At 41.2% G+C, this 143,812-nt stretch overlaps 6 protein-coding genes and 2 pseudogenes across 8 annotated transcripts; all 8 read left to right on the top strand.

The window, feature by feature from the left end:
* The first annotated feature begins 1,422 nt into the window (after positions 1 to 1,422).
* gnaz (guanine nucleotide binding protein (G protein), alpha z polypeptide) lies at positions 1,423 to 36,356 on the top strand. Its single transcript, XM_086300570.1, has 3 exons — positions 1,423 to 1,706; positions 17,807 to 19,115; positions 35,083 to 36,356. Exons 2-3 carry the CDS (start codon positions 18,393 to 18,395, stop codon positions 35,425 to 35,427), a joined length of 1,068 nt encoding a protein of 355 aa, XP_086156696.1. The 5' UTR covers positions 1,423 to 1,706; positions 17,807 to 18,392; the 3' UTR covers positions 35,428 to 36,356.
* Positions 36,357 to 45,761: 9,405 nt separating this feature from the next.
* LOC147325846 (sodium/glucose cotransporter 1-like) lies at positions 45,762 to 53,882 on the top strand (annotated as a pseudogene).
* A 4,198-nt stretch (positions 53,883 to 58,080) lies between these two features.
* LOC147325845 (sodium/glucose cotransporter 1-like) lies at positions 58,081 to 81,953 on the top strand. 2 transcript variants are annotated; one of them, XM_086302528.1, is made up of 15 exons: positions 58,081 to 58,256; positions 59,017 to 59,088; positions 61,257 to 61,361; positions 61,552 to 61,611; positions 61,704 to 61,808; positions 61,901 to 62,006; positions 72,953 to 73,033; positions 73,126 to 73,334; positions 76,044 to 76,179; positions 76,295 to 76,402; positions 76,485 to 76,635; positions 76,711 to 76,879; positions 77,676 to 77,891; positions 81,530 to 81,635; positions 81,745 to 81,953. In XM_086302528.1, the coding sequence occupies exons 1-15, from the start codon at positions 58,110 to 58,112 to the stop codon at positions 81,951 to 81,953; spliced, it is 1,980 nt and encodes a 659-aa protein (XP_086158654.1). In that variant the 5' UTR covers positions 58,081 to 58,109. The 2 variants fall into 2 exon arrangements, with proteins under 2 accessions (XP_086158654.1, XP_086158655.1); XM_086302529.1 differs by having other exon boundaries at positions 76,044 to 76,188; positions 76,304 to 76,402.
* A 2,824-nt stretch (positions 81,954 to 84,777) lies between these two features.
* LOC147325844 (uncharacterized) lies at positions 84,778 to 94,207 on the top strand. Its single transcript, XM_086297762.1, has 2 exons — positions 84,778 to 85,743; positions 94,108 to 94,207. The coding sequence occupies exons 1-2, from the start codon at positions 85,010 to 85,012 to the stop codon at positions 94,205 to 94,207; spliced, it is 834 nt and encodes a 277-aa protein (XP_086153888.1). The 5' UTR covers positions 84,778 to 85,009.
* Positions 94,208 to 94,657: 450 nt separating this feature from the next.
* On the top strand, positions 94,658 to 96,164 carry LOC147325843 (uncharacterized; annotated as a pseudogene).
* A 1,232-nt stretch (positions 96,165 to 97,396) lies between these two features.
* LOC147325842 (sodium/glucose cotransporter 1-like) lies at positions 97,397 to 120,193 on the top strand. The gene is made up of 8 exons (XM_086297761.1): positions 97,397 to 98,437; positions 109,581 to 109,716; positions 109,834 to 109,941; positions 110,025 to 110,175; positions 110,261 to 110,429; positions 111,473 to 111,688; positions 116,935 to 117,040; positions 118,358 to 120,193. Exons 1-8 carry the CDS (start codon positions 97,397 to 97,399, stop codon positions 118,564 to 118,566), a joined length of 2,136 nt encoding a protein of 711 aa, XP_086153887.1. The 3' UTR covers positions 118,567 to 120,193.
* Positions 120,194 to 120,927: 734 nt separating this feature from the next.
* Positions 120,928 to 131,237, top strand: LOC147325841 (sodium/glucose cotransporter 1-like). Its single transcript, XM_086300568.1, has 15 exons — positions 120,928 to 121,133; positions 121,709 to 121,780; positions 122,058 to 122,162; positions 122,335 to 122,394; positions 122,538 to 122,642; positions 122,732 to 122,837; positions 123,286 to 123,366; positions 123,444 to 123,652; positions 125,900 to 126,035; positions 126,490 to 126,597; positions 126,687 to 126,837; positions 126,921 to 127,089; positions 127,800 to 128,015; positions 129,246 to 129,351; positions 129,448 to 131,237. The coding sequence occupies exons 1-15, from the start codon at positions 120,987 to 120,989 to the stop codon at positions 129,654 to 129,656; spliced, it is 1,980 nt and encodes a 659-aa protein (XP_086156694.1). The 5' UTR covers positions 120,928 to 120,986; the 3' UTR covers positions 129,657 to 131,237.
* Positions 131,238 to 134,729: 3,492 nt separating this feature from the next.
* Positions 134,730 to 142,979, top strand: rnf208 (ring finger protein 208). 2 transcript variants are annotated; one of them, XM_086300567.1, is made up of 2 exons: positions 134,730 to 135,486; positions 140,817 to 142,979. In XM_086300567.1, exon 2 carries the CDS (start codon positions 141,837 to 141,839, stop codon positions 142,611 to 142,613), a length of 777 nt encoding a protein of 258 aa, XP_086156693.1. In that variant the 5' UTR covers positions 134,730 to 135,486; positions 140,817 to 141,836; the 3' UTR covers positions 142,614 to 142,979. The 2 variants fall into 2 exon arrangements, with proteins under 2 accessions (XP_086156693.1, XP_086156692.1); XM_086300566.1 differs by having other exon boundaries at positions 134,731 to 135,490.
* The last annotated feature ends 833 nt before the right edge of the window (positions 142,980 to 143,812 follow it).

Below are 143,812 nucleotides of genomic sequence, written 5' to 3'. Positions count from 1 at the left end.
ACACTGACTGAGTATAAAGCCAAAACGTCTTATCTGAACAGGCAGGTTGTGTCTGTGCCGTCCTCTGTGCACCAGTGAAGCCTCAATGCAGTCTTGTCCTGTTGAATCGATGATACGGATAGGGGCTCCCCACTGTGGGCGCTTGTGGTTGTGTGTACCTGACTTAGAGTGTGCTATTATACCCATGTTTTTAGTTTCAGTCACTCATCTATCAGAAAACAGTTCCCTCTGCACAGAAACCGAGATTTGGAAGATTTCTGCCGTAACCTGACAGCTGCTAAAGAGGAAGGAGCAGGGTGTTTAAAGTAAATATTGGTAGACGTTGAATGGGGTAATAAGGATAAGGAGAGACGAGGGGGAAAGTGACAGAGAGAAAGAATGGGAGCAGCACAACACGTGCCTGCCGGCCTGGATTAAAAGGCCCCGATGAAAGGTTGGCGAGAGGCAAAGTTGTTCACCCGCACCAGATGTGCTCTTGCTCTGGCCTATAGCCGATTAATTATCTCATTGTTCATGACACCAGGGTTGGTGTCCAGGCAATTGCATTACACTACACACCCTGAGCAACCTGATCTGGGGGATTTCTTTCTTGTTGATCGGTCTGATTTGGGTGTGTGCGTGTCTGTGTGAATCTGTGCGTTAGTAATATAAGGGGAGTCTCTTCACACACTAGCGGCATTCGTAATGACAAAGCAATCACACTCCAGCGGTGCAATCGTTACGTCTCTAGGGGTAGACTTGCGTGTGTTCTCCGTGGCCGCAGTCTAGTCAAACACATTTGTTTTATTGTCGTTCTCAGAGATAAACGAAAAGAGGAAGAAACACAGGAAAAGAACAACCCATTCACACCCCGCATGACACGCTGCCTCATTTGCCCAAGCCTCTATCAGTTCTTTGTTATAGCCAATAGCATTAAAGGAAGTGGTCACACTGTCACAGAAACAGTTGGCACGGAAACAGCACATTACACCATCGTCCAATCCCCCTCCCATTCCTTTGTCGTCATTTCTCCCCTCCCTTCCTCTCTTCTTCTGTCCCGTTCCCTCCTCCACCTCCCTCTCTCCCTATCTTGTATGTTTTTTTTCAGTCATCAATGAAATCACAACCAATCCTGCTGCTGCACTGTCAACAAGGAGACAGCTCTTTAAGGGGCAGATCTACTTGCCATATATACTTATAATCTAACCTTCAGGATTGCTTAAATACCAATGTGTGTTTTTCTAGCATAAAGCAAGGATGCTGTGGCTCCCCCATCAAAGCCTGCTTTCTCTCTCTTTCTCTCTCTCTCTCGCTCTCTCTCTCTGTTACTCTCATGATTTAATCCTGACCATTTCCCCCTTCTCTCTCTATCCCTGCTGACTCCTCCCTCCATTTCTGCCCTGCGCTCCCTCTCGCTGCCTCTCCGTCTCTGACACACTCAAACACACGCATATACACACCCTCCACCCCCATCGCTGCAGTGTCTCAACTGCCTTGAAGCAAACAAGAGAGGATATAGAACACAGACGTTAATGAGAGCGAGAGAGAGAGAGAGAAAGAGGGCCGCGGGAAGAGAGAGATGTATATGTGAATGTTTCACCCTGTGAACATGAGGAAGGCATGAAGATGGAGCAGCAGGACTAAAGGTGGCTTGTACAGAGCCTTTCTCACCCTGCAAGGGCTTGTCTGCAGTATCCTTTGTAAATGGATGCTGGCTTGTGAACACGGTAAGCCTCGCCACTCTCACAACGCTTCCTATTTCGCTATTTTGGCTTGCTTTGAGACAGGAAGATGATATTTCACTGAAGCCGTTCTGCTGCTGAGGCAGCCTGTATTTTCCCATAAAATGCACCAAAGCAAGCAAGCAGCCTGTCCAGTCCCCTCCTCCACCCTGTTAGCTCTGTGCCAGCGGACGCTGCTATCTGTGCTTGCAATTTGACTCATCATCTCTCCAGAGCATCCTCAATTCTTATAGAATGCTTTTATCTGCGTGCAGATAAATTAATTTAATTACTGTATATAGGGCAAGTGGAGGATGGATTAAATGTGTGTGCGTGTGCGAGGCTGTATGTTTGTATGAATGTCTCTATGCTCTGTCCAGGCCATAAGGTGTAACAGAAAGAGGGGAAATGAGCGAAACCGCCATCACACACACACACACGATCAGGTGTTCGGTGCTTACAACTGGCTTTACGAGACACTGAATGTGAACGTGCAGTGTGGGAGTGGGAGGTGTACCATTCCTGTGGAGCTTGGTTCTGCAGACAGTGGGATAGGAAGGCAAAATGTGGCCCGACACTGGCATGGGAACATTGTAGGATTTGCCAGTGTGGAGCTTGCTGTCCCATGAGGTAAATTTACATCAATTAATAATCTGGATGTTGAACAGGGATTTATTTGGTTTGTTTTCTGTCCAGCTGTCTGTGTCTGCCTCATGATTTTAAATCCTGACGGTGAGAAGAGGGAAAGAGGCAGAAAGCAGAGCATGTTCATTACTCAGCAGGCAAAGCAGGGCAATTTCTAACATTTTCTGTCTCAACATTTCACATTTCCAACAGAGCATTACTGTATTTTTATTTATTTATTTATTGTAAGTGGCAGTTGGAATTTTTTGTGTAGCATCAGGAGAGCATGTGTATTTGTGTATATTGTATGTGTGTTTGTGTTACATGCTCGAGAGAGAAAAAGAGAAAGCAAAGCAGGGAGGGGTTGAGGGGCCAGGGATTTAACGATAGGGAGGCAGATGTGGCAGAGGGGCGGAGGTTGATGCAGCATCGAGCAAGAGAGGGAAAGAAGGAAAGGCAAGATTTCGAACAGAATGGACGGATGAGTGGGACCAAAAGACTGTGTTAATGTCACGGTGGTAGAAAGCCAGCGCTCGTTCTGGGCGAAGACAAAGTGATGGATGTGTCTGTGATAGTTCCACCAGCAAAAGCAGCAGCGCCAGTGAGGCCCTGAGACATCTGTGAAGCAAGGCAAAGATGGTGGAAATTCCACCACGCCTTCTTTCTTCTTCTTTCTTGAGGACCAGTGATCTCAGGATGGCTCAGAAATGGTAGATTGATTAAAATAAGTGGAAGGAAATACTGTCGTACAGCATCTACAAATGCAGATAAACCCATTAGGGGCAGCAGGAAATTCAATCTAGTGTTCCTACGAAACTAAATGCTTTGCATTTTCAGACAAGGCCAGACTTTTAGCACTTTTTCGATGAACGTTCTGTTTGTAAATCACATGCAATCTTCAAGTAGGATATGACTGAAATCAATGTAAAACAAAAGGTATTGATATTAGTCATTTTGCCCACATATGTTTGACTTCAAGGGATCTGACCTGTTGTTTAGAGCTTGTAACAAAAACCTGCAGATGCATCGTGATGCTATCTCAAGAGAAGATGCCTGTCTTGGGTGAAAGAAAGAAACTGTGGGCTGTAACATTGCAGCCTGAACCAGGATTTGGTGCAAAACAGTGAACGTTTTGCATTCTCCCTGCATTCTCCCTATATCTCGCATGTTTCAGCTCCAGTCAGCAACGTGCGCTGCTCTAAATACAGATTCATCTCATTTCATTTCAGCTGTGCAGTTTGTTTGTTTTTTCCACTTCTCCCTGCAACATGTTACAAATGTCAGAGGTCACCGATGACCTTGGCTTTAAAATGAGGGATGACAAGGTCCAGTGTGAAGTATAAAGGTTAATCACATGCTTACATAATGGGCCTTCAAGTTTCAGACACAAACACACACACACACACACACACATGCACATGCGCGCGCACACTTAAAAATGTCACGATACCCTCATGCCGATCATTTGGACGTGAGGTCGGAGAAAACAAGTGTATATATATATATATATATAAACCTATATATATATATGTATACATATATTTTTTACCCAGCACGCCCCTGTGGGCGGTTTATCCTTCAAGCTCGGGTCCTCTACCAGAGGCCTGGGAGCTTGAGGGTCCTGCGCAGTATCTTAGCTGTTCCCAGGACTGCGTTCTTCTGGACAGAGATCTCCGATGTTGTTCCCGGGATCTGCTGGAGCCACTCGCCTAGCTTGGGAGTCACCGCACCTAGTGCTCCGATTACCACGGGGACCACCGTTACCTTCACCCTCCACATCCTCTCGAGCTCTTCTCTGAGCCCTTGGTATTTCTCCAGCTTCTCGTGTTCCTTCTTCCTGATATTGCTGTCATTCGGAACCGCTACATCGATCACTACGGCCGCCTTCTTCTGTTTGTCTACCACCACTATGTCCGGTTGGTTAGCCACCACCATTTTGTGCGTCTGTATCTGGAAGTCCCACAGGATCTTAGCTCGGTCATTCTCCACCACCCTTGGGGGCATCTCCCATTTTGACCTCGGGACTTCCAGGTTATACTCGGTACAGATGTTCCTGTACACTATGCCGGCCACTTGGTTATGGCGTTCCATGTATGCCTTGCCTGCTAGCATCTTATATGTATGTATATATATATATATATATATATATATATATATATATATATATATATATATATATATATATATAAAAAAACGTGGCAGTGTGCGGTTACACTGCACTGCTTTTCATATTCAAATAAGAGCAATAGTGTAGCAAACCCTATGCTGAGTTGACCTCCTTCCACCTCTTTTGTTACTTGCTACATCCATTCCACTGGGTGACATAATGGCAGGGGACAGCAGGGACACAGTTGGTTTTAAAGTGACAGCGGCTGTTGAGGTAGTCACTCGCAACACCGAGCAGGCCAGCATCACCGTCCGGTGCACTTTTAGCAATCTTTTTAACCTTGTAGGTGAGCACACCACCAGCTTGGACAATTAAACTCAGCTCTATTACAGTTAAGTACCAAGGGGGCCTGAGCGTAGCTCCCTCAGCAGCCTACTTAATAAAATGATTAATCTAAGGTGTCATTTATTTCCTGGAGGGGGACCAGCAGAATTATCACACAACTCTTACAGCGTTTGTCTTGGTAGTTGTGAGAGTGAACATGAAACCCAATCTTTATGCAGGCACGGTTAAATAAACACTAAGGAAATGCGTGTCCCTAAGGTATGTGTGTGTGTGTATGTGTGTTTGAGCTGCTTTGCCGCTATGTTCAGGCGGGGCACCGCTCTGTTCAGCTGGCTCAGCATTTGTGTTTGTTTTGGGTCTTTAATCCTAGCCAGGTACTGGAACAAAGTGTCATCTCCACACAAACAGCTGTAAGACATGCTTTGGCAGCTCATTTTCAACAGGCAGCCGCTGATTGTAGAAAGGGCTAATAATCGACTTCACAGTAAAGCATCAATGAGGGAAAGCTGTCAGAGGAATCGAACAAAATCTTAGGGTGGGGTTCAGTGAATGAGTAAGGATTAGATTATCTTTGGTGTTATATAAAACCACACCAGCTCAATTCATCCTTCTCTCTCTCTCTCTCTCTCGTTGCCCTCCTTTCTAATCTTTGCTGGTAGTCGCATACAGGGGACTGTCTGTTTTCCTGAGGCAGGCCAGCAAGAGGGCCTTGCTTCCAGCACTCAAATCTGAGTGATGAGAGGGCACAGCAGAGGGGACTAACAGAGCAACTTTGTGTTCCACTGCACACACATAACAGTGGTCATATGACAACAAGGAGGTGGTGGAGAGAGAGGGTGGTGGTGAGCGAGGGCTACGGCCTACAACCGACTGCTGAGGGATGTTGATCTTCAGTGGAAGAAGTGAAAGCTGATATATGCCACATATATAGAGAGAGAGAGAGAAAAGGAGAGGCAAGCTTTACAGTCTGTACTCTTAGTTCAGGCTTTCTGGATCACAGCCACTTTTCTTTGTTTTGATGAGGGCGTGCAGGTCGCCTTTTCCAAGAAAACATCTGAAAATGACGTGAGGCTGGTGGTGTATCTCGGTGACTTCTTCTTGCTCCTTGCTGTTTCCATAAAGTTCGGCACTTTCACATAGCCGATGCTCTAGGCTCTTTCTTCATGTAAACACACAACATACAGTTAAACTATTCTCGTCTAATTGAACTCATTTATTGAAAAACATACTTCATCGTCATCTCCAAGACTTCCGCACCAGAAACCCACTGTAACATCAAAGATAGTTTGCGCCTAATAGTTTAAGTAGCACTTTTTTCCCTTTTCATTTGTCATTGTCCTTTGTGCTTTAATTCTACAGAGCTCATTGGGTGGGTTAATGGCAATTAAAGTGTTGCATCTGCTGCAGTGTAAGATGTTTCTCTTTTTCCTGTTCCCGTTATCAAATCACTAACAGCAGATAATGCCTGTGGGTTGTAGAAGCCTGAAAGTGTCTGTTACCCGCAATTTCCTTCTGTTAGAGAAGGCGTTTATCTTATCTGTCATGACCCAAATGAATGCTGTGCTGTAGTGAGTGTTTGAATGCAGATTACAGTGTTCATAGCACCAACCTGCATTTGATCTACCTAATACGGTTCAAAAGCCGAAGAATGCCTACTGTATCCAAAGGCATGCATGCGCGCCCCCGTTTGCTTTTATACAGCAGCACGTGCACGCGAGCCTCTAGTGTCCACCTTGTGCCATCTTATCCCTTCACATCACACAGCGTACAGGCTCAGCCTGTGCACAAACATGCCATTGTCATCGCTGGCTGGCCTTGTGATTCAGTGTGACCCGCTGGATTAGAGAAGGGGGAACACAGCCGCTGAGATGAGGAACATTAAACAGAGTATTATCACGGAAAAGCATCTATCATACAGCGACCTCACCCCCACCCTGTCTCCACCCTCTAAATAGCCCACTGTTTTGGGGGAGTGGAGAGAGGAGAACACTGCCCATCATTGTTTTCAGTAATGAATGAGTTGTGTCCTCACATGTGTATACTACGCAGGCATCTTCCTCAGAGGTCTGCGGTGAGGACGTGATGGAAAGTAAGAACGTGAAATGTTAAAGAAACAATTTTGAGGGCTAAATTAAGAGTTTACAATGACCAGACTCAGATATGGAACTTTTTTTTAAAAGAGCATTTAAGGCCATTTTTGATCCACAGTGTTTCAAGAGTGTTTACAGAGGGAACATAAGTGATGTTGGTGATTTTGAGTTCACTTAACTGCAACCACCAGCCAATGGTTGGTCTCCTGACACGTGTTTTTGAAGCAACTGTGCGGTCATTACAGGTTCTCAGAATGCCTCTCCTCAGATGCTTCTCAGACACATGGCTGCAGACTAGACTAGTTATTCTTTGACAGCCCATTCAAATGCCTCTTCAGTGTATATATGTTGTTAACTATCTATCAGCTCTCAGCCTGGATGACAAGGCTTACTGCTTCTTTAGTTTTCACTATAATCCAATCTCCTCTCAAGAACGCTGATGTATAAGAAGTGAGGATTATTAGTGTGTTATTAGAAAAAAATGAAGGTTAAGCCATATGGTTAAATCTAAAGAGGTGCAAACTGCTGAATAGAGCTGTGAATGTGACGTAAAGTGGGGCGACCACAAAGCTCTGACTCATCACATAGAACCGGGCCTTCTAGGTTGGAAAACTTTGTTTATTTAATTCCTGTGAGATATGCAAACCAACAGAGTGCCTTTCAGTTATCACGATCGACAAGACACATGGCATGTTTATCTGAAAGCATCACATGGACCACCATAATCTACAGAATCTGTATTAGCAGCTAGCATCAGTTTGCAGCTCAAAGCATGAAACTCACTGTCTGCTTTATGTCGCTCATTCTGCAGCGTTGTGTTGCAGCACAGCCAGTCAATGAACTGAAACATGAAAATCATTCAGTGCAGCGTTCAGATAACCCAGATATTATTTACCAATTCTTTCTGTCCTATTACACGTCGCAGCTCTCTATAAACACACTCTGTGCTTTCATCCTACTTCATCTAGCTAGATTTCTGCCCAGCGTGCCCTGCTTCACATGATAATACTCGCAACAGTGAATAATCTATCAATTAGAGTCAATCTATGTTTGTTTTTTTTTACCCGTGGAAGCAAAGTGACAGCAATTATCTACACAACAAATGCAGTATGGTTAAAAAATCCAGCCTTTTTTATTTGTTTGTTTCCCCACAAGGATTTTTGAGAGATTTAGATTGTCATAGCCACAGTAACCAGTTCCATTTTATCTTGCTGTGTATTAGCTGTTAGATGTAAGATTTCCTGGAAACCTTCCCAGACTGGTAACATCTCCAGCACCCTTTCCAGAAGCTCGAGCAGCACTGATTTAAGACTCCTCTCAGCCCCTGCTCTGCTTCTTGGTAGGAGACCTAAACAGAATGCCACTGGGACAAATGAGAACACACAAACCCAGCAGTACAATTAAATAACGTACACAAAAGAAAAATTAAGAGTGGGTTATGTAACTGCTCGTGCTGCTCCAAGCTAATTTGTCAGCAGCGCTGCCTGTAAATGATTACTTTTTTCACAAGGCCCATTTTAGTGTCTTTTTCTTATTTTCTGTGATAAGAAATCCTGGTTATCTGGGTCATAATTTCCACACTGGAGCCACTCAAGTATATCAAGCTGGCAACGATGATAGAAAGGCTGCAGCATCTTTCACAATATATTATTGTAACTTAAAAAAGACAGTTACCAACAGGTTATCAGTCACTGAGTGAAATGTCTTGTTTTTTGTAAATGTAACTTGAGACAATTCATTCTTAACAACTGTGATTGCCTCGTGCAGCTAAAGCTTCGGTGTCCTTGCTTGTCCTTGTGCAGACACCTACAAGTCCACATTGGAAACTGTTGCAAAACCACTAAAGGCACAATTGGAAACATTACAAATGATGAAATCAGAGTTCAGAATGAAAAAACTGCACAAACTGATCAGCAGTAACCGCACAGCACAACTGCATGCAACCACACAAAATGACAGGCGCACTTCATTGCTAAACAAAAGCAAAATAAACAATAAACAGACGATATTATGCAATAACTTGATGAACATAAAACTAATATAAAATGACCTGAAGTATCCAAAATAACAAATAAGGAAAACTAAGAAACTATAAAAAAAGAGTTCACTGTCGTCACATCCAGTAAGAACAAACCGATAAATGGGACTTGACCTGCATGAATGTCATGTGACTGATTTGCGTCCTCACGAACATGCAGTAGTGGCTTTTGCTGACAAAGGGTAGCGTTATTTAGATCAAGAGGTTCGGGTGTGGATTTAGAGGGACATGAAACAAAAGTGTCTGAATATTACAGCCTTCTCTCATTTCTTTCAAGAAGGTGACGTTGAGCGAGGCTTTTGTGTTTGAACTCTCTTCACTTATAAATAGCCAATATGTGGTTTTGGAGACACCTACTGTAGCAGGAATTACCACAAAAGCTGCTTTGTATACTTTGTAAGGCTATCTGTCTATCAGCACACTGCCATGACACCTCACAAGAGTGCATTTGAGTTTAAAATCAATGTCAGTTTTGTAGACGGGTATTTTCTGGCTCACAAAGGGGGTAGAAATACATCAAACGCGCCACTGGTCCCTCCACTTAAGCCTCTCCGCTTATGTCTGCTATATAAACATGTAACATTTGTCAAAGATTAAAGTTTGCAGGTCATTTTGTGGCTAATGTAATAATCTCTAATATTTCTCCATAAGGTATCTACTTCACTCACTCGCTTTCTCTGTATCTGAAGCCGGAGCAGCTAAAAGGCAGTTTGAGCTTTCAGACTTAATTTCAGTCATGTGTAGTGCATCAACCACAATGATGTTGTGGTCCAAAGTATTCAGGAAAATACTGTATAAGATGTGAATCACATGCCTTCAATTCAAATTAGTTTTTACCGAGCTAAATATAAAATTCTCATCTTCTTCCAAATAAAACACTTCCTTATTTCAAGAGTCTTTGCTGTATGAATGTGGATGTGTTTTTTTTAAATATTTATGGTAGAAGTAACATAAAAACATGAGCACAGCTCCAAATAATATCCATGACTGTGTCAATGCCAGCCTGACAGATGAGGGCATTTTCTTATATATACCTTCATTTAGGAAAGAAAGCTTTTAAACTTATTGCATCATCACCTGTCGGTCAAATTGACTTAAGAAAATCCAGTCTGTACCAAATGGTGTTATTCATAACTTCTTGGAAATTGCAGTCATCTCAGATTATTCACCACCTCTGTGGTAATCACATGATTGGGCAACTGGCTTTAAGGGCTGATGGTTTTTAAGAATCTCTTACTCGAGAACACCTCAGTTTCGTTTTAGACTGGACTTTTCTATATAAATATGACAATTACTCTGAAGGCAGAAGTGAAAAATGACATACTCAAAGGTTTGATCACTGCTTTATATTTAGAGATTAGCTTCTGTTTCATTTCTGAGGTTTCAGATATGACTATAAAAACAGGGGAAGAAAATTCTTTATCTTGATTCCAGTAAGTTGCTTACTTACTAGTAACTTTTTTTTGTGAGCAGTAAGCAAGCTTTCAGTCAGCAAAACAGATGCCTTTTGGTCAGAACACATAAGCACTGTTCCAGCACAGGGTACAAATGCTCGACTGGACTGGGCTCCAGAAAGTTGGGTGAAGTCCTCGTCGTTCTCGTGTCTTTCCCAACCCACTCCTGCGGAATCTTTGGGACTTGTGGGGCAGTCTGTCCTGTTTCAGGAGGCTGGAGTGGTCTACAAACATGCTGTGACTGGTGCTACCTGGACCCAGTGGTTCCCAGTGGAACATTACATTGGGAAAAAATGTGATATACACAACGCAAGGTCATCCACACCACCTATCAGTGGTTTTAATGCTGCGGCTGATAAGTGTTCATCAAGAAGAATTACATGTGAATTTCTGTGTGATCCTATTAGAAACACTAAATGAAATAGTTGCAGTTTCACGTCACAGGTGCCACTTCCCAGATAGTTCTGCTTATATTACAGTCACACAAGGGAAAACTGGTGGGAGACTGTAGCATGACCAAAATGATTGCAAATGTGTGCAATGAACTTTAAAATGGTTTCTTCACAGACAGGGACAACTCGCACTCAGTTGGCATCTTCAAAGCAACTTTGGTGCACTAAGACTTCAATAAAATGGTAATAGGACAGAGTCAGTCTGCATTTAGTCTGTCATCACCTTGCAATTGAACTGCATGCAGTCTCTTTGTGATAATGGTTAACTGTAATCATTCGATTAAAATGGCAATTCTGTTGCTGTCTACATACACAGAAATTCACAAGAATGGCCTGAAACTCATAGATTTGAATCCAAAATTCAGAAACTCCTCCATAAATAGTGATCTAGTTGGCGTACTTTACTTTAATATAGGAATTGGAGTTGGCCTGTCTGCGTTTATTAATTAGATAGCAGTTATTTGCAAACCTTTGGCAATTTGAGTCAGTCTGAGTCGGACTGTGATTGTTTGGAGATGGGCTTCTTACCACATCTGCACAATCACCTTGTAAGTGGTCACCAAGAGGTTGAGGGTGCTACACACTCAACCAGTTTGTTACTGCAACTACTTGCAACCTGTGACTGTAGATTTCTTTCAACTCATAACCAAATGCAAAAAAAAAAAAATAAAACAAAAAAAAAATGCAATAATCAGACTACCTAGTTGCAAGGTCTTTGCTGCCTCATTTTCACTCTAGTGTGACTGAGACATTAGTCATAATAAATGTCCTACCTTTTGGATTCATTCAGTATGGATTTCAATAATTGCTGATTAAATAATAAATCTGCCTGTGAATTAACTTGCCTGCTTATTACCTGTTGGAGACAGTATTCTTAGGTTAGGGGTTTTTGCAATACAACAACTGAAACTGAAGCCCGCTGGCCATGGATTTAAAAAAAACACACACACACACACACACACACACACACACACACACACACACACACACACACACACACACACACACAGCCCTGCTCACCTCATTCATAAACCATTACAAGATGACTAAAAGCACACCTGCACTTTTCACCTTTCTTTTAACATTCGACATTTTTCCTTTTCATTTATAAAAACAGTAGAATTTCCATTCTGCATATCACCAGCAGTTCTGTACTGCATTTGTCAGTCTCATCATTGCACATCTCAGCACCGTCTTGGACCTTCAGTTGCCTTTTCTTTGTTATTCCGTTGACATAAGTTTCATTTCACAAAGCAGACTTCAGCAACATGTCTTCATTAGCTGCAATCAGATCTTCCAAACATGCTTTCTAATTGCTGTTCTTATCCGGAAAACTAAGTTCACTGTCAGGATCTGGTCACCACTCCAGTTTAATTTTAACTAATGTTTAAATTCTGTTTAAAAACTAAGGCTTTTAACTGATGTGACTAAAAGAAACACTTTCCCTACCTACCTATATGGTGTGATCCTTCCTGTGTGTTTAAACATCAGTATGAGATGTCAATGTTTGTTCACATACTGTCCATTCTGGTAAGTCATCTGTAGTCGTTACATAATGCATTTTTCTTTGAACAAATTTCATGTCTGAGCAATACCATTCAGCCTCTAATGGATTAAAATCGCCACTCAATCTAATGTGACTGACCCTAATTGTAAGAGCATTTTCGTGGGCTAAATAACTACAGCAGTAGGACAGTAGGAGAGGTTATACAACAGAAACCACCGTGACTGCATATACTCATCTTGAATCAATCGTGTGATTGTAATTATTTGCAGCATGGTGAATTAATAATTAGAGGTAAGCCTCTGGGAGCAGTAGTGAAGGGGGAGATGATGGGCCGTGTGCAGCCAGAGCTGTGCAGGAAAGGCAAGAGAGTGACCAGGCTCTGTCACATGATGGCTATCAGATTTCTTCAGCCCTCATGATGCATCAAGATGCTGTCCTTTCTGCCTGGCCCCCGTGGCTCTGCATTCACTCATCACTCGGCCTCCATGCTGATACTCAGTCATTCGATGTACCCATAACACTCACTTTCTAGAAGACGGTCTGCAATAGTTCTAGTACAAATATTCAGAACTATTTTGTGCAAAATGCAGCAAAATCAAATCAATAGTTAGTGTATTTAGTCAATGCAACAAAACAAACAAACAAACAAACAAAAAAACAGGAGAAGCTTTGTATTGTAGACTTGCAAACAGTTTTTCAATCCATTTGCAAGGTGAGCTCCTCCAATGATCTTTGAGACCTTGTAGTGGATTCATGCTGTGTTAAGTTGAGCAATTTTGCACTTTCCCAGACAAAAACTGACCAACAGGAGAGAATCATTATATCTTACAGTGCTCCAGTGTTGCACTGTGAGAGAGGTTCAAAGTTGGTAGTTGCAACTAAAAATACTCTATATGGACAAAAGTACTGGGCCACACCTATTAATCTTTGAATTCAGGTGTATAAAATCAAACACAGAGCCATGCAGTCTGCCTTTACAAACATTCGTGAAAGAATGCGTTGTTCTAAAGAGCTCGCTGGATTTCAATGTTGTAATTGAACAAGATGCCACCTTTTCAACAAGTCAGTTTGTGAAATGTCTTCTAATGGATATGTCACCGTCAACTGTAAGCACTGTGACACATTGTGTGTAAAAGTCATCAATGCTCTGTTGACTTATTTTCTTTAGTTACAAACCTCCTCTGGCATTAACATCAGCACAACAAATTTCCCCTGAGAGCTTCATTGCACAGGTTTCCATGGTTAAACGGCTCGTGTAGGTGTGATGTGTAGGTGTCCCACATTTGTCCATGTAGTGCAACTGTGGTCAACTGAGCAACCTATAGGGCGAGACATGAAAGCGCACAATAATCAAAAATACATTGGCATAATAAAAAAAAAATACAAAAACAAACCCAAGTGGAATAAGTGGAGGCAACAAAAAAAGAAAACAAAGTTACTAACTCACATGATTTATTACAGCAGCAGGATGCAGTTAGAGTTTGCCATCTAGTGCAAATATTCAATTCAGTTCAGGTGTGTAACAATTCACAGCAACGGCCGCCCCAAGGTAAAGATCCTGCGGTATTCTGGAGAAAACCCCAACATTCAAGCGATCCCTTATGATCAAGCACTGTGCAATGGTGGGAAGTAAAAACTCCCAGAGAACCAGACTCAGGGAGGGGCGACCATCTGCTATAACTGGTTGGTGATGGTGGTGGATGAAGAGAAAGAGAAAAGATAAAAAAGAGAGCTGTGGCAAAACACAGACTAAGGGAAAAAGAAGACAAAAATTTGATAAAAATTGTGAAGTGATGAGTAAATATCCTCCTGGAGCCTATCGGTGGATGTTGGGGTGGTGGAATGGTTGAATCTGCAGGCAGCAATGCTTAAATGTCACGATGGGAAATTCATCAGCTTAAATACACAGAAAAAAAACTGGTGAGGTGTGCTTGAGATATGGCGTGAGGAGACTGAGGCACGCTACATAAATGACCCTATGTGACTCGAACCAGCTCATAGGCTTCACGTCATTTGTGACATCAGAAATGCTGCTTGTGTGTGTCGTCCAGAGGTCTTTTTGTCAACAGCGGCATGCAGTTTACAAGACTGCTGAAAGCCCACAGTCTGTAGGCGCCTTTAGTTTCATCTGTCTTCATATATTCTTGAACTGGCTCCATGATGTTGAGATCAGGTCACAGTGGCATCTGTTGTATATTGCCTGGATATATTTGGGGTTGTTGTCATGCTGTGGAATGAATTTGGGGCCTTTGTGATAGTATTGTGTCTGGTTACAATTACATTTTAAGTCTTTGCGCCAAACTCTTTGTAAGTTTTACCAAAGCCTGAGATGTATCCTTGTAAAGTAAAGTTGGCACTGTAAGCATGATGTGAAATCCTGATATAGAAATGATATTTTCTTGACCTTTAAAAGCTAATTATTTATTTGCTGTCGCTTGCATTTGGAGCTATTTCGACTTTAAACTAGACTGTATAATTTGTTGCAAAGAGTAAGCATGTTTTCATCCTCTAGGCACTTTCCTAATTAATTTGTGTTTGTTTTTTGTTAAAATTTTGTGGGTTCCTGCTGCGATATGCTCTAGTTATCCATGTGTAAGGAAGAAAAAGGCCACGTTCCTCTCCATGCAGTGTGTAAATGTGTCTAATATTACTTCACCAGTGCACTACTTCCACAGAAATTATCAAATAAGAGGTATAACTTCAAAAAGTGCAGAAATGTCAGAGCTGCATATTTGTGAAATAACAAAATGGAATGACTTCGCACGCAGCTTTAATGTGTTTCATGGGCTCTAAAAATCAGTGATGTGCATTAACCGGTTTGGCTGGCTTTGCCATTTTGAGAGGGTAGTAAGGTGCCTGAAGCCAGGAACCAACTCTCTTTTCTGTCTGTGTCATGATGCTTTATTATGGCTTTGTTCTGCTTTGTTGTCCTTTGTCTTTTGAAGAGTGGACGCCACGCACCAGAGTAAAAAAAGGTGCTCTCCTTCTCTCTGTGTGTGTCTAAAGATAATACCAATATTCTGCCATCGCTTAGTCTGTTCCAGTGTGCACCCATTTGTTGCTGAATCTGATAGAAACAACAGTAGCACAGTTATTCTTGCTTGTAATTATTCACGTCAGCCTCTGGACATTTGAGACATTTATGTAAATTCAAGCAACCAAGCTTCTTCCAATGCAGTATTTGTTTTATTTAAATAAAAGTGATGCCATATGCAAATAATGTATGAAAATGGGAGATGAACGAAAACTATTTGCATGTGAAATATGAAAGATAGCCACACATATGACTGGACAAAGAGTAAGAGCTTTGCAGTAGCATGAAAGCATGAGAGGCACCTGCTGGCTTGAGCCTGTTATTTTCCACTTTGATAGTAAATAAGCATTTCACCTTGTTTTACTGAACACCAGCGCAGAAAGAGTGCAGGCAGAGACACTGGCTTGTGAGGGAACTAGCATGAGATGCTGTTGTTTGCAAGAGAAAACACATTTTTGTTTACACTGCATCACTTCCCTTTCAAACGGTGGATAGTGTTTGTTTGTTTTTTGTTTTTTTAGTTTATCTCGCCTGGTTCAATCCTATGTTTGACCTTGATTGTGTATAAAATGAGTCTGTGTGTGGTACTGTTAAGTGGATAGGCAGGGTTAGCTTGCCTCAGAGTAAGTGGTAACAAAAGACTCCTGTTAAGGGAAGTAATCTGAAGAGGCAGAACATAGGTATTATGACAATGTTTAAATGGGAAGTGTGCAGGTTAGTAAGCATGCTTTCAGTAACTATCTGCTGGATCAAGGAAGAATCAATAGTGCATTTATTTTTCATTTCTTCTTCTCAGTTTTGCATAAATATGCAGATAATAATGTCATACTAGGCTAGAGCTTGGCTTGGCATAAAAACCAAAAGCAGTGCTATCCCTACTCCCTCGAGCTCAGAAATAAATCTACCAGCACCTTTAGAGCTCCCTCATTCAAACACCTACCATAAGTACGTCTATGGCCTTTAGTATGCAGCTTGTTTGGATAACGACTTAGTCCCAGTCTTCGAGCAAAATGTTAATAGTTACAATCAGAGAAGTTTTTAAAAGTAAGCACACTTACTGCTTACATAGAAAGAAGAGGGAAAGAGGACACCAGATACTAATAATAAAATACAGAGATTAACTGACCATCAATAAGTGTTAGCATCTCTATAAAAGCAGGAGTTTTGGCAGTTTGCAGGTCTGGAGCATTCAAGTGTGTGTTAACACAATGCCACCATCTTCTTGAGAGTGGACATCCCAGCAAATTCACCCCAGGGCAATGCTCAGAAAATAAATAAATAAAAAAAATAAAAAAACCAGAAAAAAACCCAACCTGAGCTACATCTTAGTTAAAGTTCATGACAGCACAATTAGAAAACTGAATAAGTATAGCTTTTTTGAAGGGTTGCCAATAGAAAGCTTCTTCTCTCTAAATTGAACATGGTAGCACAGCTTAGGTTTGCAAAGGTGAATCTCAACAAACTACAGGACTTCTGTAACAATGTCCTTTGGATAGATAAGACCAGAGTGGAGATCTTTGGCTAAGATGCAAAGCTCTACATCTGGTGAAAACCAAAGGCGGCATATCAGCACACTGTGTGGGCATCCCACATACTAAGCATGGTGGTTTAGGGCAAATGATTCAGGCTTGTTTTGCAGCCACACAACCTGGGCACCGTGTAATCATTGAATGGACCATGAACTCCTTTGTGTACCAAAGTATTTTAGAGTCAAATGTGAAGCCATCTATCTGACAGCTCAAACTTTGCTAAAATTGGGTCATGCAAGACAATTATCCCGAGCACAGCAGCAAATCCACAACAGAATGTTTGCAAAAGGAAAGATCAAGTTGTTGCAATGACCGAGTCAAAGTCCAGATCGCAACCTGACTGAAGTGTTGTGGTAAGACCTTAAGAGAGTTGTGCAGAAACAAATTCTTGCAAACCTCAATGAACTGAAGCAACGCTGTAAAGAAGAGTGGAGCAAAATTCCTCCACAATGATGTGACAGACAAAAAAAAAAGATTACTTCAAGTTTGTACTGCAAAAAGTCTAACTACAAAATGTAAAACATGGTATTTTCACAGTAAATACTATGACTGATTTAAAAGGTATTGCCAAATGGAGCTTTTAAATGTAACTTTCGCTTTTATAACCATAGACTTAAGATGCAAAAAATACAATCCATTACAAGCAAATGAAAACATATTGTCTATAATTGCACAAAAAATGGACATGATATGAACCTCACTCCCCTAGGAGAGAGTCTGTTGTCAGCTGATCTGTTTGTGTAGGTACCAGACAAAGTAGGTAAGTGTTAATTCCTCCAGTGGTAACTATTTGTGCTGAAGTAAGCTTCTAACCTCCAGAAAAACAAAAACATATATAATGAATTGTCGCTTCAGCACAATTGTCATTAATAAAACTGTTGCTATTTATCTTGCTCACGACTCCTCTCTGTCTTGTGTGTTGGCAGATTTGGAGGCCTTCAGTTGACTGGGAGATATTTCACCACAGGAAGACCAAGCAAAACAGGCCAAAGATACAACTTTGGTGGATGATTTCAGAGGCTGAAGAAGGGCAAAACACTGCAAGAGCCATGTGGGAAGAGAGTGAAAGGGGTTTGCTATTTGCTCGCATCAAGCCTAAACACTTTCTCTACTGACATACACTGAACGTTCTCGAACCTTCCTCCAGAACATTTCCTCAGGGGGAGCCCCTGCTATGAACCCCAGGCTTCAGTAGGCAGTCAGACCTCAGAGCCAGGCCACTGTGTGGGCATCCCACAAGTCTGGGTTCTGCCCACACAGAACTCACAGACTGCCCCTGAACAAAAAGCATGAAACACTCCTGAGTCACTCGTCAGTGTGGTAGCTTTCCTGTCTTGTCCTCAACTAGTCTATTGTGAAATCTCTTCTTTCTCGATCTCTGAAGGCTCGTACACACAAAACCCCCTCTTCTCTCCTTCTACCGCCACATATTCAGTCACCACTTCATTACTATTTGCTTCCCCATCAAGTAGCAGCACGAGTTCCTTTGGGTTTACCACGTGGTGGAGGACCATGGGATGCCGTCAGAGCTCGGAGGAGAAGGAAGCGGCGCGGCGCTCGCGGCGGATCGACCGCCACTTGCGCTCAGAGAGTCAGCGGCAGCGGCGTGAGATCAAACTGTTGTTGCTGGGCACCAGCAACTCTGGCAAGAGCACCATAGTCAAACAGATGAAAATCATCCACAGTGGAGGCTTCAATCTGGAAGCCTGCAAGGAGTACAAGCCACTCATCTTGTACAATGCCATCGACTCTCTCACCCGCATCATCCGTGCTCTCAGCACTCTTAAAATTGACTTTCACAATCCTGACCGCGCCTATGATGCTGTGCAGCTCTTTGCCCTTACAGGGCCAGCTGAGAGCAAGGGGGAGATTACTCCAGAGCTGCTAGGGGTAATGAAACGTCTGTGGGCAGACTCAGGGGTCCAGGAGTGCTTTCAACGATCCAATGAATACCACTTAGAGGACAACACTGCCTACTACCTAAATGACCTGGACCGCATTTCTGCACCCGAGTACATCCCCACGGTCGAGGACATCCTACGATCCCGTGACATGACCACTGGGATTGTGGAGAACAAGTTCACCTTTAAGGAGCTCACCTTCAAGATGGTAGACGTGGGCGGACAGCGTTCGGAGAGAAAGAAGTGGATTCATTGCTTCGAGGGCGTGACAGCAATCATTTTCTGTGTTGAGCTAAGCGGCTATGACCTCAAACTCTACGAGGACAACCAGACGGTAAGAAAATTCAGCTTTAAAAAGGCCCAACTTTTGTTCTGACAGTGCAAATGCTCTTATGCACAGATGCCTAAACAAATGCAGACAGGCAGCAGCCACTCAGAGTAGTGTGAAGAGGGACAAGGCAAATATCTACCCAATTTGCACAAATTCAGTAATTATTATCTCTTGTTAAAAGTTAATTGCAGTCATGAGAGAGGGATGTTTCTCACCATCAGATTAGAACATTAAAGTGGAGACAATTCATCTCTTTTATACAACAAACACCATTTATCCGATTTACTGTGTGGATTTTAGGTACCATTTATCTTATCAGCAGCATCCTAGTCTGTAAGATTACTTCTGATTCTTTGACAGGCAAACTTAAAAGCAGAGATATCTAATAATCACCTGCCAGTGAACTGTAGTTCAGTTTCACAGCTTGGATATTCATGCTATGAAACAATCAATGTAAGAAATGGCTTCCGAAAAGTCATTTTTGCTGTGTCACTTCCTCTCTGTGCATCCCCTTCTAGAGCACAGATAAGCCTCCTGTGGTCACATGGATCCACCGAGACACACATGGTTTTTAGTTCGTGTCAGAAATTGTTTGCTATAACATCACTCTGAAAGTATTAAGGGATATGTTCAAAACACTTTTTAGAATCGGTGCTGTTAGATATTTGCTGACAATTAAGGTAACAATTGTGTAGTTTGATTACTGAGTTTCCTGGAACAATTAAGAAATAAAGATTACTCAGTAAAGCCATTGAGGCTTACATAACTTGTATGTTTAGTCTGGTCTCCTCTAAACCAATAAAATTATTAATTGCACATTTTCCTGAAAACCCTGGCAGGCAACTGTTAATAGAGACAAACTGAAGGGAGCAAATGCACAGTATCCAAATTTAGGGAACTTTGGTTGCATGATCTCTTCTAAGGAAAACAAAGATTTTTTGTCATTTTTATTTTTCAACAGGCAAAGGATCTAGGACTTTTTAATTCTCTGCATAAATCCAGATTCCAAAATAGTTCTCTCGATTAAAACATGAAGCTCTTCTCCTACCTTGGGCTAAATGTGCAAAAAAACCCCACCGAAAAACAGTAAACTGTGGTTCCACTTTGTGCGTTTGTTTTCTGTGTGGGAACATTTTGTAATGCTGCCACTTTACAGTGTAAAATTTGCAAAACACACCACTGAGCAAAACCAAACCATGTGCTGCTGCTGACAGGTGCTGCTGTTACAGCTGTGACGCCAATAAAATTTCTGATAACTGCTTGTGCAACAAATGTAATTACCACAATAAACAAAAATGAACTTAGCCACATTAATTCAGACTGGTAGCCACTTGTGACATGGTACCCAAGACTACTCAAAACACGGAATGATACTGCTTTACTGAACTTCATTTATAGTTTTAGTTTTCAATTTAGAAAGCCTTATCTACATTTTAAGTTCCTTATCTAATGTTTTTGGATGGTGAAATGGATTCTCTTTGCCTTAATGTAGTAATCACAGTTATTTTATATCTGTCTAAAAGAGGGGAACGGCTTGTGTTTGTTATCTTCTCTTCATGGTTTTGGAATTTAAACGATTTCTTCTCCATAGCATATTCATCATCTTATCTGAGTGTTTTAGAAAAGTTACTTCTTGTTTAACTGCCTCCGGGATAATGGAGGATCAACAATATAATTGTATTTGGTTATGAGGGGAGATCGTCTCTTGCTTCACTTTTTCCACGATCCCAGCATCCACTTTCACCTTGATGTTTTACAGTCAACTCCAGAAATAGCTCAAGCGCAGAGGAAACTTGGTCATTGCTGGAAGTGGACTGGCCTGATAATGCATGGGTTACCCGGATAAAACAGGGTGTACATCGAGCCAGGTTGGAACATGAAATCAATTAGCTTTATAGGTTAAAAATAAAGTCTGAGGAGAAAATGCAGTATGGTGTTAATTGAGTTCACAGAATAAAGTGTGAGGTTGTACCTGTGAGAATTAGCAGATTGTGCAGGCACTGTATAGCAATGGGAGTTAACTGGTGCAAGGAAAAACAACTTTTATTATTCAAACAAAGGCGAGGAAAGCTATCAGAGTGTATAAATCCAAAGGAAGGGGAGTTATGTGGATTGTCAGGAAAATGCATGATATACTTATGAATTTAAAAACCAAAAATGCCCTCATCAGCCACTTGATTGGGGACACCTTGCTAGTATTGGGTTGGATCTCTTTTGCCTTCAGAACTGCTTTAATGCTTTGTGGCATAGACTCAAAGTGTTGGAAAGGTTCCTCAAAGATTTTGATCCACATTGACATAATAGCATCACAAAGTTGTTGCAGACTCGGCTCCCACTCTACTACGACTCAGCGGTGCTCTACTAGATTGGGATCTGGCTGCTGTGGAGGCCATTTGAGTAAAGTGAACTGTGTCTTGAACACCGCCACATTCAAGAAAGCAGTTTGAGATGATTGGAACTTCGTGTCATGGCAGAAGATACACTGTGGCCATAAAAGTATGGACATGGTCAATAGCAGCATCCAGATAGACTGTGGAGCTGTTACTAAAGGGCCCAAAGTGTACAAAGAAAATATCTCCCACACCATTACACCATCACCAGCATTCTGAACCTTTAATACAAGGTAGGATGTAGCCATCTTTTTATGTTGTTTACAAGAAATTCTGACCCTACCATCAGAAAATTGAGACTCATCAGACCAGGCAACATTTTTCCAATTTTCTCTTGTTCAATTTTGGTGAGCCTCTGCGAACTGATAGCTTCAGTTTTCCGTTCTTAGATGACAGGAGTGGTACAAGGTTTGGATTCAGAGATGCTCTTTTGCTTATATCAGCTGTAACAAGTGGTCATTGCAGTTACTGTTGCCTTTTTGTCAGCTCAAAGCAGTTCGGCCATTATCATTATCATTGCCCTCAATGTAAAGTTGTTTTGACTGTGAATACACAGTTTTATTCTTTAGTTGGACAATTAATGCAATTCACACTTGTGTCAAGGGGAATTCTTGGCTGGAAAAGCAAGAGGAAAGATATCCATGCTCTTTGGCTCAAAGTAATAATTTAATCATTAAGCATTTTTGCAAAAGCAAGTTTTGATCTTTCTCGGGCAACTTGACAAAGAGAAGAAAAAAAATGCATTTTTTAGAAGCTCTAATTTACACAGATCATTGTGAGCTCAGGCAGGTGAATGGGAACAACCACACATAGCATTCCTTAAATAAAAAGTTTTTGCGTGAAAGCTTAGGGCCAACCCAGTGTGTATGAGAAGACAAAGCACGTACAAACTCCAAAGCACATGCAAACCCCAAAACACAACGGAAGTGCTCCAGAACGCTAGGGGCAGTGTTGAGCTCGATTTGCAAAATAAACGGCAAGTTTGTCTGTATGGGACGGTCTAGTCTCCGTCGCGCTTCCCAGGTTGCCTAGCAACCATCATACTAACTGCTGGAAACGTGTCATACAGCTTTGTTTGACAGAAATGAAGGAGAACATATTTTGTTCATTTGTTTGTTTGTTTCTACAAGAGCTTTGTGTGATTTGATAAGTATCTGAGGCTGAGGCCACAGGACAGTAAAACATGATTTTTGGGCTTCATTTCTGTACTGAACAGTCATTTAAGATTAGTTAGTAAATAACAATTAGCTAATGTTGTTCATGAGACTAAAGTCATATCACTTTGGTAATGTAAATATAATATGGCCAATATTATAGTTATTATATTAATCATTATTAGCTATTACAGCAGTGAACATGAACTCTGTGTCAAATACTGAGCTTCAGTACAGATTCAAGTTGCAGTTATTTATATGTCTTATCACCTTAAATCTTCACTCAAAGACAAGTATCTTTGACAGTGCATATATAGGTGTATCATATATAAGAGACAAATGTTGTTCCTTCAGTATGCTGGCATTACTAAATTTGGCTCATTGCTTACATATATTTATAAAAAGAAAATGTACAAACTGTGATAACTGTTTCTGATAAAATGAAGAGTAGACTGATATATGAAATATTCCTTTATTGGGTGAGAAAATCAGACCATGTCATAACTGCTTTCAGTCATACAGAATAGATATCAGAGCCTTAAACAGGCTGGCTTCTACTAAATGGGTCAAACTGGGCAGAAAGTCTACAAACACATAACATCCTTATAGAATATGATGTAACACTATAGATCAACTTACCTCAGAATATATAAAGCATATAAACAATTACAGCAATATGATGCAACAAACACAGCAGTGCTACTAATCCAAAATACTCAAAGCTTCATAGAACTGGAACAAACATTTATTTTTAGGTCCATTCTGCTGCTGATACATACTTTAGGTTTCTGAACATTAAACTTGTTGCTGCCTTTCATAGTGTGTAACTTGAAGGCCCTGAGTACTTTCTCCCACACTGAAAACACTGGAATGATAAAATTATTTGAACATTACCTAATAAGACTGATTCAGGACAGACAATTAGTTATTTTAAACTTTTCTAGCAGTTCTTCACAAACAGGGAACGGTCTGTCTATTCTCTCCATCTGTCAGCTGCTGCTGGCTCTTCCTCCTCATCTTCCTCACACACTGCTGAGTTTGTCCTGGTGGATCATCAGGGGTGCAAAGCCTCACAGATGACGTGCAGCTAGGGCTGGGCGATATGACCCAAAATTCATATCTCGATATTTTTTAGCTGGATGGCGATATAAGATGTATATCTCGATATTTTTTTAAGCCATAAAGTAAGAACAAAAAGAGAGTTCTTAGTCAAAGCTGTGTCCCAGATGTCACACAGGCACTTTTATTAACATACAGCACAGATGTACATGAAAAATTACTCAAAATTAAATTATGAGCATTCATTAAATAATAATGCTCCATAAATAAAAGAAAACAATGTTGTTTTTGTGCTAAACAAAGAGCTCACAATTGTGCCGTCAAAATGTAAACTAAAAGATGCTGAGCGTAATAACAAAGACAGACAGATTTCACAGCTGCTCGGTTCCCAAGTTTTACTGTGTGACTGATAGCCTGGAGTTTGAAATCCGCTTCATAACCACGTCTCTTACAGGTGCCATTTATGGTCCTTATACAAACACACAATACGGTAATATTACGTTGAAGCACAGTACGTATCACTCCGCGAAGCTCCTCGGTAGCCGTAATGCGCCGACAATCTATCAAGCGGTGCAGCTCCGTAGCTTACCAAAGTCGTACTCAAACATTTTTGACAGATTGCTGAGCGCCGTGTACCACATAAAATCGGTTCGCGGCCATCAAGCACAACCAGAATTCATACATAAGGCGCACTGTCAACTTTTGAGAGAATGAAAGGATTTTAGGGTTAGCGCGGTTAGCGCGGTTAGCGCGGTTAGCTCGTTAGCGCGGTTAGCTCGTTAGCATGGTTAGCTCGTTAACACGTTGACGCTGTCCAGCCCCACGCATGGGGCGATGCACAGTAACTCGTTAACGGAGATTTGCCGTGTCCATCTTGTCGCTGCCTGCACGTGAAGCGATGGGGGAGAAGGGGGAGTTGTCTTCAGTGAAGGCGAGGCGGAGTAACGTTGCGTAGAGACAAAAGTGGACGAAAGAGAGGCAAACTTGCGGCTCCACAACTATAATTATAACGTAACATAGACTATATCGATATAAAGGATATTGTCACATCTTATATCTCGTATAAAAATATATCGATATGTTTTAAAAACTCGATATATCGCCCAGCTCTACGTGCAGCAGTGGGTCCCTCAGTCTGTCCTCACTCTGGACACTTGCAGTTGTCACACATGGAAATCAAATGTGTGATAAGCTGCAGGATTCAAACACAAGTGTGACTTATAAACACATGTTCATACTTTTATTCCACAATCAGAGAGAAAGAAAAAGAGAGAGAGTGCAGGACAGACAGACAGGTGACAGTCTCAGGTGTATACACTGCTACAAAACAGCACAAAAGAAGGAGGTTTTAGTGTTTGTGTTATTACGAAACAAGAGGAGTTCCCAGATGGTACAGTGGACACATGTGTGACTGCTGTGATTAAAGCATCTTTCTTTCAGCTTCACGAGTGAACAGTCAGCTCGGTCAAACACACGTTAAAGTCCGTTTGGCTCGACACCACCGAACAGAGGCAGCAATATAGCATAGCTAACATTAACAGTGCAGTGAATCCTGCTTGTGCCGTGATATTCAGGACTGCAAACCGAGCAGCATCACTGACTTTCAGCTTGTTGTGTTTGTGGATATATGACTGACTTTAATTATCCATAAAATCATCACATTCTCTGTAAGATTAAGGTCGACTATTGAACGGCGTATATTTTGAAGTAAAGGCTTTAAAACCAAGTTAGTACAAACATCGCTAATGTCACATAACTTTCCCGACATGTGGCCAACAATAATGGTTTAATGTTCTTCATTATAAAAACATTTGCGCATAAATAAGTGACATAATATTCAGTACTTACTTCCGAAAGTTTACTCTTCGGCGACTCCGCTTCCGCTGTTTTTTTCAGCAAAATTATCCACACCACCGCGGCGCTATGAAATCTGGGATATGTTGGGCCATGAAGGCTACACCGACCCATCCTTAAAATTCAGGAAAATTAAGGACGCATTTGAGGGCTGCATTTCGAGCAGCCTTTGAATTGGGACAGCCTTCATCGTGTCGCTGTGACGTAATCGGCCTTAAAATGCGGCCTTTAAGGCTGCAGACCGAGCAACCTGAAACAGTTTCTCATCTGTTTTGGTCATGTAAATTTACGTGTAAATTCTGGAAGGATTTCCACAAGTTTATTACTGACTTTGTTCTCCCTAATCTTCAACTGTACTATAAGGATGTTATCTTTGGCTATTATAATTTTAAAGACAAGGACAATGATGCTTTCTTTTTTATAAATTTGGTTTTTATTTTTGGCAAAATTTCATATACACAAAAGCAAAGTCCTCAGCAGAAAGCCTGAACTTCTTGTATTAAAAATGGAACTTGCACAATATATAAGGACAATCTCCTCATCAAAAAACACTAAGGCTCTCAAGACTGTTAACATCTGTAACCGATTGAAACTGCTAACTTGATTTTGGCTCTTGCAAACTTTTGTTTATTTATGTTCCCCTTAATTTATTTTATTTTTTGTACTCACTTTTGTCTCACTGTCCTTGTCACTCTTTCTGTTCCTCATTGTACTACCACAATGTCATATTTTATGTGATCCCTGTTTTACTTGACTGTATGTCTATAATGTGATAAATAAAGTTTAAAAAAAAAAAAAAAGGCTGCAGACCCTGAATTGGGATACAGCGTAAATCCTGTCATTGGTACTTCCTGGCTTGTGTAGTTACTAGGTAACAAAAGCTCAACACTGCCCCTAGCGTCCTGGAGCACTTCCGTTGTGTTTTGGAATTTGCATGTGTTTTGGGGTTTGCATGTGTTTTGGAGTTTGTACGTGCTTTGTCTCTAGGGGCCACTGTAGCTAACCCACATGCTGTGAAGTGACAGCGCTAATCACCGAGTCACATCAATCATACTCGTCAAAATTACACAAGAGAGCATGTAACTAATATTGCTTTATAATAACCATTGTCAACAATAATTTTTAACTCTAGTGAAAACTAATAAAAAATAATGCTTATTACTAATGTTCTAATTTATGGTAGTTTGTGTTGTTTACTGTACTGTAGCTATAAGATGTGGATGACATGGGCACACATTATATTTTATATGCCATTTTAAGCATGTCTTAGTGGTTAACACATGCTGCCATTTTAAAACAAAAGTTTGATAATCAGGTAGTTTTCAGTCCAAAAGTATCAAATACTGCAGTTTTCTCAAAGCGGATAGTATCTAGCATACAAACCAGGCGTACTTTGAGGTTTGTGCTGTATCAGCAAGACAAATCTCACGATTCATATGGGTTCATGTGATGAGACAAACCAAAACCAATAGTATTACAGTGCTGAAAAATCTGGTTAAAAATCTAAAGCTCTGCACAAAGTTTAAAACTACATTAGCATACAGGCAAGGTAAGCTGCTCAAAAACAGCCAGAGAAGAACAAGTTAACATGTTTGTTACACAGAGAAATTGTGTGTCTGAATTAATCTACCAAAGCTACCCGACTCTTTGTGAAAAGTAATTACCCCTTAAATCTAATACTTGGTTGAAAAAATGCAATCAAGTGTTGGTGATAACTGACGATGAGTCTTGCACATCACTTTGGAGGAATTTTGGCCCACACTTCCTTGCAGAATTGTTTTAATTCATTCACCTTGGAGGACTTTTCAAGCAGAAAAGGCCTCTTCTAAGGTGATGCCAGTGCATCTCAATCTAATTTAAATCCAGACTAGGCCACTTTAAAAACCTTCATTCAGAGGTGGACTTGCTGCTGTTGGACATAAACTAATATCTGGATATTTTCCTTCAGAATTTTCTGGTAGAGAACAGAACTCATGGTTCTGTCATTCGTCCAGGTCCTGAAGCAGAAACCAGACCCAGACCATCACACTACCATCTCTTTCTCATTGTTGAATCATGAACTCTGACCTTAACTGATGAAAGTGAGGCCTACAGATCATTAGATGTTGTTCTGTACTTTACTGTCATTTACTTTTTGTGGTTAGAAAAAAAGCAAAAATTTAAAAAAAAGTGCAGATTCTGACAAAAATGGTGATTACGAAGCGAAACATTGGTGACTTTTAAAACATTAAAACTAAAATGAATTAGTACTTGTACAGCTGCTGTTATTGTGTATATATTTATTTATATTTAGATTTCTTCATACATTCTTATATAGTTCTATATTGTGTATTGTGTATTTTGTTGTACAGTTATTTTATTTTCAACTTTAATTTATATATTTTATCTTATTCTTCCCAGTTAAATTTACCCTTCATTCTAATTTGTGTTGTACAGTTATTTCATTTTTAACCTTAATTTATATTTTATTCCTTCCTAGTTAAATTTACCCTTTTTAATTTTTCATATTTATTTCCTATCTTATTCATAGCCTTTCCTTTTTTGTTTTCTTTAGGTCACGAGCAGTTGTCCAAGCATTTCACTACATATCGTACTGTGTATGACTGTGTACGTGACAAATAAAATTTGAATTTGAATTTGAATTTAGTATTCAGTACAGAATGCAGGGCACACGTGTGTGAATCAGGAAGTGTAAGACTCTTATGTAACAAGCAGTGTCAAAACTCTATGTCTTGTCTTACAACAGACACAACAAGCAGTGTCAAAACGCTATGGCTTGTCTTACAACAGACACAACAAAGACTATACATGTCCAAAGTCTGTTGTTTATACAGCGCTACATATAAAATACATATGTATAACAGATATTTATATTGGATACTTAGTAGTTTAAAATTGAGGAACTTGGGTATAAATTCTGGCAATTTAGTACAGCTGCCACACCACACCCAATAAATCTACATGATCATCAGGTTGCAGTATTACACCACAGCTACATCGCAAAGGTTGCTGGAAACAAGCAGCTTCCGTTCAGGGGAAACATTTTTTATACATTTCTGAGAAATGTTACATTTTCCATCTTTTTAAGTTAGGTTATAGGGAGTCAGCAATGTAGACTCCAAAGATTTAGATAACAAGGCATGACCACATCCTTGTTTTAACATTTTGCAAGATAATCTGCAATAAAGTTGAAATCAAAAGCAGCAAAATGAAGCTGGGTTGACACATTATAATAATGTTGTTAGAGCAGCTGGCTCCATAATGAGGCATTTTAAAGGTCTTTAAATATCTCTGACCTTGTTAAAAGCATGTCAGTAACACTGAATAAATTTGCACAGTATGCAAATTATTTGCGTAGACTCATTCATATTTTTTTTTATTGCATCACAAATATCAAACATTTTATTCAATGAAAACACTTGGAAAGATTATTAACATCTACATTAGAAGTGCCACAATTGAGTCACAGAGTGTAAAACCATTAGTTCGTGGGAATTAAAACTTTGCATTACAACAAGTTTCTCATGAACAAAAACCAGGGTACTGATTCAATAGTCCTACCCAGGAGTGACTCATCAGTTTTCATTTAAGTGCATCTCTGACTCACTGATTTCTCAGAGTAAGGTGGAAGTGCTGTAGGTTTGAACCCAGTCATTGCAGGATGGTTTAATAGAAAAGTTTGCCCTGAGGCTTTGTAAGAAATATATAAGAAATATATTAAACATAGTGACAAACAACACAAGAGGACTGAAAAGGAAAGCTGAATTGCACAACCACATTTGGTGTGTGGTCGTTGTTGGTGTTCTTAACAGTCATTAGAACTTTTGAGACATTCATCAGATTTTTCTGCGCATGTTTACAAATACATTTAAGCTGCTTTCAAGAACAAAAGGTCCCATTTTATTGTGATACCTTAATGCTGTGACCGGTGATCACTTAAGTGGTTTCAGCATTCAGGATTCATACAAGCAGAAAAAAATCAGAACTCATCTGACCGATAAAACACTGGTTCCGTTTCCATGCATCAACTCGCGCAAGACAGAAAATGCACCATAATAATTACAGTATATTTACCCATCATCCCATTGCCTGATGCATTTTCGCTGTCCCATCCCTGTCTTCATAATGAATCGGTTACCACGGCTACTGTTGCTTAGCAACAGGCCAGTCAAATGCTCCTAATCCTGTGCTGTTGACAGTGAGCTGTGACTAGGGAAGGGAGGATGAGAAGGGAAAGGAGCGGGGGGGGGGTACAATAAACAGCAGCGCTGGAGAGAATAGATGAAGTTTCATGCATGTATTGTGTTCCTGTTTGAGTGTTTGTGTTATTATGAATATGTAGCGCAGGTTTATATGCAACGGCTGACGCCGAGCAACTGCAGTCAATTCTTTTTATCTGTGAGGGGAAAATGAAAAGCATAGATATGAGATTAGCGCTTGCTTAAGCTTGTGTTTGCCAAACATGAGCACAGACGCTGACTGTACTGTCAGCTCTACTTCTATTGTTTCATTTATTATTTCAGTAATCTCTCAAATGGGAATTCATTACCTGTCACATGAAAGGACGCTGGAAATCAACGAATAGGGTTTCACGTTTTCGAATGTGGACCTTTGTTGTGTGTGCCTTATCTTTCAAGCTACAGCAGAGATGATGTGTGAACGGGCCTGGATGTAAAACATTTTCCCTGATCGGTGACTTTGAACAGTAGTGGCTGTTTTTCAGAATCGCTCGGGCATTAAATGTGTTTCAGACAGATAGTTTTTTTCAGAAATATTTCCAGCCCTGTGCTTCTTAACTGGCTAATGGGTTATCAAAGGCATTACCATCATGTTTCTTCGTATCAAATAATGGTGTTTTGGAAAAAGAGCTTTCCATTATATGACTAAGAATACAGAAGATATATATGACCCTTGTTATAGCGACATACAAGCCTAGTACCTGTCATGGCCTCTATATTTTTCTTAGAGTGCTTTGAACTTTGTCTTATTCACATCATTGTCATAATAAGGTGACAGACAAAAATATTAAACAAAATAGCCTAGATGAATTTGTTAAATTTGTTTAGCTCATGTTCAACTTTTTTTTTTAAAAGTGCTTCTGGTCATGTGTACAAATACATTGTGTTTATGTTTGTTTGCCTGTTCTTAACAGCTACACCCTGCAGTGTTGCTGCCCACAGTAACAACATTAGTAATTAAAAAGAGAGCGGAAATAGAAAGGGAGCGGTCTGAATAATGCAACTCTCAGGTGCAACAGGGAAAAAAAAGAAATATGTTGACAGAAAAAAAGCAACCTTGGCAGACAGATGCAGGGTGTCATTTCTTGTCAGGCAGTGACATGTAAATTTAACCTTAATGAGTAATGGAGAGATGGCTGCACACTTAAATGGCTTGTATTTGGGAAACAAAGCAATGACACAGTGATGAACTTCCTCATTAATACTTAAGCTTAATTAAAGCCCACACCGCTCTCTTGAGTACTCTGGCAGGAGGAGGTGAGGGGGAAGCAGGGTGTGTGTGTGTGCACATATGTGTGAGCATGTCTGCATCAGTGGGTGCTTGAAGCAAAGGAGGGGGTCTGCGTACTTTGGGGACCCCCCAACCCTGCTCTCCTTCCACCCCCCGTTAGGAAACACTTGCTGTAAAGTGATAGGTGGCCAGGTGAGGAGACTTGAGAGTCCCTTGGCTCAGCTGGCTGTCTCCTGCTATGCTCTCTTTACCATCTGGGCTCTTGTTTTGACACCCTGGAAAAAGGAGGAGTGAACTCAAACAGCCTGACAGGACCATATGCGGTATACAATGTTTAGGTCTCAGCACCCGGGATGCACACTTGTGAAGGAAGGAGAGCTTGTGATTCAATCTGATTAGGTAGCGACATGGGACTGGTAACAGAAAGGAAAACAGACAGACAATAAAAGAAAAAGGCACTTAAATGCTTAAGTGCAGAGCAGATTTGGCAAACACACTCTTATGCAATTTGTATTGAACACTAAAGCCAAAATTATTTCCTTCTTCCTGTTGTGTCTCATTTTGATTTTTTCAAGCAATTAGCTCATTTCTGGATGGGACAATAAGGCTTTAAAAAGACATTTAGACAGAGCTCGTGAGTTGATCACCTTCTGTTACAACAGATTTTCTTTTTTACTTTTGAGGCTGCTTCCTTCAGTGGTGCATTTATTATTGGATACTCTGTCAAACTGTTGCATTGATAGCGAAAATGACTGCCAGGGAGCCATTTAATGATTCTCAAAGTTAATGGTTTAGTGCATACTTTGATTTTCAGTTTTTCTTTAGCTTTCTACTACACTATTTAAATTATGCTCAAAAAAGCATATATTATTCTGGCTTTACAGTTCACTCTTTACTTGAACAGTCTGTAAAGATTACAGCTTTCACCAGACTAGCTTGCTTTCATTTCATCTGGCTAACTATCACCACTCAATCCACTTTATCACAGTTATTTCTCAACCTAATTTTTTCAACATGCAGGGGTGCCTCCAGGATTTTTAAAGTGGGGTGGCACAAGCTGTGCCAATAACCAGTAAAAGGAGGGTCATTGGAAATTTTTTAATTTTAAACCCAGGAAAGCAGAAATATGTGCACAGACCTGCTTCCTTAAACATGGATTAGAAGATGTTGCTACCTCCATAATAAGACAGCAGCTGCACTGAATCACACACAAGCAAGGTAAAGGTAACATAATCTAGTTAGAAAAATCAAAATATGTTACATTTTACTGAGTGCTAGAAGAGTTAGACTGGTTGGCAACTACCTACCAAGCAGCGGTTGGGGGTTGCTGTCAGTGGCTGAAATTGAAATTGATTGCCAAAATCCCAGTTGTAAAGACTTAGAGACCAGTCTGGTAGAGACCCCTGGTAACGACCAATCACATGTTTTTCTGTTGCTGAGTGGACGGTGGAAGTTGCCTGCTGTTGCTAAGTGAAAATAGTTGCACTATAGCACTGCATCGACAACGTCCTTCAAATTGCTTTGGTCTCTAGAAGATTGTAGCCATTGCCCATTGGAAGATGTTTAGTTGTGTTCAAACAATAGCCAGCTATTTGCTAAGCGGTGGTGATACTGTGAAACTTTGCCCTCAAAGTAAAATTAGCATATTTTGAAATGTGATGGTTTCGTGGTTTAGGCACGGCATTTACTATGGTCTGTGTTTCCAATCTGTGTCGCACTTTTCAAAATGTCATTACTGCTCCATGGTTAGTTACAGAGTGTGCAAAAATTTGGCATCTTCCGTACAAGCTACGGGTGACTGCGGTAATCTACTAGCGATGAAAGCAATCACAAAGAGGTTTTTAGTAGATTTCACCAAACAACAGCCAGCAATCCACATACCCACTAGCAAACAGTCACGGAGTGCTCATTTTTCCCTAGCGACAGTGGTTGCCAGGTGGCACTCAACTGGTCTGTGTGACTGAGGCCTTAGATGACGACAGGCAATGGACCAAGCCACTGTAAAGTATTGTATTCAGGTATTGTTTCCCATTCAGGATTCAACTAGTAGCTTGATATACTATTATTTAACATTACATAATTATCTATTTACAGTGCCTTGATGAAGACAGTTGTTGTGCACGGCACCTCTGTTAATAAGGTGGCTGCCGGTCAGGAAGAGGCAGAATGTACAAGGAACCAGGACTGAAACTTCGGACTGTTTGTATCACAAATTCATTTTCAGTTTCACAGTCAATACACCCCTGGTGGCATTTCTGCTCTTTCAGTGAACTGCAAAACAATTAGCATAATCAAGGGTACTGTAGTTAAAATGAATAATCACTGGATGTACAAAAAATAAAACTAGCTAAAGTATAAACAATATATAGAGGTTAATTAGGGGGTAAATATCAAGCCTGAGGAAACTTTGGTGAAAGTGTATGGAGATTGTGATGTATATGTGCGTGAGTGTGCTTTTATTGCTTAAAACTAGCACTGAAATGAATAAAATAATTATAAGAAAACATAAAAAGTGCACTAACACAGTTTGTGCATGTGAATGCGGTCTTCTTGGCACACATTGACAGCTTTAAATGCATTTTTTGGAGCAGTATCTAAGGGATACCTGCAATACAAGTTTCTCATAACTGCAGTCTTTTCATCATTATCCAAAAATAATGCACTTACACCACTGAATTATGAGGGTTTACTTTGAATCTGGCAGCGATTTCCTAATCCTGTGCTATTTCCCTCAGTATCTCTTTTTTTTCATGCTGTGCAGATCTTGTGATTTGCTCAGAGCATCATGTTGTTTCTGTAACCTTTTAAACAGCAGCGTTTCATCTGACAACCTCCCAGTCACAAGCTACTGGCCACTCGCCACATGCCAGCAGATGCCATGAACAGATCAGCTTTCTCTTTCTTAGCTTTGCCTTATACAATCAACATCACATGAGCACAGCTGTAAGAAAGTGCATACATACTCATGTTCGCAGGCTTTTTGTTTTTTCTTAAGCACCCTAACCTGCATGTTTTTAAAGATTACTGCAACACGCTATCAAAAATGAGCTGCATAAAGTTTCAAAAAAACACATAACTGTGGTAGTCTCATTTCTCTCGCTAGTAGTCCTCTCTGCTCAACCCTTACTTTAACTTATGGCTAACGGATTTGTCTGCAGGACACAGCAGGCATCAGCGATTTCCATCAGAGAGTTGTGAAATCTATTTTTTTATCTCACTTTAGAGAAAATGAATGTGACATCTAATGTGGTCCTACGGCTAAATGTGATAATTGACCCACTTTTTGAAAAGCTCCAATGTTATTTATCAAAGTTTAAGGCTGAAGGTGAACTTTGTCATCAAGCCACAACAGTTATAGCATGCTAGGAAAAAAAAGTTTTCAGCATCCAAATGAACCATAACGGAAAAGAGGTAGGCACTGAGAGGGAGAAATCAGTGTTGTTCTTATTATCCTTCTGTAAGCTTTCCTAAGTCTCAGCTGCACAGTGTTTCTGTTATGACAAACTATATAAGGCCATAGAAGTGTGTTCCACATGAGCCACTCACATTTTCTTATATGTGAGCTACTCTTTAGGGAATAAGTTAGTTTGTTTGACTAAAGACTTGAACACGTTTTCCCTGACTGATCATTTCACTGTGTAGGACTTGGATTAAGCAAGCAGCGGAAGAAGAGATAATCAGCAGTTTTAGAGGAGAGCATAAGAGTTCAAACAAAGGTCTGCGGCTGTCTTAGTCTCAAGTCTGTGTTGACATAACAGAGAAGGCGTACCTTTGGCTAGTCTAGTAGATGTCTGTGACATGTGCTGGATGATTTCAGACTTAACATGTCCTCATTTACCTGAAATCTCGAGCTACCAGAATGAGTCCAGTTCGGTTAGTCTATGTTCTTAACTTTTCACAATGCGAAAATCTGGGCTGGTTTGAGTTGTTATTACAAACTAAATGCTACATTTTCTTTGTCATGAAGTCATTTTTCTCATGATCTAATTCCCCCCCCCCCCCCCCCCCCCCCACTACTTTTCTTCCCTTTTCTCCTTCACACAGAGCCGTATGGCCGAGAGCTTGCGTCTGTTCGACTCCATCTGCAACAACAACTGGTTCACCAACACGTCGCTCATCCTCTTCCTCAACAAGAAGGACCTGTTGGCTGAGAAGATAAAACGCATTCCCCTGACAGTGTGCTTCCCCGATTACAAAGGTCAAAATACCTATGAGGAGGCAGCTGTCTATGTGCAACGGCAGTTCGAGGACCTCAACCGCAACAAGGAGACCAAGGAGATCTATTCGCACTTCACCTGTGCCACCGACACCAGCAACATCCAGTTCGTGTTTGATGCTGTCACGGACGTGATCATCCAGAACAATCTGAAATACATTGGGCTATGCTAGGACCTGACACGGGTGGGGTGGGGTGGTGGTAGGGGGTGAAAAGCGGGCTGCTGTTAGCCTGCCGCGAGGCTGGATAAACAAAGGCATGTTAGCCTGCCGGGCAGTTTATCTCTTTGAAGAGGGGGCAACAGAGGACTGGAAAGGAAATGAGTTAATAAGACAGTGAGGGATGGACAATACTGTAGATTCAAGTGTTTCAATGGAAACAACAGAGCTGAAGGTCCATGGTTGAGGTGGGATTTCTACCCTACATGTTTGCACTGAATATGAGTATGCAGAGACACCCAAACACATGCACACCAACACACATCCTTATAGTTTGCTCACACGTGCGATCTTCAGTCAGACACTGGTTTGACAAGGCAACACTGGAAAATTTTTAGAAAGCTGCCCCCAACTGCCTGTCAAACCTGAAACCTGAGTCAGTTAATGCTGCTTAATTGAAAATAATTTCTGCAGAATCAATGCTCTCTTTTGGCTTTTTACCCAAACAATAGTAAACGGCGAGGGCACCTGAGGAGACACAGATATAGAGACAGAGAGAGAGCCTGTATTTCTGGGGGAAAAAGAAGTCAGTAAACATGACGTCACAGGTTTTCTGCCGAAAAGAGGAAACTGCCACAGTCTAAAGTTGAAGTGAAACATGTTTTTTACGCACCATTTCTGTTCTTTCCTTATCAGCTGTCTGTTGTTGTTCTTTTCCTCTCTTTCTTTTATCTTTTTGCGCTTAAAAAAAAAAGAAAAGAAAAAAAGAACATGTCTCTCAAACCAGCTTTTACAGCAGGTCCCTGACTTAAAACCAGGAGTATGTTACACTCGGAAGAGTCAAAAGTATTTTTCATTACCGTTTCCAGCAAGAGACAAAAAAAAAAAAAAAAACAGTGCCAAGATCAGTTTGTAAATAAATCTGGATCCCATCCTTTATGTTACTTTTTTTTTCTTTTTTTGGTTTCGTTTTTATGGACGAAGACATTAAATCATGCATGATTTTGTTACTTTGGGATACTAATATATTTTCTTTGGGATTATGTTCCTCTTTTCCTAGGTTCTAAATAATATATTCCCAAAAATATATATTAAAGTCAAACACTGTGTACGATTGTACAGTTGTCAGAGAGGAATCTATTGAAAAGAGTTATATAAATATAATAATGATGATCAGAATTTTTATGGTGACAATGCTAAAGGCGATGATGAATATACTGGTGATGAAGATAACCTCACTACAGAAGTTTGGGGGTGAAAGGGGAGACTGTAGAAGAACCTGAAAACAAAGAAGCAAACTTTCAAAGTTCAATCGTCCTTGCATTATCTAAATGGAAATTGTTAAACCAGTCAGTCAGTATGATGTGTAAATATACTGTAAGGTACACTCTTTGTTCAAACAACATGAAAAATAACGGTTGAGTTGGGATGCTGTGAGTGCGATAAAGAGAGAGTGAGAGACAGAGGAGGAAGATCCCACTCCACTCCTCCTCTTACCCTTTCTTTTTTTAGTTCAGAGAACAACTCAGCCAAGGGCTTGACTTTACAGGATGTCCACTTCAACAACAGACTAAAACGATGAAACAAACAAACAAAAAAGGACGTATAAAAGGACAATAACTATTAATAAAACAACTTATGCAAATTTTTATGGTGTAGTAAATGTGTTTTTGGGTGGTGATTGTGTCAACGGTGTTTTAAATGTGTTCGTGAGGGGAATGTTTATAGAGGACGGACTGCCGCAGGCCCTCCATATTCTTTCGTAATTATGCTGCATCGAGTGATTTTTTTGCAACTCGGAATAGAGCACCCTGTCTGAAACTTTGCTTCCATCTTCAGTGTCCAAACGATGACAAAAAAGTGTTTGTCCTCCTCGTACAATGTAGCCACTGGGCCAAGCAGAACTCGGACCTAAAGTATGCAATTAAATCACTGCAGAATGAACTTGGCCTACGTGTGATTGGGTGACGGTGCACAGCAGCACACAGACTTCATTCTAATTAGTGTATAAACTCCAGCATCACCAGGTGGGCTGATAGAGTCCACAAATACTTTTGGATTTTTGCACTTCTTAGTTTTTAGTCAAGTAGTCATTTCAAACTTCCCTACTCTAAAGGAAGAAGATATGCTATTAAAAAAATACTTTCACTGTATTCAAACCTATAATAGGATGATATGACCCTGTGGCCATCCTAGTACACTCAAGTGGAACAAACTTTTTCGTGTTTGATTTAGCATTCAGTATGTCACACAGGGGACCAAGCGTTAAATAAAACTACTATTTTGCCTTTTACATCCTCCTCCTTTCATCATGATCTACATCCATGTGTGGGAAATGTCTTCAGGTCATGGGGATATTGTTTTGTGGACTGATTGAACCAACAGTGGGAATCTGTTTGAGGGATGAACATAAATAAAATTCATTTCTGAGAAGGCTGAAATTGTGCCTTATGACTGTCATGTGGTTGGAGTTGGTGCCAACTTTGAAAACTGAGAGAGAAGTCGCTGCAAAAAAAAAGAAGGTCAAAGTCCTGCATTTCTTTCATTAATTTGTTTATTAATTCAAATGAGACTGGAGTTTAAATAATTTATTTGTTTATTTATTTATTTTCCAAATAAAATTTGAAGTACAAACTGGTCGGCCTTATGCTGTCAGAGGGTAGCACTAAGCAGCTCATTGTGACACTGACAGAGGTTTTTAAAGAAAAATAACACAAAAAGTAGCAGTAAAATGTTTCAACACACTCAACAAACCTTTGGTGATGTGTACAGATCTGGGTTTTGTGGTCTAATAACTCTTAAGAAATTCGCTAGAAATGATCGCAGTTTAGCTTGCCAAAACTCATGACAGCTTAAAATTTCATTTTCTAAATACAGTAAAAATAAAAATGCACTCTTGTTGGCCAATCCCAGTAGTTTTAACAATTTTTGAAATACTCACAGCAGTCCATCTGGAAACCAGCAATGTTCAAATTAATATAAATCACCTTTCATCCTCATTCGATGCTCAATTTGACCTCCAGCAGGTCGTCTCGTCTACGTTTCTAAATGCATTGAGTTCAGAGTGATAGACCAAGAGTTTGTCACTGAATGCTTTGGTAAGTATGAAAATAATGTGAATCACATGCTGCCTTTGTAGCCAGAACAAAGTCCGATTTTGGACTGACCTGTCAGACAGCAGCCTCTATGATCAAAATAGCTGGCATATTTCATCCCTGCAGAAGAAACTGGAAGAAATGCTCAGGACTTCACCAATACATGTGACATGATAATTTTTTCAGTACATTGTGTATATACATTGTAAAAAGATGCAAAAATAATTATTCCCCAAGAAAATTAACAAAGAGTGATCTAGAGTAACAAAAATTAGGATGGTAACAGGGCTAAAATAAAGATGATGGAAGGTTCCCTAACTTTTCAATGGTCAGTGTTCCCAACATTTTGAGATATTTAAAAAAAAGAATATAAAATCTTGTGATCTGCTATATTTTAAACTTACCAAAATGAAAAAAATCTATCAGAATATTACAAGAAACTTTGTCACCTAGTAGTCTGTATGGGTCAGTGCGTTCTCATATGAATTCAGAGGTCAGGGTCAGGTTTTTGCTGTTTTACGTGATGGAAATACAGTACATGGAAACAGATTGATGGGCCTATAAAAAAATTACCGGCTTATAACAAAACCTCTGACTGTTTTTACTTTTAGATTGTGAAGCATTGCCCAAAAATCTAAGACTTAAACGGGGGCCAGAAACCTCCGGTTTGTCATCAGTATTGGGACATACAATAAATAATAAGGAAAAAGGACTGAAGCATTTCTAAAAATAAGAAGTAGTTCAAAAAACAACCACAGGCACAGAAAGAGACATTTTTGGCCATATGATGACAGCTCTGAAACAATAAATATCTGTAATTCCTGGCATGCTCCAGCCCTGTCTATTTGTAGGCCTCCTGAATCATTCAGACATTTTTCAAAGAAAGAGAAGGAAAACAAAGCCTTTCCCACTAACTGGTCTTGTCTGTTTCCATGTTGTTGACCAGAACCAGACCTCTATAAGTACTCTTCCTCACGCCATTCCCACTAGGTATGTCTTGTGATTCTGTGTTTCCGCTTGTCCTCAGCTCAACTCTTTTAACTTACTTCAGCTGACTTTTCCCTGTGTCTCCGCACTGACCTCCACATTTATTCTTGCACTCTATTTCCCTCAGGGCGCTCTCTCCCTCTTTCCCTCTAAGCTTTCCTATCTGCTCCCACCTGCTTCTTGGCTGTAAACAGCCTTGTGAATCAAATGGACAAACCTCAAGCAGCTGTAGGAAAATTCCACAGGTCTGGCTTTCTTGGAAGAGTTTTAGTATTTCATCTCTGTCTTTCTTTGCCTGTATCTGGTGGCAAATCTGCCATTTACCACTTTAAATCCAGTCGATCCTCTCATCTCATCTCAGCACTGCTCAGCTTACTCCTCCCTCCTCTGTTTGCTTTGTAAAAAGAATGATGACAGCCAAGCCTCATCCTTCAAACTAACCTTTGGACACTGTCTCCTCCTCTGACCCCTGTAACACAAGCTTAACGCCCTAAATGAAGTTCTGAAAAACAGACTTAACTTCTGTCCTCTTGAAACGACCTCCTGCTTGCTGTCCCGGACCACTGCTGCTGATTTGCACTACTTCCTAATGAGTATTATCAACTGTCCCTGACATCTGGCTGTGAACCATTTGCCTTTGAGTCAGCTCTCTGAGCTAAAGTTACCCTCACAAAACATCTTCTGGACCCTGTGACATCAGCTGTCAAAAACAATAAGTTATTGCCAAATATTAAGTCATTTTTAAAATTTTAGCAATGCCATTTTACTGGATTTTAATGGGTGGATAATGCACACTTATCAGTGTATGGGTAGAGAGGTGAGCTCAATTTAAAAGCAAGATTTACATTCTGTTACATCATTTTGTGAAACCCCAATAAAAGCTCAATCATAAATTACAGAGTAATAAATTTAGAACTTACATTTATTTATTTTTCCGGAAAATGAACGAGCAAGTGTGCAGGTCCTCTTCTTTGACGATCTACAGCACAATTCCAGGATCACTATAACTGCAAATATCCAGTAAGCAGCTACGATGCATGCTTATCATTTAGTAATTTATGAGCATGCTTTGTTTTATTAAATTATGCTAACAAGAAACAACATGTGGTTGATTGCATTGGCGTTAGTTATGCAAGCATTAGTCAAGAACTAGAACACAATTATGATAATTACAGTAATATAATAATATCTGATGATGGTAGATGTTAAAAACATAAATAAATCCAGAATTCAAAAAGTTTCTGCAATGCATCATGGTGGAGGCGCAACTTTGTGTGCTGAGATTTAGGCTAAAAAACAAAACTCAAAGGATTACGAACTCAGCGGGCCGATATCATCAACCAGTATCAGCTGTCTATAAATGCTGATATTAATCTATCAGTATCGATATTTATTTATCGATATCATTCTATTAATGATAAGGGAAAAATGAAGAGATGATTGAAGAGATGATTGAAGAGATCACCATTCAGATGTTACGAGTGTGAGTTTGCATAGCTTGTCCACCAGAGGGCACTATGCAACTGCCCTGTTTGTAACAACCAGCTGATCCAAGCTGCGTGAACAAGTAAATAAATATCTACGCAAAATCAGTTTACATTTTGTGTCTGAAAGAAAACAAATATTCCTGATAAATTGATTATTAAATGTGCAAATATCAATCTGAAAAAACGTACATCAAGTTGGATGGTTATGCACCATCAATATCTATAAAGAAAAACTTGTAATTCTAATCTTTCTAATAGTGGTTCAAATGTTTCTATCATAAGAAAAACAATGTCCACCACAACAAGTCTTTAATATACTGGTATGAGAGGCAAAAGCAGAACTCTCTGTACTGAAAACAGGCCTTAACAGGTCTGAAGTGGTGGGGAAGGCCTTGGTCAAGTCCATATCACAGTGCCTGTGGGCATCAGATAAAGTATGCCAACATTCCTCTGCTGAAGCAGAGGGTATAAAATAATATTTCACTCAGCTGCAGTTTGGCTGTGATTGCACAACGCCAGGCAATATAGACTGAATCACAAAAAAGGCTGAGGGTTAGGGCCCAGTCCTACTAGTCTTAAATTTGAAGCTTAAATCCATTCCAGTAAATGGTTTCCATATTTAACTTTGTACCAAGCCTTTAGTTATGTTCACAGTATGGGCAATAAAGTTACAAAATTGCCAAACACTGGCAGCTACGTTGTCACTGAGTTGCAGTTAAACTGTTGCGCAAAATGCAGGATTGCATTTGTGAACTTTCACTTCCTATTCAGTTAATGTTGCAACAGTAAATCACCAAAACACTTGTTTCACAGGGTTCCTCAGTCTCAGTGACTGAACGAGCAAAAACCTCTGACAAAAAACAAACAAAACAAAAAAAAGTCTGACAGTAAATTCACCACCACCAATCCAATGAAACCACAAAACTAACACCAGCACCGCCAACCCACAGCAACCCTCGTCGGCTTCCTGCTTCCAATGCGTGTCCCTGCAGCAGTGCCAACTGATGAGGTGTCAGAAATTGTCAGACTGACAGATATAGAGACAGTCACACTAACACAAGGCCAGCAGGAACTGATCAGTGAAATAGTGATGCACAGTAGCTGCTTTGCCATTTGTCTTATTCTGCAATGAATCACTTCCTCCTTTTTTTACTATTTTGGTTCCAGGAAAGCACATACAGGACGAAGTAGCTCCTGTGTTTAGCTTTGGTCAAGTGTGATAGTCTAATGCTGTTAGCCAGTTAAAAATACTTTTTTCCGTCTTTTGTGTGCGTGTGTCTGTGTGTGTGTGTGTGTCTGTGTGTGTGTCTGTGTGTGTGTGTGTGTGGGGGGGGATTTGTCTGCCAAACTCTATGAAAAGCTCTTCTCCGCACTGTGCTTTTATGAACTGCACGCTCTTTATTACTGTAACACTTCTCCAGCTCTGTGGAGAGACAACACTCTGTCTGTTCACATTTTCTATGCTGGCCTCGGTTAATTGCCATAATGTGCTCCTAGTCTGTTGCAATTACTTTTCCCCCCTAAAACATTTAAATGCTTGGGTGTGGGCAAAATGGCCTGCAGGCATTATTAAGGTGTCAGAAAACATACTAACGCCACAATCATTTGCTGTACTGTTGACAAACTTATTTTTGACTGGGAGGTTCTGTTTATGAATGAACAGTATGTCTGTTATGCATTGACCTTGTGACCTTGATTTGTTGATTGCTCTGCACTAAATAATTTTCATCGTTAGTTGAAAATTGACATCTGTCTATTATTGCAATATAGCCTGTATATAAAAGATAACCACTATAACATCATGCCTTGGTCAATGAAGTCCTGTCTTTCAACTGTAACTTGGTGTTATGCAACTTAACAGTGGTGGATCTGACAGTAGGACCCTTATGCCAGTCCTTTATCTTCCATTTTGAATCTAATGAAGGCTACAATTATGTTGTGTTAAATAAAACATGAAATTAGCAATTGAGACTATAAACACAGTAAACTGGGCAGTTTCCCCACAGATCTCAAAACAGCTTCTTTTTGCAACCAGAGGAGTTACTCTAAAGAAATCAGACTGGCTTTCGATTGGCCAACTTATCTGTGCGATTAGGGTTACATCGCCACCTGCTGCTTCGGCATGCTGTGGACATTAATATTTTCATGTGGACAGTAGAAAAATCCTCATTTTCATGCACTCAGAATAACCCTTTTAACACAATACAGCGACAGAACAGGTGCGAAAGTGAGAGAAACTGAAGCATGCGAAGGCTTGCACTGAGATGTGGTGAAAAGAAGTATAGAAACAGATGCAGGTAATGTGTGTTTTAATTGAACAATAATACTGTAGATGCTATTAGTTGTAACCATAGCTGTTCCATCACATTTATCTCTCCCTAACTCACTTCCATTTCTGAGCTTTCTCTAAAACTTATTCAACTTTCATTGTGTTTTCCCCCCACTTTTATGTTTTATTCAGTTTGTGTTTTGCGTGCTTTTTCAGCATTTTTCTATTATTTTTTCACGGGTTCAGTACAATTAACTGATTTGCTATGGATTTGGATTCTTTCAGATTGACAGTGTGATGGATTTTGAAGGATACACTTTTGACAAGTTGAAGTAACACTCCTTATTTTCTTCCTGAACCTGGTCCACAGAGTAAAAAATCTTCTTGAAAAAGTAGCTAATTTATGATCGATACTTGCTGAAAATCCTGTTTTTAATCCACATCAAGATTGCAGCTGCAACCATATTCCAGTTCATTTTCTTTTTATCTCCCTTTCCATGGTGACCCTGCATTTTATAACCCTACTTAAGGACCAGAATCATTTCCAGCCTCTCTGAGACCTTTCATTGTCATCTGTTCCATTACTACACAAAGATCACAAAGATGCGAGTTCAGAGAAGCAATCCACCTATAATTAACAGGCTTACAGGTTTTCCAAATTCTGGGCAGTCTGCCCTCCAGTCTAAAAATGCCTCAGATGCCTTATCACTAACATCATCTGACCTAACCTTTTGGATGATTTTCGCTTTGATTTTTCCATCCTTCCATCCATTCATCTAAAAAAAAAAAAAAGCACTTTTCCGTGAGATTTGCTTATGTCTGATAGCTTTTTAAAAATCACTTAGTTTCTGTTTTGTTTTGTTTTGTTTTACAGCCAGGTTGATTCCACATGCATGCTGCCCTATGTCACTTACGTCATTTTCTTTGCTGAGAAGATAAATTTATCCAAAGGTAGACAATACAGAGTAGTCCAACAATAGTTCACAATCTGAACCCCTTATCCTGCTCAGGATTACTTCCCTAGCACATCACATTCAGGAAAATGTGAGGCAACTGCATCCACCAGGACATTTGGTGCTGATAAAAGCATTTGTCTTTATTCAAAGTCCATGTAATATAGGCCAAAAGCATCTAATCACAGAAACACTTTGTCCATGTAATAATTATTAAATGCCACTATATGGGCTACTACAGGGTCATAAATGATACTTACTCTGTCTCTGACGTATGAAAAACTGATACTAGCCAAGCCGCTGTCCTAACAGCACCTCTCCTGACAGCTATTTTAAAAACATAATGTAAAACATTCACCTTCTCAAAATTGTACATTTGCAGCGTCTATGTAGAAATAACAACCCCAGAAGTCCTGTGTCCATGAGGCCCAGGCTGTTTTGATGAACAAAAGGAGCCTACATAATATAAGACAGGTGATTTTAATTTGTGGCAAATAATAGTTTACCAAATCATCCAAATAACTTATCTGGAAACTTATCCTGGAAATCCAAATGCATGTTAACAACAACAACTTGGTTACAGTATTAGTTTAACATGTGCTTACTTTTTAACTTTGATAACAAAATGTTTACGCACATAAAAATATTTATCTTGGACTTGATAAGTCTGAACATAGTAGCTTATCTGGCATCACACACCCCGGTCGTTACTAAAGGAGAGCTGAGCATAAATTAAGAACACGTACACTAAGTATAAAAGTAAATTATCTCCTGGAACGGGATCAGAAGCTGTTTTAGGAACCGTGGAAATAGTTCTCAAAGTGGGTGATTTTTTTTTCCCCCACAGAAAAAAGAGAAGAAAATAAACCAGTCGGACCATAAAAGCAGGAGACTAAAGCTCAAAGAGTTCAGAAAAGCATCATTGTAATTGGTTTAAGGTAGTTGGCAGAATGAATGAACGGACCTCTGGGGCTGGCTTTACAAAGATAGATTAGACTGGTCTGTATGGTTAGATAAAGTCTCACATTTCCACAATGGAAGTCAGACCATTTAACAAAAACAACAATGGACTAATTTTCAGCCACAGAAACATCTTAACCCCAGACTAACTAACTCTATTATAATAATCTAATATAATAATATACCAACTATTTGTACCCAAATAAAAAAGAAAAGGGAAAACTGCTGATATGCAAGTGGTCTGTAGTTTCCTTGTATGCTGTATTATAAATTATATTAGTGAAATTCAATTCAACCTTTCAATTTAATTTTATTTATTTGGCACCAAATCACAACAACAGTCACAACTAAAACAATAAAGAGAAAACCCCAACAATTAAACAAGAATCTATGAGCAAGTGATTTTGGTGACAGTGTGAAAGAAAAAATCCCTTTTAACAGGAAGAAACCTCCGGCAGAACAAGGCTGAGGGAGGGCCAGACATCTGCTGTGATCGATTGGGTGATGGGAGGACAACAGGACAAGAGACACACTGTGTAAGAAAGCAAGAGATACATAATAACTAGTGATTAAATCCAGATAGGTGTTTCAACGTATAATGGGTGAAAAAAAGGTGAGTAAAGAAGAAACTGAGTGCATCATGAGAAGCCCCCCAGCATCCTGGACCTATTACAGTATAACCAAGGGAGGATTCAGGGTCACCTGACCCTGCCCTAACTATATGCTTTATCAAACATGAAAGTTTTAAATCTAATCTTAAAAGTAGAGAGGGTGTCTGTCTCTTGAATGCAAATTAGGATCTGATCCAAATTAGCTTGTGTTTTATTTTTCCATTGATTAATATCAACCTGTCCACTGTTTATTCCCTAGACCAGAGGTGGCAGCTCATATATATCTTCAACGCTATATGTTTTATGGTCCTCCTCTTAATTTACCCATAATTCACTGCACTATTGTCCTGCTTAAGATAGTCAGAGTCTAAAGTTCTTTGTGCAATGGATGAATTTAGTCACCTACAGTGTATGTGAACTATGACTGCTTTATCAAAGCCATAGTCAAAATCTGTTCCCTGAAACTTCTATGTACTCCTCTCATAGGCTCTGCATGTAATGAAGGTTTTACTTTGTTTTTTTTAGCTGCTGCCATGTCTAATGTTGGTGCTGTTTCAAATTTCAGCAAAACTTTTGCTAATGCCACTATCTCAACGTTTATCTTTCAAAGGCAGAAAGAAAATTGTATCCCAGATGTGATTATTTGAGATCTCAAGACATCTATATGTCACCTTCAGACTCCAGAAGTTATCCTGTCCTTTTCTTAGGTAACAGTAATGTAAAAATTGCTCAGTACAGGTGAAGGTTATGCTTTCAAAAGTAGAAATACTTTCTTTGTATATAACTATTGGATGTGGCTGATACAATACTACATATGGTATACCATTACTAAATCTGCTTCATCTACTTAAGAGCAGTAAAGGTGTTCTATCACATAAACTCACTTAAATCTTTTTGTCTTTTTTTTTTAAACTATTTGGCTCTTTGGGATTTAAACAGACATAAAATTACTCATGTCTGAGAAAGATTATGAAGAACCTCGCGAACCTGAATGGATAAGTGTTTAAGAAAATGAATAGGAAGAAGTTAAACAATGTGGCCCCAGCTAAAGGAGATACATTTCCACAAATTGGATACATTTCCACAGCAAACTGTAGTAAGAAACAACAGAAACTGGAAAAGTATAGATCTTGAATGAATGCCGTTGATGTCCAGCTAAGAAACGCCTCTGAACTACCTGTTAAATATAAAGTAGTAGACAATATTATCTCCATTTTTGGCTTCCAGAGTTCTTTCAGTTATTTCTCTTGTTCAGTGACGCACCACTTTTGCAGAGTTATGCTACTATGCCACCTTGTGGATAATATAATATAACATATCTAGTCTGTCTGTCACAGAGTGAACACAGAGGGGCATACAACCATTCACACCTAATTTAGAATTACCAGCTAACTTAACACGCATGTCTTTAGACTGTCAGGGGAACCCATAGTGTCACGGATAAATACAACAAAATAAAACTAGTACTGGTACCGAAAAAAAGAAAATTTATTCATAACACAGGTGAAAAGACCCAGGGAAACCAAGTAAACGATAAAACGATAGCAAAATAACGCTGAAAACCGATAAAAACCCTGAAAACCATACATTTCACACCCGAGCCTCAACTCTCGCGGCCCGGTACCAAACGACTCACGGACCGGTACCGGTCCGAGGCCCGGGGGTTGGGGACTGCTGACTTAGATCACCTGGCTTCCCCTTTCTGATGCTCGAATTGATCTTCTGTATTTTTCTTGACCATGTCTACCTTAATGGACTGAGTTGCTGGATGTGAATGGCTGATTGGATATTTGCTTTAATGAGCAGCTGACCAGGTGTACCTAAGAAAGCATCCAGTGAGTGTATATTGCAGTTTGATGCCTTTAAAAATATTTTTTCACATCATCAAAACTAAGTAGTAATTCTATTTTCTTTTCTCTTTTCTAAAACTAACTATTATAGGCAGCTTTAAGGCATATTATTTATTTATTTGTTACATATTATTAAGGCAGTGTCTCACAGTAATGCTTGTATTTTGTCAGTTCTTTTGTGTTGGCATACGTCTTCTTCAGGATTATATTTCTCCCATTTTCCTAATAATAGGAGATAAGGTAAAGATCAGTTAGAGACAGTATCTGTAAATAATGTGAGATTTGTACAGCCACAATGTTTACACCATACGAGAATTAACCAGCTTTCACAACTTCTAGGCACACAGCACTGAACACCGTGGGTGTCCCATTGGGATCATCACTTATTTGGAAACATTTCTATTGATGTTTGGGCTACACTCAGAGTAGCGCATATTTGGAGCTTATTTTTTTCATATTTGGATTTTCAATTTTCTTGTGTTTCCATCAGTTGCATGGTTTTTCTCAGCCTGATATTTTTATTAAACTTTTTGCATCGACTTTTACAAAAGACAAATTGAACAATATGCCGTTTTCTTTTTAAAGAACATAAAGCAATATAAGACATACACTCCCACCTCATAATTATAGCAGTACCAGTGGGTGTACAAACAGAAAAAGGAAAAAATCCAATCTAATAATACTAGTAACAAACCCTAGGGTACAAGACAACAGTTCCTGAGTGTACAAGGGAGATGTGGAGAGTATCCAAAACCCCCACCTCCACACAGACACATAAAAACCAAAACACACAACAAAAAAAAACAAAACAAAAAAAAAAACCCACACATGATAAATGGTCAACTTAGTTATAGGGATAAATCAATTCTGTTAGAGAAAAGAAATATGTATAAAGTAGTTAAATAAATACCATCATAGAACGCAGGCACAATAGAATCCATATACTTAAACTTAGGCCTCTTACTTGAACATAAGATAAGAAAAAATAAAATATGATAGAGTCTGAGCTGGCTAATGCATGGTTTTTCTTAGGTTGCAGCCCACTTTGTTCTCAGAGTCACCACACAATAGGGCTCTCTGCAGACACCAGCGACACAGAGATATGCTCATAAGGCATCACATCTGCATTGAGCGCTGGAGATCACAGTTTATTTACCCAAGACTATTTTTTCACACTAGACTCACCCTCCCACAAATGATTGCTTTTTGGCACTATTCAGTAGTGTCTGTTTGTAGTCTTGCAGCACACTGATAGGATCATCTTTTGTGCTTAAAATACCAAGATGTCCCTGCCACGTTATAGATTGAGTCTTGGTGAACAGAAGCCGAGAGACATAAAACTACAAAGAAAACATTACCCTATCTGGAGACTTTTGATGGTTGAAGTCTCTGCTTGTGTTTTAAAATCAGGACCAAATTCAGCACATGCAACTGAGCCTTAATCCCCAAAGAGCATGGCCTCATTCCAGTGATTGATTCTCATTCAAATGAATATTGATTGTCCTCATTCAGAGAGTTCAAGCAGCCATTTGTAACAGTAACAGTCTGATATCTCCTCCTCTATTCCTCTTCCTCTCGCTGTCCTGGCTGTATTCAGTATCAGTAGGATGCTGTGGTGTAATAGTTACAAAAGCCTACAGACAAGGTTCAAGGTAAATAATAGTTTTTTTTATCAGAGCTCATAAATATAATCGGTATCATAACCATATAGTATTATAATCATTGTCATCATGCCAGCCTTACCAGGCCATTACTGCCAGAGCTGTCCAGGGTACTCTAGTGTTTAGCTCATCATTACCTAACACCCTAATCTAATAGATAGACAGAGCAACCTTTTTCTCTATAGCTCACTCTGCAGGGCACAATCCCTCACGTACTGCTGAAGCTTTAAGGCACACAGCGGTCTCTCTTAATTTGATGCTAGCAAACATCTCAGCTCCTGTTACTCTGACAAACTGCAGCCTGCATGGCAGACAGATTGTCCTAAATACAGGTGTTACTTTCTTAAGTTTGGCAAAATTTTATTTTTGCGTCATCGTTGACCACAAGTTTGGTGATTTTTATTCCATTTTCAAAGTGATGTGTCTCTGTTTACATTCCTTGTGTTGTGCTAAATCAGTTATTGCCTAATTGAGCCAGCAGTCTCTGATGTATATAATAAAGAAACTTATGGAGCAACAAAGTGTATTTGTTTTTTTTTGTACACCTATCTTGGCTTTAAAATACAAATATACCTGAGATACCCAATAACAGTCATTAGTTACTTCTTTTCCCTATTCGCACTTTGCTCCTCTCAGATGGTTAATGCATATCACTCTTCAATTAGTTTCGTTTTTGCATGCTGCAGTCTGGTGTTGGTTCTCATGCTGACAAAGAAATGTTTGCTTATCATAACAGGAAATTGTCATGCTCTGTGGCGACCACTGGGTTGTGCAGCGTTCCATCTGTACCATGTAATTTTTGCTGGCAGTCTTTAAGTGTACCACATGCACCTGTTTCCTGTCATTCTGTATTTGTAGTGGTTGTACAAATGTACCTAACACAGTGCCCCTTCGACCATGGTACATGTCGTCACGCCCTCATCTTGTTGAATTCAGTTGGGAAAATCCAAAGTTAGCTGCGAAGATTAGACCAGGTCAGCTGATCATAGCCTGTATGCAAATAAAATATAACAAGTCATTATGTGACTACTTTCTAATTAAATATTTTCCTCACACTGCACCGGTACACCCGATCTTAGGTTGGGTTCCCCCACCTCCCAAATCCCACTTTAACTACTGACCCCTTTTTCCCCTAAATTTTTTTTTATCAGATCATAAATATGAGTAAAAATTGGGCAATGTATGTGTTTTAACAAAAATTAAACATTTTTAGTTTGACAAATTTCCTTAATATAGTCATTCTAAAATTGAGGCGTGAACCCAATAAAATATGGAATAACAAGTTTGCTTGTTTGTTTTTTCAGAGAAAATAAACAAATTATAGTTTGGTGCTATTTTGCAGATATTTATTCCACTTAAATTCAGCTTTGATCCTCTGTTGTTGTTAATGATTGATTAAAAGAAACTGTGGTGTGTGGGGCGTGAACCTTTTCCAGTTTCTCAAGTTTGAGAAGCAATGCTCTAATGGTTTCTCCTTTGCTCGCTCCTCGTGGAGCTGGCAGTAAAAGAATACTATAACCTTGGACATAGATCTCACCATAATGATGATAGATAAAGTGCCAAACAGAAATTTACTGGTTGGAAGGAGTACAGAAGCACTCGAACAAGTAAGTGTGAGACGTATGTTAGTGCAAGAAATCCTGTGCAGGCTACAATATGTGCCTTCAGAGGTGGTAAGCAGAAGAGTCTAAAAAGAGTAAAGTATTTGCCACAGCAACACTTTTAGGAACAACTAATACAGTTTTTGCCCTATCCAAGCTTTTTGAGCCAATTCAAATGAAAAATTACCTTTTTTTTTAAATGTTACAATTTCTCACTTACAACATTTGATTGCAATAAAATAAAGTTTCTGTTTTTATCTCCATTTTATTTTTTAAATTCAGTTGAAAACATCATCCTTGAATAAAGTAATCACTGGTTTAAGCTTCAACTTAAACTGTTTATATATTTGGTTGGTTATTGTTCAGTTCCTTAGGAGTTAGTTCATTTGCGTTATAATTACAGAGGATTATAATTAGCACATTTAAAGTTTCTGAAGATGCCAACAACCACTGCTAATTTGCCTGTGTATATAAAAAGCATAGCTACATTAAATCCCCACTGCTTCTTTAAGGAAATGAGTGTAGCTCTGCTGAGTAAACATTTGCTTTCTATATGGCTGTATTTATTGCTTTAAAAACAATAAAACCTCTGCTGAACAAATGGCAACTACAATAATGACTTTATTGTGCTGATGTCATGAAAGATTTTGATGAATCATGCAACAGTGTAATGCAGGAGGCCACACCTACATCGCTATCAATTACAGCACCATTTGAAAGTTTCAAGCATCACAGGTGGGAGCAGAGCCTTGAACACTAATCTATGGTTTGTCAATCCGGTGGCAGTTCCTCATCTGTACGAGCTTAGAGCCATCTGGTTTAGAAAATTGTTACTGCAGAGACACCTATTGGCTGCTGACAGTACTAGCTTCTTTATTTAGCTCACTATAGTTTTAATGCAGATTTACAATATACATTCATCCATTTACTTTGTGAAAATAATATATATATATATATATATATATAAAGTAAAAGCTGTGATTTATTGATGTACAGAATTCAATTTGAGGTATTTGGTGGTGATAAGGATCGGGGCATTACCCTGTAGACACGGGTGGTGGAGATGAAGATGAAGGCTTGAACTGGGTTGCACAAAGGCAACTGCAAGGAAAAATGACAGATGAGCGGTGAGATTTAAAGTATGGAGTGAAGGCTGATTGGCCTGAAGAAGGCAAGCAGAAAGCTGATTGGGCTAGACCTGTGGTGTCACAATCAGCTTGAGAGTGTGGGAAAGTGGAAATGATGTAAAGCTTAGATTAGCCAGAAGCATAAGCTTCATGTAAAACTGAGGTCATTGTAATCACCTCTAAACATTGACTTAATACTTACATTGGTATGACATATACGTATGTATGTACAAATATGTAGGGACTGCTTTCTTGCATTTGCCCAATATAAAATTAGAAAAATCCTATATTAGAGTGATGCTAAAAACTCTCCTCATCCCCAGCTGATCCAGGCAGACGGCTGCCCCTTCCTGAGCCTGGTTCTGCCATCGGTTTCTTCCTGTTAAAAGAGGGTTTTTCCTTACCACTGTCATCAAGTGCTTGCTAAGAGGGCTGGCCATTTGCCAACAAACGATTGTTGGTGTTTTCTCTGTATTATTGTAAGGTCTTTACTTTATAATATAATTCTCAAATTTAATGGACTTGAATTACTTCTTGTATGTTTGTGTTTTTCAGGCTCTTGTTGTGGTTGTAATTCTGTAATGGATCTTTGTGCCCATCTACATTAAAGCTGGGGTAAACAGAACTCTAAGGCTGCATATTGACCTGAAAGATCCTCAAAATCTATTCATTTCCACTACCCAAATGACATAAATGACTACTATGTCTGACAACACTTTGAGTAATGACAAAAATCTCATGCTTTGTGGATGTATTTAAATCATCACCTGAATACCTGAATACTTCAGATGAGGTTTGGAGGACAGTGCATTCGCATTTATATCTCTGTTCTCTCCCTTGTCTTGTATATCTTCACCAGAATTTCAGTAAGTGCCTCCAAAAGCAGCAGAAAATATTTATATTATACCTGTTTTCGATGGTCCTAAATGAAATCCTACACTTTTTTTCTCCCAATTCAGGCAGATATTTTTTCTGGTACAACCTTTGTCCAACAGGCCCTTGGGCCTTGGTTTTTCACTTCTAGCAGTTACTGCACTATATACTGTCAAAGGTTTGTACACAGGAAAAAATTCCTTCCTTTTCTATGGAACTCACAGATATTTTCCTAGAAAACTACAGTGTCATAGTACAATAACAAGTGTTATCGTACTTGAGAAGACTATGCCCAGTCATGGTACGATAATACTTGTTATCATACCATGACTGGACATAAAGTCTTCACAAGGCCATGTGACTACACATGGAGATTTAGAAACACATCACACACACACACACACACACACACACACACACACACACACACACACACACACACACACACACACACACACACACACACACACACACAAATTCTCTGGCTTTCTTCATTGCTGGTTTAAATGTGCTGACTTGTTGTAGTCAATTGCCCGTGGACTATGATAACCATGAATTGGCCTTATGTTGCTTTTTAGTAACAACACATCCACAATTGAAAATTTTACAGAAGGAGTAGTTACATAATTACAATATGTGTGTTTCCAATAAATAAATAATACATTTTATCCAAGGTGGACTGATCTACACAGACACTTTACAGACCATCATCGTGGTTATTGGATCATTCATTTTCATGGGCTTTGGTAATATTTTACTTACAATTTATTTGTTGGACAGTTTAAAAAAAGGTGGGTGGTGGTGATTCTCCTCAGCTTTCCATGAAGTGAAGGGCAACGAAAACTTCAAGAGACTCTAGATGCAAGCTGTCCCTCAATCAAGGGTAACATCAGTGCAAACTGCTATGAGCCCCTGCCAGACTCCTTCCATATCTTCAGGGATCCAGTTACAGGAGACCTCCCATTGCCTGGCATGGTGATCGGACTCATTATTTAGGCTACCTGGTACTGGTGTACTGATCAGGTGAGTAAAGAAATAAACAGAAACACTGGGCAGCTCAGGTGCAGTTTTTAGCAATCATTTACAGTTAGTCTGTCGTCATAACCAGAGACTCAAACAACTGATTTACAGATTAACTCATTAACATATACACATTAATGCCCCTTCATATTGCTTTTTGAAGCATACTCAACAAGCAGTCTACAATGGGAGGATAACTATGCTTTTAGTTTAGTTCTCTTAGTAAGAGCCTGACGCCAATGTAATATTTTTTGTTCCATTACAGATAAAGATGATTTGATTCATTGGTTGTGAAGGAAATTAATATTTAAAGTGGAACATGGTGCCATAGGCTTCCACACAGCTGTCAGGTGGCTAAGTCTGCGTAAAGTGCTAAAAAGAGTATGGGAGCAGAAACTCAAGCATTTTGTGAGGAGAAAGGCAATTGTATTTCAGATCTCTCATATGACAAATTATTGATGTGCACTAATAAATGAACTAAATAGCAAACTACAAGACCAGAATCTAATATGTGAATTGCACACCCTGTGATGACGTTTATGAGAATGTTGCAATTTATATCAAACCAGTTGGAGAGCAGCATTCGTACTCACATGTCAATAGTGAAAGAAATTGTACCATCCGTTGATCGCCTCAGGTGGTACTCATCCATGTTTGGAGCCTTGCATTTTAACTTTTTAAGGTGATTTGAAGACTTCAAATTAGTTAAGAGTGAAATGCATATGATTTTGTCTCCCTCCCCTTGCACTTTATATACTACATCCAGTGATGTTCAGCTTGAACTCACTGACCTGCAGTCTGATTCACTCCTGGCAAAGCATTTCACGTCAGTATGCTGACAAGGTGTAAAATATACACTCAAGTTTTATCCCAAACATTCATGTTTTTACACACTGGGTTATTCATAGATTAAATAAAGGATGTGTGTTAGTTACACAAACTGGTAAATGCTATTGTGACCATTTACCTCACGGCATTCACACTATAAAGATGGCCTAGGCTATAAGAAGGTTGCCAACACCCTGAAACTGAGCTGCACACGGTGGTCGAGACCATACAGCAGTTTAACAGGACAGGTTCCACTCAGAATAAACCTCGCCATGATCGATCAAAGAAGTTGAGTGCACGTGCTCAGTGTCATATCCAGAGGTTGTGTTTTGAAAATACATGTATGAATGCTGCCAGCATTGCTGCAGAGGTTGGAGATGTGGAGGGTCAGCCTGTCAGTGCTCAGACCGTACGCCACTCACTGCATCACATGGCTGTCCTCCAAGAAGGAAGCCTCTTCTAAAGATAATGCATAAGAAAGCCTGCAAACAGTTTGCTGAAGACAAGCAGACTAAGGACATGGATTACCTGTGGTCTGATGAGACCAACACAAACTTATTTGGTTCAGATGGTGTCAAATAACCAGGTGAGGAGTACAAAGAGTGTGTCTTGCCTACAGTCAAGCATGGTGGTGAGATGTCATTGTTTCGGGCTGCATGAGTGCTGCTGGCACTGAGGAGCTACAGTTAATTGCAGGAACCATAAAACAGAGCATGATCCCCTCCCTTCATAAACAGGGCCACAGGACAGTATTCCAACATGAAAACAACCCTACACACACCTCCAAAAAGACCAGTGCCTTGCTGAATAAACTGAGGGTAAAGGTACTTAACTGGCCAAACATGTCTTCAGACTTAAACCCTTTTCAGCATCTCTGGGGCATCCACAAATGGAAGTTGGAGGAGCGCAAGGTCTCTAACATCCACCAGCTCCATGATGTCATCATTGAGGAGTGAAAGAGCATTGTAATGGCAACCTGTGAAGCTCTGGTGAACTCCATGCCCAACAGAGTTAAGGCAGTGTTGGAAATAATGATTGCCATACAAAATATTGACACTTTGGGCACAGTTTGAACATTTCCACTTAAAGGTGTACTCACTTATGTTGCCAGCGATTTAGACATTAAGGGTTGTATGTTCAAGTGACAAATAAAGTATGCTGAAAAGCATGAAACCATGGTCGGGTCTGTCGTACAGTGATGAATTAGAATGGATGAGATGGATGGTAACGTTTTCAGACAATTTAATTGAAATTTTTGCTGTATAAGATGTATGTATGTGTTTAAATGCTTTATTATTGCTCACTCACAACTTACATAACTTCAAATGGAGCTTTATATTCATACACAGGGAATTGCAGGTTGGGCTCCCATGAACCCCAGCTGACACGGCAGGATGTTGGGTGGACTCACCAGAGCCTCTAGCCGATGAGGAAGGCAGCTGGATGGGCTCTCCAGAGCGTCCGGCCAACGTGGAAGGTGCAGTCTCTGCAGAGTGTGCTCACTCTGAATAAACTGGCTTGGGTGCATAACAGTCCATAGGGGAGGCCTCAGTCTTTGCAGGTGCCAAGAAGGGGCCTAAGTTACAGTTTGTGACATTTGTATTTACAGACAGCTTAGAACCCAGCTGTGAAACACATGGCTTGGACTGTTCATGAATAGTGAACAGTATCGACCAGGTCCAAAAACAGACAGATAAACTGTGCTCACCTTACAGTAAGCACAGTTTGAAGAACACATTGCTGAAAAGCTGGTTCATGAACAAGGTACATGGATCTTTCCAATAACAGGCCTGAAACTAAATACTGCAGCCAGCTTTAGGTTTAGAAACATTAAACATTTTCTTATAACTCCCATTAGCAGAAATGAATGTTATTTTCAGTTGTCCCAGAGAATCTTTAATTATGACAGATTTGGCCATGCTACATGCAGTCCTATTCCCATTGTTAAACACCTCTAAACACATAGCTACAGTTCTTTCAGGCACAGGGGTTATAATCACTGGACTTAAGTCTTTAGAAACAGAGTCAGTAGAACAATAATAGTCTCTTTTACTAAGCAAATTGGAAACAAAACCCTCCTAATTCAGCTCTGCTGGATTGGCGGTACATGGAACTGATATGGAGCCTATAGTCAGTACTATTTTAGTCTCAGCTCTCTCAGTTCTCAAGAGAGCTGGTGGCAAGAAGCCGCCATTATTCATCCCCGCTGTTTGATCCGGCAGCGTGGTGCAGAGGAAGCCGCTGGGTAGCCGACTCCTCATTCCCAGCTCACATTCTGGCCAGAAACATGGCCGGGCAAACCTGCTGCTGCGGCTGGGTGATGACTGGAAACCTGGAAGGCAGTAACGGGGAGGAGCCTCAGGGTGCTGACCTTAATCGCTGGGATGCCAGAAATACAAAACGAAACCGAACTGGAATACAGAAACCTAAACCAAACACACAGAGAAACACATAGCCATGAGGGAGATGGCAACACAGGACAGAGTGAGACGCAGACATGAATGAGCACGAGGGAAAACGAGCGAACAAACCACGGGAGGGAACACAACTGAACATGATCTAACTAACCAGCCAGACAGCTGTCACAATAAAACAGGAAACACTGAGACGTAGACTGACACGAGCTTGACAACAGGACATGGAACAAACATGAAAACTTAGAACAGACTGGGGAGACGAGATGGGAAAAAAGGAGAGAAACTCTGGAACAGGTAAGGGAGACAAAACAGAGACACCTCTAAGACTGCAAGGGCAACAGAGAGGTAGAGAAAACACAAGACAGAGGTCGAGCGAGCGAGAGAGGGCGAGGGAGAGCTGATGGGCTGGGGAAACATGGGTAAACATGCCAGACAGGGGAGACATGGAATGAACACAAGGAGGGGGAACTTGACAACAGGAAAGGAAAACAAGACACAAGGACACACATAAACAAAAAACACACAGAAGACAAAGACACAAGGGCAACCTAAATAGACAAGAAACTAAAACATAGAATAAACTCAAAATTACTAAATAAACCTGAATAAAGACCAACCAACCAGAATACAAAATTGACACCAAAACAAAAGAACTCAAAAACACTTTGTCAAATGACCCAGGATCATGACAGTTACACATTTTAACACATTTTTCAGGTCAACATTCTTGAATCAGCAATGTTCATATGTGCATCCACCTTCAGCCAACTGGAGTATGTGTTAATGTCTTAGACAAACCCACTCTTTGTTTTCCCTTCTTTTACATCTACACTATCTACGCCTCCTGCTTTCATCTCCCTCTCACATGCACACCAAAGGTTATAAAGGTAATCGCTTTCTGTAAACGCTTCAAACAGAGCCGACTCAAACAACACTGCTGTTGTCTGTCTCAGCTAAAATGTCTCAAGATTATTCTTATTTTGAATTCTCTTACATAAACAGAAATGCAGAAAATGATGCAAAAAACACCACGGCTCTTAATAATGCTGCAGATATCTCTGTTATTGTGGTGTACTTCCTGGTCGTCTTGGCAGTTGGAGTTTGGGTAAGTTTTGCAATCACTTTTAAAACCAATTTCTCTGCAATTCCTCAATAATTTTATAAACTGTTTCCAGCTAAGAAGATTTAGTATAGTTTGTATGTTAATGTGTCCTAATGTGTCTTACACCCCTGATTCTAAAAAAGTCAGGACACTGTGTAAAACGTAAATGAAAGCTAAATGCAATGATTTGAAAATCTCATAAATTCATATTTTATTTCTAGTGGAAATTTCAAATTAACCTAAAAAAACATGTACCATTAAAAAAAATCCTAATTATGAATTGGATGGAGGAATTTTGTCCCATTTTTGTCTAATAATATAGGATTCTAGCTGCTCAACACTCTTGGGTGTTCCTCATATTTTTGCCTAAATGGTTGGAGTTGGTGAAAGGTCTGGATTAATGCCAGGGCAGATCAGTCTTTTCTACTATGAAGATATCCTGTTGTGATAGATGCAATGAGCATTGTCTTGCTGGATAATACAATGCTCTCACTGAAAAAGATGTCGTCTGGATGGGAGCATATGTTGCTCTAGAATCTGCACATACAACACCTTGCAGCATTAAAGGTTCCTTTACAGATGTGCAAGCTGCAACGGCATAGGAAGCAAGTCACCCTCATACCGTCGAGTGACTGAGTGCTGTTAACAAGCCATGTTTTTCTTCTCCTCTTTAGTCTGGATGTCTTTGTTCCTTCAATGTAGTCTGTTACAGTTTTGCACATATTTAAGGATTTTCTAAAAACGTGCCTTTGTCCTGTTACAGTCTATGGTCCACACTAACAGATCCACTGTAGGTGGCTTCTTCCTTGCAGGGAGGAGTATGGTATGGTGGCCGGTGAGTATCTTTATATTTAGAATTAGATCCTTTACAATATTCTTCCTGCATTTAGAGCCATTAACAATTTTTTATTGCTGTGTTCAAATGGAAAACAATGTGATGTAAGCTATCATAAAAGAAGCATTTTATGGTACAGTGGTGGTTATCATAGTCACGTCATAGCAAGAGTGTCCCCCAGGTTCAAATCCTAGCTGTGCCATTCTGTGTGAGTTTGCATGTTCTCCCTCTGCCTCCAGGTATCCAGCTTCCACCTGTAGTCTAAAGACATGCATTTAAGGTTAGCTGATCATTCTACATGGACCATGGACGTGAGATAGATAATGTGCTGTATGAATGCGTGGTCAAATTATGACTACACATAAAGCATGTTGAATGCACAGGGTTTTCCCAGGTGCCTGGTTTCATCTTATAATCCTAAAAAATGCATGTTAGGTTAATTAGTGATTGTGTTCTTATAGCTGGAATGTGTTATTAAGATTTTGTTTTGTATGATTTGGCACCCTCTTGGGGCCACAGTTGGCACTTGGGAAGCTTGTTGTGCCCAGCTAGTAGTGATGGGAAGTTCGTTTTCAGACCTTTTCAGAGTCCTGCTCTTGTGGCTTGTCTCCCAAAGAAGAGCTGGCTCTTTTGGCTCCCAAATGGCTCTTCATTTATTATCATCTGTAGCCTCACATTTTAGCCTTATTTGGCAAATATGAATGCTTTGTGTGTTGACAAACCCTTTTGCATTGAGTGTTTTTATGAGAAACCTTGTAATTGCATAATTTTGTGCATTTGTTCACACAAAAACAAAACGCTGCAAACAAATCCACAGAACAGAAACAGAGCCAAGGTAGCTGTTCAGTAGCCAAACAGTTTGTCCTCAGTGCAGGTTGACATTCAGAAAAATCAAATGCCTCAGCTTGGATGGGCTGATGCGGTTTCTCCACTTAGTTAGTGTCTGCTTCTTTAAACTGCAGCCAGATGCTGCTTTGTTTATGGGTGTCAGTCATATTCACTGCTGTATATCATCTCACTGACTGACTGAGGGGTAGTGATGTGTGGAGCGGTCCTGAACTATCAATGCTTCCATTACCAGCGTTTCATGTTGCAGGATCAATTCCCATATGAAAATATCAATAACTAATTTGATTACACTTTTCTAATTTTAAATTTTTTACATTTTTAATTTAAATATGACTTACAGACAAAAGTAAACTCCACAATTAGCGGGACATTTGGCAATACCCTTTGGATAGGAACTACAATCGCCTTCCGCCTCTCATTCAAGTGCGTGCTAAGGCTCCACAAGAATGTGAGTCAGTGAGATACCCAAGGCACAAGACAGACCACAAAACACTCAGTCTTGACTTTGTTCACAGATTATAACTGCGTTTATGTTCAGCATATAAATTATGCTGTGTGCAATGTGTGTGGGAAGACAGTTAAATACTGTAGCAATGCAAAAAACCTTGTTAAAAAAAAGTGGGGTGCTGGCTCTCACTTGATGGTTTGATACAAGTGCCCAGTAGAGGTGAAACCTTTGGCCATGAAGACTGTTTTGAAGCCTGAGGAAGAGTGCTGGTATCTTCCATTGTTTGGAGTATACCATCTGCAAAAGCCTGGACAAGTAAGGGTTGTTTTTGACTCAAGTGCCAAACATGAGGGGGAGTCATTGAATGATGTCCTTTTGGTCCAGACTTGAACAACACTTTGGTTGGTGTGCTACTGCAGTTTCTAAAAGAGCCCATAGCAATAACTGCAGATGTGAAACAGATGTTCTACTGCTTTACTGTAAGGGACGATCACCGAAATTACTTACACTTTCTCTGGTACTGTGACAATGACCTTGCAAAAGATGTGACAGAGTTCTGCATGACAGTGCATGTGCTTGGCAATAGCCCCTCGCCAACTGTGGCGATGGATGGGCTACAAAAAGTCTAGTTTTGAACAGAGATTAAGACTAGTAAAGTCCCATATAAATATGATTTATGAGGTTATATGAGATTAACAAATCATCATCATTACTTCTGAGTAATCAAATGTATAAATCATTTACAATTTATACAATATACTGAGATGTGGGCTAGCATAAAAAGCATAACCAAGTTGATTCTTGAATGAATTCTTAAGTCTCCTTAATTTACAAATGGACCTACTGACAGATTGAACTGTGCTCTCCACAGATCGGAGCATCGCTGTTTGCCAGCAATATTGGCAGTGTCCATTTCGTAGGAATGGCTGGTACTGGCGCAGCTTCAGGAATAGCCATTGGTGGATTTGAATGGAATGTGAGTAACTGTTCCTGAGCCACTGATTCATTATCAGTTTTTATTTAAAATAATTTCCTCGCCTCTGATACTGAATAAGTTCATGTCAGCTCATAGTTTATTGATTTTTATGAGCGCTCCATTGTGCAGAGGAAAAAAGGATGAAAGGAAACAGGGTTCCTGATTATTGCATATTTCTTGTGTGTTTCAGTCTGTTTTTGCGATTGTTATCCTGGGATGGATCTTTGTGCCCATCTACATTAGAGCTGGGGTAAACAAAAGCCCTCATATATATATTTATTTACCCTTTATAAATAAGCAATGATTAATGAGTAAAATCTCATGTTTTGTGGATGTATTTAGATCATCACCATGCCTGAGTACTTGAAGAAGAGGTTCGGAGGACAGCGCATTCGCATTTATCTCTCTCTTCTCTCCCTTGTCTTGTATGTCTTCACCAAAATCTCAGTAAGTTCCTGAAAGAAAAGCAGAGAATATTTCTATTGTGCCTGTTTTGGATGATCCTAAATGAAATCCTACTTTTTTTTCTCCCCATTCAGGCAGACATTTTGTCTGGTGCACTTTTTATCCAACAGGCACTTGGGTTGAATATCTATCTCGCTGTTATTGCACTTCTGGCGATTACGGCACTGTACACTGTCACAGGTTTGTACACGGGGAAAAAATCATTTCCTATTTTACTGAACTTACAAACAGACATTTTCCTCATAAACTACCCAAGAAGCAATATCTACAGTTATATTATGACTGGGGGTAAAGACTTCTCAAAGCCGTACGTGGAGATGTAGACACACGCCACACACACACACACGCACACGCACACACACACACACACACACACACACACACACACACACACACACAATCGCTCTCTTTCTTCAATGTTGATTTATCTTTGCTGAGTTGCTGTGGTTGATTGCCATGAACTAGGATAAGCCTGAATTGGCCTTCTGTTGCTGTTTTGTAACAACACATCCACAATTACAAGTTTTAAAGAATGAGTAGTTACATACGGTGGCCCCTACAGACAAAGCACATGCAAACCCCAAAACACAACGGAAGTGCTCCAGAACGCTAGGGGCAGTGTTGAGCTCGATTTGCAAAATAAACGGCAAGTTTGTCTGTATGGGACGGTCTAGTTTCCGTCGCGCTTCCCAGGTTGCCTAGCAACCATGATACTAACCGCTGGAAACGTGTCATACAGCTTTGTTTGACAGAAATGAAGGAGAACATATTTTGTTCATTTGTTTGTTTGTTTCTACAAGAGCTTTGTGTGATTTGATAAGTATCTGAGGCTGAGACCACAGGACAGTAAAACATGATTTTTGGGCTTCATTTCTGTACTGAACAGTCATTTAAGATTAGTTAGTAAATAACAATTAGCTGATGTTGTTCATGAGACTAAAGTCATATCACTTTGGTAATGTAAATATAATATGGCCAATATTATAGTTATTATATTAATCATTATTAGCTATTACAGCAGTGAACATGAACTCTGTGTCAAATACTGAGCTTCAGTACAGATTCAGTTATTTATATGTCTTATCACCTTAAATCTTCACTCAAAGACAAGTATCTTTGACAGTGCATATATAGGTGTATCATATATAAGAGACAAATGTTGTTCCTTCAGTATGTTGGCATTACTAAATTTGGCTCATTGCTTACATATATTTATAAAAAGAAAATGTACAAGCTGTGATAACTGTTTCTGATAAAATGAAGAGTAGACTGATATATGAAATATTCCTTTATTGGGTGAGAAAATCAGACCATGTCATAACTGCTTTAAGTCATACAAAATAGATATCAGAGCCTTAAACAGGCTGGCTTCTGCTAAATGGGTCAAACTGGGCAGAAAGTATACAAACACGTAACATCCTTATAGAATATGATGTAACACTATAGATCAACTTACCTCAGAATATATAAAGCATATAAACAATTACAGCAATATGATGCAACAAACACAGCAGTGCTACTAATCCAAAATACTCAAAGCTTCATAGAACTGGAACAAACATTTATTTTTAGGTCCATTCTGCTGCTGATACATACTTTAGGTTTCTGAATATTAAACTTGTTGCTGCCTTTCATAGTGTGTAACTTGAAGGCCCTGAGTACTTTCTCCCACACTGAAAACACTGGAATGATAAAATTATTTGAACATTACCTAATAAGACTGATTCAGGACAGACAATTAGTGATTCTAAACTTTTCTAGCAGTTCTTCACAAACAGGGAACGGTCTGTCTATTCTCTCCATCTGTCAGCTGCTGCTGGCTCTTCCTCCTCATCTTCCTCACACACTGCTGAGTTTGTCCTGGTGGATCATCAGGGGTGCAAAGCCTCACAGATGACGTGCAGCAGTGGGTCTCTCAGTCTGTCCTCACTCTGGACACTTGCAGTTGTCACACATGGAAATCAAATGTGTGATAAGCTGCAGGATTCAAACACAAGTGTGACTTATCAGAGGTGTGGACTCGAGTCACATGACTTGGACTCGAGTCAGACTCGAGTCATTAATTTTATGACTTTAGACTTGACTTGAAAAAATGTTCTAAGACTTGTGACTTGACTTGGACTTTTACACCAATGACCTGGGACTTGAATTGGACTTGAACCCGTTTACTTGAAAAGACTTGATATTTTACCCCAAATATAAAATTTAACATGCATATTATATAGAGATTGAAAATGTGACGTCATTCATGGGTAGAACCGCAAAGGATTCTGGGAACTCGTGGCAAGAGGTACTAGCGCACGCAGGCTTTCAATTGAAATCAGTCACACAGCGATAAAAAGAAACACAAAAATGTCAAGAAGCCGTTGTATTATTAACTGCAATAGCCGGTCGCATGACAGCCACGGGAAGCCGACGGGTAAAGAGATCGGTTGTTATCGGATTACCTCGTTGAAGAGAAATTGTTCGAGCCATGTTTCCGAAGTAACAAAGAGGCGACGGGTGGCCTGGATTGCAGCCATTCTAAGACCAAATATAACGTCCCAGAACACTCCAGCTCACAGGATAGTCTGCTCCAAGCATTTACACGAAGGTCAGTGTTTTTTAGTAGTTAATACGTCATTTTCTTAACATAATTGGTGATATAGGTTACAAGCAAGTCTGGCGCTGAACAGAAATTGTCGCGCTATGCTCCTTTATTTATTGTGCATAAATAGTGAATTGTCCTGACACAATATTGCGTTTCTCCTCTGTTATTATGGTACATTGACAAAAACATATGCTTTTATTCACAGGATAAAACAGGTTTTTTGTATCACTAATTACCCAGTACGATTACAGCATACAGTATTATTGTCACTGCTACATTTCTGTGATGCTACCAGAAATTATTTCCACTGCTAATTAATTACCGTTGAGCTCAAAGGTCCTATTAATAAACGGTTAACGAATGTGTATTTATGAAGACGATTTGTGAGACTGGTAAACTTATGATACGTACGATGGTCTTTCGTTCTACACGGTACATTTCAAGGTCCTGCACCCATCCGTCGGTAAACTGTACCTAGGCTTGTTGCAGTGACCGGAAGTTACTAAACTTCATGAGTGTATGCACTCACTCCAAGAAGCGTATAATTATAAATATGCATATAAATATGCTAGGATGAGATAGCTGACTTCATCTAACTAGCAAATGTTGTCCAGGCTACGTTGGTGATGCAGTTTTTTTTAATGTGTATGATATTTTTGTCATGCGATTTTAAAGCCGGTCCTACAACCGCATCCAAGAATAACATGCAGCTTATCTCAGAACTGTCGGTGAAAATTATTCTTGGAGCTAGGTTTAATTGAGCTGCATTTTAAAGAGGTGCAATTTCACAATTTGTGTATATTTTCTAAGTTCACTATTTTGTTATGTGTTGAGAAAAACACAGATTTAAAAATTACATGGTCTAATATTTACATTTAGCATATAACTGCAACATGCTTTTTTCGTTTTTTTTTTAAAGACTCGAAAGGACTTGAAATTCAAAATTTCAGACTTGTGACTTTACTTGGACTTTTACACCAGTGACTTGAGACTCGACTCTGACTTGCCTGACATTACTTGAGACTTGACTTGAGACTTGAAGATAAAGACTTGAGACTTACTTGAGACTTGCAAAACAATGACTTGGTCCCACCTCTGTGACTTATAAATGCATAAATACATTACACAATCAGAGAGAAAGAAAAAGAGAGAGAGTGCAGGACAGACAGACAGGTGACAGTCTCAGGTGTATACACTGCTACAAAACAGCACAAAAGAAGAAGGATTTAGTGTTTGTGATATTACGAAACAAGAAGAGTTCCCAGATGGTACAGTGGACACATGTGTGACTGCTGTGATTAAAGCATCTTTCTTTCAGCTTAACGAGTGAACCATCAGCTCATTCAAACACATGTTAAAGTCCGTTTGGCTCGACACCACCGAACAGAGGCAGCAATATAACATAGCTAACATTAACAGTGCAGTGGATCCTGCTTGTGCCGTGATATTCAGGACTGCAAACCGAGCAGCATCACTGACTTTCAGCTTGTTGTGTTTGTGGATATATGACTGACTTTAATTATCCACAAAATCATCACATTCTCTGTAAGATTAAAGTCAATTATTGAACGGCGTATATTTTGAAGTAAAGGCTTTAAAACCAAGTTAGTACAAACATCGCTAATGCCACATAACTTTCCCGACATGTGGCCAACATGTTTTAATGTTCATTATAAAAACATTTGCGCATAAATAAGTGACATAATATTCAGTACTTTGTAATTTGAGCTACTCACCCCTCCCTTCCTGTACTGAATCGTAAGCGAATCACTCAGGACTCGCTCACCCCCTCCCTCCTGTGCTGAATCATAGAGCGAACGAATCACTCACTCAGGCTGTGTCCCAATTCAGGGTCTGCACGCTTGAAGTACGTGCACTACACGTACTACGTATGGTGCGTACTATAAGTACGAGAAGTGCGGAAGTGAGAGGCTTGTGAAATGGGACGGTATACGCTTCGTCGCGCTGTTCAGGTTGCCTAGCAACCATGATACTAACCGCGAGACACGTTACATACAGCATTGTTTGACAGAAATGAAGGAGAAAAAATGTTTTGTTGGTCATTCATTTTTGTCATGACATCACTTTGATTAGTTGAGTATCTGAGGCTGAGACCACAGGACTGTAAACATGATTGTTGGGCTTCATTTCTGTGCTGAACAGTCATTTAAGATTAGTTAGTAAATAACAATTAGTTAATGTTGTTCATGAGACTAAAGTCATCTCACTGTGGTAATGTAAATATAATATGGCCAATATTATAGTATTGTCAGATTATTATGATATATATATATATATATATATATATATAAAAAAACACCCAGCACGCCCCTGCGGGCGGTTTATCCTTCAAGCTTGGGTCCTCTACCAGAGGCCTGGGAGCTTGAGGGTCCTGCGCAGTATCTTAGCTGTTCCCAGGACTGCGCTCTTCTGGACAGAGATCTCCGATGGATCTGCTGGAGCCACTCGCCTAGCTTGGGAGTCACCGCACCTAGTGCTCCGATTACCACGGGGACCACCGTTACCTTCACCCTCCACATCCTCTCGAGCTCTTCTCTGAGCCCTTGATATTTCTCCAGCTTCTCGTGTTCCTTCTTCCTGATATTGCTGCCATTCAGAACTGCTACATCGATCACTACGGCCGTCTTCTTCTGTTTGTCTACCACCACTATTTCCGGTTGGTTAGCCACCACCATTTTGTCCGTCTGTATCTGGAAGTCCCACAGGATCTTAGCTCAGTCATTCACCACCACCCTTGGGGGCATCTCCCATTTTGACCTCAGAACTTCCAGGTTATACTCGGCACAGATGTTCCTGTACACTATGCCGGCCACTTGGTTATGGCGTTCCATGTATGCCTTGCCTGCTAGCATCTTGCACCCTGCTGTTATGTGCTGGATTGTCTCTGGGGCATCTTTACACAGCCTGCACCTGGGGTCTTGCCTGGTGTGATAGACCCCAGCCTCTATGGATCTTGTACTCAGAGCTTGTTCTTGTGCTGCCATGATTAGTGCCTCTGTGCTGTCTTTCAGTCCAGCTTTGTCCAGCCACTGGTAGGATTTCTGGATATCAGCCACCTCCTCTATCTGCCGGTGGTACATACCGTGCGGGGGCCTGTCCTTCCATGATGGTTCCTCATCTCCCTCCTCTTTCTTGGGTTTCTGCTGCCTGAGGTATTCACTGAGCACTCGGTCAGTTGGGGCCATCTTCCCAATGTATTCTTGGATGTTCGTTGTCTCATCCTGGACTGTGGTGCTGACACTCACCAGTCCCCGGCCCCCTTCCTTCCGCTTAGCGTACAGCCTCAGGGTGCTGGACTTGGGGTGAAACCCTCCATGCATGGTAAGGAGCTTTCTTGTCTTTATGTCAGTGGCTTCTATCTCCTCCTTTGGCCAGCCTATTACCCCAGCAGGGTACCTGATCACGGTACCCTGCTGGTACGTGTTGATGGCCCGGATCTTGTTCTTACCAGTCAGCTGACTCCTCAGGACTTGCCTGACCCACTGCAGGTACTTGGTGGTTGCAGCTTTTCTAGCGGCCTCTTCATGGTTCCCATTCGCCTGCGGGATCCCCAGGTACTTGTAACTGTCCTCTATGTCTGCAATGTTGCCTTCTGGTAGTTCAATCCCCTCAGTTCTGACTACCTTCCCTCTCTTTGTTACCATCCGACTACACTTCTCCAGTCCGAACGACATTCCAATGTCATTGCTGTATAGCCTGGTAGTGTGGATCAGTGAATCGATGTCTCGTTCACTCTTGGCATACAGCTTGATGTCATCCATGTACAGGAGGTGGCTGACAACTGCTCCGTTCCGTATCAGAATCAGAAAGGGTTTTATTGCCAAATGTTGAGCAGGTAGTCGGTATCCGTAGCCAGTCTTGTTAATGATCTCACTGAGGGGGTTCAGGCCTATGCAGAACAGCAGTTGGGACAGAGCATCTCCTTGGTAGATCCCGCACTTGATGGTGACTTGTGCTATGGGCTTGGAGTTGGCCTCTAGTGTTGTACGCCATATCCCCATTGAGTTCCTGATGAAGGCTCTTAGGGTCCCATTGATCTTGTACAATTCTAGGCATTCCAGTATCCAGCTGTGGGGCACTGAGTCATAGGCCTTCTTGTAATCAATCCAGGCAGTGCACAGGTTGGTCAGTCTGGTCTTGCAGTCTCGGCTGACTGTTCTTTCTACCAGTAGCTAGTGTTTTGCGCCTCTGGTATTCTTGCCAATTCCTTTCTGTGTCCCGCTCATGTATTGACCCATGTGCCTGTTCATCTTAGCCGATATGATGCCTGACAGGAGCTTCCATGTAGTACTGAGGCAGGTTATTGGTCGGTAGTTGGAGGGGACCGGTCCCTTCTTGGGGTCCTTGGGGATCAGGACCGTCCGACCTTTGGTTAGCCATTCTGGGTGTCTCTCGTTAACTAGCAGCTGGTTCATTTGTGCTGCCAGACGCTCGTGGAGTGCAGTCAGCTTCTTTAGCCAGTAGGCGTGAACCATGTCGGGCCCTAGTGCTGTCCAACTCTTCATACTGGAGACCCTTTCTGGGATATCTGCCACTGGTTACTGGACCCTGTTCAGGGAGGTCGCTGTGGTCTGCCCTCAGATCCACTAGCCACTGAGCATTGCCGTTATGGGTTGCGTCCTTCTCCCATATGCTCTTCCAGTATTGCTCCGTCTCCAGCCTTGGTGGTGCTGTTCTCTTATTGTTCCCTTGCCACTGAGAGTACACCTTTGCTGGTTCTGTGGAGAACAGCTGGTTTATTCTCCTGCCTTCTATCTCTCTGGTGTACCTCCTCAAGCGGCTGGCCAAGGCTGTGAGTCTTTGCTTGGCAGTTTCCAAGGCCTCAGGTATGGACAGCTTGCTGTATTTCTTATGCACCTTCTTTGTCGCACCTTTCTGCAACTCCGTTAGTTGGCTAACCTCCCTCCGTGCTACTTTGATCTTGCCCTCTACCCTCCTTCTCCATGGAGGGTACTGCCCCTTGTGGCTGTTCAACTTGTAGCCAAGCATCTCACTGATCACTGCTGCCGTATTGTAGATCAGCTTGTTAGTGTCGGTAATCGTGGTTGTAGGTATTGTCCGTAGTGCTGCATTAACATCATCTAGCAGACCTTCAGAGGGTACTTCACGTAATTTTGGTAACCGGCTACGGGGGATCCAGGTTTCAAGCTTGGCCATGATCCTATTTTTCAGGTCAGTTCCTCTCGCACTCAACGATCCTTCTCCTATCGCACTTGGGGCGATGTACCCAATCTCGGGTGGGGGTGATGATATCTTTCCCCCCCCCACCTGGCATCCTGACTCCTCCTTGCCGTAGCATTTGTGTTGCACCTCGTCACCTTCTTTTGAATGTTGGAACACTGAGCTACTAGTTGTTTCGCCGTCATTGTGGATGTTGGGTATCGAAGAATCCATAGGTCCCTCATCCTATTCATGTAGCCCCTTCCGCTGGGGTTACTTGCGTAGTAGCATTCCAACAACGCTCTGTTTTTATCTCTTGACCACTGATGCCTTCTTGTTCCAGTAGCCCACTTTTCGTCAGGGTGCCCTGGTTCCTCAACACCTGACGCGGACCTTGTTGATCCAGGCGACGTCCGAGCCGGCATGCCTTCATATTTATCTGTCTCGCTCATGTTTGCGGTAGGCTTGCTTAGCATAGGGGGTCTAGCCTTAGGACCCTTACTGGATACAGACGCCCCAGGCAGGAATCGAACTTGTGATCCTGTGTTGCAAAGGCATGTAGTCTAACCACTACGCTATCCAGCTGCTGTCAGTGATTTTTATATATATATATAAATCACTGACTTTCAGCTTGTTGTGTTTGTGGATATATGACTGACTTTAATTATTAAACATTCGCACATAAATAAGTGACGTCATTTTCAGTACTTTTGACAGTTCACTCTTCGGCCGCTCCATCTTATTAGGGAAATTCCACATACATAAATGTAAATTTAAAAACTCAACCCCATCATTTAATTTGTTTTTGATTGAAATTGAATATTATTTAAACTCTCTTAAATTAACTTCCAATAAAAAAGGTTTATCATTGATTGAAATTCATTCAGAAATGTTTAACGAATGAGCTGTCACAACTTTCAAGTACACAGTTGTTATGAAGTCTGTCACATCCCCCCCCCCCCTTTTTTTTCTTTTTTTTCTTTTTTATCCTTTATTTATTTATCCTTCTTATTTCATTGTACTGTATATTGTTACTCTTATTTGCCTTGTATGTCTACTGTACAAAGTGAACTGGAATGACTGACTGTTCGCTTTATAATTTCAATAAAGTTTTGAAAAAAAAAAAAAACCTCTTCGGCCGCTCCCTTCTGCCGTATTTTGCGGCAAAATTATCCACATCCACCGCCGCGCTATGAATTGTGGGATATATGGGACCACGAAGCGCGCACCGGACCACGCTTGATATTTGGGGAAATCGACAGCGCATTTGGAGTATGCATTTGAAGTACACTTCGAATTGGGACAGCCGTCGTCGCATGGCGGTGACGTAACCGCACTTAAAATGCGTACTTCAAGCGTGCAGACCCTGAATTGGGACACAGCCTCACTCACCCCCTCCCTCCTGGCTCACAGCTTCCTCTTCTTCTTGGTTGGCAACCAATGTTAAGGCGCATTACCACCCCCTGGCTCACAGCTCAGTGGACATTTAGATGAGAAAATATATATTTAACACATTTAAGGAAAATACTAATGAAATAAAAAATAAAAATATATTAAAATAAAATAAAAATGAATAAATGTTTATTAAGCAATTTTGATAGGAAATTGCTTAATTTTAGAAATGTTTTGCTCTTTTTTGCTCTCTAAAATAGTTGTTTTCTTTTAGAATCATTCATCTTAGCAGTAGGATTTACATGAAAAGAGAAACAAATTAAGTTTTAGTGAAAATGTACATTTTTTGCACTCTCTGGTCGACTGACTCAGTGACCCAAATGACTCAAAAAATCCGATTCACTTTGGTGAGTGACTCATTAAAACTGGATTCAGTAAAAAGAATCAAATTTACTATCACTAGCTGTGACGTAATCGGCCTTAAAATGTGGCCTTTAAGGCTGCAGACCCTGAATTGGGATACAGCCCAAATCCGGTCATTGGCTGTATCCCAATTCAGGGTCTGCAGCCTTAAAGTACGCATTTCAAGGCCGATTACGTCACAGCGGCACGCCGAAGGCTGTCCCAATTCAAAGGCTGCTCGAAATGCGGCCCTGAAATGCGTCCTTCATTTCCCTGAATTTTAAGGCTGTGGCAGTGTAGACTTCGTGGCCCAACATATCCCAGAATGCATAGCGCAGCGGTGGGTGTGGATAATTTTGCCGAAAAAAAACGGCGGATGAGGGGCGGCCGAAGAGTAAACTTTAAGCAAGTACTGAATATTATGTCACTTATTTATGTGCAAATGTTTAATAACGAAGAACATTAAAACATTACTGTTGGCCACATGTCGGCAAAGTTATGTGACATTAGTGACGTTTGTACTAGCTTGGTTTTAAAGCCTTTACTTTAAAATATACGGCGTTCAATAGCTGAGCTTAATCTTACAGAGAATGATCAAAGCTCATGTAGAAACAAACAAACAAATGAACAAAAGATTTTCTCCTTCATTTCTGTCAAACAAAGCTGTATGACACGTTTCCAGCTGTTAGTATCATGGTTGCTAGGCAACCTGGGCAGCGCAACTGAGGCTAGACCGTCCCATTTCACAAGCCTCGCACTTCCGGCCTTAGCGGTCTTTGAGTATGCGGCCCTTGAGGATCGTTGAGGCTGCGTACTTTAAGGCTGCAGACCCTGAATTGGGATACAGCCATTGGTACGTCCTGGCTTGTGTAGTTACTAGTTAACAATAGCTCAACACTGCCCCTAGCGTCCTGGAGCACTTCCGTTGTGTTTTGGAATTTACATGTGTTTTGGGGTTTGCATGTGTTTTGGAGTTTGCATGTGTTTTGGAGTTTGCAAGTGTTTTGGAGTTTGCAAGTGTTTTGGAGTTTGCATGTGTTTTGGATTTTGCAAGTGTTTTGGAGTTTGCAAGTGTTTTGGAGTTTGCATGTGTTTTGGAGTTTGCATGTGTTTTGGAGTTTGCATGTGTTTTGGATTTTGCAAGTGCTTTGGAGTTTGCAAGTGTTTTGGAGTTTGCAAGTGTTTTGGAGTTTGCATGTGTTTTGGAGTTTGCATGTGTTTTGGATTTTGCAAGTGTTTTGGAGTTTGCAAGTGTTTTGGAGTTTGCATGTGTTTTGGAGTTTGCAAGTGTTTTGGAGTTTGCATGTGTTTTGGATTTTGCAAGTGTTTTGGAGTTTGCAAGTGTTTTGGAGTTTGCATGTGTTTTGGAGTTTGCAAGTGTTTTGGAGTTTGCAAGTGTTTTGGAGTTTGTACGTGCTTTGTCTCTAGGGGCCACCATAGTTACATAATGACATGATGAGTTTATTGAAGAGGACTTTTTTATGTATATTAGTGCTGATAAAATCTCAAGTGATTAAGTGAAGATTTTCACAGACTGATAACATCATATATTTTATCCAAGGTGGACTGGCAGCAGTGATCTACACGGACACTTTACAGACCTTTATCATGCTTATTGGATCATTCATTCTGATGGGCTTTGGTAATATGAAAAATTTTACATACAAATTATTTGTTGGAAAGTTACAAAAATAAATAATAATGTTGATCTAACTTGCACATGATTTTCCTCAGCTTTTAATGAAGTAAAGGGATATGAAAACTTTGAGAAACTCTACATGCAAGCTGTCCCCTCAATCACGGGTAACATCAGTGCAAACTGCTATGAGCCCCGGCCAGACTCCTTCCATCTCTTCAGGGATCCACTTACAGCAGACATCCCATGGCCTGGTCTCGTGTTTGGACTCACTATTCAGGCTATCTGGTACTTTTGTACTGATCAGGTGAGTTAAGCAAATAAGCATTGGGCAGCTCAACTGCAGTTTTCAGCAACCAGTCTGTAGTCAAAAACCGAGACAAATTCAGCTGATTGCCTCGGTGTGTTCATATATTCATGCTAGACTGAATTTAAATAAGGAGAGAACAATTGGAAGAAATTCAGTTAAGTTATGTAACCTAGAGGTGGTGAAGAAAATGCAGATGGAGTCTTGGATCCAGCTATGAGTAAACAGGGTGAAGCAGAGATGAGGAGGACCTGGGCTGCATGAATAGGAATCATAAAGGCAGAATGACAGACAAGCACTGAGATTTAAAAGTATGCAGAGAGGAGAGTAGCAAGGAGAGGGCAGGGGGAAATGATTGGACTAGAACAAGGATGTCAGGACTCAGTCTGATGTGGGAAGTGGATGTAAAGAATAGACCGAATGCCCGGGAAAGCAGGTAGATGAGTGATTATAGATCTTCCTCATTAATCGTACGTGTAAAGTCATTTCAATAACAAAAGATTATTTGAAAGAACTGAACATAATTTACAAAGATACAGAATTCAATTAAGTTATTTGGCAATTAGGCTATTGATCAATGGTCTTTAATCAATGGTCTTTGATCAATGGTCATAACAATTTGCATATTAATGATCAAGAAACTAACCTCACAGCCCATTGTTCATTCAGTGGGCTAGTTTCTGTCATTGTGCCAATGTACTGTGTATAAGGTTGGGCTCTAGTGTGGTGGCAAAATAAAAACCTAGAAACTTGGCTTGATACAAAGTACACTACAAGGCCGAGAATCCTGCGTGGCAGCCTGAAGAACATAACAGAACATTTCATAAGCAGTGACTGGTGTTGTGGTGCTTGCGGTGCGCACTAGAGTGAGAGAGAGAGAAAAGGTGTTGGTGGGTGCATAGTTTGGGCCAGAGGTTATAGTGACTACTGAAATAGAGTGTCGGAGTGGCTTACTTGGGCAGAAAGACGTTTAGGCTCAGAGGGGGAGGCAGAGGTCCGAGTGGCTGGCAGAGGAATGACCTGAGCTTTCTAGGCCCCTGTGTGGGATGGTGATAGCAGCAGAGCAGGCAGGTAGTGCGGTTGGTGGTACTCCCTGGAGTGTGGCTGAGAATCCTGAGAGGTTTTGTGTCCAGAATCCATAAAGGTGAACCTTAGTGTTGGTGTCGTGGTGTAGCAGGCTGGTAGAGCTAGGACAGAAGATGACAAGGCAAGCATACAAGGACAGTGAAGCTGGCGATTAATACCCTCCATTAATTGGAAGAGGCAGGGAACCACACAGGTCACACCCAGCTGCTCGCACCCTCAAGCCCTTCCCCTCCAAGTCTTGAACAATTTTGTCTCATTGGTTACCTGCTAATTGCAGAGTAGGCATTTCCTTCTTAAAGTCAGGACATCAACAATTTCCATACCAGTCTTTTTATCACAATAAATCCACATCAAACAGATTAAAATGGATCCTCCCTCCAGTGTCTTTTGATTATTTTAAAAGCAACCTTCCAGGCTAAAACTATTTCCTTTAAAATGTTAACTTCTCTCACTGGAGTCTCCAATTTCAACTGGCTTCCCTGCTGCAACTGTGTCCTACAGATGTCGAGTGGAAAGCCAGTCTTGAATTTGCTATTAATGTTCATGAATGAATGAATCTAATAGAAAACTATAAGGCCAGGATCCCAGTGAACATTTTGATAGGAGGAAATATGCAGTAGGTCTCAAGCCAACTGAAGACCAGCATTCTTACTCAGATGCCATCAGTGAAAGAAACCATAGCATCAAGCGATCACCTCCACTGATGCTCTTCCGTGTTAGGAGCCCTTGAGTTTTAAAGGTGATCTGAGGACTTAAAATCACTTGAGAGTGAAATGGATCTCTTTTCACTTGCAGTGTAGATAATGCATCCAGTGATGTTCAGCTTCAACCCATTGAACTGCATTCTGATTCAGTCACAGGTTTCACCTCATAAGTTGACCAGGTGCAAGTTCCCAGCAGAAACATGCTCACTGTATGATTCAGGGTGAAAGGTCTTGTACCTGGGGAGCAGGTGTGAGCCTTCAGCCTAGAGAGAAAGATAAGCCATTCTCCTAAACTGATGAGCCAGTGCGTTGGACTCTGCAATGTGTATGACAGACTGTCAGATGTGGTTTACATGGTGTGGCTGGTCGAATAGAAAAGGGTGGTTGTGCTCCATCGTGACTGTCATGCACTCAGGGCTCCAGCACTAACCCTAGACTCTCAACCCAACTTGAGAGACCACTGAGAAATCTTCTAATCTGACTTAACGACAGTGTCACCTCCCCCAACATCTCAAAGATTTTGACACAGACATGTGGGTTGTTGGGGACAGCTAACCACCTAGGTGAGGGCTGTGTGGAGTGTGGGAGTGTCTAAATGTAATTTCCCATCATGCCTCTGAAACACTGTGTTTCATATTGAAACACAGTGTTTCATAAATTTAAGAAATTTATGTTTACTGTTATGTAACCTGCTGGAAGTACAGTGTTAGTATGCTTTTTAAATGCAGAATAAAAGAGCACAGCCTTTGGAGTTGTAGGGTTTACAGCAGTATTTGAAGATTCAGTGCCTCCTTGTGAGTTTCTTGCTGTCTGATTTCTCAGCTTGTTGCAATACTTCACATTGAATCTGGCTCTATGAGTAAATGTATTTTGTTGCTTACCACCACTGAATTGTACTACAATTGTTTCCTAATTGTAGGTGATTGTGCAGCGCTGCCTCTCTGCCAAGAGTCTCTCTCACGTGAAAGGAGGTTGTATCCTATGTGGATACCTGAAGATACTGCCCATGTTCCTCATGGTTTTCCCCGGGATGATTAGCAGGATCCTGTACACAGGTGAGTGTGGTGTGTGGTTTTAAGAGTCTGTTGTATGTAACTTATGTAGCAAGCTTACTGGTATATTTAAAGTTGTGATAAAATGAAATACTGTGGATTTCTGCCTTTAATCTAGATGTGGTAGCATGTGTGGATCCAGATGAATGTGAAAAACACTGTGGGACCAGGGTGGGCTGCAGCAACATTGCTTATCCGAAACTGGTCGTGGAACTCATGCCTAAAGGTTGGTGACCTTTGTCTTATTAACTTTTAATAATTGCAGATTTTTTTATATTTCTACTTTTTAATCTGTTACTCTATTTCAGGCTTGCGAGGTCTTATGCTGTCTGTGATGCTGGCCTCTTTGATGAGCTCCCTTACCTCTATCTTCAACAGTGCCAGTACTCTCTTCACCATGGACATCTACACTAGAATCCGTCGCTCTGCTAGTGAGAAGGAACTCATGATTGCTGGCAGGTAAAACACATTTTTGCCATTGATTGCAATGAGAAAAATGATTGCATTGCATGACTGATTGCATTTTTTGTACAGAGTTTTTATCTTGGCCCTGATTGGTGTGAGCATAGCATGGATTCCTATGGTGCAGGGATCCCAAAGTGGTCAACTCTTTGTCTACACTGAATCCATCACCAGTTACCTTGCCCCACCTGTTGCAGCTGTCTTCTTGCTTGCCATTTTTTGCAAACGTGTCAATGAGACTGTGAGTTGCCTCCTTCAGTGTTTGCTTGACTTTTTCATGAAATAAGAAAGAAATCTGTTCTTCACTGTCGTTTTGTGCAGTGAAAGAATCCTTCACATACCTCTGGGATTTAGTCAGGAAAATGTTATCAAGAGCAAAGCTTTTGTCATTTGTCGCTTGGGGAAAAACTGTTTTTATGCCGAGTGTTAGGGATAAATGATTAAACCAATCTGTAAGTCTGTAGAGGAAAAATAAGACAAATAGTTCATAGCTCGGCTCAGTAGATGGACTGGGAATAAAATAGAGCTGTCAGAGTGCTTCTTGGCAAAAGTAGTTATTTCCACCCACAACCACTGAAAAAGTTCAATTAATAAGTTGTTTAATCATTCCAGACATCCCAGTAGGTCCTGACCACAAAATAGTATTACACTTGGGCAAAAGTGGTAAATATTCCTTCATGAACTGTCCAACTACTTTTTGTAGACACATTTTTTATATTTTGGATCTGTACATGTACACAGGATGCATGTTAGCTAACAAGAGTTACAAATGCTGGTATGTTAATATACTGTAAGAATCATGATTCCAGCTTCCTGTTCAATATGCATCCAAATGTAGCGCTGATTCAATCTCACTTTTAGCAAGAAGCATTTATCCAAAACTATTTCTTCAAACACAATATTATATATACATATATATGTTGCTATCTATTACTATTTTACTATATTGTATTTATTTACCATTTTTAAAACCTTTAAACTTTTTAAAACTATTTCGATAAAAAGTAATATTTGTCCTTTTTTCTTTCTTTCCACAGGGTGCATTTTATGGCCTCATAATTGGGCTGTGTATGGGCTTGAGCAGGATGATTACAGAGTTTATTTATGGGACAGGTAGCTGTGCTATCCCCAGTAACTGTCCCACTATCATATGTGGAGTTCACTACCTTTACTTTGGGCTCATTCTGTTTGTCATCTCCGGCATCGTCATGCTGGCAGTGTCTCTCATGACCAAACCTATTGACGACAAACATGTAAGTTTTTAATTTAAGACACCAAAATACCAATGCACCTATAAATTGTTGTATAGAGCATGAGATTTCATGGTCATTGATCACACATCAACAGTGTTGGGTAAGTTACTTTAAAATAGTAACTTAGTTACATTACTAGTTACTTCTCTCAAAAGTAACTCAGTTACTTCAAGTTACTCGTTACTTTCAAAGTAACTAGTTACTAGAGAAAGTAACTTTGGTTTTACTCAGAATTCTCTTGTTAATGTGTTTCTTCCATAACGTTGCCAGTCTTCTAGCTTGCTTACTTGCCACAAGTGCACTGTGCCACCTACCAATAGAAAGGAAAAGATAATGTGCATATTTCCACGAGAGAAATCCCACGCCTGGACCATCATTGACTGCTGCCATGATTCTAGCCTACGTCACAGCGTCATGTGCGCTTTTTACATGCAACACAAAAAATGCAGTCGTGGTGCTTTCGATTGTACTCAGAACTCGGAAATTCTGCCTTCTGAATAGGAAGATGTAGGCAACACCAGACTGCAGATGAGCTGCATACAGGGCTGGACTGGGACAAAAAAAATCGTCCCGGGCATTTTGACTAGAGACCCACCATTATAGGAAAAATCATAAAGCCTTTGAATGAAAACAAACACTGTTGTGACAGTGATGTACACTGTTTTGATGGTATATATGCATCAATCTATCAATCGTTTGTTGTAAGATTCAGATAATTATTTTTTAAAAGCTAGACATTTTAAATGAGAATAAGAAAGAAAAGTATTTCTTTGTGCCCCCCTTTCCCTGTTAATGCCCTACCTGGCCCCCTGGCAACACTTTGCTAGATCCGCACCTGCACAGTTACCAGCTGTCAGCTACCTAAAAAAGGATCCTGGTGTTATTTGTCTCTCAGAAACAGTTCATAACTTCCCTTCAACTCATTCATGTCACCTAAAAGGTAAACCTGTTTCTCCATCACCTGTTCAGCTCTGATGATTCAGTAAGGACATCTCCTGGTTTCATCTTCATGTTTCCCTCTCACCAGATAACCAAACCATATCATGACCCGCAGGTTTACAGCTGTGGCTCCAGCAAACATCAGCTGATTCTAGAAATTTATATTAAATAAATTCTAACAACAGCTGATCAAGCTTAAACGTGCTGCTGTTGTTTAGCGCGACATCCGCTGGTTTCCTCTTTTGGCACAAAGTGAGCGATAAACAAACAAGAGAGCCGATCAGCTGATCATTGATCAGTTTCATGATTGAAGTAGAAACGGGAGAGGGAGGGGGGAGAATGAGAGGAGAAGAGGCAGCTGTGCAGCAAAGACACAGAATAACTCCAGCTTTGTGCCTTTTTCATTGTAGCTGAATTACGGGACAAACTGTTCCTTTTCACCTCAATAAGAAACGTTTAATATTTTCTCTGAATACCAGACGGGACGGTTGGCAACTCTAATAACTTATGAACAAAATAAAGTTCAACATCATTAACTTCATAGCACCCACCCAGCTGTATAGAAACTCCGTCATGCTAGCTAGCACGCAGTACGGAAAAAGTCAGAATAACGAAAATTAACTACACCTAAACTTGGTTTATATCTGACCCAGAGAGACTGCAGGTCATAACTTCTTACCTGAAGTTCAGTTCACACTTGGACCGGCGGCCGCCTCGGGTCTCTTTTCCTTCTGCGTCCCCTTTCCTTCATCCACCTGCTGGCCTCCACCACTTGCTAATGTTACTGAATCTGTGGAAGCTCCGCGATAGCCACCACACGAAGTAACGAGTAACGACCCTATCTAAATCCCAGTAACGAGTAACGCGTTCCTGATTTTGGCATAATAACTAGTTACCGTGCTCGTTACCACAATAATAACGTAGTTACTGTAAAGCGTTACTTAATAACGCGTTAGTCCCAACACTGCACATCAATGACATAGAGGTATTATGTCTGTAGCCTAGCGCAGCCTTGAAACTTTCTTCTCTTTGTTGCTCCTGTCATGATGATGAGGAACATACTGCTCTCCTATGAAGTCTGACAGACATCCACCATCACATGAACTCCATTATTTATTTGTTTGTTTTTTTGTCTTGGTATCCCAGAGCAGCAACTTCCAGTCGCCTTTGTTAATCTAGGTTCTGATTGGAAAACAGATATTTGTGACATATTTGTAAGATAGCCAATGCTCAGTTTATGTGATTGACACTGAAGATATTTACACAGAGGAGCACATTGATAATATTCATCAGCTAACAGTAAAGATTTCGGATGAACCAAACTAGCCAGATGTGGTCAAGTGCTGATCCAGATCTTTGGTGACCTACCAAGCCCTGATGATGCTGCTGTTTGCTTGTCTGTTACAACCATTCAAGCTGTGGCTCAGGAAGACATCGGTAATGAGTTGGTTCAGAGATACTTAAAAGAACTAGGTGCGAGGTAGTGGTGAAGCAAGTTTATTGAGTGTTATTCAGAGTAAGGTCCAAAAAGCTCAACATAACCCCAACACTCACAATGACACCCAACTAAGAATAGTGGCACATCCCCCCAACACTGTAACTATTGATCAATTGATCATGGTGAACCTACCTACAGTGCACCTTCCAGTGCTGTGGTGGAACTTGATAGTATTGATCTCACTCTACTAAACCCAACTCAGATCTAGAAGCTCTTGGTCAACACAAACCAAATCACGCACCTTTGCTGGCCACACTCCCTCTCCCACTGGTGAGGTAGACTATGAAGCATGACAGACTCAAGTAGATCTCCTTCTTCGTGATTACCTTTATAATGATGAACAAAAGATGAGTAAATACTTTGAAGGTTGCTCAGTCCAGTTGCAGAAGTTGTTAAGCTTCTTGGTATGAACTCCCTACCCACTGCTTATATTAATCAGCTTCAATTAATATAAGCAATTTAGTGTTGTAGAGAAGTGTTGTTTGCAGCATTTCTCAGATCCAATCAGAATAGTGAGGAAAAACTGTCAGCATTCTTGAAAATACCCCATCATTGCAAACAAGGAGGGGCTCATAGCTGATCCCCGACTTAATCCCACCCCATCTTGCATCCATCTGTTACTTCTACCGCACGCGACACTGTAGTTTCACTGCTCTCTTACATATTAATCTTACATACTTCTCTGCCACTCATGACTTCTTCACGCGATACAACAGTTCCTCTCTTGATACCCTACCATATACTTTCTCCACATCTACAACACCTCCCGACCTCTCATGATCCTGTCTGACACTCTCTTCACTTCTACAACAGTATACACATACTCTTAGTTTGAATCCATCTCCAGTGCTCTTGGCCTTGCTTCTATTCCATCTACTCTTTTGCACACAATACATCTACCTTCTTCATTATATCCGCCAGCTCTCTCCCTTTACCAGCCATAGTTGTAACCAGCCTACATTTAATGTTGCCTCTACACTCCTGCTTTTTTCTTCTATCTTGCTGCCTCCTAACACACCTTCCCTCTATCCTCATCCTCCAGCTTCCACCAGACTGATCTAGTATGGAGATTTAACTTGCTTTAACCTTCATATCTGCTGAGTCTCCTTGTTAAACTGTGTTTAATCAGTTATTAAGAAGTAAAATAAAATGATAAATTTTCTGATAATATTTTTCACCACATTTTGTGCTGTTTGACTAGTTGTATCGACTGTGCTGGAGCCTGAGGAACTGTACAGAGGAGAGGGTCGATCTTGAGATGGATGATTGGACTGATAACCAAGATTCCAACAGTGTGGACTCAGACGGTAATGAGCTGACATACGCAGCAGAGTAAAATATAGCACAGTAAATATGCATCCATACATATAAACAAATACATGCAGACTTTCGTTTGTCTTGTTTCTTCTTTTGCAGATGATGAGCCTGGCTTCTTGAAGAAAGCGGTGATGTGCTTCTGCGGCCTGGAAACCAAAAAAGCCCCCAAGCTGACTAAAGAAGAGGAGGAAGCGCTGCAAAGGAAGCTGACAGACACCTCAGAGGTGCCTCTGTGGAGGAACGTAGTCAATGTCAACGCCGTCATCCTTCTGTGTGTGGCTGTGTTCTGTCATGCCTATTTTGGCTAAGAGAGCTTTTTTCAACTGCTCTCTGACTCTCTAATTTATACCTCTCTGACCTGTCTTCCCCATGTGATGTTTTGTGTAATGTATGTATGGTCGAAGGGTAAGATGGCGCCGCCATTGCGTGCCTTATGAAATTTCCCCTTGTGGGACTAATAAAGGTATATCAATCAATTAATTTATACAAATTTAACAGACTGCTCAATAGGCCTCAGCCCTAAAACCCTGTTTAAACCTTATATGTTTAGAGCACTGTGCTTGTCTTTATCGCTTCTTGATATTTAAATGTTTAAGTGAACCAGTAGACAGTACTGTAATAATACAGTGGTATGCAAAAGTTTGGGGACCCTTGATAATTTTCATGATTTTCCTTCATAAATTATTGGTTGTTTGGATCAGCAATTTCATTTAAATATATCATGTAGGAGATGAACACAATGATATTTGAGAAGTTAAATGAAGTTGATTTATGAAGGAAAATCATGAAAATTATCAAGAGTGCCTTGATACCTTGCCCTGTGTCATGTATTACTGCTAATGTTCATGTGATCCATTCCCTTCTCTGTCAGCTAATTCAAACGGCTCTACACTCTTGCACTTATGTATTCTGTATCATTACTACTGTATCAGTGTTGCAATTATTATATTTGAAAAGCACTCTCCTTTTTTTTTTTTTAACTCTTTGAGGTATTTGAAAGCTTAAGTGAAGTAAACTGTGCTGTAACATAATAACACATATTAGACCTCAAACAAGTTTAGGTAATATATAAATATTTGCACATTTATATGTTATCTATATTAACGGTAACTTTACAAAAGATCTTAAATGGAGCTGCAGGTTTGTCTTCACTCCAAAACAATTAGTGGAAATCTACGATTTTATTTTTCATGAATTATAATGGATGAGACTTAACATTTTCAGACATAATTTAATTGAAAGTTTTGTGTTTAAATGCTTCATTATTGCTCGTGTGTAAAAGGAATTGTTACATAACTTTAAATGGAGCTTTATATTTAGCCACTCTAAAGAAGGTCTCTCCACTCCACAGCAATCTGTGCATGTTTAGATTTACTATTCACCACAAAAATGGTTCAAAAGTTTATCCCAAAATAAACTTTCATAAAGTTTCTTTTACTTAAAAACTAAGGAAACAAACATTTTTAACACGATCTGTGTGAGCTTAGTGCCATGTGGCTCGTGAAGCTGTTATTTTAGAGACACCTGTTGCTTGCTGATAGTACTTGCTCCTTTTTACAGAGGTTCACTTCATAGATCATATCCCTAAGTTGACTTTGTGATGGAGATCAGCACAAAACTACAAAGTAAGAGATATTTATTTTGTTCTGCATAAGTCTCCCTCTTTTTTAGGGCTTTATTTTTACTTACAAATGTATATTTATGTTCTTTTAATGGAAAAAGATGAAGATCTGTCTTTGATGTTTTGAGAGAGATCGATAGATCTATTACTCAATTTATAAAAACATTTTTGGAATTGGTAAAATATTAGAAAACAAATAGATGGATGGTTACACTGTTATGTGAAGGCTGTGTGCAGGCAGAAATGGTGGACCCAAAATGCAGACGCTCGGAGGCACAACGTGAACTCAAAACAGCTTTAATGCTGAACTCAAAGTAACAAACTTCCAAAATACAAACATTAATGCAGGCAGGAAAAACCAAGACACACAGCATGGGTGAGGGTAGATAAGAGTAGATTGCAACACAGACACACACAGGGCTTAAATACACAGAGGGAGCAATCAGGGAATAGGTAAAAGGAGAGAAACACAGCTGGGGCAAATGAGGCCTAACGAGACAAAGGAAGCAAAACCAGACGCATTTACATGACACACGGACTTTCAAAGTAAAACAGGAAACATAACACAGAGACGCGAACTTGACAAGGGGATACAGCTGACAGGGAAGACAGAGCCAGTGTTGCCAACTTAGCGACTTCGTCGCTATATTTAGCGAGTTTTCAGACCCCTTAGTGACTTTTTTTCTAAAAAAAAGTTGCTAAAAAAAGATGTGAAAGCGCGTATCGCTTTTACTCTCAACAAGCAGCAGGTGCTGTAACGCAGTCAGTTCTTCTTTTACTCTTTTAGGCTAAGTTCACACTGCAGGTCTTAATGCTCAATTCCGATTTTTTGATCAAATCCGATTTTTTTGTCTGCTCGTTCACACTACAAATAAAATGCGACAGCAAACGAGCTCTAGTGTGAACGCTCAAAGCGGCCCGCATGCGCAAAAGAAGATGTCACACAACGCGCTCTGTTTAGACACAGAGCAAACAATATTGTTTGACTGATGGCCCTTAATATAAAGACTTCGGACTTCACGTTTCCCAATTTTTGCTTTAAGTTATTTTGTTATTTACATAATAATGTAGATAACCTAATAATTATCCTTATTGCTGTTTTAGAGAGGAGCGGTGCTTCAAAGGATAGTTGCAGATTTCTGTCAGAATCTGCAGATTATGCAGTACAAATAAAATGTTCACGTTTCTCCAACGTTGTCTTCCCAGCAGTTTCACCGGATGGCCAGGAAGCGTTCGCGATGTCTTATCGGGCGCTTCTCCGGTGCTGATAATTGGCGTCTGTCTGACTTGACCGTTCACACAGCAGTCGCTTTCTGAAACATCAGATATGTATCGGATTCAGGACCACATACGAAAGTGACCCAGATCGGATTTGAAAATATTGGATTTGTGCCGTTCACACTGTCATACCATGATCGGATACGGGTCGCATAGGATAAAAAAAAATCGGATTTGATGCGCTTTTGTGACGGGGGCAGGTGAGTAAGTGACGGAAGTGACGGATAAGGTAAGCGACTCATGTTGTAACTGACGTCAGACGCCGGAGATTTTGGCGGAAAATTAAAGCAAATGGTAGTTTAGATTTGAACAAATTCATTTAAGCTTCAGCATTACCAAATACACTTATCAATTGTCTTATAACTAACACTATTTGTCTAAATAATCTCCAACACCCTGGAGAACAACGAGGAGAGTTTAGAGACTCTCCAAGATTACATCGATCAGTGCTTTCAGGATCTCGTGATGAAGAAGACCCCGTGTGCAGCTTCCCCGGCCAAAGCTGAGACGCCGTCGTCGAAAAGACAACGCCCGGCAGATTCCCCCGGCTCAACATCGCCAGCCGGCAAAGATATTGCCGACATATTGGAGTCAATCGACAAGCGATTGTCCAGTTTCGACGCAAGGCTGTCCTTGGTGGAGATTCTTCACCGAGAATTTAAATGCTTGCGAGAATCCCTGGAGTACAGCCAGCAGCAGGTGGAAACGCTTGCTGCTGAAAATGCCACGCTAAGGGAGTCGGTGAAATGTCTCACAGATAATGTTACCCAGCTCAATAGAGAAAATAAAAAAATAAAAGAAACAGTTATCGATCTACAAGCTCGTAGCATGCGTGATAATCTGGTATTTTCTGGTATTCCAGAAGCCGCTGGAGAGGACGCGGAGACCACGGTAAAAAGCTTCATCAAAACCCACCTGAAGCTGCCGGAGGACACTGTGAAGAACATCGTCTTCGATCGGGTACATCGCCTCGGCCCCATTCGGGCTACGGCCGGGAGACCACGTCCTATCGTGGCCAAATTCGGCCACTTCAAACAAAAGCAACATGTGAAAAGCCACGGCAGGGAATTAAAAGGAACGGACTTCAGCGTGAACGACCAGTTCCCCAAAGAGATCTTGGAACGACGCAGGGTCCTCTTCCCAATCCGACGCGGCTTCATCCAGAAGGGCTCCCGCGCTGACATCGCTGTGGACCGGCTGTACGTGGACGGACAGCTCCACCGCGACCCCAACATCACTCCGTGGCTGTATTAACCTCACACCAGATAAGAATCAGCTACACCATTTCCCTATCCACTCACACTAACTTGCATTAACATCTGTTTAACTTACCAGTATCAAATCGCATCTTAAAGTGTGATTTCATAGCAGAATTAACACCGTCACTCTCCGTCAGTGATTTAATTGGAATGTTTACGTTTTGTTTCTGTTTTTTTTTTTCTTCTCGTTTTTTTTTTTTTTTTCCCTCCTCTCTTTTCCCCCTCTTGGTTTTATGCTGCTCACCCCTGTCCTTGGTTTCTTTCTTTATTCCTTTCACTGCCTCGATCACCTGCTTCGACACTCATCCACAAACATCCTTTATTTCGACACATACGCACCATGCGCTCAACGGCAGCACATTTACATCAGTCAGACAGCGCACACAGTCATATAAGATACACACACACTTAAGCCAAGCCTACTCATATTAGTAACTATGCATACACAAAGTCAGACTCAGGGAGCATCTCGCCACACATTTTTTCTCTCTCTCCTTCTCTTTATTTATGAACAAGTGACGTATTCTCTCCACCTGTCTAAGCAACGCACACAGCATACATCCCTAGTTATACACAAACATCTATGGGTACACTGAGGTTCATTACATGGAATATAAATGGAGCTGGCTCCAGAGAAAAGAGGTTAAAAATATTTAACCAACTCAAAAAACTACAGGCAGATGTTGTCCTATTACAAGAGACCCACAGACCTCTTAGAGGTTCGAATGAACTTAAAACACCTGAGTTTCCTAATGTGTTCTCAGCTTGTTATAATTCTAGACAAAGGGGAGCAGCAATTTTAATACATAAAAATATTAATTTCACAGTACTCGATACAGTTATAGATCCAGAGGGCAGATTCTTAATCATTAAACTATCTATACGTGATAAAAAGCTATGTATTGCAAGTGTATATGGTCCAAATGTTGATGATCCCTCATTCTTTCACGGTTTTTTCAGTGCACTCTCTGAACACTTAGATGGCACACTTGTTCTTGGAGGTGACCTCAACCTTGGACTAAATGAAGACATGGATAGGCTCAATACAGCGGGAACTCAGCGTAATTGGCAGTCCACAAATATAATCAAACAGTATATGAGCGACTTTGGTCTTTGCGATGCATGGCGCTCCCTTCACCCCACCAGTAAGGAATATACTTTTTTCTCACATGTCCATCACTCCTACTCTCGTCTGGATTATTTTTTGGTCAGCAGCTCACTGCTGAACGACATTTCAGACACTGAGATTCACCCTATAGCTGTCAGCGATCATGGTCCTGTATCTTTAACACTAATGCACAAGAATAATACTACGCCAAGAAAAAACTGGAGATTTAATATATCACTACTTAAAGATGAAGACTTTATTAAATATTTTAAAAAAGAGTGGACTTCATATTTGAACTATAATGACACTCCCGAAACATCAGCTTCTGTTCTATGGGAAGCAGGGAAAGCTGTGATGAGAGGTAAAATAATTTCTTTCTCATCACATAAAAAGAAAAAAGAAAACAAAAATATTCAGGAATTAGAAAAAAACATCAAATCACTAGAAGAAGCCTACGCGTCCCACCAAGATCAGGAAACATTGAACAAAATACGCAAAACAAAACTAGAATTAAATGAGATAATTGATAAAAAAACAAAATTCTTAGTACAAAGACTACGCCTACAAAATTATGAACATGGTAATAAATCCGGTCAATTTCTAGCAAACCAGCTAAAAATAAATAAAGAAAAAACAACTATATGTGCTGTTCAAGATTCATCTGGGAACACAATATATGATCCGATACAAATAAACAACATTTTCAGGGATTTCTATAAAACGTTGTATTCACCACAAATAAACCCATCTAAAAAAGAAATTGATCAGTTTTTGGACAACATAACTCTTCCAAAATTATTGGACACTCAAGCAATGGCACTGGATTCACCACTGACACCAGGTGAACTCCAGGAAGCCCTGATAAGTATGCACAATAATAAGGCTCCAGGTCCAGATGGCTTTCCTGCAGAATTCTACAAAGAATTCTGGTCGATTCTAGCACCAGTTTTCTACAGAACGTTGTTGGAAATTAAAGAAAAGGGCAGACTTCCATCAAATATGAATTCTGCAAACATTAATCTCCTGCTAAAACCAGGCAAAGACGCTGTATATCCCTCAAGCTATCGTCCAATATCCCTTATAAATGTAGACCTTAAAATAATCTGCAAAGCTCTCTCAAAGAGACTGGAGAAAATAACCCCCCTCTTAATTCATCCTGACCAAACTGGTTTCATAAAAGGTAGGCACTCATCAACAAATACACGTAGATTACTTAATTTGATAGACTACTCATACAGTAAAAACCTAGAAACTACAATATTCTCTTTAGACGCAGAAAAAGCATTTGACAGAGTTAACTGGAAATTTCTATTTGCAACTTTACACAAATTTGGTTTTGGATCCTCTTTCATAAACTGGTTAAAAATATTATATAATTCCCCAACAGCTTGTGTTAGAACTAATGACCAGACATCCTCCAGCTTCTGTCTCTTGAGGGGCACCAGGCAGGGATGCCCACTCTCCCCTTCACTATTTGCAATTTTTATTGAACCACTAGCAGCAGCAATTAGACAGAATTCAGTAATTAAGGGCATAAAATGCAAGAACGTGGAACATAAAATCAGCCTTTATGCGGATGATGTGTTACTCTTTCTCCAAAATTCACAAACCAATATCTCTGGGGTGATTGAATTGATAAACTCTTTTGCAAGAATATCAGATTACTCAATTAACTGGTCAAAATCTACAGTCCTACCGATTAATTGCTCCTTCCATAATTCCTCTTCTACACCACTGCAATCGGGAAATATAAAATATTTAGGTATTAATGTTTCTCCCAAGCTTGCAGATCTAACTAAATTAAACCATATCCCACTTTTAAAGAAGGTAGAAGAGGATCTGGCTAGATGGAAATGTCTACCCATATCACTCATGGGAAGGGTTGCCGCTATAAAAATGATGATCTTGCCAAAAATAAATTATTTATTCTCAATGATTCCAACTAAACCGCCACAAGATTGGTTCAGATCTCTAGATTCATGTATGTCCAAATTCCTTTGGAAAAATAAACCCCCACGTATAAGCTTAAAAACACTACAAAAGACCAAGGATAAAGGAGGACTAGAACTGCCTAACTTTCAGCACTACTTCTTAGCCAACAGGCTTCAGTTTATCTCAGGATGGCTAAAACACACCCTCTTAGATGAACCTTGGCTAGATGTAGAACAAGCACTCTGCAATAATCTAGAGATCTCAGACCTACCATTTATCAGCTCAAACATCCAACGACATGAATGCTTTAAAAGCATCAACATCAGCTCTTCTCTGACAGCATGGTGGGAGTTTCTAAAATTGACGGCGTCTTCATTAATCCCATGCAAACGTACACCTATCTGGAACAACCCTGACATATTACAAAACAATAATATGATAAACTTTTCAGATTGGAGTGATAAAGGAATCAAATATTTAGAACATATACTAGAAGGAACAGAATTTATTTCATTTGACGGACTAGTTACACAATATGGGATCAACAAGAAAAGATTTTTAGAATATCAACAAATTAAATCCATAGTAAAAAAGAAATTTAAACCGGGTCAAGTTGAACTACAAACACCACCAAGTGTGGTTCAATTTCTTACTCTTAAACCCCCCAAATTACTATCCAAAATATACAGAATGCTTTCTAAAACAGATGAATCAATATCACTTCCTATTGCAAAATGGGAAGCGGATTTATCAGTTAACTTAGACCTAAACTTCTGGTCTCAGATTTGCTTAAAAACCTTTCATCTAATTAGAAATCCCAGTCTTCAATTAATTCAATACAAAATATTACATAGAGTGCACTATACAGGTCATCGGATGTTCAAGATGGGCTTTACGTCTACCAACAACTGCTCACACTGCCAAACCAATTCACCGGACAATTATATCCACGCTCTTTGGTTCTGTCCACCAGTTCAGAAGTTTTGGCGCGAGATATGTGAAGACTTATCGAAGTGTCTGAAATGTAACATTCCAACTTCCCCCTTAGTGTGTTTGTTGGGCAGCTTAGATAATGTCACTTCAGAAAAGAATATCGCCCATATGGTTTTCACTGCCCTATGCATAGCCAAGAAAACTGTCCTCATGAACTGGAAAAATAAAAATAATCTTAATTCTAACCAATATAGAAATTATCTATTAGATTACATTAGTCTTGATACAGCCTCTGCCACCACATCAGATCAATTGCTCTGGGCTCCTTTGATCAGCTCCATCACCTAGTGGGGGTGGGGGGTCATAGTTTGGTCCCGCCTTCACTGTTGTGATTGGTGTGGGGGTAGGGACAGGCTTAGGGCGTCGGGGGGTTCCCCGGAGGCATCTTCCTTGGGGGGCTCAACCCGGGGTAGCGGTCATGTCCGGTTAGGGGCTCTGTTGGCTCTCCGGTGACTGTTTCCTCGCGGCTGCGTGCAGCGGGGCTAGGGGAGGGTCTGTGCTGACGGACGTGGGTTACTGACCTGGTAGCCTGGCTGCCCCTGGGTGGGTCCGGGATGGGCGTGAGGTTCTGGGGGCGCTCCGTCTCTGGGCTGGGACCCGGACCGGGCCTCGGGGGCTTGGGTCCTGGTTGGTGTGTTGCCGGGGTTGTGGGCGGGTGGGTGCATGGGGGCCCGGCCCTGGAGCAGGGTGCCGCCGGTGCGTCGAGCCACCTGGGGGGCTCTTCAACTGGTGGGGGAGATTGTCACATCTTGCAGGAGCTTTCCTCTCCTCAGGAGCTGCCTCTGCAGGAGGGGGAGATACAGGAGAGGTGGAGGAAGATCTCAGCCTGGGTGTTTATTGTCTTATGTAGTCTGGAAGATGAGTGGATGGTGGGGTGGGTGCAGTTTTCTCTGTGGTGGGGTTGGGTGGACTGTCCCGGGCTCTGTGGGGCCGGGCGGCGCTGCTGCACTGGGCCCGGTCTGGATGGGCCTGGGCCCCCTTTCCCTGGCGGGTCGCGGAGTATGGGGGTGCCTACTGGGGTCAGCGGGGGAGCTGGCCCCAGGGAGGGGTCACCTGCCCCTCCCTTCCTTCCCTCCCCATCTCCAGCTGCCTCCCTCTTCCCGCTCCACCACAACCACCCACACATGCAGGGCCTTGGAGTAGGGGTATGTCACCCCCCCCCCCCCCCCCCCCTGTCCCCTTCTGGCTGCCTCTGCCTCAATTTTATCCCACAACTTAGACATTCACATTACTCACACTCTCATTACACATACATATAGGATCTTGGGGGTGGGCACGATACACGGAGTCCAAAGTACCATCAGGGTGTACACCCCACCCCTGGCATCGTTGCCCACCTCTCAATTTTAAATACACGTAGACATTGAGGGCTAGCAGGAGGGACCATGTGCTTACCTGCTGCTCTCTGGCAGGTAGCTCCAAGCCCTCCTGGGTTTTAAATGCACCTTAGAACACACATGCATCAACATTACAATGAGCGGGTGGAGGGAGGTTCGGAGTCTTCTCTCACCCCCGTTCTCTGCGACCTGCTGGAGCAGGGGGGCTAGGACTAGGAGGAGGAGTTGGCCGTCCGACTGCGGTCTGGAGTGTGGAGCCTTCCTGCTGCTGCGGAGTCGGGGCGGTCTGCCTCCCCCCACCGCAGGGAAAAGGGAAACACCACCTGGGTCTGGGTGCAGTTCCCCCCTCCAGGGGCGGGGGCACCTAGACCCGGTTTGTAGAGTACGCTTGGGGAGTGTGATCGTGTGTACAACGTCTCTTTATGTCTGTCTCCACGTTGGTTGAGTGTGGAGTAACTGCATATGAGAGCATGAGGGTGGGAATGGATGTTTGTATCTGTGTGTGCCTGTATGTCTGTGTCTATATGTCAGGTTGGGTGTCAGGCGCCACCTCTCTGGGGACATCTCAGGCCCTCCAAGGTTTGGAGGCCTATCTCCCCCTACCACCACTTCCCCTGCCAGTGGCGGACCCCCTCAGACATCGGTGCGTTGGTGGTTCTTTGTGTCCGGGGATGGGCGTCCAGGTACACACCGGCTCACTCCTTGGCGGCCGCTTATCGGGGCCTGGAGCCTGGGGCTCGCTCGGGCCACTTCGGAGGTGGGGTGCCCCCGGCCTCTCGGCCTGGGGCTCGGTCACTCAGGCGCAGCTGGCTGCCGGCGGAGCTCACGGGCGCGTCACTGCAACTCCCCCTGGCTTCTGCTCCGCGGCTGCTGAGTGAGCCCTCATCTGGGACTCTCCTCAGCTCTTTCCGGGACAGTGGCGCAGCTGCCCCTCTGTTGGTCTTCCTTGGTCTCTTGTGTTCTGGGGGCCTCTGGATGTCTGGAGTTTTGATCTCCTCCACACCTGCTTCACGCCCTGGAGGACGGGGCTGTGGCCCCCCCCCACACCCTCTAGCAGATTATTACATGAAGGAACCTTTTAAAAAAACAAAAAACAAGCGCGTCCATGCTCACAGGTGTACACACGGGTGATCACACCCACAAACTACACCCTTTTTGGCTCCTACCTCAAAGCACACTGTGTTCTGTTGATCTTATGTGCTGCACAATAATGTTTAACATTTAGTATTTACTGTCATATTCCCATATATCATTGTGATGTTGTTTATTCTATTACTCTTGTTCTCTTCTGCTTGCTTTCTTTTTTCTTTCTCAGCAGGTGATCCAGGTGATTGATATATGCATTTTTTTTTCCTCTGCCCGTTCTGTTGGTTTTTGTCTTTTGCCCTTCTCCCCCGTCCCTCTTCTCAGCTGTTTCTCTTTCCCTCTTTCTTTCTCCCCTTCTTTCCCCCAGTCAAGTCTGTCCCGTATTCAGTAAGTGAAAATAAAATAAACAATAAAAGGTGAATCAAATGGACCATTACGGCAAGGCTGGGATGGTCAGTTTGGTAAAGTAAATCCGTTGGGCATCTTTCTTTGCCTTTAGACAACAATTCTGATGGCAAAAGAGCCAAACGGGACAGGCCAAAAAAAAAAAGGATTTGATGCGCTTTTGCCTGCAGTGTGAACGTAGCCTTACTCTTATGCTGTTTTGTGGATCACAAGGTTTAAAACTACTTATAAACACACACACACAAAGTAACTCCACCAGAGTGCCTATTTCGGGTCACTTTTGCCGGTCCAAGCCCGGGTAAAGGAGCAGGGTTGGAATTGTGACATTAAAAAAACAATAATTGCTAAAATAAATTTAATTTGTAGTTCTAAATAAACTCTAAATGCATTTAGGACGTTTTTTACTCACTTTATGTCTCTTCCACGATGTTATTTCTCTCTCCAACAACATAGGTTACAATTAGATTAGCATGACCAATTATGCAAATTAGGCGATGACATCATTTAGCGACTTCTAGCGACTTATAGGACAACCAATAGCGATTTTCCTTACTGAGGAGTTGGCAACACTGGACAGAGCAACTAGAGAACAAAGAGACATAAACCATAAGACAGAACTCTAACAAAGAAACCAAAGACTAGAGATGATAAGTAATATAATAAACTCAAAACCCTGGGTCAACGACCCAGGCATCCTAACATACACATTTACACTTAAATAAGAAACTTTTTTTTTGCTGCTACAGCTTTATGTTAGCCTGCTGTTATCAGACAATGATAAGATGAAGGATTTGTATGCTTTACTTGACTGTTTTATTGCACTTATCACAAGGTAAAACACCTGTAGGTAAACAATGTTGTGACCAAAGACCCTTCCTGATTTTCTTATTGTAATATTTATCAGACTCTCATATTTCAGATCATTAAACACATTTTTTTATATTCAAATACAAATAAACATAAAACTGTAATTTTTAATTCATTAACCACATTTATTAAACATCCAAGTTCAATATCACAAGCCACAACCAGGCCTCATTACACCTGCTACACATTCTGAATCAAGAAATCACTGAAACAGAACCCGTCTGTCAAAATGACGCAGTCTAAAAGATCTCAAACATCACGCCATGACCTAAAGAAACTGAAAAACAGATCAGAAGCACAGGAACTGACATCTATCAGTCTGTCAATTGGCAGGCGGGACTCAAAGGCAGGACTCTGACAACAGGGTAAATTAAGCTATTTAGCAGATAAACTATTTACAGCAGGAATTAATCCACAGTCTATTCACCAGATCTAGCTCTAACTATAAACTTTATCAAAAAGAAAAGTTTCAAGTCTAATTTTGAAAGTAGGGAGGGTGTCTGTCTCCTGAATCCAAACTGAGAGCTGATTACACAAAAACCTTCTGAGCTGTCCCACCATCTCTATCCACACTAGCCACAAGCCACCAGGCTGTTACTGTAGAGACACGGCAGACATTGCCGGCTTACAGCCAATCCTCCTGAGGTGGTCCATCACCGCCGAAGTTGACCCGTAGTCAAGTTCCATCTCTGACGCTGTCCAGGCCCCATAACTGTTCTACAGCCTTGCACCTCACCAGTGTTTGACTTTGCAGTGCTCTGTTTCTTGTTTTTGTTCACTTGAGCCTACGAGGTAGCTCTTCTGTGTTTGTAACCCTCTTCAACACAAGTTGTTTTGTTTCCCTGATGTATAATTTACAAGATTTGTAAATTGGCATTTAACAGTGTACACTAGGGATGGGAATCAAGAAAGAAACAGTTGCATTATACTCCTAACACAACTTTGGTTCTTTGCAAACATCTGCTGTTTTTTACAGGATGTGTAAAACACTGATGAGCAGTCAGGCTGGTGCCTCCATTTCTACCTATTCATGTTTCCACTGTAGAATCACCACCACAGCTACAGTCTCACGCCACACACTTGGGAGTGTGTGGTGTGAGACTGTAGCCTCAGGGTTATATATTTTTAAATGATAATTATGAGACAATGTGTTTCAGTTATTTTACAGAGTAACATGAAAGTAATGTAGCGAGTAGTGTAATGAAGTACTTCTCATTTTTCCCAACACCGATCATAGCAAAGAGGGGAAATACCTCCAACAATGTGTTATCCTGTGGCGGACCACCAGGTGGCTCCACTCACACCCAAGTTGAAGGGAAGTGTTGGGGTGGAGATTTTGGCGCTCACTATATGTGAAGTTCTGAGAGTCAGTTAATAAAGTTGGAGTGAGACACTGAGACCTCTCCTGTCGTTATTACATACCTCCACATTGGTGACCCCTGTAGCGAACATGCTAAGGCTCGACGACGAAGCCAGCTCCGGCCTGGAAGCATCGGCTGCCGCCGGACTTTCACCTCCGCCGATGGCTGCGTTTGCTGTGGCGCTTAAATTGCCGGATTTTTGGCTTCACGATCCTCCTTCATGGTTCGTGCACGTAGAAGCTCAGTTTGCTCTTCGTGGAGTTTCAGCCGACGATACTAAATACCACCATGTGGTGGCCTCACTTGACCCGCTGTCAACCCGCCGCGTGATGACTCTCCTCCGGGACCCCCCAGCCCAAGGCAAATACGCCGCCCTCAAGGCGCTGCTGCTGCGGCGTTACTCCCTCTCTGATGCTGAGCGGGCCGAGAAACTCCTTTCCCTCGCGGGCCTGGGCGACGGCACCGCTCTCGAGCTCATGGAGAGCATGCTGTCCTTGCTGGGCGCGGATGACGGAGGATTTCTCTTCACCCACCTCTTTCTCCGACAGCTGCCGGCTCCAGTGCGCGCTGGCCTTGCCAACTCCCCGCTATTGGCCACGAAGGATTACCACTCCCTTGCGGAAGAGGCGGATCGCATCCTCCTGGCTACCAGGACTTTCAGCGTCCAGGCGATTGTTCAGGACTCACCAGCGTTTTCCCCCACCCCCTCACCGATGCTCCAGGGGCCCTCCGACTCGTCCACGGTGGCCGGAATCGCTGCACGGCGGCACCGCGGAAAGGGGCTTTGTTTTTATCACCAGCGTTTTGGAGCGAAGGCACGGCGCTGTCTCCCGCCTTGCAGTTTCCAGACCCAGGGAAACGGGCATGTCAGCGCTCTGTAGCAGCCGCGACCGCTGGCAACAAGGAAAGGCTGCTTTTCTTAGAGGACTCACGCTCGGGGAGGCGTTTCCTGGTGGACTCCGGCTCACAGAAGAGCCTTCTTCCCCCGGCTGGCTCGGACAGGCTAGCTGAGGGCTGCGGGCCATTGCTAACAGCGGCTAATGGCTCTCCCATCAAAACCTTCGGTGAAAGGTTGGTGACTGTTTGCTTTCACGACCGTGACTTTCAGTGGAACTTTGTTGTTGCTGCTAGCTCTGTGCCTATAATAGGCGCTGATTTTCTTTGTGCTCATGGACTGCTGGTTGATGTTGCTAACAGACGTTTAATTGATGCTGTGTCATTTTCCTCATTACCCTGTTTGACTCGGGGTGCTCAGCCCGTGGTGCATGCTAACTCAGTAGATTCGGGTGATGTTTTTCAGTGTTTGCTTTCTGAGTTTCCCTCACTCTCTGTCTCCACTTTCTCGAGCACGGTGACGAAGCATGGGGTGGAGCATTACATAACTACAGTAGGGCCCCCGCCTCGACCCTGCCAAACTGGCTGTCGCTCGGGAAGAATTTGCCACCATGGAGCGTCTGGGCATCGTGCAGCGTTCGAACAGTGCCTGGGCTTCTCCGTTACACATGGTGCCTAAATCTGATGGTCGGTGGCGACCTTGTGGTGATTTCCGCCGTCTTAATAATGTCACAGAGAACGATTGTTATCCCATTCCCCACATCCAAGATTTTTCCGCCCATCTTGCGGGGACCTCGGTTTTTTCGAAGATCAATTTGATACGGGGATATCACCAGGTTCCCGTGCGCGCGGAGGACGTCCCCAAAACCGCCGTAATTACACCTTTTGGCCTTTTCGAGTTTCTGCGCATGCCGTTTGGCCTGAAAGGTGCCGCCCAAACCTTCCAGCGGTTGATGGACTCGGTCTTGCGTGGGCTGCCCTTTGTTTTTGTATATCTTGATGATATACTGGTGGCCAGCAGCTCGAAGGAGCAGCACATGTTCCATCTGCGTCAGGTTTTTCAGCGTTTGGCGGAGTATGGACTGATTATTAATCCGTCTAAATGCCAGTTTGGTTTGCCCGTTCTCGATTTTCTTGGGCACCGTATTTCCGCCGAGGGCGCGGTTCCATTGCCTGACAAAGTCCGAGCTGTTTCGGAATTTCCGCGTCCCATGAATGTTAAGGCACTGCAGGAATTTTTGGGGATGGTGAATTTTTACAACCGTTTTCTCCCCAGAGCGGCACATCTGCTAAAGCCCCTTTATGGGGCGTTAAAAGGTAAGAAAGCTAATGACTCCGTTGACTGGTTTCCGGAAAGCATCCAAGCGTTTTCTGATGCTAAGTCAGCGTTGGCTAATGCTGCCCTTCTGGCCCACCCATCCCCCTCAGCGCCGATTGCGTTGACCACCGATGCGTCGGACATAGCGGTGGGTGCGGTGCTGGAACAGCGAATCTCGGGTGTCTGGCAACTGCTCGCCTTTTTCAGCCGTACGCTACATGACAGCGAACGCAATTACAGCGTTTTTGACAGGGAGCTACTGGCGCTCCACCTGGCGACTCGTCACTTCCGATTTTTTCTCGAGGGTAATCACTTTACCGCATAAGTGGACCACAAACCCTTGACGTTTGCCATGTCCAAGGTTTCTGATCCATGGAGTGCACGCCAGCAGCGCCAGTTGGCAGCCATTTCTGAGTTTACCACGGACATTCGGCACGTGGCTGGTAAATCCAATCATGTGGCTGACTGTTTGTCCCGTGCGCTGGTTTCTCCCGTCTTTCTCGGCATAGACTACTCCACCATGGCTGCCGATCAGAGCGGTGACCCGGACATCCTCGCGCTTAAATCCACCCAGACGGGCCTCATACTAGAGGAGAGACCCGTGCAAGACGGTGGTCCCCTCCTCGTCTGTGACGTTTCCACCGGCCGCCCTCGCCCAGTGGTTCCCGCTTCCTGGCGTCGTCAAGTTTTTGACTTGGTACATGCTCTCTCTCATCCAGGGGTCCGGGCCTCTGTTAAGCTGGTCAGCTCTAAATTTGTTTGGCCAGGCCTTCGCAAATCTGTTAAGGAATGGGCGTCGGCGTGCATTCCCTGCCAGCGTGCAAAGGTTCATAAACACACCAAGGCGCCCCTGGAGCCGTTCTTCATACCCGGCAAACGTTTCGATCATGTGCATGTCGATCTGGTGGGTCCTCTGCCACAGTCACAAGGTTTTACGCACCTTTTGACTGTTGTTGACCGGACCACCAGGTGGCCGGAGGCGGTCCCCCTGGCGTCCACTACTGCAGCAGTGGTGGCCAAGGCGTTTTTGTCAAGCTGGGTCTCGTGTTTCGGCCCACCCGCGGACATTACGTCAGACAGAGGCCCCCAGTTCATTTCCGAGCTTTGGTCGGCCATGGCTGATGGACTGGGGGCTAAAGTCCACCGCACAACCGCATACAACCCGCAAGCTAATGGGATGTCTGAACAGTTCCACCGGTCGCTTAAGGCTGCTTTTCGCGCCTCCTTAAAGGATGGCAATTGGGTTGACCGCCTCCCGTGGGTTTTGCTTGGGCTGCGCTCTGCGGTTAAGGAGGATCTCGGCGCTTCCCCAGCTGAGCTAGTGTTTGGTCAGCCCCTCCGCGTGCCTGGAGAATTCTTGCCCGAAAATCCTCCTCCCTGCTTCGATCCATCGGTGCTATCTCTCTACCCTCTTTTGCACTCGCTTCGGGTTCCTGTTCCAAAGACTTTAGAGACTGCTAAGTTTGTTTTCGTCAGGCACGATGCCCACAGGACACCGCTGCGGCCGCTGTATGGCGGCCCATTCAGGGTTATTGAACCGGGCCAGAAACATTTTGTTTTGGATTTTGGGGGTCGAAGGGAGACTGTGTGTGTTGACAGACTTAAACCTGCACATGTTCTTCCGGACAGTAATGTAGTGCCGGCCCAGGCCCCTCGCCGTGGCCGCCCTCCTTCGATGGGGTTGACAGACTCTGGTTTTCCCCCCAGGACTACCCCCGGACCACCGGCGTTTGAGCCTCCTCCTGCCTTTCCTGCTCGCCTTCACCAGCCTCGTTCACAGGATGGACCTTCCTCTGCCTGTTCTCTCCCTCCCAGGTTCAGTCGTTTGGGTCGTTTGCTTAGACCCAGGGTCCTGGACTGAATAGAGACCTAACTGTGTGTTCGGGGGGGGGGGGGGGGGGTATGTGTGGCGGACCACCAGGTGGCTCCACTCACACCCAAGTTGAAGGGAAGTGTTGGGGTGGAGATTTTGGCGCTCACTATATGTGAAGTTCTGAGAGTCAGTTAATAAAGTTGGAGTGAGACACTGAGACCTCTCCTGTCATTATTACATACCTCCACAATCCCACATTATCTGAATGATATCAACATTCAAAATAAATAAGAAATTAGTTTAATAAGCAGAGATCATATAGACCAACTGAACATGATTTATGGAGATAAAAAATTTCAATTAATAAGCCATTTGATTTGGCAATTGGACTCCAATGACCCAACACAGCAGAACAGAATAACTGTTTATATTCATGGACTAGAGGAACAAGCATTGAGTTTGGCAGTGTGAGAAAGAGGAAGTGATGTAAAGAATACAACTGCAACTGAACACACGGGAATACAAATGAGTGATAACGGATCTTTCCTAATTGAACTTAAGCTTAAGCTTCATTTATTGCAACGGTGACACTGAGCTTTTGAGAACAAAAAGCTCTTTGTCAAATGTTTTTAAAGGTGGCCTGGATTATATCTATGCTTAAAAAATATAAGAGATTATTTAGCATATGCTCGCTTGAGATGCTGTGCAACAGAACTTTATGGCTACAACGTTCTCCCGTTTACAGCTGCACACTGACTATTTTTCGCAGCAGAAAAATGTCCAGCATGTAACAGTAGCACAGTATCAGTAGCATTGGTATCAGGTGATTTTTGCGTACACATGTAATGATCTCTAAGCAAACAGTAAACAGAAAACAGCTTTCTTAAAGCGAAATGAATGAGATTTATGAAGCTGAACTCCAACTCTGTTCAGGTTTTCCTATCTGCACTTGTAAAATAATTTCACATGGGTTCATATTTGTGTGCGAGTTGGAGCATGTATTTATGAGTGCTCAATAGTTAAACACAAATCATTGTACAGATTTATAAATCTTAGTTTAGGCTTGTGGATCATATCATAACTAACTGAAACTAATTTAAATCCATAATCAAACATTGTCCTTGATGTGCAAATTATGAGTGTGACAAGTTATCAGTGAATGTGTTTAATAGCAATGCTTATTTTACTGATGGGCATAGGTGTCAAAATCCAAACAGATTAGACTGGATCAATTGGACTGAATTAAATTTTAGCTATAAGTCATTGCAATGCAAATATTACCTGTAGAGTTTTGTTTTTACAAACCCTGGTGTATTTACTTGAGGTATTCCCTTTGTTATGGCCCTGTCCATAATCTGTTTTGGTGGCTGTTGTTGTCTGTGCCTTTAAGTCTTTGCAGGTCCCAGAGTGGATGAGCTGACGGCTGCTGATTGGTCCCCTGGCCATGTGATCTTCTTCAAATCCCTCACCAGCAGTTGTCCTGGGGCAGCCACTGACAGCAGCAGCAGACCTGACCCTGGCCTCCAAAAACCTGAGACTTTTGTGCCTGTGATTTTTGTGGCTTTTCTGAGTTTTGTATATAGTGTGTACACTAGTTTTCATTGTAAATAGCACATTGTAAATAGCACTGCAACAGAAGGGGTGAGCTGCCTTATTGTTTGTCCTTGCACTGTTTTCTCCTGTTTATTTCAAGTTAGGGAGTTAGGTGTAGCGCTTGTCTTTTGTTTGATGTTTGATTTCACATAGGGTTTTAGATAGCACCTCCTCCTGACTTAGCTTGTTTTGTTCGTTATTTTGGCCTTTGTTCACCCCAGAGCTTCATTTTTGCAGTGTAGATAATAAATCACGATTCACTAAGAAATTGGTTTCCTTCTGTGTATGGTTTTGGGGACCAGGGCGGGGCAATCTTTTCAAACTTGTGTTGCGTTCCTGTACCCCTAGACTGGGGCGTAACACCCTTGTAGGGTTAATAATTAACAATATTATTTGGTAAACAGTTACACATTTTAACACATTTTTCAGGTCAACATTCTTGAATCAGCATATGTGCATCCACCTTCAGCCAACTGGAGTATGTGTTAATGTCTTAGACAAACCCACTCTTTGTTTTCCCTTCTTTTACATCTACACTATCTACGCCTCCTGCTTTCATCTCCCTCTCACATGCACACCAAAGGTTATAAAGGTAATCGCTTTCTGTAAACGCTTCAAACAGAGCCGACTCAAACAACACTGCTGTTGTCTGTCTCAGCTAAAATGTCTCAAGATTATTCTTATTTTGGATTCTCTTACATAAACAGAAATGCAGAAAATGATGCAAAAAACACCACGGCTCTTAATAATGCTGCAGATATCTCTGTTATTGTGGTGTACTTCCTGGTCGTCTTGGCAGTTGGAGTTTGGGTAAGTTTTGCAATCACTTTTAAAACCAATTTCTCTGCAATTCCTCAATAATTTTATAAACTGTTTCCAGCTAAGAAGATTTAGTATAGTTTGTATGTTAATGTGTCCTAATGTGTCTTACACCCCTGATTCTAAAAAAGTCAGGACACTGTGTAAAACGTAAATGAAAGCTAAATGCAATGATTTGAAAATCTCATAAATTCATATTTTATTTCTAGTGGAAATTTCAAATTAACCTAAAAAAACATGTACCATTAAAAAAAATCCTAATTATGAATTGGATGGAGGAATTTTGTCCCATTTTTGTCTAATAATATAGGATTCTAGCTGCTCAACACTCTTGGGTGTTCCTCATATTTTTGCCTAAATGGTTGGAGTTGGTGAAAGGTCTGGATTAATGCCAGGGCAGATCAGTCTTTTCTACTATGAAGATATCCTGTTGTGATAGATGCAATGAGCATTGTCTTGCTGGATAATACAATGCTCTCACTGAAAAAGATGTCGTCTGGATGGGAGCATATGTTGCTCTAGAATCTGCACATACAACACCTTGCAGCATTAAAGGTTCCTTTACAGATCTGCAAGCTGCAATGGCATAGGAAGCAAGTCACCCTCATACCGTCGAGTGACTGAATGCTGTTAACAAGCCATGTTTTTCTTCTCCTCTTTAGTCTGGATGTCTTTGTTCCTTCAATGTAGTCTGTTACAGTTTTGCACATATTTAAGGATTTTCTAAAAACGTGCCTTTGTCCTGTTACAGTCTATGGTCCACACTAACAGATCCACTGTAGGTGGCTTCTTCCTTGCAGGGAGGAGTATGGTATGGTGGCCGGTGAGTATCTTTATATTTAGAATTAGATCCTTTACAGTATTCTTCCTGCATTTAGAGCCATTAACAATTTTTTATTGCTGTGTAATAAAATGTGATGTAAGCTATCATAAAAGAAGCATTTTATGGCACAGTGGTGGTTATCATGGTCATGTCACAGCGAAAACGTCCCCAGGTTCAAATCTTGACATGCAATTTAGGATAGCTGATCCTTCTACATGAACCATGGATGTGAGATAGATAATGTGCTGTATGAATGTGTGGTTAAAATATGCCTGGAGGTCTAAAGCATGTTGAATGCAGGGGCTTTTCCCAGGCACCTGGTTTCATCTCATAAACCTAAAAAATGCATGTTAGGTTCATTAGTGATTCTATACTGACCGTGGATGTGAGGTCGATAAATGTGATGTATGATTGGGTTTGGTTACTAGTCTAGTTTTGAATGGAGATTAAGAACAGTAACGTCCCATATAAATATGATTTATGGAGTTATTTGAGATTAACAAACTATCTTAATTACTTCTGAGTAATCAAATGTTTAAATCATTTAATATTTACACAATATACTGAGAATATGGGCTAGCATAAAAAGTAGGGGTGGGAGTCGATTAAAAAAAATTATCTAATTAATTAGAGGCTTCGTAATTAATTAATCTTGATTAATCACATTTAATCGCACAAGAAGTTCAAATGTTTTTTAATTTTAAAGGGTTTTAGTGGACGACAGAAGAAATATTAGACATTGACATGAATATTGTCAACTGAAGCTCTTTTAATTTATGGGAAAAAAGGATTTAAACTGTATTTAAATGCAAAACAGAAAAAATAATAATATCCTTGGCCAAAACTGGACACACTTAAAAGTAGAGTTATTTTAAGTACTTTAAGTACATTTTTCAAAAAGGTATTGTCTTTAAATAATAATAATAATAACAATTTCAACATAAAGTGGAGTTTTAATTCTTAAAAAAAATAAGGCAGAAACATAAGGATTATTTATTTGACCAGCTTCACCTTTAAACTCTGAGTAACCTTAACCAACATTATTTTGTACATTAGGCTAAAACAGTGTGGTCATCGAACATTTTAGTGCAAAAAATAACAAACTCACTGGACTCACAATACCTCCATGCTTATTTACTGTCCACCTCTATCAGCCAGTTACTTAGGAAAAAACTAGCCTGTTTACTTTTTCAGAGCTCAAAGCAGTTCTCTTTTTTGTTACAATGTAACTTGGAAGTGAGAACATTCTCTCACATGGGACAGAAGTGGCAGCACTAATCAAATACTTGCAGGCCAGGACTGGGTTCATCCCTGCTCGACCTGACCACCAGTCTGTCTCGCTGATGGTGATTTTCTGCTCTGTACAAACTCAGGGCCCTGTTGCACAGGGCTTCCTCATCTGAATCTGGAGCACAATTTCTAACGCCACTGATAGTGGTCTACAGTCCAGAGCAATCCATTTTGCGAGAGAATTTGTACGTTTGTCCGACGTTGACTTACTAATTTTGGTCCCGAAACCAGTCATTTCATCAAATTTGGGCTGCTGACACCCTTTGTTGGTAGTCGAACTGCTAGCACTAACAGCTCCCACGGTTTCTGTGCTCGCTGCAACATGTTTTGCATTTAGATGGTACCGTAAGGTTGAAGTGCTTCGGTGGTATGCAAAGTCCCTTTTGTGCTTTCTTCTGATTCTTCCATTTTTGTAACTGTGTGCATCAGTGTAATTGGTACACAAGGAAATTGTGCATTGGTAAAAGTTCTCCTTTGATTCCACTTTGAAATTAATTAATCGCAATTCACAAGTTAAATTCCCACCACTAATAAAAAGCATAACCAAGTTGATTCTTGAATGAATTCTTAAGTCTCCTTAATTTACAAATGGACCTACTGACAGATTGAACTGTGCTCTCCACAGATCGGAGCATCGCTGTTTGCCAGCAATATTGGCAGTGTCCATTTTGTAGGAATTGCTGGTACTGGCGCAGCTTCAGGAATAGCCATTGGTGGATTTGAATGGAATACAGTTATGCAGATAGATAAACTCCTCGACAACTGACAGGTGTATCGTCCCTTTTATTGACGCTGCCTTCAATTATCAACAGAGTGAAACTACAAACAGAAGAAAATAAGCAATATTCAGTCTATATATTCACACGATAATGCAAATCAGTTGACTAAACTAGCTAACATTGGAAAGAAAGTAAATCTGAATACAGTACACCTTTAACCATAAAAGTGCATAAATAATAGCAAATAGAGTTGCATTAACTCTTGTTCAACTTAAATACTCACAAGTGATGCTTTCTGTAAAACAACGAAGAGGATGGATGCAGGTGTTTATCCGAACAACATGCTGAGTCAGTCTTTTCTCAAAGTGTGCTGCATTACTGACTCTACAGCTAATAACAAACAAATCTTGGCATGAAAGAACTGTAGTGACTCTTGCTGGTGGGAAGAAGAACTACACCAGCACAGTATGGTGTTATTTTTGTGCCACTATTCTGAGCGCACGTAAAAAAAATTTGCAAGTGTAGATGATGCATTTTGAGGAGAAATTTATTTTGAGCGAAGAAAAGCTCAATTTGAGTGAACAAAATTCATTCCTGTGTGCAAAAAATGTATTTCAGTGTTTGCTATTATCCACACACACACACACACACACACACACACACACACACACACACACACACACACACACACACACACACACACACACACACACACACACACACAATGGCAGCCCCTCTCGCTCGGTTTTTGCATTTGCGCTTGCTCGCAATGTGTTGCTTGCGCTCTCAACATTTCTGCCCGTGCGCGTTCAACTCTTTCTGTACACCGTTATATTTGTGCCACAAAACCAGCCAATCACAGACTTGACTCACAAAAATTCTGATTGGCTGTTTTGGTCTCCAATCAGCTCGAAATGACGAAATGCAATATCCCAGAATCTATTTTGTCCAAAATTCAAACAAGGCAGTGGCGGAGGAACACAGAGTGGCGGAGTTTGAAATATTACTCTTTCTGATCACAAAATAAACTTTTAAGATATTTTCATGTGAGAATGGTGCTGAGTAAACTCCAAATATCTGCTCGATTTATCAAGACATCACATATTTGCATAAGTGCTCTAATGTTTTCGGAAATGCCTGTTACCCTCCAGCTGACCGCAGAGCTGGACTAGCCATTGGGAATACAGGGCATTTGCCTGGTGGGCCATGGTGATTTTTCATTTTTATGTTTGTTTGTTTTTTTTTAAAACGGTATAAACAATGAAAGGTGGTGGATTAGCCAATTGGTCATGATCAACTCTGGGCTGGACCAATTACAATACATCTGCATTGAGGGGAAAAGGAACAAGATAAGTCCTTTAGCTAGAATGAAAAAAGACACAAAGCTGGAGTTATCCAGTGTTTTTGCTGCACAACTGAGTGTTCTCCCCTCATTCACCCCCCTCCCTCTCCTGTTGCTACTTCAATCATGAAACTGATCAATGATCAGCTGATCGGCTTTTCTGCCACAAGTCCTGTCTTTCTTGTTTGTTTATTGCCCACTTTGCACCAGAAAGACGAAACCAGCGGATGTCGCGCTAAACAACAGCAGCGCGTTCAAGCTTGATCAGCTGTTGTTAGAATTTATTTAATATTAATTTTTCTAGTATCAGCTGATGTTTGCTGGAGCCACAGCTGTAAAAGTTGCTGCTCATGATATCGGTTTGGAAACATGAAGGTGATACAAATCATACATATATACCAACAAGACAGTGTACATCACTGTCACAACAGTGTTTGTTTTAGTTCAAAGGCTTTATGGTTTTTCCTATAATACCTGGTGGTGTAGTCGGCTGATTTTTTTGTTAGTTCAGCCTTATACATTATGCTAAACCCGAGTGACCACCCCGTCAGCTAGTGGGTAACAGGCATCTCCGAAAACATTAGAGAACTTATGCAAATATGTGATGTCTTGATAAATCGAGCAGATATTTGGAGTTTACTCAGCACCATTCTCACATGAAAATATCTTAAAAGTTTATTTTGTGATCAGAAAGAGTAATATTTCAAACTCCGCCACTCTGTGTTCCTCCGCCACTGCCTTGTTTGAATTTTGGACAAAATAGATTCTGGGATATTGCATTTCGTCATTTCAAGCTGATTGGAGACCAAAACAGCCAATCAGAATTTTTGTGAGTCAAGTCTGTGATTGGCTGGTTTTGTGGCACAAATATAACGGTGTACAAAAAGAGTTGAACGCGCACGGGCAGAAATGTTGAGAGCGCAAGCAACATGTTGCGAGCAAGCGCAAATGTGTGTGTGTGTGTGTGCGCGTGTGTGTGTGTGTGTGTGTGTGTGTGCGCGTGTGTGCGTGTGTGTGTGTGTGGATAATAGCAAACACTGAAATGAATTTCAGTGTTTGCACACTGCTCAAAATAAATTTCTCCTCAAAATGCAACACTTGCACCTGCAAATATTTTTTACGTGCGCTCAGAATAGTGGCACAAAAATAATGCCATAGGAGACATGACCAAAGGAACAGAATATAGTCAACTGATGAAAAGGTCCAGATAGCAAACAAGAAAAAGGGAAGCAGGACAGAAAATGAGCCTGCGATAAAAGCTCAAGGGCCATCAGAGGCCAGCAGAGAGTGATATGAACCTGCAATAAGATTTGTGGGTTGACAGAGGTGAGTAGGAAGAAAAAGGCCTGTAATAAGGCTGGAAAGCTGTTGGAGGCCAGGCCAGAGCCTGCATTAAGGCTGCAATGTTACAGGGGCCAGGAAAGGAGGAGAGAGAGAATTTTGGCTCAAGGCCTGTCAGAGGCCAGAAGAGAGTGTGAGCCTGAGATAAGACTTAAGGGCCATCAGAGGCCAGGATGGAAAGCAGAAAATCTCCAAAAGGCTGAGAGTTCAAGAAAGAAGACAGAACCTACAATATCGCTCAAGGGCCAATAGAGGCCAGGAGGAAGAGCACAGAACCTGCAAAAGGCTGAGAATTGACAATGGTCAGGAGATACAAGAGAGTCTGCAATAATGCTGGAAAACCATTTGAGGCAAGGAGAGCAGAGAGAGAGCCTACAAAAGAGATTGTAGACTAATGAAGACCAGAGAACAAAGTACTTGTAAACAGTAATAGAAATTTGAATAAAGGTGGAAAAAGGCTAAAACTCGCTGTATGTCTTCTTACCAAGAATTTAACTTTTGAGTGACTTTAACATGAGGAGCAGAAACCACAGATAAAGAAGACATGGATGAAGAGAGAAAACACATGGACGATCGGGGCAATCGTGGCTCAAGAGTTGTAACCGGAAGGTTGCCGGTTCGAGCCCCGGCTTGGACAGTCTCGGTTGTTGTGTCCTTGGGCAAGACACTTCACCCGTTGCCTACTGGTGGTGGTCAGAGGGCCCGGTGGCGCCAGTGTCCGGCAGCCTCGCCTCTGTCAGTGCGCCCCAGGGTGGCTGTGGCTACAATGTAGCTTGCCATCACCAGTGTGTGAATGTGTGTGTGAATGGGTGGATGAAGCGCTTTGGGGTCCTTAGGGACTAGTAAAGCGCTATATAAATACAGGCCATTTACCATTTACCATATAGCATGATGCTGGAATTTAAGAAGAATAGGCTACTGCTGATCATAACAAGACAAGGAACAAAGCCTTGTGAAGCTGCTGAAGCGCCACCTGCCTAGCCTAGAGGTAGCAACCTTACTCAGAGCGGAAAGAGTGGTGCGGCTGGTCAAATAGAATAGGGTGGTTTTGCTCCATGATGAGCACTCCTTGTCTTGCACTCAGGGCCCCATCATCAACCGTAGACCCTAAACCCAACTTGAGAGACCACCGAGGAATCTTCAAAGCCAACTCAACGACAGTGTCACCTCCCCCAACAATTCAAAGATTTTGACATGGACATGTGGGGTTTTGGAGACAGCTAACCACCTAGTTGGGGGATCTCATAAGCTGATGAGGTAGGCCCTCGTTGATGCAAGTTCCCAGCAGAAACATGCTTACTGTATGATTCAGGGTGAAAGGTCTTGTACCTGGGGAGCAGGTGTGGGCCTTCAACCCGGAGAGAAAGATAAGCATTTCTCCTAAACTGATGAGCCAGTGCGTTGGACTCTGCAATGTGTATGACAGACTGTCAGATGTGGTTTACATGGTGTGGCTGGTCAAAATAAAAAGGGTGGTTGTGCTCCATCGTGACTGTCATGCACTCAGGGCTCCAGCACTAACCCTAGACCCTCAACCCAACTTGAGAGACCACTGAGGAATCTTCTAATCTGACTCAACGACAGTGTCACCTCCCCCAACATCTCAAAGATTTTGACACAGACATGTGGGTTGTTGGGGACAGCTAATCACCTAGGTGAGGGCTGTGTGGAGTGTGGGAGTGTCTAAATGTAATTTCCCATCATGCCTCTGGAACACTGTGTTTCATACTTAATTTAAGAAATTTATGTTTACTGTTATGGTTATGTAGCTGTAATAGTATGTTCCATGCTGCAGGTCTGTTTAGACTTATACGTGTTCTTTATGATGGAAAAGAGATGCATATGTTATAAGTTATGCACAGTGATAGTAACCTGCTGGAAGCACAGTGTTAATATGCTTTTTAAATGCAAATGCTCTCGCACTCTGGGGCCTCTGGATGTCTGGGGCCTGGATCTCCTCCATGCCTGCTTCATGCCCTGGGGGACCGGGCTATGGCTCGCTACATCCTCTTGCAGACCATTACATGTGGAAACCATTTGAATACAAGCACGCTGATCCACACAGGTGTGCACATGGGTGTTCACTGTTCGTAGACTTAAATTACACCTTTCTTGGCTACTACTTCAAAGCACATTGTGCGCTGTCAATCCTGCGTGCTGCACAACAACATTGAATATTTAGTATTTACTGCTGTCTACACTTAGCTAGATTAATGCGATGATGTTGTGTTTAGTATGTTGCTTTGGTTTTTGTTGCTTGTTTTCTATCCTTTTTCTCTCAACAGGTGATCCAGGAGATTCCCCCCCCCCCCCCCTTTTCTCACTGTCCCTCTCACCTTCTGTTTTTCTTTTCCTTCCTCTTTCTTTCTCCCTTTCCTATCCCTCACTCATGTCTGTCCCGCCTGTAACAACTGAAAATAAAATAAAATAAATAATAAAAACAAAGGTCGATCAAATGGACCAATACGGCAATGCCACAATGATCCATTTGGCAAAATAAATCCATTGGGTATCCTTGTTGGTCTTCAGACAACAATTCTGACGGCTAAAGAACCAAATGGGACAGGCAAAAAAAAAATAATAATAATAAAAAAAATAAATGCAGAATAAAAGAGCACAGCCTTTGGAGTTGTAGGGTTTACAGCAGTATTTGAAGATTCAGTGCCTCCTTGTGAGTTTCTTGCTGTCTGATTTCTCAGCTTGTTGCAATACTTCACATTGAATCTGGCTCTATGAGTAAATGTATTTTGTTGCTTACCACCACTGAATTGTACTACAATTGTTTCCTAATTGTAGGTGATTGTGCAGCGCTGCCTCTCTGCCAAGAGTCTCTCTCACGTGAAAGGAGGTTGTATCCTATGTGGATACCTGAAGATACTGCCCATGTTCCTCATGGTTTTCCCCGGGATGATTAGCAGGATCCTGTACACAGGTGAGTGTGGTGTGTGGTTTTAAGAGTCTGTTGTATGCAACTTATGTAGCAAGCTTACTGGTATATTTAAAGTTGTGATAAACTGAAATACTGTGGATTTTCTTGCCTTTAATCTAGATGTGGTAGCATGTGTGGATCCAGATGAATGTGAAAAACACTGTGGGACCAAGGTGGGCTGCAGCAACATTGCTTATCCGAAACTGGTCGTGGAACTCATGCCTAAAGGTTGGTGACCTTTGTCTTATTAACTTTTAATTATTGCAGATTTTTTTTATATTTCTACTTTTTAATCTGTTACTCTATTTCAGGCTTGCGAGGTCTTATGCTGTCTGTGATGCTGGCCTCTTTGATGAGCTCCCTTACCTCTATCTTCAACAGTGCCAGTACTCTCTTCACCATGGACATCTACACTAGAATTCGTCGCTCTGCTAGTGAGAAGGAACTCATGATTGCTGGCAGGTAAAACACATTTTTGTTGTTGTGTCTGATACAATGATTGTCTAAAGTGTTAAATACTGATTGCATTTTTTTCAACTATGTACAGAGTTTTTATCTTGGCCCTGATTGGTGTGAGCATAGCATGGATTCCTGTGGTGCAGGCAGCCCAAAGTGGTCAGCTTTTTGTCTACACTCAATCCATCACCAGTTACCTTGCCCCACCTGTTGCAGCTGTCTTCTTGCTTGCCATTTTTTGCAAACGTGTCAATGAGACTGTAAGTGTTTGCTTGACTTTTTCATGAAATAAGAAAGAAATCTGTTCTTCACTGTGGTTTTGCACAGTGAAAGAATCCTTCACATACCTCTGGGATTTAGTCAGGAAAATGTTATCAAGAGCAAAGCTTTTGTCATTTGACACTTTAAGAAAAACAGTTTACATCTTTGCTGAGTTTTAGGGATAAATGATTAAACCAATCTGTAAGTCTGTAGAGAAAAATAAGCCAAGTAGTTCATAGCTTAGCTCAGTAGATGGACTGGGAATAAAATAGAGCTGTCAGAGTGCTTCTTGGCAAAAGTAGTTATTTCCATCCACAACCACTGAAAAAGTTCAATAATTAATAAGTTGTTTAATTATTACAAAATGTCCACATCATGATTGAAATGTAAAACCAACAGATTAAAATGCAACATTGCGATAAGCGCTAGGCCACCACGAACTATTCATCCCCGTGGTGTCTTGGCAGACACTTACTACTTAAAACTCAGCAAGTCAGAAGGATTGTGAGCCCCTGCTTTCAAAGTCTGTATTCATAATTGAATTGCAAAATTTAATTGTCTTATAGTTATCTCTGGATTCCATATAAATAGTCACTTTCTATGTGTTGACAATCAGCTTGCGTAACATCCCAGTAGGTCCTGACCACAAAATAGTATTACACTTGGGCAAAAGTGGTAAATATTCCTTCATGAACTGTCAAACTACTTTTTGTAGACACATTTTTTATATTTTGGATCTGTACATATTAAACACAGGATGCAACAAGAGTTACAAATGCTGGTATGTTAATATACTGTAAGAATCATGATTCCAGCTTCCTGTTCAATATGCATCCAAATGTAGCGCTGATTCAATCTCACTTTTAGCAAGAAGCATTTATCCAAAACTATTTCTTCAAACACAATATTATATATACATATATATGTTGCTATCTATTAATATTTTACTATATTGTATTTATTTACCATTTTTAAACCTTTAAACTTTTTAAAAGTATTTTGATATAAAGTAATATTTGTCCTTTTTTCTTTCTTTCCACAGGGTGCATTTTATGGCCTCATAATTGGGCTGTGTATGGGCTTGAGCAGGATGATTACTGAGTTTATTTATGGGACAGGTAGCTGTGCTATCCCCAGTAACTGTCCCACTATCATATGTGGAGTTCACTACCTTTACTTTGGGCTAATTCTGTTTGTCATCTCCGGCATCGTCATGCTGGCAGTGTCTCTCATGACCAAACCTATTGACGACAAACATGTAAGTTTTTAATTTAAGACACCAAAATACCAATGCACCCATATATTTTTCTCTGTTGCTCCATTCATGCTGATGACACCCTACCATATACTTTCTCCACATCTACAACACCTCCTGACCTCTCATGATCCTGTCTGACACTCTCTTCACCTCTACAACAGTATACACATACTCTTACAGGGCTCTACACTAACTTTTTGCTTTTTGCCAAAGCAAAGTTAGGCACACCCAAATTTTTCAACCGCATTGCTTAACACCACAGTTTTAGATGTGCACTTTTTTGGGGGGGGGGAATTGCAGTCCATACAGACAATATTGATTTGTAAATGATTAACTAACAATCTTGTCAACACAAAGTTCTTTATTTGGAGCACAGTTGTACAAGAAAGATAAGTTACTGAAAAAGTGCTTGTGCTTAAAGTGCATTGGCATTCTTTGGTAATATTGTTGACAAAATTAAACTTAATCATCACATCGGCCTCCTCTGACGACCTGTTTGCTGCTGCCTGCCGCTGAAAGGCAGTGGGGAGAGGGGACACTTGGGCAGTGCATTTATCACAGCATATAATGTGTTTTCTGGATATATGTATTTTTTCAGCGTTTAGATACTGATGGCTCCGTGTCAGAGCACTGACTATGAATTTCAGACGGATCAGGCCTTAACAAAAAAGTTGTCAATCGTTCTTTTCATCTTTTCTTATTACCCACAGCTACATCCACTTCTGTCGGGCCTAGGCTACTCACTAGGGCTGGGTATCATCACCGTTTTCTATAATCCATTCAATTCGATTCAACTTTGCCGCAGACAGTCAGAAATATTATAATTCTGATCATTTATCAGTGCTGATACATGTATGACTTCGTCAGAATTGTGAGCATCACAGCCTTTGTGTCAAAGTAACTGAGAATAAAACACAGAAAAACATGAAGGAGGTTTTCCTGGCTTTTTATAACAGAAAACTTAAAAGAAAACTTAAATTTAAAATTATTCTGCAATTTTACATAATTTCAAAAAGTTTAAATTTCTTCAGTATTGACCAGCAGAAATTAGGCTTTGTCCGAGGTCATTTAAGTAAAGTAAAAAATTTTTAAAAAGACAGCGGCCGACAGCACTGTAAACTACGGTAGACTGGTGGGTAATAAGCAGTGTTGGGTAAGTTACTTTAAAATAGTAACTTAGTTACATTACTAGTTACTTCTCTCAAAAGTAACTCAGTTACTTCAAGTTACTCGTTACTTTCAAAGTAACTAGTTACTAGGGAAAGTAACTTTGGTTTTACTCAGAATTCTCTTGTTAGTGTGTTTCTTCCATAACTTTGCCAGTCTTCTAGCTTGCTTATTTGCCACAAGTGCACTGTGCCACCTACCAATAGAAAGGAAAAGATAATGTGCATATTTCCACGAGAGAAATCCCACGCCTGGACCGTCATTGACTGCTGCCATGATTCTAGCCTACGTCACAGAGTCATGTGCGCCTTTTACATGCAACACAAAAACTGTAGTCGTGGTGCTTTCGATTGTACTCAGAACTCGGAAATTCTGCCTTCTGAATAGGAAGATGTAGGCAACACCAGACTGCAGATGAGCTGCATACAGGGCTGGACTGGGACAAAAAAATCGTCCCGGGCATTTTGACTAGAGACCGGCCCACCATTATAGGAAAAATCATAAAGCCTTTGAATGAAAACAAACGCTGTTGTGATGTACACTGTTTTGATGGTTAATATGCATCAATCTATCAATCGTTTGTTGTAAGATTCAGATAATTATTTTTTAAAAGCTAGACATTTTAAATGAGAATAAGAAAGAAAAGTATTTCTTTGTGCCCCCCTTTCCCTGTTAATGCCCTACATGCCCCCTGGCAATACTTTGCTAGACCCGCCCCTGCACAGTTACCAGCTGTCAGCTACCTAAAAAAGGATCCTGGGGTTATTTGTCTCTCAGAAACAGTTCATAACTTCCCTTCAACTCATTCATGTCACCTAAAAGGTAAACCTGTTTCTCCATCACAGCTCTGATGATCCAGTAAGGACGTCTCCTGGTTTCATCTTCATGTTTCCCTCTCACCAGATAACCAAACCATATCATGACGAGCAGCTTTTTTGCAGCTGTGGCTCCAGCAAACATCAGCTGATACTAGAAATTAATATTAAATAAATTCTAACAACAGCTGATCAAGCTTAAACGTGCTGCTGTTGTTTAGCGCGACATCCGCTGGTTTCCTCTTTCGGCGCAAAGTGAGCGATAAACAAACAAGAGAGCCGATCAGCTGATCATTGATCAGTTTCATGATTGAAGTAGAAACGGGAGAGGGAGGGGGGAGAATGAGAGAAGAAGAGGCAGCTGTGCAGCAAAGACAGAGAATAACTCCAGCTTTGTGCCTTTTCCATTGTAGCTGAATTACGGGACAAACTGTTCCTTTTCACCTCAATAAGAAGCGTTTAATATTTTCTCTGAATACCAGACGGGACGGTTGGCAACTCTAATAACTTATGAACAAAATAAAGTTCAACATCATTAACTTCATAGCACCCACCCAGCTGTATAGAAACTCCGTCATGCTAGCTAGCACGCAGTACGGAAAAAGTCAGAATAACGAAAATAAACTACACCTAAACTTGGTTCATATCTGACCCAGAGAGACTGCAGGTCATAACTTCTTACCTGAAGTTCAGTTCACACTTGGACCGGCGGCCGCCTCGGGTCTCTTTTCCTTCTTCCACCTGCTGGCCTCCACCACTTGCTAATGTTACTGAATCTGTGGAAGCTCCGCGATAGCCACCACACGAAGTATCGAGTAACGAGCCTATCTAAATCCCAGTAACGAGTAACGCGTTCCTGATTTTGGCATAATAACTAGTTACCGTGCTCGTTACCACAATAATAACGTAGTTACTGTAACGCGTTACTTAATAACGCGTTAGTCCCAACACTGGTAATAAGCGAATGAATAATACCGAAAACAGAGACTTGAGATGAGAAACTGTTCTTGAAGTACACACAGAGAGAGAGAGAGAGCTGTGCATGAAGTGTGATTTTTATCATGGTGGAAGGAAAAAAAACAGCAAAAGTAAGAGGGAATTAATGACGACATTTATCAAATGTGAATCGTAGTTTGGATCATCTTTTGCTGCTGGTTCAGTGAATTTTGGTTGGAGAGAGACAAAACCTGCAGCTCTGTGTACCTGCTCTCATTTGCTGTTTGGTGGTTGTTGAAATAGTTTTGTGAGCTTTAACCTGAGATTCTGGCATTTCTGGCAAAATACGTTTATATTTAAAAGTCGATTCAGATTTAATAAATCGATAGCGCTTTATTCAAGCAGCTCACTAGTGATGGGTCGTTCGCGAACGAAATGGCTCTTAGAGCCGACTCTTTGACGTGAACGACGCGAGCCGACTATTTATCGCGAGCCGTCACGTGGGTTTTTTGTTTTTTTTTTCTTTCTCTCAGCCTCTCTCTCGCACTTTTTTCCCGCTTCACTCTGCACGCGGGCCTTGTGCTTTACGCTGGGCAGAGGGGGGAGGGGCGGTAGTTACACTCAGTAGCACAGGAACAGAGCCAGAGAGAGAGAAAGAGAGGCAGGGACAACAACATTAGAAAGGTATAGTAATCATCCACAACTATTTTCGGTTGCAGATGATAAAGGATTGAGAAAGTTTATTCATGCAGGTCCATATGACAGAGAATATGCATGTTCTTTTAGTTTTCATATTATAATTTATATTTAATTGTGTTGTGGTTTGCAGTGTTTTGTGTTCTTTTCACTTTAAATTTGTGAAAGGAAAAAGCTGAAAATTTAAATAGTTAAAACTTGAAATGTGAATAGTTGATTTTTGTATTATATGATTTATTTATTACATTTTATGTGGAGTGAATAAATAAAAGTATATTTACGGTGGCCCCTAGAGACAAAGCACATACAAACTTCAAATCACGTACGAACTCTGAAGCATGTACAAACTCCAAAACACGTAAAAACACGTACAAACTCCAAAACACGTAAAAACGCCAAAACATGTAAAAACACGTACAAACTCCGAAGCACGTAAAAACTCAGAAGCATATAAAAACTCAGAAGCACATAAAAACTCAAAACACGTACAAAAGACAACAGAAGTGCTCCAGGATGCTGGGCGCAGTGTTGAGCCTTTGTTATCTTGTGGCTACACAAGCCAGCAAGTACCAACGACCGGATTTGGTGTGTGGTAATAACAGGTAAATGAACTTTTTTTAAAATTATTTGAATATATATATGAGTGCCTGTGTATAAATACACAAACAATACACACATGCTTTCAATTGTGTAATTTAAGTGATCTAGTAGCTCTGCTTTGGAAGTTCAGTTCATGCTAGAAATGTGTTTTGGAGTTTGTACGTGTTTTGTCTCTAGGGGCCACCGCATATATTTATATATAAACATATATAAATAAAACCACTTGTTTTTACCTTAGTAATTCCTTTTGTGCATAATTTTATATTATTGTTAATAATAAATTAATTAAAGCAACAAAACAACCTGAAGAGCCGGTTCAGAGCCGAAAGAGCCGGCTCTTTTTAGTGAGCCGAACCGAAAGAGCCGGATCTCTTAAAAGAGCCGGAAATCCCATCACTACAGCTCACCTCTCTCTATCCGCCTGCACTTTCAAACGTACTTGCGAAAGGCTACAGGAATATCTAGACCAATCAGAGAGGTCCCACCCCTGACTATCCCTGATTGGTTTAGACCACGACAGAGGCATAATGTGTGTCTGTTGTTGACCACAGAGACTTTCAGAGTTGCGGAGTCTTTTTTTTTTCCACTCGAACAGTTGGTCACACCAGTGCGACCTAAGATTTTTTTTAGTCGCACCATTGAAATTGGTCGCACTCTAGAGTTTGAATCCATCTCCAGTGCTCTTGGCCTTGCTTCTATTCCATCTACTATTTTGCACACAATGCATCTACCTTCTTCATTATATCCTCCAGCTCTCTCCCTTTACCAGCCATAGTTGTAACCAGCCTACATTTAATGTTGCCTCTACACTCCTGCTTTTTTCTTCTATCTTGCTGCCTCCTAACACACCTTCCCTCTATCCTCATCCTCCAGCTTCCACCAGACTGATCTAGTATGGGGATTTAACTTGCTTTAACCTTCATATCTGCTGAGTCTCCTTGTTAAACTGTGTTTAATCAGTTATTAAGAAGTAAAATAAAATGATAAATTTTCTGATAATACTTTTTACCACATTTTGTGCCGTTTGACTAGTTGTATCGACTGTGCTGGAGCCTGAGGAACTGTACAGAGGAGAGGGTCGATCTTGAGATGGATGATTGGACTGATAACCAAGATTCCAACAGTGTGGACTCAGACGGTAATGAGCTGACATACGCAGCAGAGTAAAATATAGCACAGTAAATATGCATCCATATGTAACCCGTTCATGTGTTACGCCTGTTGTTGTTGCATTGTGTTCTGGCATGAAAGTAAGAGGCACAAGACAGCACTGGGTCTTTGGCTCTTTACTGCACATCTGTAACACAGAAATAAGTGTCTGATCTGTGTGTGTCACGCACCTGCCAGTACACCTCTCCTCCGGCCAGGCTGAAAGGAGCTGTGCCTGCAGCTTTATTAATGCTACAATAATATAATAAATCAAATACAACAAATTGTTTTAAAACAGTAACTTAAGCTCTCAAAAACAAAAAGCACAAAATAAATAATATGTTACTGAAAAATCATCAAAAGAACTTATAAGAACAATAAACAAAGTAATTCAAAAACAAATAAACAGTCAGACAAATACAATTTAATAACCAGGACCCAATATTCTAGTGCTTATAGTTCAAACATTATACTTCAGTACAATCATATTAACAACCGCCATCCAACAGGCAATACAACACTGTACCATTAAAAACACTGAATGAAAGACCGCATCTCCAAAACAAGAGAACATCTCCATACCTGCAACACAGAAATAAGGGTCTGATCAAGGTTCAAGGTTCAAGGTTCTTTATTTGTCACATGCATAGTTATACAAGTATAACACACAGTGAAATGTAGCCTGACGCTCCTCGACATGTGCAAAAAAATTGGGGGGGGGGGGATCTGTGTGTGTCACACACCTGCCAGTACATCTCTCCTGACGAAGGAGAAAAGAGTGCACACTGTTAAAAAAAAAAACTGCAGCGAATACGCCCACAAGCCGCTAGCGATCAGACTAACTTATCCCGAATGAGTCTCTTAATGACAAACAAAAACGCGGCGGTTCGGCTGTATTCAAATTGCAGCTTGGGGTCTGAGCAAACTTTAATTAGCTGAGAGCAACGTGGCAGTGACTTACCTCCGGCCATGCTGAAAGGAGCTGAGACCGGGGCACAAATGCACGCGCCTACGTCACTACGCAGCGCACACACACGAACGCACACAGACTCAGATCACACAGGTAGGAGATTGAGATGCAAAATGAAATATTTAATTGAAAAAAGGGGTGTTTTGTGTGAAACTGACAAGTATTTGAATGTGTGTGTGAATGGGTGGATGACTGGATATGTAAAGCGCTTTGGGGTCCTTAGGGACTAGTAAAGCACTATATAAATACAGGCCATTTACCATATTTAACACATGTTATGCATACATATAAACAAATACATGCAAACTTTCGTTTGTCTTGTTTCTTCTTTTGCAGATGATGAGCCTGGCTTCTTGAAGAAAGCGGTGATGTGCTTCTGTGGCCTGGAAACCAAAAAAGCCCCCAAGCTGACTAAAGAAGAGGAGGAAGAGCTGCAAAGGAAGCTGACAGACACCTCAGAGGTGCCTCTGTGGAGGAACGTAGTCAATGTCAACGCCGTCATCCTTCTGTGTGTGGCTGTGTTCTGTCATGCCTATTTTGGCTAAAAGTCAGCTGATTTCAACTGCTCACAGAGTCTAATTTATACAAATTTAACAGACTGCTCAGTAGGCCTCAGCCCTAAAACCCTGTTTAAACCTTATGTTTAGAGCACTGTGCTTTTCTTTATTGCTTCCTGGTATTTAAAAGTTTAAGTGAACCAGTAGACTGTAATATATTAATACATATTAGACTTAAAAAATGTTGAAGTGCATAAATATTTACACATTTGTATGCTATTTGTCATTCTAAAATGTCTGAAGATCATTTGGGAGAAGTATGAATTTTCTTCTTTATCTTAATGGTAAATTTGAAATATTTTGTGAATGAAGCTGCAGGTTAGCCTTCACTTGTAAAGAACAATCCAGCACTGTGATCTGTGATCATCTTTGGGCTCTTGTTTGTGTATTCTGAACCATTATTACATTTAACTTTCATTGCAGTGGTCACCAGGACATAAAAACCTTGCAATGGCCTGTATTTTGTATAGCACCTTACTAGTCCCGAAGGACCCCAAAGCCCTTTATACATCCAGTCATCCACACATTCACACACTGGTGATGGCAAGCTACATTGTAGCCACAGCCACCCTGGGGCGCACTGACAGAGGCGAGGCTGCCGGACACTGGCGCCACCGGGCCCTCTGACCACCACCAGTAGGCAACGGGTGAAGTGTCTTGCCCAAGGACACAACAACCGAGACTGTCGGAGCCGGGGTTCGAACCAGCAACTTTCCGATTACAAGACGAACTCCCAACTCATGAGCCACGATCACCACGTATATAAAATCACTATTCACATCAGACAAAAACACTCCAAAAGTTTATCCTAGAATAACGTATCATAACATTTCTTCTACCTCCATCTTTTCCGTTGTAGAACTCGCTCATAGAGTAACACTCTAATGCCATATCTTTTTCTTATATCTTCTCTGGCCTTCAGGCAATATAAAAAAGACAATATAAAAGCAATAAAACCTTAACTGACCAGATAGTAATTACAATAATAATTTTATTATGCTGATGCCATAAAAAAGGTCGCTGAGTGTGGTCAATCATACGATCATGGAATGCAGGGCGTTGCTTTTTGGGAACCACACCTACACCACACCTGTGTCTTCACAACCAAATAATTACTGCAAGCTTTGAGCATTACACGTGAGAACAGAGCCTTGAACACTATCATGTGGTTTGTTTATCAGGTGTCAAGCAAAGTAACTGGAAGCAAAGCATAAGGAAAGAAACTTTAACACAACCTGTTCTTCACCTGTCAGAGCTCAGTGACATCTGGCTCATAAAGCTGTTACTGTAGGGACACCTAGTGGCAGCTGATAGTACTTGCGTCTTTAGTCACCTCATAATATTGTTTGCTTGTGCTGCATCTATTTATTCCCGCTCTGTCCACTCTGATACTGTAATATTGTGAATTTCCCAACTGCTGGAACAACAAAGACTGTCTTATCCAAATGATATTAACATGCAAAGGTTCACAACATCAACTGTATCTGTCCATTGACTTTAACATACATACATAAAAATCATACATATCGCCCTCTGATGTGTTTCCTTTGTTGTTTTGGTGCTATTTGGTTTGGCTGAATATCACAGGTAACATTTTTCATTCTGACATTGGTTCTCGTGTATTTTTCAGTCTGTTACAGACCTCCTCAAACAGCAGTGAGACTAATAAATAACCTAGAAAGGGGGAATAAAACATCTTTTATCAATATTATTTCCTGTGAGTATTAGTTGTCATAGACTTGCAGTAAGTGGGAAAAAAATATTTCCTTGTTTCCTTGACATGAGTGAGACAAGTTATCAGTGGCAGTGTTTGACGGCTATTCTTGTTTTACTTATCAACAAAGCTGTCACAATCAGTTTATCAGTGACACAGCAAATGGTTACAGTTTAACAGAGCTGTCATGTACACACTTGCAGCAACCTAAACTGGATTATACTTTATTAAATTTGAGCTATAACCCACTGCGATACAAATACTACCTGTTAGGTTTTTGTATCTCAAGTATCTTCACTTGAGGTATTTCCTTGTAGGTTTATAATTAACAATATTATTTGCTAAACAGTTACATATTTTAACACATTCATTTTTAAACCAACATTTGTGAAACCGTAAGATTTACATGCCAATCTGTACATGCATCCACTTTCAACTAGTATGTGCTTTAACGATTTAGATGATTAAATCATGATCAATGATTAAATCCACTCTTTATTACCCTCCTTTACATCTATGCCTCCTTCTTTGACACACTATCTCTCCAACACACACACACACACACACACACACACACACACACACACACACACACACACACACACCAAAGGTTATAAAGGTAATCGCTTTGTGTAAATGCTTCAGACAAACACGGGCAGCTCGAGCAACACTGCCGTTGTCCATCACAGCCAAAATGTCACAAGATTATTCGTATCATGGATTTTCCTACATAAACAGAAATGCAGAAAACAACACAATCAACACGGTGGCCCTTAGAAATGCGGCAGATATCTCCGTTATTGTGGTCTACTTTCTGGTTGTCCTGGGGGTCGGAGTATTGGTAAGTTTTACAATCCTTCACCTGATCATTCTTTAAATCCCCTGTCTCTGCAGCTCCCTGACATTTTTATAGCTTTAAGTTGTTTTGAGTTATTACATTTTCTGTTAATAGTAATAATGAATTACATTGCCAAAGAAAAAAATAGCATTTCTTTTTATGTTAATTTGAGAGGCAACTTACTAAATAACAAAGGTGTCATTCTTTACTAATAATCATTTTGCACAATTGACACAGTCATTTTTCTCAGCAACCTGGTACACAATAGCTTGTTGCTGAGTTGTTGGTAAATGTAATATCTAGGAGGGAAGACACTTAAGGGACTAGTTGCAACAGTGGTATTCTATTAGACTGGAGTTCTATTATTTTTAAATGACTCATTCTTCCACTAATATTTTTAAAGCACAGTGGCTAGGTGCTTGATTTCATACACCTGTGGCAATGGAACTGAAAACTTAAGCGGTGTGGCCAGATACTTTTGTCCATATATTGTATGTGATGCTTATGAACAGATTATCAGAGTAGTGTGTTGCTATTTTGCACAGATTTAATCATTTTCAAAAATTGTTCTATTACAGGCTATGATCCGCACCAACCGATCCACTGTAGGTGGCTTCTTCCTTGCAGGGAGGAGTATGGTTTGGTGGCCGGTGAGTATCTTTCCTTGGAAGACTCCTTTACTTTATAATCCATGCAAAGTAATTAGTTCTTATTGCTTTGTTCAAATAGATGGAATGTAATGTGATTAAGGGTGTCGTAATAGAAGAATTTTATGAATTGTCATATTTTTATTAGAGCAATCAAGTGTGTAAAACCATTTAGTACTTATTTAGTATGCTGAGTATATGACCTTTCAAAAAAACCCATAATGGATTCTAATTGAATTTTAAAAGGAGCTAATGACAGATTTAACTGTGCTCTCCACAGATCGGAGCATCGCTGTTTGCCAGCAATATTGGCAGTGGCCACTTTGTAGGAATCGCTGGTACTGGCGCAGCTGCAGGAATAGCCATTGGTGGATTTGAATGGAATGTGAGTAACTGTTCTTGAGTCAGTTATACCACTTCTCATGTAGTTCTTGTCCCTGATACTCTATCAGTTATCTTTGTCATGTCAACTGATAGATTGTTACGAGAGCTCCGGCCTGAAGAGGATGAAATGAAACAGGATATCTGATTATTTCTTCTATGTTCGTGTTTTTCAGGCTCTTGTTGTGGTTGTCATTCTGGGATGGCTCTTTGTGCCCATCTACATTAAAGCTGGGGTAAACAGAATACTACTGCTACACACTGGCCTGAAAGCTCCTTATATGTATTAATTCTCCTATCCAAATGTGCATTCATAACCACCGTGTTTATCTACAGTGTGAGTAATGAGTAAAATCTCATCTGTTGTCGATGTATTTAGATCGTCACCATGCCTGAGTACTTGAAGAAGAGGTTTGGAGGACAGCGCATTCGCATTTATCTCTCTGTTCTCTCCCTCTTCTTGTATGTCTTCACCAAAATCTCAGTGAGTCCCTCCAAGAGATGCAGAACACACTGTTCCATTTGTGGATGATCGTGAATAAAATCCTGCATTTTTTACCCTTCCCCATATAGGCAGACATGTTCTCGGGTGCAATTTTCATCCAGCAGGCACTTGGGTTGAACATCTACCTCGCTGTTATTGCACTTCTAGCGATTACGGCACTGTACACTGTCACAGGTTTGTACGCGGAAGAAATACACTTCCTTTTCTACAGAACTTATAGATTGACATTTTCCTCAGAAACTACCCAAGAAGTGTTATCTACAAAAATTATATTATGACCGGGGTAAAGTCTTCCCAAGCCCATATGTGGTGATGTAGACACACACCACATACACACAATCTCTTTCGTTCCTCATTGCTGGTTTATCTTTGCTGAGTTGCTGTGGTTAATTGCCCATGGACTATGATAAGCCTGAATTGGCCTTCTGTTGCTGTTTTGTAACAACACATCCACAATTACAAGTCTTACAGAATGAGTAGTTACATAATGACATGATGAGTTGATTTTTGTTCTTTCAAACAAGTGTAGTCTGTTAGTTGTGATAAGATGTCAAGATTTTAGGTGAAAATGTTTACAGATTGATAACATTGACATAACATTGATAATCCTATTTTATCTCAGGTGGACTGGCAGCAGTGATCTACACAGACACTTTACAGACCATCATCATGGTTATTGGATCATTCATTCTCATGGGCTTTGGTAATATGACACTTATCATATATCACATATCTGTTTGAAAGGTTTAAAAAGTCTAATTTCCATATGATTTTCCTCAGCTTTCCATGAGGTGGGAGGCTATGTAAACTTTGAGAAACTCTACATGCAAGCTATCCCCTCAATCACGGGTAACATCAGTGCAAACTGCTATGAGCCCCGGGCAGACTCCTTCCATATCTTCAGAAATGCAGTTACAGGAGACCTCCCATGGCCTGGTCTCGTGTTTGGACTCACCATTCAAGCTACCTGGTACTGGTGTACTGATCAGGTGAGCAAAGAAATGAGCACTGGGCAGCTCAACTGCAGTTTTCAGCAACCAGTCTGTAGTGAAAAACTGAGACACGTTCAACTGATTGCCTCGGTGTGTTCACTAGACTCAATTTCTATACGGAGAGATAATTTGGAAGAAATTTATGTTCAAGGTGTTGAAAATGCAGATGGAGTCTTGGATCGAGCTGGGCACGTCAATAGTTTTTAGCAATCATTCACAACAAATGGGTGGTCATAAACACTGACTCAGCCAACTGATTTACTCACATGCACATTCATGCCCGTTCATACAGATTTAAAAAAAAAAAACAATATTCAAAAAACATTCTGCAGTGAGAGGATAACCATGCTTTTAGTTTAGACGCTGGATCTCAGCGAGAGCCTGACACCAATTCATGTGACATAGAGCACACGCGAACAAAACACTATGGTATATCTATTTTCCGTTACAGAAGAAGATGATTTGCTTCTTTGGTTTACTCAGCAAACATTTTGAGTTCAACCACAAAGACTGAAAGTGGTTTGAAATCCATGACAACCACTTACCCACCCAGTCTATCATTCAGCCAAGTCCCCCTTATGCTCAGAATCAATTGGCCAGGCTGTTGATTTAAGCTTGATTTATAGTACTGTATTACTACAGCCTGACGTTCAGCTTTCTAGAAATGTTCATACATGTTGCACCAATGCAGACAAAAACAACTATGTAAACAGGGTATATCAATTAGCATAAGGATAATACATCTGCTAAACCAAAGAGACTGCAATTGTATCTAGTTTGTATCCTAACACGAACAACATATGTTGTGTTTTTAATTTTCATGGCTCTGACAATTCGTGTTTCAAGGTTAAGTAAAAGCCATGATCGTTCCAAATGTAGTTGTTTTTGTTTTTTTTTTCACATCAGCTCATAAGTGCAAATGTAAAAATGTAGTGTCAGCCACTTGTATAGGCTTTGCGGTCAATTAATGCAGGGCTAGGAACAGGTGTACACACAGAAGAGACTGGCAACGTGGCAACCAGAGACTGTAACAAGTCAATGAAATTCAGTATTCTCAAGCAACAATGAGTAAACTAACCATTGGCAATGCAAGCAGGTCAGCTGAAGGCTTATCAGGGGGCTTTTAGGACAAGCTGATAATAATGCCACCTAGAAGTAATAAGCATCACTAACATCACTCTGAGACCATATTTTTCTGATTTTGGAGATGTTGCACAAATGCAAGAACCACTACACTGCAATACCTGCAGCGACCCAAGTTAACTGTCTGTTGGGATCTCTGGATCTGTTTCCTGGTGTTTTGGACTTTTTGAATCAATACTGTATTGTGTTTTGAGAAAAGGGTTCTTAATTTATGTCTGGATTTAGTGATTATACTACTGTTGTTTTATACACAAGAGTGTTAGCCAGACAACAGGACCCTGGAATATATGCAAGCAAACTGCTTCCAAACAGGAAGCAACATGCATCAATAGAGAGCCAATGACTTCAAGAGAAAAAGAACAATACACTGGTGACCCAAAGTGGTTGGATCTTAAATTAAACTTTTAGCATCTTTAAGGTCAGCGCTCCAACAGCTTCAGCATTTATAAGGCTGATGAATTAAATTTCAAAAAGTAAAGAACATCACAGTGCACTCTGTGACATCCCTGCTGGCAATACAAATTAAACAAGTAAATAGCAATACATAACAAATGCTAGAGAAATTGATTTATGTTTCGTGTCTCTGAAAGGTGTATCCTGTGTGGATACAGATATATTAAACAAGCCCATAAAAGCCCATGTTTTCATGATAGTTGATGATTTCGAATTTATAAGCTTTTATTTAACACCATGCGCACAAAGCCTGCTCCAATGTGACTGGACAAGAGAACTCTAGAAAGCAGATAAAAGCTTCTAGTACCCAAAGTATTTTCCATGACCACATATTCTACATATTATTTTCTAAAAACGAGTCTTGTTGAAGCTTTTGCTCTTGAACGTTCATAGATGTTCCTCTACATGTATAAACTATACTTTATAATTTGGAAACATATCATATGATTTGTGAAATCTTAGTTTGAATGTAAAAGACATTACTATTCTACAAGTATAATATTTTGCATCGAATCTCAATGAACTAGAAATAACAACTACCACCAAGTTTAAAAGTACAGTAAATGTGGGTAAAATTGTGATACCTGAGTAAATGTATTTAGTTGCTTATGACCACTGAATTGTACTCCCATTGTTTCCTAATTGTAGGTGATTGTGCAGCGCTGCCTCTCTGCCAAGAGTCTCTCTCACGTTAAAGCAGGTTGTATCCTATGTGGTTACCTGAAGCTGCTGCCCATGTTCCTCATGGTTTTCCCCGGGATGATTAGCAGGATCCTGTACACAGGTGAGTGTGGTTACATGTGTGTGACATGGGTGGCTGTAGCTCAGGTGGCAGAGCAGGTCAGCCACTAATCAGAAGGTCGGTGGTTCGATCCCAGGCTGCATCCTGGCTGCATGCCAAATATCCTTGGGCAAGATACTAACCCCGTGTTTGCCTACTGGTGGTGGTCAGAGGGCCCGGTGGCGCCTGTGTCCGGCAGCCTCGCCTCTGTCAGTGCGCCCCAGGGCAGCTGTGGCTACAATGTAGCTTGCTATCGCCTGTGTGTGAATGGGTGGATGACTGAATGTAGTGTAAAGCGCTTTGGGGTCCTATGGACTAGAAAAGCGCTATACAAATGCAGGCCATTTACATGCAACTTATGTAGCAAGCTTATTGGTTAACATTATATTTGTAGTTCATGCACAAAATTATTCAGTGCTGACCTCACGCACTGTGGATTTTCTTGCCTTTAATCTAGATGTGGTAGCATGTGTGGATCCAACCGAATGTGAAAAATACTGTGGGACCAAGGTGGGCTGCAGCAATATCGCTTATCCGAAACTGGTCGTCGAACTCATGCCTGATGGTTGGTGACCTTTGTCTTATGAGCTGTTAATAATAACTACAGGCTTCTTTGCTTATCTTTCCTTTTCTTGATCTGTTACTCTATTTCAGGCTTGCGAGGTCTTATGCTGTCTGTGATGCTGGCCTCTTTGATGAGCTCCCTTACCTCTATCTTCAACAGTGCCAGCACTCTCTTCACCATGGACATCTACACTAAAATCCGTCGCTCTGCTAGTGAGAAGGAACTCATGATTGCTGGCAGGTAAAACACATTTTCGTCGCTGTGTCTGATACAATCATCATCTAAATTGTTGAATACTGACTGGATTTGTTTCAAATGTCTAGAGTTTTTATCTTGGTCCTGATTGGTGTGAGCATAGCATGGATTCCTGTGGTGCAGGCAGCCCAAAGTGGTCAGCTCTTCGACTACATCCAGTCCATCACCAGCTTCCTAACTCCACCTGTCGCAGCTGTTTTCTTGCTTGCCATCTTCTGCAAACGTGTCAATGAGACTGTGAGTTGCCTCCTTTGATTCAATGTTCTTTTTTTTTTCTTTTCTAAATCAGATTTCCAGTGTGGTTTTGTGCACTGACATTATTTTTCCCATACCTCTGAGATTTATTGAAAAATGACATTTGTTTCCATTCTTGCTGTGGGTTAAATGAGATGATTGGTACAAGTCTCATGTCTGTACAGGAAATTAGCTGGAGCCAAGAGCTGGTTAGCTTATGTTAGCTTAGTATATGGACTGGAAATAAAGGAAAGCCTTTAGAGTGCTTTTTGTCAGAGCCGCTCTACACACAAGCCAGTTATCCCTGTGTATCATTTCGGAAATTTCCTGCTTAAAAACCTGAAAGTCAGAAAGCTTGTGAGGCCAAACTTTGATGCTCATTCACAGCTAAATTACTGAGTTCTGAGGTCATCCAATTGTCACTTCTGGTGTGTGGAGACCTTAAGAATACCAGCATTTTGGGGGAGAATCAGTTTTAGGTCAGTAATTTTCTGCCTGGTCCTACTTTAGTCCAAAAGTGTTGCAAATGCTAGTAGGAGCATGTCATGGTGATAGCTTCCTAATTTTTGTGCAGCAAAGAGTGGTGTTGACGTGATCAAATGTACAGCAAGAAGGATCCATCAAAAATTATTCCCTTAAATACAATATTGTGGTAATATCACTCACTTTACTTGATTTAGACTGACCTTTGTCCTGTTTCTTTCTTTCTCCAGGGGGCCTTTTTTGGACTGGTAATTGGACTGGTTATTGGCTTGATTAGGATGATTGCTGAGTTTGTTTATGGGACAGGTAGCTGTGCTTCCCCCAGTAACTGTCCCACTATCATATGTGGCGTTCACTACCTTTACTTTGGGATCCTCCTGTTTGTCATCTCCTGCGTCATCATTCTGACAGTGTCTCTCGTGACCAAACCCATCGATGACAAACATGTAAGTGATAAATTATTATTATTATTATTATGTAAATTAGGGGAGAGCATTTACTCCAACATAACTGTCAAGTTTTTGATGATTGTCGCCAAAGCTCACCTGCCCACAGCACTTTAGGCAGCCATAGATCAGCCAATAAGCAGTCACTTGGTTTGCAGTGACACATTTTGGTTTGCTTCGAGTTCACTATTATTATAGTGAGAATAAATCTGTGAGAATAAAAATTAAACCCTCATATTCTTACACATACACACCTCATCGCTACTAAAAACACCAGTAAAAACAGTAACTATTCTTAATGTGCTGTAACAAACACCAAGAAGCTTGTATAAGAGCAAGAAGGCTAATTGTCTAATTCTAGGCACTCACATGTCACAAGAAATGTTTTACAGAACATTTGTGTTCTGTAAATCTTTCGTGTCAGTGCGTTTACTCACTCAAAACGATTACAGAACTTTGCATTAACCCCTTAAAGGGAGCAGCTGAAAGAAGAAGACACAATATTAAATTGAGAACCCCAATGATCAGATGAGTGAGGACTTGGCAATGATGTGGAGGAAGAACTCCCAGCAGAACCAAGATCAGGGAGTGGCAGTCAGCAGCTCAGGGATAAGAGGACAGAAAGGCATAAAAGAAGAATGTACAACCAGGATAAAATACAAACTACAAGAAAGAGCAGACAAAGGTTAATGCCATACAACAGCAACATAACAACAACTGAGGAGTAAAAAGAGGAGTGCAGCTAATAACCACAGGCAGCTAGCTATTTAAACGGCAGCATCTACACATGAAAAACTGCTTAAGTCTTTACTGGTGGCCTTCACATCTCCTCAAGCTGCCACGCCTAACTGCAGAGGACAAAAGTATTGTTGTTGACATCACTTAGGCATTACGCAAAAATTGTATGTTTGGCTGATGGTAAAAAGATATGTGCAAATTCCCATTTTGTATCTTATTATATTAATATTTAGTGACTATATTATTACTTCAATGCAAACAAACTAAACATGTGATCTATGCAGCATCTTTGATGTTTCTACAGCGCAAAAACTTACTGCAGTCTGAATAGTAATTTCGTAATAACAAAGTGAGTCATCACCAGTCTCTACAACCACATAGCCATCTAGTCAAGTCTTTGCATGAACCAACATTTAGTAAGCTATTAAGAAGCACCCCAAAATAAAATGACAAATAATCTATTTCTCACCACATGCTTTGTCATTTGACTAGCTGTACCGACTGTGCTGGAGCCTGAGAAACCGCACGGAGGAGAGGGTTGACCTTGAGATGGATGATTGGGCTGATAACCAAGATTCCAGCAGTGAGGACTCAGACGGTAAGGAGCTCACGTACCCAGCATACATACAGAGTAAATATGCATTCATGCACAGATACATGCAAACTTTCATTTTTCTTGTTTCTTCTTTTGCAGATGATGAGCCTGGCTTCTGTAAGAAGGCGGTGATGTGCTTCTGTGGCCTGGAAACCAAGAAAGCCCCCAAGCTGACTAAAGAAGAGGAGGAAGAGCTGCAAAGGAAGCTGACAGACACCTCAGAGGTGCCTCTGTGGAGGAACGTGGTCAATGCCAACGCCATCATCCTTCTGTGTGTGTGCGTGTTCTGTCATGGCTATTTTGGCTAAGAGTCAGCTGATTTCAAGTGCTCTCTGACTCTCTAATTTATACAAATATAACACACCACTCAGTAGCCCTCAACACTCTAAAACACAACCATGCACTTGCAACTATATTACAATGTTTGGCCTTTGATGTAAAATATATTTTTGTAAAGCACTGTGCTTTTCATGAACTTGTCCTGGTAGATCGCACTGTAATATATGAACACATATTGCACTTACTGTAAAACATGTTAAAGTTGTGTATATTCATATTTGCATGCAACCCATTGTCCCTATGAGTTTTCTTTGTCGTCTTAACAGAAACATTCAAACAGCTCACGACAGGAGCTGCAGGTGTGCATCCACCTGTAGAGACCACTCTCACGCAGTAAGCGTTATGTAAATGTGTGGTTTTATTTGCAACACATATTAACCACAACACGATAAAATGAGCTGCAGCACACGCTTGTAATCTATTTAATTAATGATTAATCTGTTCAAAGCCAATCTCCAACTAAAGGAATTGTAAAAACGTCATGAGTGTCTTTTGTACTTTCGAGTTTACACATGAGTGGGGAGAAGGGGAATAGAGCATGTCTGTTTTAAAATTCAGGATTCTGTCTTTTGTCAGTGAAGAAGGGAGACAAAATAATATGCAATACACCAGCAAGTGATCTGTTATATAAAACCAACAAAGCACAGCATGGGAGACACTTTAAAATTCCTCGAATTACAGTGTGTGCTACCTCATTCCACTTAAGCTCTGTTTCCTGATTATGTGTGCTCAAAGTCCATTAGTGCTGTCACTTCTTAAATCCACACACCTTACTCTGTGTTGTTTTAGGTGTTAATGAATAAAAGCATCTCAGGGATGAAGTGCTGAGAATCACTCAATAGTCATGGCTGACTAACTCTAATGGTTTATTCTTGTTTCTGTTAAACTAAATGTAAAATATTTGTTTTCTGATTGATTGTCATTTGGCTAAATTTTTCTTCTCTAACTGAGGATGAATTTCATTCGTATTGCTCGGTAAACAAATGTTAAATTTCAAACAAACATGTAGTACTATTTTTGAATTTACTAGGAGGCCTGTGAGTCATTCCCATTAACTCTATCTTATCAGTAACTCTGTGGTTAATGTGCACTGATTGCAGATCACCAGCATATGAACAGTTGAATCATTTATGATTGCTTGGACCTTCAGGCTCTGTTCCCTTAACTTTTATATCTTTTACCTCCAGCTTACTCTTCACCAGGTGTATATTACTTTATAGCTCCCTGCAACTAATCTCTGGCAGATCCAAACGGTAACTAAGCCTAAAAAAACCTAAAACAAACCAACAACCTGAGACAAAATATATGCTTATCTCACTCCCCCTGGGCAGAAGAGGTTTTTTCCCTTCTTTTTTTTTTCATTTTATTGCTAGTGTGCAAACACTGTCTGTAGATCAGCCTGTCTGTGACGAGGAACTGGAAGTGTTTGACATTATTTCGAAGCTGCAAACAAAAGATTGAGTGTATTGTGATATGCAGCATTGTATGACACTGTGCCTCTGTTTAAGGAAAAGAAGAAATGAAAATGAAATAAATTATCTTCAGTGTGTTCAGCCTAATGTCCATTTAAAATAAGGGGAAAGGGCTTGTGATAACAAATGCTTAATAGCACTGTGAGCCCTTGAGGACTGAATGTGCAGCACAAGACTTACACAAGTTGTGTGATTAAGAATGCAGTGAGTTTGATTAGACGTGAGCCTAAAGGTCCCTCACCGTGCCACCTTTATGCAATAAAAGGCACTGGTTATGACTCTCTATAAATCAGTTCCTAACTGATACTGAGGACGACAAAATGTCTCCCAATAAGCTTCACAAAGCTACTAAATGATTACGTCTGGTTATGGAATCTTTACAGATTTATAACAGGAAGCTATATCTGTGACCAACACTCAAATGATACTGAGTGAAAACGGCACATATTTGTTGTTCTGTAAAGATCCCAATCAGCGTTTGACACAGGAGGAAGAACGCAGGAGAAGACAAAGGTGGCTTAGACACAGGCGCCATCTGGTGGCAGAAGATTGGGGTTGGGGTTTAACATGACATGTGATATTACACGTCCAGTTTAATTGTGTAATTGGTGTGGCACTGGCTGTATTCGCACCCAGCACTCATTTGACTGTAAACTGACACCAGTGGAAGTGCTTTCTAATGAGTTTGATGTGTGTGCTGGATGATATCCTACTTTCTAAACAAAACTACAAAATCATCAGGAGAAACAATTTTCATCTTTCATGCTTATATAAAATTATTTCAGTTCTGTGTTCCCAAACAAATCAGAGCTGTTGTACCAGGAACGACATCATTTCACGCCCACCTCTTCTTATGCATTTGAAAAACAAGTATTATTAAATTTAACTGTGAATTTCAATGGTCAAAACCTGCATGTACAGAACCAACAATCAAGTCAGTTTAAAAATGCTTCAAAGGTTTTTCTTTCTCCTTTCTTCAAAAGGAGTTATTACTTCTTTCCTGTCACAAACAAATTAGTTTCATCTGACACAATGAAATTAAAGAGGGAGGAGAATTTTAACATCAATACAAATACACATGATGGACAGATGATGGACCTATGCATTATATGTTCCTAAAGTTATGTTTTTTTCATAGTGTGAAACATATAAAAGTTATACTGACTTTGTGTTATTAAAGGGTTACTTAAAAATACCAGGCAGTTTATTCCTGGCTACACTGGATGGTGTGCAGTGCTGTTTATAGCTGCTATATTGGACAGATGTAGATGAGCTGTGGTGTTCATGGTCTGTGTGAGGCTACGTTAAGTTTAGCAGACATAATTTTATTAAGGTGATGATACTGATTAAATTCATCCACTGAATATCAACTTCATACAAGCTTTATATAGGCACCACTCAGTACAGAAACTGTACTTGCACCCACAATGCAAATTATTGTGACTTATTTCTAAATAATTCTGTTCCCCATGTTGCCCCCTACCTGCCAAATCCCACTTTAACTTTAGTAATTGATTTTACTCTTTTTTCTCTGTGGGTGCTAAGGCTAAGTCACTCTTTTACAATGCAGGTAACAGCAAATACAGCTAGATTTCTTTTACGCCCTTTGCTTTTCTCTGCTTTCTCTGGGATGAAATAAAGTTTATATTCCTTCCAATTAATATTGTTTTAAACCTGATATTAGTATGATACTCTTAAAAAAACGCTTTGTTTTTTATGGGCCACCTCTGATTATACATAACACCAGCAGGTACTTGGCAGCCACCTGGCAACAGCAAAAATTACCTGTTTTCTCCTTTTTGCACCTCCGACACCTTATGAAAGCATCCTGTCACTTTAATTTCAAGACAGCAACACTTCATCTATAACCAGAAAAGCCGAATTACAGGCCCTGTGTTACTTAACCTCATCATGTTGCATAGCAACCACCTAGCCATGGTCTCAAATGACCTACTTTTTTGTATTTGTGCACCTATGCCTTATAACAATCATCATTTCAGCTCATAAACAAACCAAACATTACTGTAGCATGGGCATGCACCAGTAAATAAAAATAACCGAGGTGCTAATTAATTGATAAGATATAATTACTTAGTAGCTATTAAAATAAATTACCTCTCATTGGTGCTGGTAACAGCGTGTATTGCGCAATATTTTTTGACACGTGTGTAATGGGAAATCAGACATTTCATCAAGCAGCCAGCTTACCTTCAGCTTCAGATATTAATGAGCAGATAGTTTAACTTTAGCCTTGAGCGCTCTCCAGACATCCTGTCTAGCCCTCAGCAGAAAGCCACAGATTTCACATGCACTCCCTCCAGCTCCGTATAAAGCCAGGTGATTCATGGCCTCTAAGGTAAGGTAAGGTACGGGGAGTGGGCCTCCTTTTTTTTCCCTACAGCATGCTGCCTTCAGGGAGACAATGCTACATGAAAAATTCTGCTGAAAATATCTTCGAGTTAGTCACTGAACTGTTTCGATTCACATTTGGGTCAGATTTATGCAGCAGCATTGATTTACTGTAGTCAGCAGTTGAAGAGTTATTTTATTCTGCAGTTGTACTGCAGTTTTTAGACTTTTAAAATCCAGCTATTAAATGTGACTGTCTTTGTGAATGGTGTAGTCCTGTATCTATAGCAGGCACCATGAATGTTGGACATTCTTCATGATTTCAAACATGAATCGTTACCTGAGGCAAATGCTAAAAAATATGCTAAGAGGGAGCTAATTGGTATGCAGAGTTGTCAAATATATTATGCATTTGATTCCCACATTATGTAAGCAAACCCTTATTGCTTTAATAGAAAATTCACATGCTGTCTTTTCCTACTTTGATCTGAGGATTATCTATTGGTCAGCATGAAAGCTTGAGCAGATAGAAACTTATTATGCAACATCCCTGCTTATGTGGGTCCAGGGCTTAGGATAGTGCATTTAAGTTTTTGAGTGAATTTACAGAAAAGTCTGCAGTCTCAGATTTAGCTTTGAAAAAATCTAATTAAAAGTCTTAAAGAAGAATTAATACAAATAACATCACCCTGCTCCAGTTTGTGTTTATAGAGCCTGTAAACTGACGTGCAGTGACTGATTTGTTTTTCCAGAGTTTCCAGTCAGGTATGCAGTACATCAGTGGGTCAGTTTGTCTTTTGTTTTCTCATCTCGTGTATCAGCTGTACTCTGTAGATTACAGATCTGTTTATACCAGCTTCCTGTGCCCAGCTGGTGCACTGAACCATTCATTTCAGTCTGTGCATGTAAAGTATGATTCATAGCTTCTGGTGCTTTCATATCTGAAAAGGCATCGTGTGCGCCTGTGTGTAAATATGCGTTTGTGTGCTTAGATGGGGGTATGAGAGTGGGGGTGGGAGTGTGGTTCTGCTCCTCATTGGCTGTTTTTTTTTCTCTCTGACAACCAGAAAACGTGATGCTGGCTGCAGAGGCACTGCAGTGTGTGCTGCAGCGAGAGAGTGAACAGGAGGAAAAGAGAGGCCTGTGTGTGTGTGTGTGTGTGTGTGTGTGTGTGTGTGTGTGTGTGTGTGTGTGTGTGTGTGTCTGTCTGAGAGAGAGAGAGAGAGAGAGAGAGAGAGAGAGAGAGAGAGAGAGAGAGAGAAGGGGGCAGGCAGGCAAAATAAGCCACATGCATAAGGAGGGAGCCAGAAGCACAGAGAGAGAGTGTATATGTGTGAAAACACCGCGCATGTGTGACTGTGAGGTGCACTGACGGGAGCAGACGGAGGAGGAGAAAGAGCAGCGATGAACGGCAGTGGAGCCAAGAGAGAGAACAGCAGGGGAGACGGAAGGGAGGAGAAGTGAGGTTTACCTGAAAACCAGAAGAAAGGAAGGAAGAAAGGAAGAAAGAAAGGGAAGGAGACATATGAGAGTCACAGCACAGAAGCTCATATCAGTGCACAGAATGAGCTGTATCATCTGAAGGAGGAAGAGGAAAAAAGGGATGGAGAAAAGAATACCGGAGGCAGACGTTCAGCCACAGCTCAGAGGAGAAGAAACAGGGTTAGTGGAGTGAAGGACGAAAGGCTCCAGAGAAACGAAACAAGGGATGTGGAGGTCGATGAAAGCAGCCCAGAGACGTGATGTATCCACCTAGCAGCAGCTTCCTCCATCTTACTTCCCCGTTGATGCCTCCCTTCGCTGCTGCTAGTCGCTGATGCTTCAAGAAGAAGACTGAGAGGAGAGAGAGCGTCCTCCCTCGAACAAAGAGACCACACGGTTTGGTTTTACCTTCACAGAACGAAAGATATCACAGCAAAAACAGAAAGACAGGAACGTGGCGCGAGACAGGACTGAAACAAGACAACTGCGTAGACAGGCAGGTGAGGCTCGGTGTATGCTTCATGGTGAAGACGCTCAGGTTTTTGCTCTGTGTTGCTCCTTGGATTATCTGTGTGACCTGTACATTTAGGCTCTGAGAGGTGTGGCTCGTGTATGTTGCGTTCATAGCAACATACACACTTTTTGTTTTTTGTCTTTGTGCTTGAATGAAATAGACAGGCTTTGCTTTATTTTTTTATTTATTTTTTTGCTTTGTTACATTAAGCTGGGATTTGTGTGAGTGTTGCATCATGGCCATCCGTTCTGCAGACACACACACCCACCTGGATGTATGAATGGAGACACATGTGCGCGTCTGCAGAATGGGACCTGCACCTGCCTGCGTATTTATCTGCACGGAGCACAAACAAACATTGTCTGGAAACTGTGAACAGAGCCTGAGCATGTGTGAGTTTGCGTGTTAACAGTATATTCAGGTTTTCCTGTCTCTGGTTTTGACATTTGACAGACCTCTGCGTGGATGGACAACAGGGGCAGGAGGAGGAAGGGTAGTGGTAGCAGGGATGGGGCAGGAACGCGCTGTTCTGTAGCTGTCAGCATCTCCGTATTGGCCATACATTGGCGCCGCAGTGAGAAAGCGGTACACCACCATGCTGTGATTGCATAACTGCTGCTCCCGAACGCACCCCTCCCACATGCAACCAGCACACTGAAGCGAGCTCATCTCACACAGTCCGAACATTTTGGCCAACGCACATTAGTCCCTCCGGAGCATCATCAGTGCCATCAGCCTTAAACATGTGCCGAGACAGCCTCTTTAAAGAGAAAAAAAATCAATTGCCTCAGTCAATCGAGCCACTGTTGTTGAAGAGCTCACCCCCCCCATAATTCTTGTATGAGGTCTGTGTGAGGCATGAGACATTCAGGTTGTTGCTTTTATTTTACTGCCTGTGTGCGGCTCTGCCATGTTGCTGTGGGAGCTACACAGATGAGAACAAAGAGCACTTGGCTGTAATAAATTGTGAGGGAAAATGGCCGATGTCTGCCATGAATGGCAGCGTGCTTAATTATTAAAAACAACACCTCGCCGCTCATGCACGGAGCACTCTGTGCCCATCTAAAAACACAAACATCAGACTGCATTCAGCCAGTCAGTCAGCTGACTGTAAACATGACAGATGGATGGTTACAAACATGTGCCTAAAAATCCAGCAAATAACAGTGAGATGTATTTAAATGCTGTCATTTAAATTTTATTAGCTTGACAGCACTTTATTGGATTATGAGTGAATGAGTGTCCAAAGCCAGGAAATTAGACATCTATATGTCGCATATAATGGGGTTAAAAATATTAAGAAAAACAGGAATGTAAACAGGAGAAAAGCTCTGTTGTCTTTATAAATTAGCAACCACAATTAACCACAGGAGTAACTCATACTTTCGAATCAGCAACTCCATAATTTGCAGAGAAAAGCTGCAGCCAGCAAACATACAGTAAATCTGGGGATTTGCCCTCAGTGCCCGCTAAGGTCACCACACGTTATGCAATCAAAATAGAGCATAATATTTCACACGGGTCCGACTGGAAAGTTTGTTTGTTTGGCTTTTTTTACCAGCCGGGGTACGAATGTAGATGCAAATTTCAACATAGCTGGCATACTTGACATACTACTGGTATGAGGTATCGGGGCATGATGACCCAATCCTCTGCTCTCTCCATCCGGACAGATATATGGGAGACAGAAACGGTGACGGGCAGATTTTCACTGAGAAAATGAGACAGACAGACATGGAGACTCGCGCATCGTCTCTATGACTCATTCAGAACATGGTGCCCTTCTCCTGCACTCCGATGTGCACAGGTGGAATCTATCCACTGTGATCAGGAGGACCAGAGCAGAGCGCTACGTAAATGTGTGTTAATAAATCCACCACTAAGTATACGTGACGTTTAAAAATCCTAATTTTAGCGGCAGTTATCAGCCGGTTATCTGGTTTGTTTGTGTGTCCAGGAATGTAAAGGGTGGTGCCCTGTACGTGATGGGGAGTATGCTGGTGAGAATGTGCTGTGTGTGTGTGTGTCAGAAATGTGAATGCAGCTCTGTGTGTCTTCTAATGGTATGAGGAATGTGCAGCTGAGGCAGCCTCCTCTAACATCTCTGTGGTCAGCTCTGCTTTTCCTCCTCGTGCTTGCGATGATGAGGTCAAATGCCTGCCATGATTTCATTAGTGTAATAATTCCTGTGCAGGAAGATCCAGCTATGTACACACACAAACACACACAAACAGTGTCAAAGCTGTGTAGGGCAGTTTGCACTGTTAATATGGTGTCTTGGTAGAAGATGAGCTCCTTACATAACCGCAGAGGGCTCCGTTGGTTAGGAGGAGGCTGCGCCAAGGCTGGCCCATCAGCAAGCAATCTGCATCCGTTATCAGCCCTTTTTGTAACACTGTCACCAAATTAGAGGGTAATTTTAGCTTCTTCTACTCCCCCAGGCTCAAAGGATCCTCATGCAGTCTAGATACTTTATCAAATTGACCCTTGCCATTGTCAGAGTTATTTTTACAAGCTCCGTCTAGACATGAAAGATCTTTTTTGATTAATAATCATTTGATCCAAATAGAAATTTCAGACTTTTAGATAATGATATTTTCTGTGTTATCTATATGAACATATGACAAAGTTTATTTGTGCTGCTGTGGTGCATAGTAATAGTTGTTGTTGTTGTTGTTGTTTTCATCTTTTTAAGGCTCTACTACAGATTTTGTGTTTTAAGCTACATTTGGTGAAAACGTAGATAAGACTATAAGATTAGAGGGAAAAAACTTGTCTAAGTAAAATGCAGTCTAAAATGGACAAAAGGAGATTTAAAGTAGACCTATTAAATTATTTACTTTCGCTCATACAGTATATATGCTACATTAGTGTCTATTCATGTCAAACATAGCTGAAGTTTTAAATAATAAGTACAAAGGATCCCTGTGAATGATGAGCTCAGGGCTCAGGCTGCTGTAAACTTTTGTTTCAGGTTGTTTTTCTGTTAGTGGCTCTGTATAATGTCAAAGAAAGGGCACATTCTAAATATGGTCATGTTAAGCACACTGCTTTCACTGTTAGCAAATCAGCTCCACCCACCTGCTGCTGGAGAGGGGCAGAGGGGCCACCAGTCAAAAGAAGGGCCTAAAGTGACAGTGGCATTAAAGTGAAGCCCAAATGGTTCATTTCGGCACCTTCTTTTTTGCTTTCTTTTGATAAATATATGTATATAATGCCTCCGCACAACAACACTCATTCCAAGGTGCTTTGTATTATAAGACGAAGACGCTGCAGTATTAGAGAAAGAGTCCCACTAACTTGGTGACAGTAGGGAGGAAAGACCTCTTTTTTAGCAGGAATGATATCTGATAGAAGCTAGCTCATGGAGGTACATCCTCTTTAACTGGGGTGGGTGGGTAAGAGCACAGAGAGAGACAGAGGATCAGTGGAAGAGTTCCATGAAGGCCTGGTATAATATAAAGAAGGATTATTTTACACTTTGAATCATGTAAAGCTACTGTCACAACATCCAAACATTAAAACATGAAGCTGGAAATTAACAAAGCATCAGAGACACGATCGAAGAATAAAGTATAGAAAGCAAAAAAGTTGGTCTTTGCACCTGACCTTAAATATACTGAATCCATGAAATAAGTTTGATATCTAGTAGAAAAATTGTACAAATATTTTGTCTTTAACAAAAGTTTTATGCCAATTATTAAACGAATTGTGAAATCGGTTAAACGTGTCCCACAGCATTAACATTGTCTAAAAGAAGGCGCAAATAAAAGTCTGTAAACTATATCATGTACATTCTTGTTGTTTATCTCTTTGAGAATTCCCACGTAAATATTTTTTGAAAGAATCAAGGATTTTAAATGAAAATGAGATGGCACTTTGTCTTAACTGCCAACACCACCGAGCCTTGTGAAATGCACAAATTTTATTAATGTTGATTGTGTGCGCAAGAGGATGAGAAAGGCTGTTTTTGGGAGGAGTGTTGTGGCATTGCAGTGTTGGATGATGGTGTAATTGTGAATGATGTTTCCCCACACCTATGCCTGTGTGCAAGTATGACAAGAGATTAATAGAGAGCAGATAAATGGGAGAAACAAAGCCTAAAATGGCTCGCTGCAGAGTAATGAGCTAAAGACTTCCGCCGTCTGCGTACATCTTCCTCATTCAGCGTGAATCTGCAGCAGGGGTTGGGGGCAGGAAACCACTGAGAAGTGAATAGATAAACAACCCAGAAATAGAAACCAGGACCTGTGCTGTGCTCTCTCTCTCTCTCTCTCTGTCTTTTTTTTCCCTCCTCGCCATGTAGGTCACCTCCTCTGCTCATTTTTTTCCCTCTCTCTCTAATGAATCATCACCGCTGACAGCCACGCGGAGAATGAAAGATGTGTCATCCTCCCTCTTCTGCTTTTCGACAGCTTTTGTTTTGGTCAAGCTAAAAAAAAATTCATCTGTGCATTTGTTCTTTCTCGCAAAAAACCCACACGCGGTATGACACAAGCTCCCCATTGCTTGATTGTAACCTGTTCCCACGCGTGTTGGAGTCGGACTGACGCAGCTCAGATGATGGCTGGGTGTTGACAGGAAGCAGGAGGAGTGACAAGAGTAGGCCTGAAACTTGTGGCACAATCACCTGCTCTAACCACACGGTGTAGCAAGCTATGACTTAAAATACATGTCAGTTACATTTACTGGGGGGGGGTGCACCCAGTTCCCAGCACCGTTTACTTTATGTAGAAGATATAGGTACACACTAGTGTTTTTGAAGGCTGCTACTATGTTGAGGCACTTCATGACTCAGTGCTTCTTCAATCCTTGCTGCAGTGTTACCAGAACATTAGTGCAGTCTACTACACTGAATGATAGAGGCTCAAAAGAATAAAGAAAGGCATACACTGAGTGGTAACTTTGTTAGGCTCATTCCAGGCCCTGTGTTTGTGATTCTTTCGCCATTGCACATTAGATATCAGCACGATCTTCAGACCTGGCAGCGTGCTGATTGTGTTTAGTCACAGGAAGGCATGCTCCCTGTGCTGTGCCCCAGAGCGTCTGGAAACATGATATTTATCTGTCTTTGTAGAGACTCACCTGAGCCAAATGTCAAGATGCAGAAGGAAGTAGGACCATTTTTTTTACCCCTTAATGAACTGTTGTGATATCCTCTGTCATCAGAATGAAAAACAATCAGTATACAGATAGAGCGGAACAAATTCCGGTCGGTCACACGCACATATTTGGCACCATTTTAGAGAAAGCAACCGTGGATTTTTCGAGAACCAATGCTAAAACTATTTTCTTTTTCTTTCTGATCACAGGTGGATGGACAAAAGGAATCCGGTTATTGGACTGAGGCACCAAACTGTTACCACTCTTTCTGCTTAGCTGGGACGACTATCTGAAAGTCCAAATAAACCACCCTTCACTCCCACCTCCGAGGAATTCAGGAGCCTTGGAGATTTAAGGAGTCATTGCAACAGCTTTTTTTCCTTTTCTTTTTTTTTATGGCACCTTCCAATAAAAGGCCTCCTCGCTACTTCTTATCACTGAGCCAGTTCAATTCAACTTTATTTATATAGCGCCAAATCACAACAACAGTTGCCTCAAGGCGCTTACAAGGGTCACACAGGGTCAGCTGACCAACCTGGACCAAGAATTTATTCTTTCGTTCTCACACACTCAAGTTGATGTGTAACACATCCGCAGCCAAAAACAGGAAGCTAAGCAAGGCTGAGCAAGAAACATATCTAAAGCCTTAGCAGGGCACAGGATATTGTTTCAGACAATACCTCGTGGACCTTTCTGAACTGCCTGTAATCCAACCCTCCACTAAACCTGTACTGTATGTGTACATGTGAGAATCTGTGTGCATATGAGATTATTTATCAGTGTTTATCTCTGTGCTGAGCAGTTCTTGTGAGTGAATAGCCATCAGAGACAGCAGAGAACCATCAGCATAAGTGAGTTAAAACAGCAACAACAAAAAAAAACTACCTTTAAGTAGTCAACACTGGTCCGATACTGTAAGCTGGACTGTTAAGTCATCTGTACATATTAGCTGTGACAGAATAAGAGCTACAGATTGTGGTGCTCTGGCAAAGCTCTCCTATCTGTCTCCACCTCATAAAGACTCAGGCTGACAACAGTGCCCACCAAGGGGAGGGTGTGGGGGATCTCTGAGGGAAACATGGAGGGAACCATCCGTCCCCATGTCCCCTCTAATGGCTGACTTCAAAAAAGGAGTCTAATCTTTTTTGCCGTCGCACAGAACCAGGCAGAGTTGTCTAGCGCTGGTAAGAGCCATTGCTCCTCTCTTTCCCACCTCCAAAACCGTGCGAATGTCCTGCCTCAGGCGTCAGCCCGTGACCATCCCGATGGACACCGTCAAGATCATCCAGTCTGAGAAGTTTCCCAGAGAGTGTCCTGTGCCCGTCACCCAGCCACGCTATGCCCCGCCCCCCAGAGTGGCGTGGGACGGTGGAGGTGAGGGTGAGATCATCGTCAACCAGGCCTGCAGCGACCTAACTCTGGACATAGCAGGGTCTCCCAGGCCGATGGTGTCCCCCCCGGCCCCCGTGATGCGCAGGGAACAGAGCTTCCTGGCGCAGCGAAAAACCAGTGCCAATGAAATCTGCTACCACCAGTTCCACTACAAGATGGACGACGTCATAGTCAACCAGTACGTGCTACGTTCCTCTTCCACCTCCTCCTCCTCTTCTTCCTCCTCCTCCTCGGGACCCGTAATGCCCTGCGAGCCCCTGGATTGCCCTACCTGTGGCCACACATACAACTTCGCCGGGAAGCGGCCGCGCATCCTCTCCTGCCTGCACTCAGTGTGCGAGGAATGCCTGCAGATCCTCTACGAGTCGTGTCCCAAGTACAAGTTTATCTCCTGCCCCACGTGTCGCCGCGAGACAGTGCTGTTCACTGACTATGGCCTGGCTGCTCTGGCCATCAACACCAGCATCCTGAGCCGCTTGCCCTCTGACCCCAACGGGCCCGTGCAGTGGGGCGGGGACGCCGACCGCAGCTGCTACCAGACTGTGCGTCAGTACTGCCAGTCAGCCTGCACCTGTCAGATTGCCAACCCCTTGTCTTCCTGTGGCATCATGTAGACAAGGACGGACACTGCAGGCATGACTTGACGCTGCTCTACCACCACCACCATCACTCCTCGTCTATAAGCTCTGCCTGTTCTGCCAATTCCCTCCTTCACTCACACATACAGTAAATAAAGCCCTCCATAGATGTTATCTATATATATTTAATAGCACAGATGGATGCTGTGTGGGACTAATGGATGCCGGTGGTTCAATAAATAGTAAATAAATGTATTTTATGTATGGACTGGAATCCTGTTCACCCTCTCTCGTTTGGTTGGACGTGTTTGTCTTTGTTGACATCTCTTTACATGGGAATGCCTGGGGAGGTCCATCTCCCCCAACCTAGGTGAATAAAGATTATCTAAATGAGAAAAAGTACCTCTGTGTGGCCTGCACTTGTTGGGTGGGAATCATAGGGTACTCACAATACTGACTTTTAAGTACAAAAAAAAGAATGCTAAACCAGTTTCTTACAGCATTCAGATGAAAACCCCAAAATTGGATTAAAAAGTGTAAACTTTTTGATAAGCAAGGAAATTTTAAAGGCAGTTTTAGCCCATGAAACCCTTAAATTGAATAGTTAAAGTTTCTAAGTAGTGAAAATCAATTTACTCCAAATCTGAAATAGCTGATTCATTAAGTTCAACAGTCCAACAGCAACTGATGAACAATACATTTGGCAGTTGGTTAAAATCTTCCACATACTGTAATGAGTTGGTTCAAGTCTGTTCTGAGTTTCCTAAAAACTTACTGGACGGTTTATTAGGTATACCATGTTAGTACTGGTTTGGACCACCCTTTATTCTTTGTGGTACAGATTCAACAAAGTGGTGTAAACATTTCTCTGAGATTTTGTTCCATTTAGCATGATACCATCACATAGCTGCTAAAAATTTGTCAGCTGCACATCCACGAGCTTCTTATTTCTAAAAGTGTTCTACTGGAATGAGATCAGGAGTCTGGAGGCCAATCCCTTGAGGTGGTGTGAGATTTGGGACATGGTTAATTATCCGGCTGGAAGCAGCCATCAAAAGATAGGTACACCGTGGTCATAAGGGGATGGACAGCAATAATACTCAGATGGGTTGTATTGTATTTCTGTAACAATACAGAAAAAACACTATTACACCGACACCAAAAGCCTGAACCAGTCATACAAGTGAAGATGGATCCATGTTTTCATGTTGATTATACCAAATTCTGACCCTACC

The sequence above is a fragment of the Aulonocara sp. 'chitande type north' Nkhata Bay genome, linkage group LG7 (genome assembly GCF_057382095.1).
Source record: "Aulonocara sp. 'chitande type north' Nkhata Bay isolate Kocher_YH1m ecotype deep benthic linkage group LG7, A_spYH_male_GT1.1, whole genome shotgun sequence".
Taxonomy (NCBI): domain Eukaryota; kingdom Metazoa; phylum Chordata; class Actinopteri; order Cichliformes; family Cichlidae; genus Aulonocara; species Aulonocara sp. 'chitande type north' Nkhata Bay.
Note: the sequence above shows the minus strand (reverse complement) of the source record. Positions and strands in the feature narration are given on the sequence as shown.

Coding starts and splice junctions, on each gene's coding strand:
- gnaz (XM_086300570.1), top strand. CDS start 18,393: ATGGGATGCCGTCAGAGCTCGGAGGAGAAGGAAGCGGCGCGGCGCTCG. Junction 19,116..35,082: donor TCTACGAGGACAACCAGACG/GTAAGAAAATTC, acceptor TCCTTCACACAG/AGCCGTATGGCCGAGAGCTT.
- LOC147325845 (XM_086302528.1), top strand. CDS start 58,110: ATGTCTCAAGATTATTCTTATTTTGAATTCTCTTACATAAACAGAAAT. Junction 76,403..76,484: donor CGTGGAACTCATGCCTAAAG/GTTGGTGACCTT, acceptor ACTCTATTTCAG/GCTTGCGAGGTCTTATGCTG. Junction 77,892..81,529: donor AACCTATTGACGACAAACAT/GTAAGTTTTTAA, acceptor CTGTTTGACTAG/TTGTATCGACTGTGCTGGAG.
- LOC147325844 (XM_086297762.1), top strand. CDS start 85,010: ATGAAGAAGACCCCGTGTGCAGCTTCCCCGGCCAAAGCTGAGACGCCG. Junction 85,744..94,107: donor GACATCGCTGTGGACCGGCT/GTACGTGGACGG, acceptor TATCCACACTAG/CCACAAGCCACCAGGCTGTT.
- LOC147325842 (XM_086297761.1), top strand. CDS start 97,397: ATGTCCAAGGTTTCTGATCCATGGAGTGCACGCCAGCAGCGCCAGTTG. Junction 98,438..109,580: donor CTCCCTGCTTCGATCCATCG/GTGCTATCTCTC, acceptor TCCTAATTGTAG/GTGATTGTGCAGCGCTGCCT. Junction 117,041..118,357: donor CAACAGTGTGGACTCAGACG/GTAATGAGCTGA, acceptor CTTCTTTTGCAG/ATGATGAGCCTGGCTTCTTG.
- LOC147325841 (XM_086300568.1), top strand. CDS start 120,987: ATGTCACAAGATTATTCGTATCATGGATTTTCCTACATAAACAGAAAT. Junction 121,781..122,057: donor GGAGTATGGTTTGGTGGCCG/GTGAGTATCTTT, acceptor TGCTCTCCACAG/ATCGGAGCATCGCTGTTTGC. Junction 126,838..126,920: donor GAACTCATGATTGCTGGCAG/GTAAAACACATT, acceptor TCAAATGTCTAG/AGTTTTTATCTTGGTCCTGA.
- rnf208 (XM_086300567.1), top strand. CDS start 141,837: ATGTCCTGCCTCAGGCGTCAGCCCGTGACCATCCCGATGGACACCGTC.